The 144,179-nt window shown below is 38.9% G+C and overlaps 3 protein-coding genes across 3 annotated transcripts; 1 reads left to right on the top strand and 2 right to left on the bottom strand.

Annotated features, from left to right (window-relative positions):
* Positions 1 to 33,432: 33,432 nt before the first annotated feature.
* On the bottom strand, positions 33,433 to 42,358 carry SHISA2 (shisa family member 2). Its single transcript, XM_081326293.1, has 2 exons — positions 41,777 to 42,358; positions 33,433 to 34,975 (listed from the first exon to the last, which is right to left on the bottom strand). Exons 1-2 carry the CDS (start codon positions 42,105 to 42,107, stop codon positions 34,422 to 34,424), a joined length of 885 nt encoding a protein of 294 aa, XP_081182419.1. The 5' UTR covers positions 42,108 to 42,358; the 3' UTR covers positions 33,433 to 34,421.
* Positions 42,359 to 61,103: 18,745 nt separating this feature from the next.
* Positions 61,104 to 88,764, bottom strand: NUP58 (nucleoporin 58). Its single transcript, XM_081327382.1, has 16 exons — positions 88,443 to 88,764; positions 85,952 to 86,088; positions 84,353 to 84,388; positions 83,621 to 83,773; positions 82,377 to 82,511; positions 81,762 to 81,872; positions 80,167 to 80,191; positions 79,400 to 79,465; positions 78,960 to 79,134; positions 76,536 to 76,615; positions 75,850 to 75,968; positions 74,089 to 74,171; positions 72,494 to 72,695; positions 67,383 to 67,481; positions 64,456 to 64,551; positions 61,104 to 63,125 (listed from the first exon to the last, which is right to left on the bottom strand). Exons 1-16 carry the CDS (start codon positions 88,553 to 88,555, stop codon positions 62,956 to 62,958), a joined length of 1,800 nt encoding a protein of 599 aa, XP_081183508.1. The 5' UTR covers positions 88,556 to 88,764; the 3' UTR covers positions 61,104 to 62,955.
* A 5,333-nt stretch (positions 88,765 to 94,097) lies between these two features.
* On the top strand, positions 94,098 to 113,885 carry MTMR6 (myotubularin related protein 6). The gene is made up of 14 exons (XM_081326687.1): positions 94,098 to 94,266; positions 96,364 to 96,480; positions 97,102 to 97,264; positions 97,390 to 97,547; positions 100,586 to 100,714; positions 101,719 to 101,853; positions 103,238 to 103,370; positions 104,660 to 104,769; positions 105,846 to 105,971; positions 107,059 to 107,108; positions 108,663 to 108,863; positions 109,832 to 109,966; positions 110,045 to 110,171; positions 111,460 to 113,885. The coding sequence occupies exons 1-14, from the start codon at positions 94,243 to 94,245 to the stop codon at positions 111,703 to 111,705; spliced, it is 1,854 nt and encodes a 617-aa protein (XP_081182813.1). The 5' UTR covers positions 94,098 to 94,242; the 3' UTR covers positions 111,706 to 113,885.
* Positions 113,886 to 144,179: the final 30,294 nt, after the last annotated feature.

Here is a 144,179-nt window from a genome sequence, read left to right as displayed (position 1 = left end):
GCTTTTTAGTGTGCTGTCTAGATTTGCCATGGCTTTCCTCCCAAGGAGCAAGCGTCTTTTAATTTCTTGGCTACAGTCCCCATCTGCAGTGATCTTGGAGCCCAGGAAAATAAAATCTGTCACTACCTCCATTTCTTCCCCATCTATTTGCCAGGAATTGAGAGGGCCGGATGCCATGATCTTGGTTTTCTTAATGTTTAGTTTCAACCCAACTTTTGCACTCTCCTTCTTCACTTGCAACAAGAGGCTCTTTAGTTCCTCTTCACTTTCTGCCATTAGAGTGGTATCATCTTCATATCTTAGGTTGTTGATGTTTCTTCCGGCAATCTTAATTCCAACTTTTGATTCATCTAGCCCTGCCTTTCTCATGATGTGCTCTGCATATAAGTTAAATAGGCAAGGCGACAGTATACAGCCTTGCCGGACTCCTTTCCCAATTTTGAACCAATCAGTGGTTCCGTGTCCAGTTCTCACTGTTGCTTCTTGGCCCGCATATAGGTTTCTCAAGAGACAAATAAGATGGTCTGGTATGCCCATCTCTTTAAGGACTTGCCACAGTTTGTTATGATCCACACAATCAAAGGCTTTAGCATAGTCAATGAAGCAGAAGTAGATGTTTTTCTGGAACTCTCTAGCTTTCTCCATGATCCAGCGTATGTTAGCAATTTGATCTCTTGTTCCTCTGCCTCTTCGAAATCCTGCCTGTACTTCTGGTAGTTCTCAATCCACATACTGCTGGAGTCTAGCTTGTAGAATTTTAAGCATAACTTTACTAGCATGAGAAATGAGTGCAATGGTGCGATAGTTTGATCATTCTTTGGCACTGCCTTTCTTTGGAATTGGAATGTAAACTGATCTTTTCCAATCCTGTGGCCACTGTTGAGTTTTCCAAATTTGCTGGCAAATTGAGTGTAGCACTTTTACTGCATCATCTTTTAAGATTTTGAATAGCTCAGCTGGAATACTGTCACCTCCACTAGCTTTGTTGTTGCTCAGCTTTTCTAAGGCCCACTTCACTTCACATTCTAGGATGTCTGGCTCGAGGTCAGTGACCACCTCACTGTGATTATCAGGGACGTTAAGCTCATTCTTGTATAGTTCTTCTGTGTAATTTTTCCACCTCTTCTTAATCTCTTCTGCCTCTGTTAGGTCCCTGCCATTTTGGTCCTTTATCCTTAATGAAGCTACGTAGATCTGAATTTGATAAAGGCTGCAAAGAAGAACATGGGACTATTCCATATACTTAAACACCATGTTGAAGGAAAAGTGGAATGTTCTAAACTAAAACTGTTAGGAAAGGCACCCCAGTTGCCCTAAGTTTCATTTACATTCTCTGGCTGAAACAATATTTAATTTCACAATCAAAAGGTGTAGGTATTCTAGCTGCCACTTTGATTTTAATCAAGCATAACAAACCAGATATTTCCTCATTCATGGTTCAAAGCCTGAGATCCTTTTAGTCTCTAGCTTGAATCTAACTGATAAGACACAAAGTTGTGTCAGGATTGGGTGGGTTTTTTGTTTACATTTCTTATTATATCCAGTGCTTTTTTTGCAAAAGAAAAAGGTGCCGGAACTCACATATTTCATATAACCCGCCTTGCCTATGCTACAAGGTTCCATCCAAAAAAGGTACCGGAACTCCGTTCTGAGCGTTCTATGAGAAAAAAAGCCCTGATTATATTTAATTCTATGCAAAGAGTGTATACATGAGCAGCCTTGGAAGCTGTGCTACTGATCTCTTTATTTTGACAGGATATAGGAATATTGGTACCTGTCTAGTTGCTGTAAAAGAAGCCCCTGCTCCTCCTCCCACATACAGCAGGTATCCTTGCTGACATACTTTGGTGCTCTGGGTGGCTTCCTAATGATACAAACATCCTCAGTACAATAGCCTTAGTTCAAGGAAAGAGACTCTAGCCATGAAATTAGAATTTATCTTCACATAAGAACAGCACTTCTTCCCACTGTAGAATCACAGAGATGGGGTGTATCATTTTGTCACAACTGAGTTATATGCTCAGAGGCAGTATTTCTCAATCTTGGCAAGTTTAAGATGTGTGAGAAACATTGGCCTAGATTTACATTGGTCTTTTACAGTTGAATAAATGGAATAAACAGGGCCCAGTATAAAATGGGAATTATAACAGAATCCATTATGAGTGCAAAGTTATAACAAGGGACTTAGAAATAGCTCCACCTCATTATTATTAAGCCAGGGTCCCAGATCTAATCCAGAGTTAGATTTTCCTTTCCTTTGTTTTAAAGATCTGGCAACTTTGCAAAAGAAAAGTTGAAAAGTAATTCATCCTTGTATTTAAATGAAAAAAAAACTCCCTAAACTGCAGGTACTAATAGCAGTTTGAGGTAATTAAAGAAAACCATAAAACCCATGAATTTACCCTAGAACTATTTTTAAAACTATTTTTTTCATATATGATTGTGAGAATGTGAAGTGCCATCTCTATATACCTTTCCTAAAATTTTATTGGAATTTTACTTCCTGTCACAATCAGCTGTTAAGTATGAACAAAAATAAAATCCGGTCTCCCTCCACCAGCTAGGGTTGTAATCCTGTACCTGAATATAACTCACATTAAAAATAGAGACCCTTTTTAGTAGACATAGATAGGATTCAGCAATTACTTGACATTCAGAAGGAAGTATTTGTGTACATAAATATCTGTGACCATAATGTGCATATGTGTGCAGATGCTGGAATGGTTTTGTGCCATCATTTTTGACTCTTAATGACCAGATAGATATCATGGATAGATAGAGATAATAAAGATATAAAACAATTTATATGCAGGGTTCATACCTTAAACATGCCATGCATTTTGAAATGACCATATACTCATTTCAATCAACAATCTGTGTAGTTAGTAGAGAATATCAGTTATTTCATGGCATAGCAGTCTTTAAAAACAAACGTTTTACAAAAGAAACTTTTCCTGCCTATCCCAATATTTCCTTTTCTTTTTGGCTTAATATTGAATATCTCTATCTTTTTCTGAGTTAAGGTCCCCAGGCTGTTTCTGGCCCATTTCTTTCCTCTAGCTTCTGAAACTCAAAACACATTTACTTGAAAGCAACTCCTGCTAAAAAGAATAAGAAAGAAGCAATTAGCCACATAAGACATCTGCAGTGATCCTGCTCATTTGGATAAGGTTTGCCTAAGAGAAGTCTTCTGTATTTTATAAGTGACCTCAGCTTTTAAAAGTTATCTACAAATAACATTGTTCTGAAAAGCAGAACAATGTTGGTTTGTTTTTGTTGTGGAAAAGTGATGGAGAAGAATCATCAGGAATGTTTTTAAGACCTGAATGGATGGATGCATGCAGTTTCTATAATATTATATCTCTCCGTCCATCCATCCATCCTCCTGCATCTATCCACCTTAAGACTCTATGCCCCATTTTTATCATCAGCCAATTAGTGAACCCTGGAGGATATTCTGGGTCAAACTACAGCAAGTGCCTTGAATCCTCATTAACACTAATTAGCACTTGGTAGGTTAATTGGTGGTGAATCTCATCTTTTTTTAATTACTCCAACAAATAGACAGTGGGACCCTGTGGTCAGGATTGAATTATTCTGTTTGTTTTGATGCTCTTCCTCTGAATTTGTCAAGACAGATGTTGCTTGCCCAAGCTTAGGGATCCATTGCTTTGGGGGAAGGAAAGGAATGGGTCTATAAGACAAAAAAAAATATGGCTGTTAATTGGGAACTTGGGTGTTGCCCTGGAATTTTTATTCCCATTCCACTCTCTTTCCTTGGCGAAATTGGAAGAATTCATCATCTGGGCATAGAAAATAATTATTAAAAGTGAAATTTCCCAATGTTTTTCCTCTTTGTTACTCCATGATATTTCATAAGCTATAGAAACAAAGATAAAGACTTTCTTGAGTCAGATTTATTTCCTAGTAGATACGAGAACATGTCCATGTAGTTTTCTGTGCAACAGTACAAAAGTGGTGTGCTATGGCATTCTTCCAAGTTTTTTTTAAACATGAAAAAAAATTCTGATAATAGGTAAATGCCCAATATCCAAGCAGAAAATTACAATTTTCAGAAATATTTTTTAGACAAGGAAGATTTTTCAGATTGTTTTAAAGATCTTTACCCCTTCTGTTGTTGTTGTTGTTGTTGTTGTTGTTGTTGTTATTCCTGCATCTCTGTAATTCTGCTATCTTGTTTATGTAAAAACTAGTTCGGGACTGACGTTTGTCACTTAAAGAAAAGAGCAACATGTACTAGAAGTTATCATGGGGACTTTTGATGGATTAAGTGATGCTTGTTGATATATTTTGTGACATTTTATTAAGACTTGACTGGATATTGTGTATGAATTCAGTAAGGCTTTATGAATCATTGTCACAAGCAGTCCATTTTCCATGATACCCAAGGGAAAGACACTTGTATGACTGCCGAGGAATATACTCTTGCGTAATTTGGTGACTGATTTGGTGGCAAGAAGAGGACTTTATACTGCTTTATACTGCTTTATACTGAGCTCCTGAAAAATGTATTTATTCATGCAAGGCTTATGCAGGTTTCTGGGCTTATGTTTTATTTGTGAGGAAAATGCAGATACAGTTTGCATGATATACTGTGGACATTTTAATGAATTTGTTGGTTTTTCTACTGGAAGGAAAATGCTATGGGTTTAGGCAGGGCCATTTACATGACATGAATTGTTTAGAGTGCTTCTCTAATATGTTTACTGTTAGTTTAATGGAGAAAGAAAATTATACATTTGAACCAGAAAGCCTTGGTGGAGCAGTGGGCTAATGCCTCCTTAAGTAACACCAGCTGCCTGCAATTAGTGCAGGTTCGCATCCCACCAGGCTCAAGGTTGACTCAGCCTTCCATCCTTCCGAGGTAGGTAAAATGAGGACCCAGATTGTTGGGGGCAATAAGCTGACTTTGTAATAATGCCGCTTGGGGGTGTGTGTGTGAAAGCCCTAATAAGCAGGCATATACATAGAATAAAGGCTACTGCTAAGCTTGTAAGCCGCCCTGAGTCTTCGGAGAAGGGCGGGATATAAATGGAATTAAAATAAAATAAATAAATAAATAAAATAAACAGAAGAACAGAGTTGTCCTATATTTGACCGAAGATGGATTAATCCAGCATCCTGTTTCCCACAGGACTTATGAAATGGATACAAATAGACAAGAAAAAACTAGTCATGTTAAAACCATCCAGAATGGTACCTACCATTACATCTTCAATAACTTCCACAAAACAATTATGTTGAGGGTCAATAAGTTCTTAAGAGCTGTGGTGGGGCAATGGTTAGAATGCAGTATTGCAAGCTAACTCATTATTCACTGTCAGAAGTTTGATCCTCACCGGCTGAAGGTTGACTTAGGCTTCCATCCTTCTGAGGTCGGTAAAATGAGGACCCAGATTGTTGGGGAAAATATGCTGACTCTGTAAATTGCTTAGAGGGGGCTGTAAAGTACTATGAAACTGTATATAAGTCTAAGTGCTATTGCTATTCCATCTACATTGACTCTCCCACTGTCAAACTTCACTGAGTGATCACAGGTTTTAATACAGTGATATACTGCATAGACTTTTCCCCACATTAGCCCTAATATATATTAAAGAAAAGCTTTTTCTCATGGGAACCCTAATCTTTTTTTTGGGGGGGGCGTATTTCCAGATACACCTCTGGACTATATCTTCCTTTTTTCATTTTCCAATGAGCTCAGCAGAATCCTTAGCAAGTTTTCTTTCTAGTTCAGCACTGCTGCTTTTGTTAAGAATAATAAAAACACAGCTTTTCTTTTATCAGGGTGGCTTCAACTTGCATGTACAGATAGTTCTAGACTTACAGCAATTCATTTAGTGACTGTTCGAAGATACAAGTTCACTGAAAAAAAGTGACTTATGACCATTTTTCACATTTATGACCATTGCAGCATCCTCATGATCACGTGACCAAGATCTGGGTGCTTGGCAAGTGGCTCATAATTAGGATGGTTGCAGTGTCCCCAGATCATGTGAACGCCTTTTGCAGCCTTCTGACAAGCAAAGTCAATGGGGAAACCAGATTTCACTTAGCAACCAGGTTATTCACTTAACAACTGTGATGATTCATTTAACAACTGGGGCAAGAAAAGTTGTAAAATGGGGCAAACCTCACTTAACAAATGTCTCATTTAGCAACATAAATTTTGGGTTCAATTATGGTCGTAAGTCGAGGACTACTTGTATAAGCCCCAGATCCACAAGCATATTATGCTGTTCCTGTGTAATGAGTTAGCATTTGTGTTTGAGCTGACTGCATGAAATGAAGAACAAAAAAGGCATTTCTTTTCATTAGCGTCATCATCATCATCATCACTATACCCAAGATGCGTAGATCTGAGAAGGACCAAATACAAGTTTAACACATATATTACCATGTTTTATAATACTTTGTGCTGTCCTTTCCTTTTACAGTAGCCTTGACACCGAAGCATGCAATGCAGTCTTCTGGAACCTTAATGTTAACTTGAAATACTAAATCTGTACATCCACATACTGAGAGGACATGAGAATTCATTAAGTTCTTGTTTATTCTAAAAATGTATCGGAAGAATGGAGAGAACAAGTTCTGCTCTGTCACAATGAATTTCAATTTTTTAATAGGGCACTTCATAATCTACCTCTAGATATTGACTTGACTTGACCTTTTGTCTTGCAGCATGAATGAACGTGACCATTTGTTAAAAAGGCTGGGCAGAAAGACCCCTCCATGCCTCTTCCGTGCTCATTCCATTCAGCAAGGAGTGTCACGTAAGTATTATAACATGTGTAGAGTGTCTCAGTTCTGAAATACCACAGAAGTAAAAGTCTTCCTTGAGCTTGCTTATAAAAACTCTGTGGAAAAGTACACACAAGCAATAAATGGCACTTTATGTGCAAATCAATGTTTTGTGTAACTTTGCAAAACAAAGATTAGATTCCAAGAGGAACTTGACCAAAAGGGTTTCCTGCCTGAGCAGGGGGTTGGACTAGATGACCTCCAAGGTCCCTTCCAACATTATTATTATTATTATTATTATTATTATTATTATTATTATTATTATTATTATTATTATTATTATTATTATTATTAATGTACAATTGTAGTAGTAATTAGTGTATGTGTTTTCCAAAATTTTAAGTAGATGTCAGTGTTCGCAAAATCTTTTTTTAAATAAAGTGTTCCAGAGCTAATTGTATGACTTCTGATGAATTTAATTGCCCTTCTTCCATAATTTCTTGCATTTATAACCTTCTTTTCCTTCAAGAATCACAATACCCTATCTTCTTCCATGTTATTCTTGTAAGGGTTACATAAGTTGAGAAAAAGTAACTGGCTAGTGATGGATTTGAAAGAGTACATGTCTCCCACTAACATCAGTTTTGCTCTTACCCTTTTAAAATAGTGGATCTTCATGATGTTGCCTTTGTCTCATCCCCAATTCATTAGACACAAGCAGTTTAAAGGGTATTTAGCAGTTTTACCATCTCCTATTGGATACTGCTGGTTATGAGTAGGTATTCTTTCAGTCACCCATTCAACAGAAAAGAGTTCAAACCTTGCTTTAGAAGAGACATCTGTCCACTTCAGAAAGCATCAAACAGGCATGGCACAGGCTCTTACATATTCCAACTTCTATTGTCTTCTAATTGAACAAATAATCTGTTTTTAAATACAGGTTCAGTGCTTTTTTGCAAGAATGTTTTACTTGTGTTTTTTTAAAAAAAGTTTAACATTTTTTTCAGGCAGGATATGATGCTATAATTATTGATTGGTATTTTTGTAAACAACCATGACTCTGAATGAATTTAGTGGCATAAAGAATCAATCAGTCAATTAATTTGATTTGAAAAGATGGGGTTTTGGGGGGAAAGAATTTTTCCCCCTCTGAAGGCCCAACTTGATTTGCCCAATATCTAAACTCTTTCTTTATCAGCTTTTCCCCACACACCAAATATAATTCTACTCTCTTAAATTTTATTTTATTTATTTGTTTGTTTTTATAAACCGCCCTTCTCCCGAGGGACTCGGGGCGGTGTACAGAGTAAGGTAGGTATACAGATTGAACAATAGTGAAAAACAATAGTAAAAACAAACTGGGACCCCAATTAGAGCTATCAGGCCAGGCCGGACTGCTGGAACAGGTAAGTTTTTAAGTCGCGCCGGAAGGTGCGGAGGTCGGGGGCCATCCGGATTTCGGTTGGCAAGCAGTTTAGTGTGCTTCAGGCAGGCAGAATCCTGAAAACCTTTATATAATTTATTTCCAACATTTTGTTTGGGTTGATAAAATAAGGAGATTTAATACTGCATTTGTATTGAGTCTTAATCTGCCATGGAGTGGCCCTCACCCTCCACAAAAGGTGGTGTGTGATATAAAATACTCACCCTTATACAGAAACCTGCAGTAAACCATTCCTGGATTAAGTTTACTGGAGTTGGACTTGATTCTAGCATTTGGAAAAACAAGAGAGCTGCTTCAGACAGCAATTCCTGGAGGGCATTGTTAACAAAAATGGGGAACACAGCTCCGTTGCTATACTCAATTTGCCCTGGCCTTTGAAAACAACCCTGCTGCCTTTAGCTATAGAAGAGGAATTAGAATCAGGATTAGAAAAAAAGAAAGAAAAAGATCTCTACACCTGTTACACAACATGCCCTATAAGGCTTTTTGTATTCTTGTATTTCTGCGCATCTCACATATGTGATTCCAGTTCAGAAGTTATTTGCAGATGCTGTATATACATATGTAAATTAACCACTGATGGTTTGTACCTTCACCTTTTAGTTCTGCACTGGTTCCAGAGTAGATTCACTCCTCTTGATCATGACTGTCCATGCTTGGGTGAAATTTGAGAGACTGCCAGAACAAAAATCCATGCACAAGGGGTGGGGAGAGAGACTATTCCAGCCCATGAAAGAGCAGCAGAGAAAGACCTTGTGCTCATAGATATTCTCTATAAGGTTGCCAAAGTCGTCCCATAACATTTACCAGGTTGCTGAGCCAAAGAAAGAAGAAAGAAAAGGGCATCCATTCAACTCTGCTAGCTAATCCCTCATAAGTACTAATTATGAAGAATTGTTAAAGGAGCCAGTCCAGACTCAGAATAATTGCAGTCAGTCTGTTTTTCTCATGATCAGAAATTTTCATTGTAGTTTTAAAGCTCTTTTTAAAAACTGTTTAATACTGATCCATAGTCCTCAATAACTTCAATTACACCTTGCCAAATAATGTTATAGTACAGAGTACCAAGAAAGGGGAAAAAATAAACAGTAGATTCCTGTTAACAAACAGCAGCTTACATCAAAAGAACTTTGTATTATATTGGAGATGGGCTATCTGGTTTTTATAGGCATCTTTATGTTTGCAGAGAGATCTTTTGCCACCTATTTGGTTCTATGCTCTGCAAGAGAATCTCCCGCCAAGAATCTTGTAATTAAAAAATTAAGCAGGAAGCTAATATTCAGCAGAACACCAGTCTTTAGTATTATTTTTATTTCTAACAAGCTTTTGGGGGCTGTGAAGACCTATTGACATTCTTGGGAAATTAAAAAAATGAGTGGTGGGGGAGGAAAGGAATGGCTGACTGGCTTTGATTTTTTTTTAAAAAAAGGATAAAAATCTAAAGAAAAAAACTATTCAGAAAACAGACAAAAATAAGCTGGAGTGGTAAGGTTTAATTAGGAGTAGCCTGAGTAGTTTGTCTCCTGGTAAATGGATGTTTTGTGCTTGGCCATACCTGTTGTGGCAGCTATTTTGTGACTAAGCATGCTCTTCTTCCCATAGCTGCCATTTTGAAGGGCATCCCTGGAATGCTCACAAAGGCCAGAGGGGGCCATCAGCTGGAAAAGATTGATTGTATGCAAACACTCTGTAGGGTAAATTAGTATTTTTGGGGAAAGGAGGATAGTTCCAGGGAGATTTGTAATCTGAAGACAGAAAAGGGGAACTGTAATTTAATGCTGTATCCTGGAGTTTGCCTAGTAATAATAGTAACAATGAATTTGCATAGCACTGGATTCCCAGCAACTCTGGACAGTAAGTAAGACAACATGGAGAAAATAATTTAAAAATACATCAGTAAAAACAGGGGAAAATGTGGCAAAACTGGGCAATATCAAAAAACAGACCCACGTTTTCCAGAAAGAGGTTCATCCTCCTTTGCCAAAGACCTGGGTGAAGAGCTAGGTTTTCGAGGCCCTTTGAAACACCAGCAAAATGGCGGCTCTCCCAGTCGCAAGGGAAATTCATTCCAGAGGTCAGGGGCTGTGACAAAGAAGACATAATTGCAGGGTCCTCATAGATAAGGTTGCTTAAGCAAATGGACCCAGAGAGTACCAACTTTGCCAGACTGAATTGACTGGCAGATGAGAGGTGGTCCTTTGAATAACCAGGTCTATGCCATATAGAACTTTACAGGAAACAACCATTACCTTGAATCACAATTTCATGCAAACTGGCAACAAGTGCAGCCTATAAAGCAGGAGTATTAATAGGCATACAAAGGCATGCTGCATTCTGGAGTATATGAAACCTTCAGGTAGTCTTCAAGGACAGTCCCACGTAGAATGTATTGCAGTAGTCAAGCTGTAGTTTGGGGAAAATATTTAAGAAAACCACTGGAGGGTTGGGTTATACTACATTCCAGATTCTGTTGAAAATAGTAGGTCCTGTTTTTAGAATATTAAAGAATAGGAGTGCAATTTTAATGGCTTTCCAAAGTGCTTGACATGGTTGCCATCCTAAGCATTCTAATAAAAATTGATAGCAGGACTAAGTTTGATTCCTTACGCCGGCACCTGTTTGACATCCATGTCAAATAGTGGGCTGCACAGTTAAATCCTGCTGTATGGATTTTTCATTCTCAGCTACTGTATGAATAACAACAGCCATACTGTTGTTGTTTCAAAATACACTTGAAGCATCTCAGGAGTCATCTCAGATTATGACAAAGGCCAATTTACAGAGCTGCATCTTTCCTTTCTTCCTGCAGTCCCCAGCATCAGCTGATAAGTCCAACTTCCTTCTCTCCAGCTGCCCTGCTGGGCATCTTTCCAACCTGTAATGATTGCAGGTGATCAGAGCAATGGAAGTCATGACTCACAGAGACAGTTCATGCCCTGAGCACTTCCTGACAGTTCAGGAGAAAGCAATGGACACAACCTTCATTCTGATGCATGAAAAGAGAAGGATGTCATCACAGTTGCAAGCACAGAGAAAATTGGACAGGAGGGGAGGAAAAGAGAAGCTAACTCGAGGACACGGGTGTCAAACCCGCCGTGTCACGTGACATGTCGCGACGTATCATGACTTCTTTTTTTTTTTTGCATTGCCAGAGCTGGGGTGGGCGCGGCCTCCGCATGATGCAACCGGCCCATGAGCCGGCAGTTTGACACCCCCACTCTAGGAAAAGTCAGGGGATCCCCTCTGCAGCAAAGTGCTTCAGAACTTCTTTTTAAATTTAGAAGATTGGGTGAGAGATTAAAGAGCATTTAATTCAGTATTTATTTTTTTTAAAAAAAATCATGCATACAGTTTCAAACAGCTAGGGATAGAAAAGTGGGGCTGAAGGGTGGATGGCAGCATTGATTAGTTCTGAAAACTAATGGAAAGGGGAGGTTAACACATGGCAATTTAATTCTTGTCTACTACAAAATGTTTTTTTATGTTTATCAGTTGCTCAGGTCTTAAAACTTCAGAAGCTCTATCTTACAAAGTCAATACTACATTAAAGATTTTTAAATTGGTCAGTACTACATTAAAGATTTTTAATTGGTCTAAAACTAAAAGTCTATGGATCATTCCTTATCTAAGACATTTATTGTCAGGGGTCATTCTTTCCCCCCCCCCCCCATGATTGCAACCTCTGAATCACTGCACTTAAAACAATCACCACAGTTGTTATATATTCCTGGATAGAGTAATAGACTAAATGAATGAATGTGTATAAGTGCGTGAATGTAGGCATTGGTGTTTTTTTAATCTGTCCTTGAGTTGTAACTATCATTGGAAGCAGAACTTCCATCGCTAAGCAATGCAGTTCTTAAGTGAGTTATGTCCAATTTTACAACCTCTGTTGCTGCAATAATTAAGCAACTCACCATAGTCGGTAAGTGAATCATGGTTGCTAAGTGAATCTTACTTTCCCATTAACTTTGCTTGTTGGAAACCACCTAGGAAAGTCACAAATAGCAATCATGTGACCCTGGGACACTGCAAATGTCATAAATACCCGCTAATTGCCAGGTACCCAAATTTTGATCATGTAACTATGGGGATGTTGCGATGGTCATAAGTGGGAGGATCCATCGCAAGTCACTTTTTTTAGCACCATTGTAATTTCAAATGACCACTAGACAAATGGCTGTAAGTTGAGGAGTATTTCTGTGTGTGTGTATGTTTCAGCTGAGATTGGTTTCAAAGGATATTTGTCCTCTGTTCCGTTGAAGTACTATCCATACATCTTTGCAGCAAGACCTTTACTGCCTCCATTGCCAATCCCTGTCCTATTTGTATGGTCTCCATTTCAAGTCACTGCAATCAATTGATTTTCCTCTAACTTCTTATTCCACCTTTGGAATTTGTCAACTTAAGGCAGAAGAGCCTACTTTAATATAACTAAACTGACAGGTTTGTTTCATGTATGAGATGAGGACAAGATTAATGCAGTATCATGGGGTGATAGTAGAACAAAAATGTTACCAGGAGATGCTTTTGCTCTGTATTACTGAAAGTGAGGAAAGGCCTAAAAACTGGTTATGCAGTAAGAGGGAAACAGAAGGGGGAAAAAGAAAAAAAATACAACAAAATAAAACAAAATAAAAATTTACCAAGCAGGATAAGTGTGAAAAAGAGGGTTTGCACATCACCATCATGTCCAGTCCCTGGTCTCCCCAATTTCCATTCTTTTGTTCATACCTGCCAATGTCCATGTGCTAAGAACAAGGAGCAAAAATTATGCTCTGCCCCTTGGGGACCTATCTTAGATTAACAAAAGATCCTTTCATCCCTACTTAATGCAAAAAGCATATAACTCAATTGCTTACACAATGCATATACCACATCTCTCTATGTGTGTGGAATTTTAGTCAGATGGAGAAAAAAATCTATTAGTTCCTGTGAGGGAAAGCTAAAGCTTCCAGGCTAGGATGTTTAGGGGACAAGCTTCACTGACTCTGAGTAATTAAAAAAAATATCTCTACAGTAGTACAGATTAAGATAAACTGCAGAAGAAGCAGAAAAAAGAATTCGTTCCGCTCTCAAATGATAGTATAGAATCCTCACATGGAAGTACCTAAAGAGTTAATTTTTAACTGAAAAGATGGTAGCAGGCCCAGCAATCTCTAAATTAGTGTTTCTTAATCTTGGCAACTTTAAGACATGTGGACTTCAAGTCCCAGAATTCTCTAGCCAGCCAGAATTCCACATGTCTTAAAAGTTGCCAAGGTTGAGAAACACTCTAAACCTTTCTCACACAGTACTTAAAAACTACCTTATGCATTGGTATGTGACTCATGTTCATCCTCAAAATAATGGATGTGGGACCATGTTCATTATTAATGCTCCCTGAGCAGCATTTATGTTTGAGGCACCACGGTTCCTCACTCTAGATTTGGTTCAGTTCTCCCAATATTTCTCCCTTGAGTTACAAACAGGGATGTAGGCATGTAGGTTATTGAATTTGGGAGAAGACAAGTTTAAACTGCCAGTATTCCTGATTTTTGTTCTATTGAATGAAGGGGCAAGAGGGAGATCTAGGGCTATAATAATGGTCCCTTCTGTTCTGTGTTATCCACATTACTCTGAAAGAACATCAGAAAAAGACTGCAGTTGTGTGGGCTGAACTGGGTTTAACTGCTTCTAATCTCCTCTCATATTGTATGCTCTCCTCATGGTTGTTAAAGAAACAAACTGTAACCTCTCTCTGACTCCAAATCTCTTTTTCGGCTCTTTCCTCTTCTCCCCCCAGATGGATACGCTTTTTCTCAGGAGGAGCACGGGGTTGTTTCTCAGTCTCAAGTTGTTCGATCCTACGACACTACAAAGCAGAGAGCCGGAGTCGAATAACATGGACTTCTCCCTGTGATTGGTGGCTGGAGGAAAAAGACGTGGATCAATGTGTCCACTGTGAATACACCCTTGAGTAAGGCTGGCAGCAACAATGTAAACACCGGAAAACTTTTTACTGTGGCCTTAGCCAACAAGTTTGTTCTCTATGCTGCTTCCAGACCTTGAGCACACTTTGGTGGGAAGTGGTGGTGGGGGGGGACAGTCCTTGCCGGAAGCCAGCTGTTCTTTTGGTTTACGTGGTTTATGAAACATTTGCCTCTGCTACCCAAGGTGTGAGGCTGAAAACATTTTGTTTCGATTGCCATTTTTCAAAAGGCAGGGCAAAAGAGAAAAATGAAAAAGGTGATAAGGCCCATCGCTGATCTAGCTTGGCTGAATTAAGACTTCCCATTTTGTCATGCCCAGACTTAGCTGCATGTATAAAGCCTTTACAATATTCATTGTTTATTTCACTGGAATGTTTACAGAGAGGCAAAGAAATGCAGAGAAGCAAATATAACCCAGAAAAAAGGGAGAGGAAAGAAAGAAGGCCCCAGAACAACCATCATCAGCTTATCTTGGAATGGAGCAACACTATACATAATACTTTATAGAATTCTTAGCTGTTTACACAAACCACACACAGATATCCACAATAACTTACTCTGCTGTAATACTATCTATCACCCAAGTCATTTGAATGGCAGGCCTGTATCTCAAAACTACAGCTGAAGTGCAGTGAAATAGATCTGGTCTGGTATGAAACAGTAACGATTCTAAAGAAAAAATATTTTAATGATCTGAGGAAGAGACAAAGAAAGCATCTAGCTTTAAAGTCAATTTAACATTTTGTCCCCACTGTGGTTCATGACTTAAAATACTCCAGCGCTCATGTGCAGAAACAAGCTGGTGCCTTAACATCTTCTGCTTGTGAAACTGATTAGAACTTCTGAGAGACAATATAAGGCTACATATTGTACTAACTGGACCTTAAGAAAGAATGGAAAGATCAGAAAAGTACTACAGGTCCTTATTAAGGTGACCCCCAAAGTTTTTGCTGCTGTGTAACAAGATCTCCTTTTAAATAAGCACAGTGAAAAAGTAACCTTCTCCCTTGAGAAAATATATCAAGGAAATAAATGAAGACGTAACCTGTAGTAAGTTAAGCATCTCTGTTTCTATTCATCACTTGGAGAAATGGCATCAGAAGGTTTAAATGTTTTCTATGTTTGTGGGAAGTATTGCAACAAGTAGAGGGAAATTTCAGTTAGTGATGGTTGTTTATTTTTCTTAAAATCAGCCCCAAGGTCATGGCACGGCCACTTCAGGGAACAGTGTCCTGTGAGGATTAGCTGTACAAATACTTCCAGATTGTATTGGAAAATATTGGGCTAATATTTCGATTGTCTACTTCTGGCAGGACTTTCTGTGCTGTGAAGATAGTTCTGTTAAAGAGAAGGTAGTAGCGCTTTTAGTAAAGGAGCTTCTGTTTGCTAATAATTGTACCTGTCATGCATTGTTAACATCACAAAAATCCTACCAGAAAAATAAGTTGACATGCCTAGTTAGCATGCCAGTAAGCAGTTGTGTTCACAGGTCCACAAGAAGAATATCCTCCAAACTTTTCTTCTTCGTAGTATTTTGATTTCTGGATTTTTTAAAAAAGAAATTCTGACAAATTCAACGGCTTGAATGGTTGATACCCTCTCTGGAAGGAGTAACATGTCCAATGTATACCTTGGAATCATGCATGATTTCAAAGAAAGCGAGACATGAATAAAGCCCTTAGACTCACCTGGTACTGCTATCTAGGCAAAGCCTTAGTTAGTCCTATCAGCCTCACTACATTTCTGAATAGCTTAAGATAAATAGCACTGCAACTTTGTCCTCAGGTGCATCAGCCGGTTATCCTGTGTGCTGTATATAAGGCCTTAAAAAAGTGACACTTTATTAGTCCTTTTTGCTGACAGTCTTCTGTAACATAGGTAGATTTGAGAAAATTTGGTCACAGAGAGATCCGCTCATCCAGCAAAAAGAAGTTAACCATCTCTTTACCTAGACTGAAGGGCCAGTGCTTGAGTGTCATTATTCAGTATGTACCACTTCTAAGAATTAACGTTTTCCTGTAGATTTTTTTTTATTCCACAGCATTCTGAAGGTTTTCCTTGGACCATAACTGGGAAGGAGCTTAAAAATGATTTGGGAGAACTGCTTTAGGCCTTGTACAAACACAGCACCTCTTTTCTGTTCTTTAAAACAATCTGATTTTTTTTTCAGACTTGACTGTTGCTTTAAGAAGTCCATTCATTAAAGTACATCTGATTTTTAGAGGAGCAACATTTTTTTTCAGGTTCACACAGTATTGTTCTCTATGAGTAGAGTTGCCTTTGGTGAGATGGGCAACACATAAGTTTAATAAATAAAAAGAAGTATGGTGGCCCAAACTCCTGGTCATTGCTGTCTGGTTTAGAGAACAAAGGAAGAAAAAGATTGCAAGCACTGATGTTGGGTTTTCTTGGAGCTAAACCTGGTAAAAATATATGAATAAGCTGAATTAAAGCACTGCCTACAAATTCTTGTTTGTATAATTAGCTTCATAAAAAGCAGGAAGAATGCCAATTGTTTAAAACAATCAAAGAAATAAAGGCAAAAATAAGTTAGAAAGGTCTGTAAAAAAAAATTTAAAACTTTCTGGGGCATATTGATGAAATTACTTTACATAGGACTTAAAATGGTCACCCTACCCACCAGATATTAGCAGTCTTATCTACTACCCCATTATGTTTATATACATATACAGTAATATGATTTAGACACATTTATCCATATCACTAGGTAAATAAACCGGTTGTCCTTCTAGAATTCAGAGCTTAACATTTGAACAGTTGAAACTATAACTATACTGCAAAGCTTAGACTTCAATCCTGGGAGTAAGACCCATTTATTGCATTGGGTCTTACTTCTAAGGAAACTTGCAAAGGGTTAAGATGCTGTTAAACAATACATTCTGCCAGTTTAGCTAATTTATTTCTCCTCACAACTTTAAGAATTAGAGAACTTAGATAGATCTACACCAAAAAAGTTAAATTCACAGAATTATTTGAAAAGAAGCTCCTTACAGGATGCACAATGAAATCAACCATTTGTTCAACCTTTCAAAGTCCAGACAGTGCTGAATGAATGATAGTCACCACAGTCCTCACCGTTCCATCTGTCACAGCATCCCAACAGTCATGTGACTACAGCTCCTGGCTCACAATTGTAATGTTGCAGTGAGTCGCAATCATTTGATTTGATTTCCAACATTCTCTCTGCTTCCACAAGCAAAGTCAGTGGAGAATTCAGAGCTAGCAGTCATGTGAGATCCTCATTCAACAACCCAGGTGATCCTCATTTAACTATGGGAACTGGGACTTGTGGAATTGCTGTCACCAAGCCACACAGCCAGTAACACCTCGCTTTATTACCATGTCACTTACTGATGGCAGATCTGGTCCCAAATGCCATCATAAACTGAGGACCACCTATATTTGCTAACTCTGTCTTGGATTTTGACTTCTATTTTAGCTTACCAGATCTTGGTTGCAAAAACCAAGGCAACCACAAGATATCAGCAAAGAGATATAAAAAAAAATCTAGATTTTTGCAGACTGGATCTGATAGCCCTGTTGTATATACCCCTCTTGAGGTTACTCACCTAGTATTTTTGATTTAGGTCAAAATCATCTAGTTCTTTTCCTGTGGTGTATGTCTCACATTCCGATTAAGTCATTTTTCATATCTTCAGATCTGCTTTAAGGCAAGTGAAAATGAGCAGGAACTGTCTGAAATGACTTTGTCCCAAATAGACTTTTGAGGGCACATTTCAAAGATCTGAAATTATTGTCAGAAAACTCAGCATTTCCAAATTTCCTCCTCTCTCTTTTGGAAAAAAATCACATTTGTAGTGTAGCGTAGAGCGTTGTAGTGGTTGATGTTTACATGTATTGGCAAAGTAAAATGAAGCAACCCCAAACCAGGAAGATTTCATCAGTTTCCGTCAGACAGGGAACCCAACATTGTGGAAAGTATACAAATTCACTTCTTCTGATCCCACCAACCTTGCAAGTCTCACATATGACACTATTCAGTACCATTAACAATACTCACATGGTCTTTCTAGCATGAAAAAGAAATATGGAGGTTTCTGTCATTTTTGTTTGCTTAATTTTTTATCTGTTGGGAGGTGAGATCAAGTTTAACAGCAGTCCCACTTTCCTTTGGGAAGCCATGAACAGGTAACTCTATATGAAAACAACGGACATATTCTGCTTTTTATGTAACCTTTCAAAACTGTAATAATTTATTGTGTACAAAGACACAGCTTTATCATATCTAGTGTTTATGTAAATAAAAAGCCTTACCTTTATATATACACACATATATAATTGTATTTTAAAAATGCCAAGTAAATACTTCTGTCTTATCTTGAAGCTTCAGTATATGAATTTGATATTTATATTTATTACATATAACACACTAGTTATGCCCTGCCTTCTTCTGAATGCATTATGACAAGAATTATGTCTGTTTAATTAGAATGAGTCTCTAATAATTTTGAGAAATTCACATAGTATTTCTTTGTGGTTTCCCAAACTGTTAATGAATTTCAGCCTATTTAGTCACATAGAGTATATCCTCTACCCAAATTCTCTATACTGTACACTAACTGTTCTTCCAATCCAATTGTATTAGCATTGTTCAAGGAAAGCAACAACTCGCTTAGTTCTTGGACTTTCTATTGCTTTCATCCATATAAATTGACATTTTTACATCTGACTCTAAATTCCCCGTAAATAGTTTTCAGTACTTTTGGCTCTTCCAAACAGATTTGCAAAATTCTTCATCTTCAAAAAAATCCCAAAGGTGCTTTTTCAAAAGGCAACTGGATTTTATTTTTCCTTGAAGTCATTTCACTTCTCATCCAAGAAGTATCTTCAGTTCTGACTTCAAGGTAAAATAAAGTCTAGTTGCCTTTTGAAAAAGCACTTTTGGGACAACCATGACCTGGATGATTGAGAATTTCCATTGACATCTTCCAAAAAGTATTTTGCAAAATGTATTTTCCAGCTCATCATGTCTGTTTTGGAAGCCATTGCCAATGCCTCTGCTTTATTTATTTATTTTTAAATCCTTATTGAACTATTTTAATAAAATCTTTAATCCAAAATCTATAGGCACAAAAGCAGTTTTTAAAAGCATTTCTAGACTTATGTTATAACATTGTTTGGAATGTAACCCTCTGATCCCTTGGAGCAGGGGTCCTCAACCTTGGCAACTTTTAAGACTTGTGGACTTCAACTCCCAGAATTCTTCAGCCAGCAAAGCTGGCTGAGGAATTCTGGGAACTGAAGTCCATAAGTCTTAAAGTTGCCAGGGTTGAGGACCCCTGCCTTGGAGGAAATGGCATGACCATCTGAATAGAACATCCTGGAGGATTGTAAAGCTTCTCATTGATAAGGTTTCTGCTCTGAAGGTGCTCCACAGCAATGAAAGTGAAACGTAGGGCACCCAAAAGCCATTTTGTGGGGTGGAACCATTGTTTCTTTTTAAACAGAACCCTACAGGATGAAAAATGTCAAGTGAAAAACAAAGGGAGATATACAGTATTCTATACTGACTGATGGCTTTCTAGTATGGTTTCTTTCTCTCCTGTTTATATCGGATTGTTTTACTTTTTGACCAATTTTGATATATAGCATGGAAAGGAATGGCACATTTTTATTACAAAGAGAAAAGTAAATAGAGGGGAAAAAACCCAAAGAAACAATACATCTCTCTTCTCCACTGAGATACAAGGGGCATTCCATCATGAAAGGCACTGCTTTTTTCTGCTTGCACCCAGCCATGATTCAAACATTCCTGGGCAATGTTTTTGTTATGCTCCATCCCCTATATCACTGTTTTCATCTTTTTCTCAAAGACATCAATAAATGACAAAAACGTAACTCATTGTTAACTAGTTGTAACAGTACCAATCTCAGTGTTTCCCCCCCCTTGTTCTGAAACAGCCCAACAGCAATCTGCAGCTGTATAAAATCTATTAGGTTTTGTCACTCATTTGTCATCAATTAGAGCCAGGGTCAACAGGGAGGGTAGTAACTTTCATAACAACATGGTGTTCTGCCAACCTAAAAGAAATGGGTGGATTGCATCAACTCAGCTGTATGAAAAGGCTCCTAATCAACTTAATTATAATTCCAATGGTTGGTTTTCATAAATTTCCAAAAATGAGCTCTAAAAAAGAGGAATAAATAGAATTTTCCAACCTTGTAATAGCTAATCTTTGGGGAAAATACGATAGGGATCAATAGGTAGATACAGGTAATCCTTGGGTGACACCACTGTTCAACCATTCAAAATTACAAGGGCACTGAATAAAGCAGGGCTGGGGCTATGACCAGTCCTCAAAATTGCAGCTGTCATAGTGTCCCAACCACAATTCAGGCATTTGGCAATTGGCTTTCGGTTATAACAGTTGCAGCATCCCACAGTCACGTGATGGTTAATTGTGACTTTGCCTGGCAGCTTTGTACAAGAAAAGTCAAAAGGAAACCTTGCAGGAGGTTGCACGTTCTTCCCATTCCCTTCACCTGAGGAGCCCTGGGCAGCATGGGGATTTGCTACTCTGCAGTGCCCACCTGCCCACCCACTTGCACTCCCTAGCACCTGCCCATACTCTGCAGTGCCAGCCCACAGCCCACAAAAGCAACAAATAAGCAGCAATTTGTTTCAGGTACCTCCTCCCTGTTAAATTACAAAGTTGCATCTTCTCAAATTCTATTGTTTAGTATTACACAAACACACACTTTGACTTGTCTTTTATTTGGTCCAGCTATAAACCGAACCATGGCTCCTCATTGTTTCATGTAGACATCCCCTCTTCCATGTGCCCCCTTGAATGTTGCTGGCAAATAGGAATGCTGAAGAAACTGAATGCCATTATGGCATGAGAGCAGATCAGAAAGAGGCAAGGATATCAAAGTTATAAAAGGAACTCTTGATTTTTAGGCTTATTAGACTTACTGAGTGATTTCACTAAGAGGAACTTCCAGATCTAGTAATGACTTTAGTAATGAATCAATTCAAAAAGCTTTTGCAAGACTGAATAGAAAGCATGGCTGATAGACTCTTGTGTATAATACAAATATACAAAAATATACCGAAATTTTCACTTATTTGATGTCATCAGTTACCACTGAAACACTTCCAAAACAGGATTTTCACTCGAATAAATCAATAAAAACTCTTGGGGACTCCAGAAGGATAAGATGTGATGCAAAGCAGAAAGCAGCCTCTCTTCAAGCCAAAAAGCAAAGTGTTTTGTTGCAACCTATACTATTATAGTATAAATAAATCACTGCCCCAGCATCCATCACTCAGTAAGTACAAAGGACATTCTTCAAATTTGATAGATGATAGATGGTATAGATCAGGGGTAGGCAACCTCAGCTCTTTTATGCTGACTCGGGAATTCTGGGAGTTGAAGTCCATGAGTCATAAAAGAGCCGAGGTTGCCTACCCGTGGTATAGATGATGATGATAGATGATATACAGTATCTATATCAAGATATAGAGATAGAGACAGAGATAGAGATATAGAGATATGACACAGGAAATACAAAGCCTCAAACAGGAACAGGAAACAACTCCAAACAAAAGCCCAAGAGGGTATAAAAACCCACTCCCTGCTACATGTGCTCTCTCTTTTCTTTCAGAGCCATCTTTCTGTCTGGCTCTCCTCTTCAATAAACTACAAACTTCTTTCTTAAAGCAGTCACCATGTTGTTTATTCCTGGCTTGGACTGGACCTTGATGAAGACTTTTCCTTCAGTGATGATGATAGATAGATAGATAGATAGATAGATAGATAGATAGATAGATAGATAGATAGATAGATAGATAGATAGATAGATAGATGATAGATAGATAGATAGATAGATGGTAGAGATGTAAATACTAAAATTGTTTATACTTGTTATGAAGGAAGGTCATCTTTTCTTTCATGCACTTTTTATTTTTTAATTTGTATAAGTGATCAGTTTACTGCAATGTTCAATAAAATTACTATTAAAAATGAAATCAGAGATAGAAATGTTGTATTATGTGATACCCCATGTAACTGCATCTCTTCTTGAGTGACATTGGGGGAAATTTCTCCATATTTACAGTGTATATTCTCTTGAGCCTTTCAACATCCTTTAGTCTTTCCACTGGCTCTGTTCCTCAGTCACCGAGTAAAAAAAAGGCAAATTACATGTCTTACATGGGAAAGTTTGCAAAGCAATACATGGTATTTCACTGAAAGAAATAGCTGCCTTTTATGTTTACATATCAACCTGAATTAAAGAAAAATAGTTTCATGGCAATTTGTCAGTTCAGCATTCTCAATACAGTTATATTCAACTACTATTAAAATTAAGTCTTGAAAGTTAGAGTTAAGGAAGGTCCCTTCTGAGATGCTTCCCATGTCCCTTCTGTTTCTATTGCCTGAGATACCTTTTGCATGACAGTAGTCTATGGCTCTTCCTGCTGTCTCCCAAGGTCATTCACACATCCCATTACAGAACTGGATTTCATAAAATATTTTCAGGTCTAACTGAAATCAACACGAGATTTGTTTATTTGTGTATGAATTGATTTTGGTTGTTGACCTATACCCCATATTTTAGGTTGCTATTCCTCTAATGAAGGAATTAAATGTAATTTCCAGGAAACAGCCATAAAGTGTCCTGATGACTGTTATCATATATAAAGCCAACTCTGTGGCCCTGCTGATATCTCCATCCTTGGCCTGCTTCTGCAAGACTGATATGGTCCTTAGCTCTAAAAGGCCACATGTCCTACTTTAAGGCCCAAGAGAAGAGATTTTTAGTTTGGCAAACACCAAACCAAACAAGACCCTGCCATAACTTAGCTAAAAGGTCAGAGCATAAAAGTTTTGGCTTCGCTGGAGACCCCCTTTCCCTTTGTTTTACCTTTTCTGAGCTTTGCTCCAACTGATTAAATAATAAAATGGAACCCTTGGTTTGTCCCCCGGTGTCAAGCTTTTTTCTTCCCTTTCCAGAATATCTTATTGTGCATAAATTACATGTACCCACTGTTTCAATTTAAAATTCTTTTTTTGCAAGACATACATAACGCCCATGAGCTGCGTGGAGTGCTGCTGACTGCCAGCCTCTGATTCCAAGCAAGGGTTGGAAATGATTTGTAACTGGGCTGGGTGGGCTGCTGCTGCTGCCGCTGCTGTCCCTGTCAGAAGAATGAAAACAGTTCATTAGTCTTGAACAAAGCAGTTGTGCTAACTGTTCTTCCTTATGTTGCTCAGCATGGATAACAGCAGCTGCCTTCAAGTCTTTTATGAGGAGGAAGAAGCAGCTTAACTTCTCTTTAAAGAGAGAGAGAGATTGGAATTGCAATGGGAGGGAGAGAAGAGGGTTGGGAAACCCTCTCTGTTAATTGGGGAGGGAGAGAAGACTTTCAAACAGATGAATGTATTGTGTTAGTTGGAAAACATTAATACCATTCTGTTTGAGTGTAAAGACTACTCTCAGGCTTTAACTGATCCAGATAAGGAATGTTCACATTTTTCCTGAAGAACCAACAGTGAAAACCTTCATGCCCCCTTTCAAAATCTTATATTTAAATTCTGACTTTTCACTACTAAATGAAATGTCTAGGAAAGATGTCATGGAAGCCATTTACCATTTATACCTTTACATCCATACATGATCTGCTTAGATTGAGGGGGGGGGGGGGAAGAACAGTGTTTTTATACCTCCTGGTTTTATAAGAACTAAATATACTGCTCAAAAAAATAAAGGGAACACTTAAACAACACAATGTACTGTATTTAATAGTAGGATGTCTTATCTTGTGTTCCCTTTATTTTTTTGAGCAGTATATAATAATGCATATTAGAACAAGAAATTTATTTCAGTGGGATTCTTATTTTCCCCAAAGGTACAAAACTGATGATAAACCAAACAATGCATGCTTAAAAATCCACCAGTTCAAGACTCCAACTTCTTAGCCAGTAAATAACGCCTGAATCAATTAAAGGACCTTATTCAAGAAATACTTTGTATAATTTCTTTGCTTGAGTGGTCTTGCACTGTATAAAAGAACACAGAGGTTATAAAATGCACCTCTGTTATGCTTCTCTCAGACCTTACAACAAAAACAATGTTAGTATTTGGAGACAGAACTGGTCTGTACCAGGAAAGTGACTAATAAAAACCTCTTTGCTGTGTCTTAGGAAAGCTGAGAAAATCTGAACTAGAAGGTACAAAGGAAAGCTAGAAAGGATTGCTAGTGTGAAAAAGGGTTACTTATGAAATTCAGGTAGTTCTCCAATACTTTTTGAACTGTTTCAGTGCCTCTAGCTTGTATTTGTAAGGTAGATCCAGTTCCCTCCCCCTTTTACCAAATAAGCAAAGCCCTAGCTTCCCTCATCATTAGCTAAGTTGACCAAGGTTGCTGGGTCTTGATTGAGAAAGTGAAGCTTAGGAAATTTGCCTAATGGGGAAGGACTAGCCATTTTTGGCTTTGGCTTCTCTGTTCCTGAAGACTGCCTGTGAAGAAACAGACATAGGCCTCTCTGTCCCTTGCTGCCATCAGTGCCTTGTACTGTCAGAACAAAATATTTACAAGTCATCTAGACTGAAGGAAGTTCTAATGAGCATGAGAATACTGACAGATTTGTAACCTTGGGTAATTTGAACTAGCAACGTAAGAAGGATTAGTTCCCAGAGTGTAGGATGGTGGCCCCCAACCTTTTGGGCACCAGGGACCCGTTCCATGGAGAGAGGTTTTTCCATGGACTGGAGGGGGTGTGGTTTCATGTGCTGACTGCATCCCACTGATGGGGCTTTGCTTGTTTGCGTGGAGCAGTTTCTGGCATGCCACGGGGCAGTGCCAGTCCACAGACCGGAGGTTGGGAACCCCTAGTGTAGGAGACTTTCTGGATTAAAAGGACAAGTTGAGAAAATATTGGTGTGTTTTTACCATCCAAATGCAGGATCTCCCATAGATATTTACTGTGGGTATAAATAACACCTTGCTATTCCAGGAAATATTCAATCCTACCACAGAAACAAGCATTTTAGGTATCCATTATCAACAGGAAGCCTCTAATGAGGAACTATTCATTAGATATAGATCAATGGCAATATATCAGTAATTTGTCATTTATTATACTTTGTATTCCTCACTGTTTGTATTGTTTTATATTATAAGCCACAGGTCTGCATCCTGCGGCTCCGGAGCCGCATGCGGCTCTTTCAGCCATCTCTTGCGGCTCCCGGTCCTCTGCCACGTGCAGTCCCCAAAAAAAAGTGGGACTAAAAAAGTTCAACCAATCAATTCAAATATGCAGGGTAGGTGCATATCTTGCCTTGCATATCTTGCATATTTTTTGTGGCTCCCAGTTTTTCCTTTTGTGAGGGAATTGGTTCTGAATGGCTCTTTCACTGTTTCAGGTTGCTGACCCCTGTTATAAGCCATTCTGAGTGCTTTCTTGAACAAAAAAAGTAGCACACAAATCAACTTTTAAAAGGGTCATATAGCTGCTAACCTTATATTGGAGTAATTTGGTTTGTTTGCTACTCCATAGTGGCAAATTTGATTTACAAAACATAGAAAAGGTCACGATTCAGAATATTGGTTAGTTTACCTACAGATCTAGATTAATGGCTAGTTTACAATTACACAACAATTAGTTCTCAGTCAGATAGACTATAGAATGGGTCAGAGATTGGAATTGTCTTACATAAGCAATTCTGCTGTGGTCTGGCTTTCTTTAATCTCCCATGCGTGGAAAGAGTAGAAAAAAAGATCACAATTATTTATCTCTGGAAAGACAAAGTAATTCTGGATTTACCCTCTTGGTTTATAGATATATGCTCAATTTCCACGTATCATTTGACACCTTATCAAAACAAAGACTAATCAATATTGTTTCATGAGGTGACATTTAAATAGGTATTTTAAAATCTGCTGAATGATTGGTCAGTAGAAGTATGCATGTGTGTTTTCTTTTTTCTTCTCTTTTCCTTCTCTCTTTTTTCTTAATTTTTCTCCATTAAAATGCTTCTCAGAATATACTTTATTGTTTTTTTTCTGTCATAAAATATTAAATAGGAAATAGTTCGCACAATCGCTCTCCTGCTCCCAAGTTTTATTTGCATGGTTATAGTAGAAAAATAATGCCATAAACATAATATAGAATCAAAAACTGTGCCAAGTGCTACATGTATTAACTTAAGCTAATATAACTCATAAATACAGTATCTCTGCTCAGGCAAATGAAAAAGTGCTGTATTCACAGAAGGGCTAACAATAAAGTCTGAGTGGAATTCAGCTCCTGATGACATGGCCGACGTGCTATGTAATTTTCTAGTCACAAATATGGGCATGGGTTGCCATTTTTTTCCTCATAGTTCAAACTAGTTTACAGTCCTGATATTTTCTTATGCACTCCCATCAAAACCCTGATCACTTGAAAGCTGTTTAGCTTTCAAAGACAAGTCAACAACTAGCTCTAAATCAGACATGTCAAACACAAGGCCTGGGGGCCGGATGCGGCCCTTGAAGTGGTTTCATGTGGCCCGCAAAGCCATCCTGGAAACAGTGAGGGAATGGCCCCCACTGCCTCAGCCCTGGCCCAGAGACCCTCCTTCTGCCAGAGACCCTCAGATCTGTCCCACTCCTGCCCAGGCCCCCATAGGCACCCTTGATGCGAACGATGTAGAGCTGGCCACGCCCACCCAGTAGGCCATACGCACTCTAGCCATGCCCACCCAGTAGGCCACACCCACCCTGGCCATACCCACCCGGCCCCCTGAGGGCAACTGCAATGCTGATGCGGCCCTCAATGAAATTGAGTTTGACACCCCTGCTCTAAATTATACAAGAAAGACATTTAGTTCATTTACATTATCAGATACCTTTGTTACAAAACAATATACTTAGAGCAAGTGGAAAAAAATAAATAAAATGAGGATCAAATCAATATGCCCAGAAGAAGCCTCCTAAAGGAAGCAAACCATCAACACAATTGGAGCATAAGAGGAACATCATAAAGCTATTTAAAACAAACATTTTAGATACAGCTGTTGAGAGTGGAATCTCTCCAGGGCAAAATTTTGCTGGAGAGCAGATCTAGGAATTATACTTGCCATTCTAAAAATATTTGGGTGCATACAGCTTTCCCAAGAGCCAAATATTCAAGAAAGAATAATGAGTTTTAAAGAGCTGTCAGTTATACATATCTCATATTTTCATGGATGGAAGTAGTCTCCTGGGAAGAAAAGTATATGACTTGGGTATTTCCAATTCTGAGACAAGGTTTACATATGGTGTCATGGAATAAGCAAGAAAACAAATCTGTCAAAGTTTGATGATGTTAACTTCAGGACACTGTATACAGCTGTATACACTGTGTACGGATTGTGGAGGAAATGTGAAATGGAATTAACTAAGCAGCAGTCTGTTTATACAAACAGCAGATTAAATCTCAATGGGAGTGTTGAACTACGGATAAAGGCAGGCATATATGCAGGGTAAATATTGTGGGAAAGGGAGAAATTGTTTAGAGTAGCCCAAGAGACAATGAGCAATGGGTCAAATAAAAAAGGTTATCTGTCTTCTATTTCCTATAAATTCCTTACAATAAGCTTGCTTAAGATCCTGATACCTTACAATAGAAAAAAGGTGAAGGTGATGGCTTCTGAGGTTTGAACTCTGTTATGGAGCTAGCCTTATGGACACAGCTCCCATTGTGTAGAATATCCCTGCAATTCTGAAACCACTAGCCATATTTGTCATCTTAGAAAAACTATTTAACATGTTTATTTTAAATAAATAAAAACAAAAAGGAGATCATTGTGTTCTTTTCATTCAGTGGTTTGTGGCAAGATTTTGATAGCATGATTTTGGAGAAGGGTATAAGATTCATAAAATGGGACAGGGAAACATATATAGATCTCCACTCCTCACTATGGACTAGATCAGTGTTTCTCAATCTTGGAAACTTTAAGCTGATATACGTCACCTGATAGCAATGATGATTTCCCCCAACGATTTCATGTAGATGTTATTTGTTTAATCTTTGATTGCTTTTAAACTAATGACAAAAAAGAAATGGGATAAAACAGAAAGATAAAAATGCATATATTGCCAAAGAAAAAAACATACACATAAAAAGTACTTAAAATGCAACAAAGGAAAAAAGGGAAAAGGGTATACTAAATCATTTTAATAGTAGTTACAATTCTTTATATATAGTTATTTTATATAATTATTAAAGTATATTTGTGTAGGTGTACATATGTATGTATATAGGTAGTCCTTAGCTTATGACCACAATTGAGCCCAAAATTTATGTTGTTGAGACATTTGTTAAGTGAGTATTGCCCCATTTTATGACCTTTCTTGCCTCAGTTGTTAAGTGAATCATTTCAGTTGATAAGCTAGTAGCCTGGTGCTTAAGTGAATGAGGCTTCCCCATTGTCTGTCAGAAGGTCTCAAAAGCTGATCTCATGACCGCTGGGACACAGCAAGGGTCATAAATATGAAGCAGTTGCCAAGCATCTGAATTTTGATCATGTGACCATGGGGATGCTGCAAAGGTCGTAACTGTGAAAAATGATTGTGTCACTTTTCAGTGTGTTCGTAACTTTGAATGGTCACTAAGCGAACTGTTGTAAGTAGAGGACTATGGTTTTAACTGGGAATAAATTCACATAATTTTTCAGCAGATACTCTAAGCTTCTGCCTGGCCTTGAAGGTGACCTTCTTGGTTCCCTTTGCTGCAAAGGGCATGGGTCATCTGAAACTAGGCCACTGGATGGCAACCTGTGGATACAGTAAAGGAGTAGAAGCATTGTTACCTATTGTGTCCTTACCACCAAAGGTTAAGCCTTAATAGTGCCCCTTACCCATGTTTAAGTTCAGTAATTTCTTATTTCTTTGTGCAACTCTTATTGGCAATAGATGTTGCCACCCAAGAGAGGCTATTTTTGTCTTATTTCACACATAAAGCTGCAGTTTGTATTAACCATACTTGCGGGAAATAAGTATAATGCCTAGCCCTAACAGGCAGATTCAGTGGTGGGATTCAAATATGTGAACAACCGGTTCTGTGTGGATGCTGTGTCCAGAAGTCCATTCTGGGCCTGGGCAACAAAACATTAGCTACTGATTCTGTCGAAGTGGTGCAAACCGGCTGAATTCCACCACTGGACAGATTCCACAAAAAGATTATGGTTTACATTATATGGTATTCTAATGAAAGTGGAAATAATAGTTCCCACCCTCTGTTGGAGAATGCTGAACTGGGCTTCATGTTGAACCGATCCTAGAGGCAAACAGCACTTCTATGTTCGAACAAATTTGCACCCAAATATCCCATCCACCCACCCCAATCTGGGGCTGGAAACTAAGGATGATCCAACTTGTTAGTACTTGAATGGGAGACCTCTAGGGATTATCAATGCTGTAGGTTGATTTGGAATTTTTTTTAAAAAAAAACTTCCTGAAAGGAGATGGCAAACACTTTCCATCTTGCTGCCAAGAAAACAAAGCAAAGCTTCACCCCATGTCAGTGTTTCTCAATTTCAGCAACTTTATGATGTGTGGATTTCAACTCCTACAATTTCCCAGCCAGCATGCTCAGCATTTTAAAGAGACTGAGAAAAATGGCCATGTATGGACATCTCCATGAAGTCACCAGGAGCAAAGCTTATATTGAAGGAAACTTGATTTCACATTTTGAGTGTCTATATGTATTAACAAGCAGACTAAAGAGGGATACGTAGATCACTGATAGCTGTATATCCAATTCCAATGCACCTAGACAAGCAATGAATCCACACTACAAGGAATAAAACATTCCAGATAATCCCAGAATATTCCATTTCATCTCAGAAACTCTGATCTAGTTGTTCCAAAGGTGGTTAAGAAGCTTTCCATAAATTAACCTTCTGACGGGGGAGAGATTCTTAACGGTGGCTATACATAAAATTAATATTAATTAACTAACTAGGTAACCATATCAATAAAATTACTATGCATCCGTAGATAGGGCTCGCAACTTGGGTGTCCTCCTAGATTCACAACTCTCCTTGGAAGATCATATAGTAACTGTGACTAGGGGGGCCTTTGCCCAGGTTCGCCTGGTGCGCCAGTTGCGGCCCTATCTGGACCGGGATGCCTTGCGTACAGTCACTCATGCGCTCGTGACCTCTCGTTTAGACTACTGCAATGTTCTCTACATGGGGCTGCCCTTGAGGACTACTCGGAGGCTTCAGCTGGTGCAGAATGCGGCTGCGCGAGTGGTGGTGGGGGTTTCCCGCGAGCTGCATTGGCTTCCGGTTGCCCTCCGGGTGAGATTCAAGGTGCTGGTGATGGCCTATAAAGCCCTAAATGGCATGGGTCCAGATTACTTACGGGAGCACCTGCTGCCGGCATCAACTTCCCTTCGTCCAGTGCACTCCCACAGAGAGGGCCCCCTCAAGGTGCCGTCGGTCAGAGAGTGTCGACTGGCGGCCCCCAGGGGGAGGGCGTTCTCTGTGGGCGCGCCAGACCTTTGGAACCGTTTACCGGTTGAACTCCGAATGGCTCCTGACCTTCGCTCCTTCCGCCGTGACCTAAAAACTTACTTATTTGAACAAGCCGGCCTGGTCTGATGGGTTTGGGGTGTTTTAATATTAATTTTATTATTTTTACTGTAATTGGGCTACAATGTTTAATTCTTTATTAACTTTTGTACATTGTATTTCTATTGTATTTATTGCCCTGTACACCGCCCTGAGTCCTTCGGGAGAAGGGCGGTATAGAAATTAAATTTATTATTATTATTATTATTATTATTATTATTATTATTATTATTATTATTATTATTATTATTATTATATTATTATTATTATTATTATTATTATTATTATCTATTACATGACAGAATTTGACCACATTTAAAGAAATAGTCATCTGAGCCTAAAAGTAAGAATTTAAATAAAACTGTTCAAAATGAGCAGGTCATTTACTTAAATGTGAGTTAACAATTGATAATGAGGGTTTGCAGAAAATAAGAAATAAAAAAGAGAGGTTGGGTGGAATGCATCATTCCTTTTCTGCATGGACATTGGTGGACTTTGTCTGAATATGAATGGAATGCCCTTGTATCTTCTCTCTAAAACTGCTAAAACTCCAGCACTTTAGCTTTATTATACTTAATTTCTAGGGCTTTTTGCATTGCAATATTCAGACAGAGCTTGCAATACCTTTTCTAAACCATTTTAGGTTTGGGACAGCAGAATTACACCATCAGCATATAAAAGTTCTGCTATATGTTTCTCTTGTCAGCTTCGGGAAATGATGAGACAGCTTCTTTAGCCTGGCAACTAAAGGATTGATACAAATAGTTTTAGCAGTTTTAGGTGCAGGCTATAACATGGAACAACAAAAATGATTTGGATGCAGTGGGGAGCTACAGCATAGCAGCTTTCCATGAGAAACAAGTTTATATATTAATTCAGCAAGGAAACTAGCACCGTATTAATTAGGTCTTAACTGGACGCTTCAACTTAATTGCATACACCCATGCTTGAACACCTTGACAAATGAGCTTTGAGAAAAAGCATTTATTTTTCCAGAGAAATCTCCTGTTCCAAAGTATATAATTTATGTTTTACTTTGCATCTTCCAAAGTTTTTGAATTATATGGTCTCCATTCTTGAGTACTCCAGCAGCAGTTTCTTACTGGCCTGCAAAACTCCATATAAGCACTGGATGGCACCAAAGAGTTAGGGTTTGAAAAATGGCAAGCAACAAACAAAATAAAATTCACACCATAAAATATTTATTATGAAACAAAAGATTTTTTTTCACTTGTAAGAATCACTCAAATGCTCTTTAAGAAATTTTAAAAAATTAAACTGAACATTAACAATATTTTACTTATTTTACATGACGTATAAAACACCACATCACAAATCATTTTTATTACAGCTCAAAGCATTTCCCTGTATATACATACATACATATTATGTTATTCCCTTTCAGGGTTAGCAAAGTTAAGCAGAGCACGGAAAAGACCTAATAAATCAGAGATTAAAAGAATTACATTAAAAAAGAAAACATAATGAAAACTAGCTTACACCAATACTATTCATTTAATTCCCCCAGGTTTTTCTGTTTGCATACCATCCTTGCTTGCTTCATATTCATACACTGCTTCATACAATGCCTTTTGTACCTTATACTTCATGTTTTTCTGAGGATCTTATCAATTCAAACATAAAGTTTTGTAGGTGTTAGCCTTTCTCTCAACCAATCATTCTTACTTCATAGTTCCTTCTACAATTGGATCCTCATTAATTCTCACTGTATGTACATATCACCTCAATATACTACTTTCATACTGGACACTCACTTTCATATTCAATAACATTCATTCATCACTCATACATTTTACTTTCTCTTTTCTTGCTAAGTGCATCACTCCTACTATATCACACATCCTTGAGGAAGGTTTCATTTTCTGCTTAGTGTTGAACCATTTACTAAGTGTTCCATTTATTCTCACACATGGGATTCTTCTATGGTATACCACTATTGTGACATTCAGAAACTATTTTCAATTCCATAATTCAATGTTTAATCTAAGTCAACAAATATACAATGAACTTTCTCACATTCATAAATTTCTCAATGAAAAGCCATTTCTCCCAAATAGTTGCAAATTAGTTTCTACAACACTTTCAATTTAACTTATTTTTTTCCAAATAAGTAAACAAAAGATTCACCTGATTTTCACCTAAGTTACAGGACATGTGCAATGAATTTCAGGATGAGAAAGTGCAGCTCTATGCACTTAGAAGTAAGCTCAACAGATATCAACTGGACTTACTTCTAATTCTGTATATAGAGGATTGCAGCCCAAGATCATCAGCTTTAGTTTCAGCCAGAAAAACCTAATCTGCCTCTGAGAAGATAGTGAATCTAGTTAGCTCCAAAGCACCACATATTTTTAAGCCAAATTGATCTGTTCAGACCAAAAAGTTCTTTTTGAGCTAAGAGCTAATTTATTAATGAAATATAATAATGTCACTAATAAACCTCTATAAAATTATTAAATATACTGTAACACTAGGGTGATGAGATATTGTAAATAAGATCAGTTAGTATAAAGTACTTTTGATTTAATGCCATTTAAAACTTTTTAACTTCCATAAAGAACTATCCAATCTATCCAAAATATGTTTACATGCCTGTGGACTGTCACATTCTCATTGTAATGTTTTTATACTGTTATTTTTACTGTGATCTGAAAATGCCTGAGATAAATAATATTTCTGCATTGACCATGGCCATAATCCAAAGGACTGCACAGATATAATCATGCTCCTGAGGAGGTATGTCACAGTGGCTGGCTGCTTAGTGAGAACATTTTGAAAGGCAATTTTTATGGAGTAATGCGGACTTGCTATTTGTAAAAGGAGTTTATGAAATAAATCCCATTTTCCTTGTTTCTGAACCGAGCATGGCTGGTTTATTTCCTTAAATCCATCTATAAATCAAAATTTCAAGTCCATTGGAAAATAATCATTATGAGAAAAGAAACCATATGAAGCTGCCACATGAGGTCAGTATATTTGTCCATTTTATGGCTCTCCAGATTCTCCAGCAGAAGTTCTCTCAAATCAACTGCTACAGAACTCAAGAGAAGTGGGGAGGAAGATGGATATCAGGATATGAATATGGACTTCCTAAAGTGGAATGACTACAATTTTACCACTGAGCTAACCAATAAGTTCCTAGGACTGTAACTAACAAGCATTGCACCATTTAGCCTACTAGTGTGAAGCATGATTGTCAGTACAGCAATATGAAGAGTCATTGTACCAAGGAGAAAAAGGTAAAACAAGACACTCCTAAAATATTGTCTTGTCACATTACAAAATGTCTTCTATTCAATAGGCAAATACTGCTGATGGGAAGTACCTGAGGGGCACTGAATCATTTACGCAAGTTTGGTAATAGACATATCATGCCTCCTTCAGCATAATTCTTAGCCATTATAAATTATACACTGGAATGGAGGCATTACCTAGAAATACCACTTCTAGTTCCTTCATACAGCTTTTTGCTATTGTATCCAGTGAAAACCAGGAATAAATATTGTCTGAAGCACAGGTTTTCCAAAATTATTTACAAATTGTTGCTTTGTACAGTTTGTTGTTACTACTCCTTTGCTTGATGAATCACTGTTGACCGTTTTGATTTCTTCCTTCCTTCCCTTCTTAAAAAGTTATACAGTCACTGCAGGGTACATTTTCTGTTCGCTATTACTGTGGGGGTATGGCGACTGAACTGGTCTGTACCCGCTTTGCAGGCCATCCAGGAAAGGTGGGACAGAGGCCATGGGCATAGAGTCATGTTGCACAGCATACCCCACATACTGAGGGTGCAAATACTGCCCTTGATGAGGCACTATCTGTGTGGCCTGTTGGCAGTTCAGCACCGAGAAATTAGTTGGCATGTTGACATATACATTATTCATGGTCCCTTCTGGTAAACAGCAGTTAGCTTGTGATCTGGTGGGGGCAGCCCTGGCAGCAGAGTTGGCACTTGAACTGGAGCTGGCAGCTGTGCTTGATTGACGTGAGGATGATCCACGGGAAGTGCTGGCACTTGGAATCATGGGAATTGTCTCCATTATCCTATTCCCTCCAGGAGCCCGGCTCTGTTGTGGTTCTTGCTTGGGTCGCAGGCACCGGCAACAGCAAGCAGCTACGAGGGATCCCAGAATAATGAATGCCACAAAAACAGACCCCACAATAAGGAATGGCACATAAATAGGCACTGTAAACAGAAAAGAGAAACTTGTGAAGATATTCTACCAGGACAAAATACAGATTATACAATAGTGAGACATTTTCGGCTACCTTTTATTACCTCCAGCAAGACAAAAAAACCCACCAAAAACAAGGAATTGCTAAAGCAGCCTTCCCAATCTATTGAACTCCCAAGTATGCTGAACTATAGTTCCCCAAATAGCAGAGCATGTGGCTGATACCGGAAGGATTGGAAAACACGAGCTTTTCACAAAATGCAATCAGAAACAAAGCCCAGAAGTGCTGGCAAAAATTGCAACATGCATATAACAAGATCTCCTCTCGTTCCCATCACCACCTATAACAACTGAAATAAATGACACCATTATGCACTAATTTTCCTCTTGCCATCCCATCTTATCATTATTCCTGATCTTCCTCTAACTCAATGGAAGACACTTGGAGATCTCGTTATTTCATCTTGACAACTCTGAAATAGATTGATATCACTGCCTGGCCCAAAGGTAGCTCCATCATTAGCTAGAGATCTGAGCCCGAGTCTATGAAATTCCACTGAATCTATCTTAGGTGGACATATCTATAACTGCACTATTCAAAGCAAAGCTTAATAGAGTTAACAGAAGTGATCTTTTTTTAAAAAAATGTATGTCGTCATGTAGACATTAATATTAGTCATGTAGACATTAATCTCTATTAATGTCAATGTGACTTGTGTGTGTGTATATGTACAGTATATATATATATATATATATTATATATATATATATATATATGTGTGTGTGTGTGTGTGTGTGTGTGTATGTATGTATGTGTATATATATATAAAGTTAGGTTGAGCCCTACTCCTCTTGTATCTAAAGAAACTGTACTTTGTTGATACTAATCAGAAGAGGTTTGCCATTTGCCTTCTTCCAGATTCACCCAACACACACAAGTGTAAATGAATTAATCACTTCTTGTAATATGCAGCTTTCTCAGGAACAGAAATAAGGATAAACCTTTGGGTCAAACACAGTTCATGTTGACAATATAAACACAGTATCAGAATGGGTTGTTTGGGTTTCTTCTTTTATTGGTTTCCCTGTTTAGTGTAATTTAAATTCTTAGATGGTTCCCCCATTCAATTACTAAGCCTGATAACTTTTGTAGATCATCCAAGGATGTTTAGTTAGTTGAATAATGAATAATTAGCCCCAATTATAACATAATTTCTGATGAATTCATAAACTTCAGGAGAAAAATTGCTTGAAAGCAATTGAGCAAGTTTCCTCAGAGGTCAAAAGCTAGGTTTAGTTTGGAATATAAATCACACAGGAAGGATTCTGAAATAATGCTATTTATTCATTCATAATATAGCAACACCTGAGCTGATATTACTTTTGGCCCTTTTTGTTAAACAGTTTTGTTTTTTGTAGATTTTTTTTAAAAAATTATAAAATCAATATAAAATATTGTTAGAGAAATGATAGATCTGTTTGAGACAATTTTATCGCGATGTTATAGGAAATGCTACCATCTAGAAAGTAAAACAAATATATTCTCTTCCTATAATGAGTGGATGGGGGGGATGAAAGTTCAACATGTTATAAAATATAAAAGAGATTGTGGGTGAGATTACTAATAAGACATGTCTACTTTTTTCCAGTTTTGCCAATGAGTCTGAGTCAATATGGGAAGAGAACCAAGGTTCAAAACATCTGGAAGGCATCAAGTTACCTGTCACAGGTCTAAAATATATTGCTTTGGAATTTCTACAATTTGGAGAGAATTAGCAATTAAGATCAAGTGTGCTTCCAGGCACAGAAGGGAATCCATCTCTCCAGATTGTTCCCTGAATGCATACTGAATCAGCCCAAAACAGTTTTTCCTTTTGGGGGATATTTTTTTTTAAGCTGAAGGGTACAGCCTCCCAATGACCCATGACCTTCAGCATAAAATAGAGCATGTTTTAGCTATCATATTAGCTGGATCATAAACCAGCCCATGAATTCTACTCCCACTTTAGCTATGAAAGCCAACTTGGGTGACTTTGGGCTAGTCACTGTGTTTCAGGCTCAGGAAGAATAAGGAGGCAATAGTAAACCACTTCCAAAATTTTGCGAATAAAACTACAGGGACTAATCCAGGCAATTGCCTGGACTCAACACTAACTTGAAGGCACAAAACTGATATGGAAGCAGGAAGTCGCAACTCATAGTTAAGAATCCATTCCCTAATCTAAACAAGGAGATTTGCTAGTTTCCCCTCAAATGGTGGTCTTCACATATTTTACACCATCAGTTACCATCATACCCTATCACTGGATATACTAAATATGGCAGGAGAGCGCTGTAGCCCAAATATCAGACTGGGGAAGGCTAGGGCAATTCATCAGCCCCCATAGCTCATCTGCAATGTTAGAATAACCAAACACAATTAAAGTAATGTGTATGATATGCTTTGATTATTGCAATGCGCTTGGTTGATGCTAAAATAACTCCCATATGCAATTAAATGATCCAAAATCCATCTTAAGATAATACTCTTTATTTCAGCAATTGGAAGATTCAAAAAATAGTTCCAGGCTTCAACTCCAGTTCAAGGACAATTCCAACACTGTTTATTATTCTACTGTTTTGGTATTATGCTATTCTAAAAGGTAGTTGGCTAGTTAATGGCTAATTGTGTCCTGTGATTATAGTATTAATTAAGCAAGATGATTAAAATCTGGATGGAGGATAGAAATAAGAACATGTTACAGTTAATATCTGGGACATTATTGTAGCAGATTACATTTTAATCCATGCAAACTGGGCCATATCAGTCTCTGACATGATTTTAGGTTGTCCTGAGAAAATTATATATATATATATATATATATATATATATATATATATATATATATATATATATATATATATATATATATATATATATATATATATATATATATATATATATATATATATATATATATATATATATATATATATATATATATATATATATATATATATATATATATACAACACACACACACACACACACATACATGATGACAATGATGATGATGCCAGCAGGACTAGGACTCCCACTCCAACCTCAATTAAGAAATGACCCTCCCAAATGAATGAGGCAGGTAATATACATGTCTTTAAAAAGGGGACCCTGCCCCCCCCCCCAAAACCACTCCCTAGAGTCTAGAATTACTTAACAATAGCCCTAATGGAAATGGATGTCCTGTTAGCTTTGTATTTGTATCAACGTTCTGGCATATGACAAGCCCAGTTGAATTGAGGAGTCCAGCCTTCCTTCCTTCCATAACTGAGACCACTGCTCAAGCGGAGTTTGTTCAGAAGACCCTGTTGATGTTGAACTTTTTTTGACTCTGAAGAATGCATGCATGATTGATTATTTAAATACACAAACATGAGCACATACAGAAACATCTTGAGTTTAGATGACTGGTTAAAATAATATGCAAATATGGGCACATACAAAAACATGAGTATTAGATAACTGGTTAAATTAATATATTAAACTTGCATTTAAATAAAAAAATAGTTCCCAAAGAAAACATATCCTTGATATCCCATTTTAACAGTTCAAGTATTTTCTTTCTCTGTGGGTCCCTGCTGCTCTCTGAGCTTGGTTATTTTTTTGCATACTTTTCATTAGCAAACTAGATATCATCAGTGTTCTGAAATGTCTACAAGGAAACACCCAAGCTCAGAGAGCACTTAGGACCCCAAATTCAACTGTATCTGCATTCTCTTCTCACAACCCTGTTGTGTGTATGTTGAATCAGGATGGGTGGGGAGAAAGCAATTGGGGCTAAGTGACAATATGAAGTTTCTGTGGCTGAAGGAAGATTAAAACCTAACTTCCCAACTTTTGTCCAACCATAACTTAACCAACATACCATAATTACATTGTTATGTCACAACTAGCTTCTGCTTAAAAGTGCCCCACCCCAAATCCCTGTGAACTTTACTGTCTACTATATTCATAATTAACTACACAATCCAGCAAGGGAGCATTCTTTTATATCTATGCCCTAATAGGATATTGCTCTTTTTGATTTCAACCCTTGTATTTATTGACTAGTTGTTTTTCACTTTATCTTCTTAAAAACTAAAAGAAACCCTCCCACCATCACTTCTTTGACCATATGCATTTTACCGTACAGATCGTTAATATTACAGCAACCACTGTGGCATCCTCATAGTCATGAGATCAAAATTTGGGCATTTGGCAACTAACATGCATTTATGACATGAATTTACAATAGTTGCAGCATCCTGGGTTTATATGATCACATTTGTGGCCTTCCCAGTGATTTCCAACAAAGTCAATTCATTTAATGACCACATGGTTCACTTAATGTCAGGTGTGAAAGACCAGATCCACAAGTGAAGATTCAATTAAGCTGATTTACTACTAAAATCCTACGCAGAGGGATGTTCTCAACCACACAGATTTTCTCAACCATGGTGGGCACTTGCTTAGAGTTAGATAAGGGTCAACAGCACCGATTGGGGAGGGGAAGTGGGGGTTAGACTTTGTCTGCTTCTGGCTACCTAGGAATTCTTGCTCATTTTCCCCTTTTCATTCCACCCAAGGTTATGCCATCTCTTTTTCTACACTTAACAACTTCAGTGATTCACTTAACTGGGGCAAAAAAAGATCGTAAAATTGGGTTCCTTGCTTAGTAATGGAAATTCTGGTCCCAATTCTGATCATAAAGTGAAGATTACCTGCACTTTATATATGTGATTCAGTCTGTTTCCAGGGGGGTAGTTCAATAAGCTCTTAACTGCTTTTTTGCTAAAAAAAACATATCAGGGGATGGCAACAGATCTTATACATACTAAAAGTTAGACCAATTGGGTGAAATGGTACTAACTGCCAACTAAATGACTGCAGCTTATAGACATTTAAAACCGAGACATGAGTTGATGGAGACACCATGTGCTTATACCATGAAAATCCTTTCATGTTTCTTTTTATGACTGTACTCTTTTCAATTCCTGCTCTTAGCACACAAAATTATAATTACATTTTCAGTTGCCTTCTGCACCATGGTATTCTACATGCTGTTGAATTATCAAGCATTTCTCAACCCTGAACTTTAAGCCATTTATTGCAATTCAGAAAACATTCCAAAATTATGACTTCTCACATTGAAAAGTCTGCTGAGTAAAAGTGTGTTGTTGAGTTTTCTTGAGTTATTTGAGTCACAAAAGTTTAGGAGGAAAAAAATAATGGGGACACTGACAGATCAAAGCAATAAATGGAGCTTTGTATGTGGATAGATGATGGTTTTATGCACTGTGATGATAGTACAATAATTTTAAGGGACTTTGAGGGAAGCAGCTTGGGAAAATGTTTCTGAAAGTTTCACAGATGGAATAATCATAGATATATATCACAAGTAGTTTGTTTTAAAACTAGTATTCTTAAACTTTACACAAAGGCAAGTATAAAGCAATTCCTGAACTTAGGATAACTATACAAATATTAACAATGTGTTTGGCAAAATGCTCTAAACATCTCTTGGCTATGTGAGTGAATACAAAGAGGCTAAATAAAACGCATTTCAATTTAAAATACATATTTTCCATCTCATCAATAATATCTATATGCATCCAGATAACCAAGCACTTTGTGTTAAATGAGAGCCTGTTTTTAAGTCACTTTCAAGTTCTCTACATTTAATAAATTGAGGTTTTTTAAACAGTATATTCTATTCAATTATAATTTGTGTCTCAACTAATACATGCACATCTGCTATCTATTAAAGTCAGAGAGGAAAATATATCTAGAGTCTTACATGGGCTCCTACTGCTGAATCAAGTAAACAGGTAGATTTGTTTTGCCTGCAACAGCCCATCCTGGGCCCAAAGGTGGAGCTAAAGCTGGATCTAAAACCTTAAAGTCCAAGATATCCAAAGAGAATCAAGGACCAGAGTAGAAGTCGGATAATCCAGATCTGGCATTAGCGCCCAGCCTGAAACATCCAAATTATTCAACAAGTATCCCAGACTGACTGACTGACTGGGCAAGTACCGGTGATGAGTACCAGAATGATACACTCATCATATTTATATATTATCGGAAATAATATCTTCCATTATAAACACATATCCCCAAGCAACGTGGTGCTGCTGATTGCCCTTTAAGCTGTGCTAATACAGGTAGTCCTTGATTTACAACAGTTCATTTAGTGACTGTTGGGAAGTTACAACGATACTGAAAACAGTGGTTTATTATCATTTTTCATACTTATTACCATGACATACTTATTACCACTCGACAGTGGTCAAGTGATCAAAATTCAAGTACTTGAATATTTATGATGGCTGCAGTGTCCTAGGGCAGGGGTAAACAACCTCGGCTCTTTTATGACTCATGGACTTCAACTCCCAGAATTCCTGAGTCAGCATAGTTGAAGTCCATGAGTCATAAAAGAGCCGAGGTTGCCTACCCCTGTCCTAGGGTCATATGATCCCCTTTTGCAACCTTTTGACAAGCAAAGTCAAATGGGAAGCCAGATTCACTTAACAACCATGTTACTAACTGAACAATTTCAGTGATTCACTTAAGAACAGTGGCCAGAAAGGTCATAAAGTGGGGGCAAAACTCACTTAACAACTGTCTCAGCAGCGACAATTTTGGACTCAATGGTGGTCGTAAGTTGAGGACTCCCTATAACACAGGCATCGCTAAAGGAAATATGCACGATCATGAAATCCAAAAGGAAAAGGGTAACTTTAGAGGAGAAGAGCCACGCAACCGTGGAAATACGACGAGGCTCCCCGCTCCGTACCTGCCGCGCTGTCTGGCACGTCTTTGTCCGGCCGGCCGTGCTCCGCTCCGCCCTGTTGCCGGTCGTTGTCGCACATGCCTTGATCCAGGCGGACCTCCGGCCGAGAGCAGCAATAGCGAAGCGCGCAGGTGCCGCAGCAAATGGTGGCGTCGCCGTCGTCAAAATGCTCCGGACACTGGAAACCTTCCCGCCAGGACGCCCCATCCTGCCAACCGTGGCAATACTCGCCGCTGGCCAGCGCCCCCCGCGCCGTCAGTCCAACCAGCAGGAGCAGCAGCAGAAGCCGCCCTCCCGGCGCCGCCAGCAGCTGCGAAGGCCGGCCCCGCCACATGGCACCACGAGGCGGCCGGGCGGGCGGGGAGCCGCGGCGGCGGCGGCTCTTGCCCCCGATTCGGAGGCTCCGTCAACTACGCAGGCTGCCCGCCCTTCTTCCGGCTGCCTGGATTGACAAGAGGCAGCGATTAGAGAAGTTTTGTGTGCCCGCGAGAGAGAGAGAGAGAGGGAGAGAGAGAGAGAAAAGAGACGAAGCTTTCGGGAGACGCAGATGACGGGCTCCGCTGGGAAGTTCGGGCGTAGCGTGTGAAGGGGGTGGGTGCTACTAACAGACGAGACCCCAACTAAGTGCCAACTCGCTGTCACCTCGCTACAACAACTGGCCAGGAACGGGGCGGGCGGGGCGGGGGGTGCAGAATGGGGGAGAGAGCGCCCGCGGTCTGCCGAAGGGATTGGGCTGAGGTCAACAGCCCCGCAGCCCACCCGCTCCTGGCCGCCACCAACGGGAGGAGGGAGAAGCCCCGTGGACTCCAAAGCTGGCTCTTCGGTTCCTCTCCTGGGCCAAGTCACTTGGCGAAGCCGGGTCTTCTAGCCCCGCTTCGGTGGCCCCGCAAAGTCTTGGCTGTCGAGGAACTTCAGCATCTCGCGTGGGAGTCGCTTGGTCGTAAGTCCGAGGGAGAGCGCGGATGCTGGAAAGGCGGGCACGACTAGGGAAGCCGAGGGCGCAATTATCCCAGCCGAGAGGAAGGGAAACGCCGTCGCTTTGGCCGGGAGGCAGAGCCCGAGGCAACCAGCCCCTCCGACGAACGAAAAGGCAGGAAAGGCGACCTTGGGGCGGCCGCCCCCAGACAAGCGGCACTGAGCGAAGCACTCCGGGAACCATAACACACCCGGAGATCCCTCGGTGCGCCTGGCTGGCGGAGACTGGGGAAGGGGCTCGGGAGCCGACCTGGCGGCTGGCGAGGGACGCCGCCGCCGCCCCCCTTCTCTCGCGCGCCTGCCTTTCAGCTCGCACCCGCTGCAGGAGCCCCTTCAGCAGCTTCTCATCTTCCCAGTTCTCGCCCCTCTTAAGTCCGGAGAGGGAAGGTCCCCCGTATCCGAAAGTGAGGATCCCGGTCGAACTCCTTTATGCCCATGGAGCTTGATGGTAACGTCAAGCTGGAATAGCGGAGACGGGTCGGAAAGAGCCGCTCTGGAGCGCAATCTCCCGCTCCCGCGCTCTCTTCCCTGCCGTGCCCGCCCGGCAACGGGTCCCAATCGACCGCTCTTTCCTCTGCTTCGGAGAGGCCAGCAAGGAGCCCAGACGCGGCTAGCTCTCTCTCTCTCTCTCGCCGCTACTTTACCTTCCGATCCTCCCAGCTGACAAGCGCAAAACTCCTAGCCGAGGTTCCGGACGCGGCAGCCGGGAGCTACCGGTGGGTGCGCGCGGACTCTCTGGCGCTCCCTCGCGTTCTCGGTTGTTATTATAGACGGCCGACGCTCTACGGGCGCGCATGCGCCCTAAGAACCGGCGCTCGCTCTCCGGTTCGCTGAGAAAGAGCTTGCTTGATGCTCTTTTCACCTCCGCCGAGCGATTGGCTCGCTGCCCCACCCCCACTCCGCCCCACACCCCCCCAAAGACCTGAGAGGAGGGAGGCGGGGAAGAGCAGCCGGTGCGGGGTTGCAAAAGCAGCGACGGCTCGCTCGAGAGACGAGGGTTGATTAAGTCTCCGAGGTTTTCAGGTCGAACGACGTGCTCTCTCGTGTTGCGTTGCATGGGGAAAGGAAGGCTCAATGGCCTTTTGCTCCGGCCGCGCTCTCTTCCGACACCTTGGTAGACTGGGAGGGGAGGCTGCAAGCTGCTACTACGGTGCCTTCTCGTTTCCCGATCGATTGTCCGTTGGTTTCACTGGGGCAGGGGTAGGCAACCTCGGCTCTTTTATGACTCATGGACTTCAACTCCCAGAATTCCTGAGTCAGCATAGCTGACTCAGGAATTCTGGGAGTTGAAGTCCATGAGTCATAAAAGAGCCGAGGTTGTTCTGGGAGTTGAAGTCCATGAGTCATAAAAGAGCCGAGGTTGTTCTGGGAGTTGAAGTCCATGAGTCATAAAAGAGCCGAGGTTGTTCTGGGAGTTGAAGTCCATGAGTCATAAAAGAGCCGAGGTTGTTCTGGGAGTTGAAGTCCATGAGTTATGAAAGACCCGAGGTTGTTCTGGGAGTTGAAGTCCATGAGTCATAAAAGAGCCGAGGTTGCCTACCCCTGCACTGGGGAGAAGACTCGGTCCATGATGAGGAAAAAGCGGGTGCTCATTCATTCTTTCTGCTGCTATCAAGGGTGGCTTTCTCAAGCTGATGCTGCCCAGAGTTTGGCAACTGATGCTGGCCAGGGGTGAGCAACTATGGCCCCTTTGCAACCTGTGGACTTCCAACTCTTCATGTTGGCTCAGGAATATTGGGAATTGGAAGTCCACAGGTAGTAAAGGAACCTTAATTGCCGGTCCCTGTGTTGGGCTATAACTCCTGTTACCTCTGCCAGTCAAGCCAATAATGGGAGGTTGTAATCTCTCAAATCTAGAGAGCACCTTGAATAAGGCTGGTTTACAAACAGCTGCACAATCTTCATCTTCCTTCTTGGGCTTGTCTCACCTAAGCATGGATTTCACACAGCACCACAGTGAAGCTTCGGTCCAGTAGTAGGGAGTCAATCCAGCAAACCACAACCCTGCTGTCCAATGTCATCCAGAGGAACAGGTGAAAGAAGAGGCCAAGGAGGCTTCTTGTGAAAGGAACCTGAGTCCAGAGTGCCTGCTTGAAAGAATAAGCCAAAGGAACCAATGGAGGTGCTGTGATCACACCAAACTGGGTGAAATATTGGGAAGAATTGGGCTCATTAGATTCAGTTTGGGGCTATGCACATGATGGCTTCTTCTCCACTGGCTTCTCTATTCAGAAATAGGGAGAATGTGAGGCAGTTCAAAGCATGTCATGGACCTGATCTATCCACCTTATGTTGCTTTCTGTCCTACCTACCTGCCCCCAAAAGACAGAAGAAGCTGCCAGAAATGACAAATTCCTGGTTGGGGCACCCCTCACATTTTTCTAATCTCGCAGCAAAGCATGAAAAGGGAGATACTGCAGCTAATGTTTACTACTTGATTGCTTCTCAGCAGTAACAGCTGCTAAGTAGCTTCAAAATAAACAAGTGTGTGTTAAGCAGGATTACTCTGTGCATAGTGTTTTATGTAGTTTAACTCTGTATATACATCCATGTCCCAAAAATGTGCAAACCTATTAAATGAGAAAGATAACGAGTGCTTTTTTTGTTTTTTTACAATCAATACAATTATCTGTGGTTTCTGGAACAGCCCTGCCAAAAATTGCTTTAATGAAAAAGCACAGGAAATATATTGCAAATTGATAGTAGTTGCTCTGAGGTCCTTGGTACTCTCTTTAGAGCTTGCTTGATTTTTTTGTTCAGGCAGCACCAAAGCACCCACAGTTCAATCCTGAGCTACGACTATTCTCTTCTATTAGAATTTGCTTTATTTAGAATTTGTTTTATAAATAAAACAGATAACAAAAAAACAAATAACCAAAATAACAAAAGGAATTCTTGTCAAACAAGATTCTCTGCTCCAAGGTTGGGACACAAAGTAGTGTAGAGTTGGTAGAATGGTTGCAGTATTAGGAATTACTAAAATGATTTTTGTATTTAAGAAAGTAAATCCAGCTCACTTCCAGGGCTCAGAATACGTTCCTATGTTCAGCTCTGAGAGGCAACAAATTCTTCAGGTGTCAGCATGTATCTGACACCTAAATCCAGTGATCCATAAAACAGAAAAGAGATCCTGTCCATCCCTGCTTTGCCCTCCATTGATTCAGGGGACGGAGGGGGGAGGGGCTAGTAATATCTCAAAATGTTTCATATTCAACAGGTCAAGGACTCTGTCCCCCTCCCCTTTCTTCTCTTTCAAAAGCTTCACACATAATCTGCCAGGCCGATGATGCCCTTTTCCCCCTGGGTTAACTGCTTATTCAGGGCAATGTCCACAGCCATTATGAATCATTAAGATTCTTTTGTCAAACTCCTTTTGCCACTTTAGCTACAACCAAAATGGCCTATTCATTAGTCATCAGGTATCCTGATTTTTTCAGCATCAGCTTGCATGCTTAAAACCTTAGCTGAAAGCGAAAACCACTTAAGACATTCTTTTACATAGACCTTGCTTTTTAAAATTATTTTGTTACTTTAATCACATTCCATTTGTCCTCCAGAGAACTGGAAGAGGCAATCCTTCCCTTCTATAGCGCTCCCTTACTTTTATCTCTCACCACCAGGCCATGAGGCAAGGTTGATTATGTGCCACCAAGGCTCCTTCAAGATTTCTCTTCCATGACAATCTATCCCTAAAGCTGTTCTTTCAACTCTCCTAAAGGTGCGCTCATCCCCATTGTAACAGCATAATACAGTATAGACTGAGAAATGTAACTGATCCATAATACTCAATGAGTTCAATGACTCCAGTTCATTGTGGGATGAATGTGGACAATAAAAACATTATCTAATACACATTTCTTACTACTGCTAAATTTACAAGCAAGGTTGGGTGAAAAGATCACACCTGCCTATTAAAATTTGACTTTTGATTGGGGATTGTTGCTTGGACTCAATCCTGCCACCAGCTAAATAATTCTAGTTATGCAGTATCTAGGCCCACCTTGATGACACCATGTCATCAATAACTTAGCTGATCTCAAAATCCTAAGTAGAATGAAAGTTGGTTATTATTTGAATGGGAACTCATCAGGAAATTAAATGGCAGTTAGCTACATTGTGTGTGGGGGGGGGATCTTCCTGGCAGAAACAATGGCCAACTCATTGGTCAAGAAAACTACATAGATATGTCCATGAACTCATCGGGCATTTGAAGAGTACTTAACTACTATATCTATGGTGAGTTTGAAATTATGTACTGTGGAGTGCATGCAGTGTTTTCTTTGCAATATTTGGTAGGTGTCTATTGTGCTATACTATAAGTCCTCATTAATAAGGTATTTTTCTGGAGTATGTTTATGGTTTGGTACTCTTATTTTATGGAAACAGATGTGTTCAGATGGAATAAGACACTGAAATAGAGGACACTGTTTGGAGCATAATGAAAAGCAATGAAAATTTGCTAGGTAAAGGCTACAATATCTTGAAGCACAGAGGCATTTTAATATATCTCTCTCCAACCCAATGCTCTCCAAAGATGATGCCCATTCATCCTTTCCAGGGATTAGTGATAGCTGCCACTAAATAATAAGCCGCTTTAATCAACTGCCAGGTATGATCTTCCATTCCTCTATTCGGTGTTCATATCTTGCTTTTAAATAGTTGAGTGAAGGGGCACAGATGAGCTGCATAAAAATAAGATGTAAACTTCCCACTTACAGAAAATGAGTAGGTAAATCTGAAGTGATTGTGTCATCCCACACTCTGTGTCTTACTCATCCAAACTTGTGAAAAGTCTTTCACACATAAACACACACACACACAAACTATTCATGCACATCCACATAAGGCAGAAGCCAGTTTTCTCACATAGCAAATTATGCACACATAATACTAAACTTGCTTTTAACCACATAGTTAGCACACTTCTATTCCTTATATTACACAGGTTCATGCACTCACACATTCCTCTGCATACTTCCAATTACAGAATTCAACAGTAAGCCTTTTCCTAAGCCTAATTGCAGCTGATCAGAGGAAACATTTGGGGAAAGGAAGATTAAACATTCCTTGGGCAACTCTGCTGCCACATTGCATCACCCAATCCTTTTTCTCATACTGCAATTTACATTTGAAAAAAGGCCGCCCTTAGCCTTACTTTTCAGGTCTAATTGCTACAGAGCTGGGAAGAGAATAGGAAGAAAAGGAATGGAGGTTTGGACTTCACTCCCAGAATTCTCCAGCTAGCCATGCTGAAGTCCGTACATCTTACAGTTTAAAGTTGAGAAACACTGCATTGGAGGCAGCACAGGTTACTTCTGGCCACTAGGTTAAAGTCTCTCCGTTCCCCAACCTAATGTCCTTCAAAAGCGGTGAACTTTGAATTTCCAGTATTTTCTGCACATCTAGAAGGGGTGCCAGAGAACCATCCATAGTTAAAAGGATGTAAAATCACAGCCATCGCAATGCCTTTATGTTTGTGCCGTAGTTAGTGTACAAGTCAGAAAAGGGTGTAAAATTGAAGCAAATGAAAATTGTTCAAATGTCATACATTTGCACTTCAGGAATTGACACAATGACTTTTCAACACTTAAAATACATTCCAAGTGCAAGCTGATAGAAAGATGGATGGCACCGATTTTGTGGGTTAGGATTGGGCAAGGATCTAAACCAATGCTTCACAAACTTGGGTAAATTACTTAACATTGGGTGAATGTCATGTTTCTTTAAAATAAACCTATTACCGAATGACAACAGGAATATTTAAGAAATTTAAGAAAGCGTAAGAACTTTCTGATAAGCAGTTAAAAAAGACTTTTTGATAGTGGTTATGAAGGAAAAAGTTTGAGAATTACTAAACTACCAGATTCTTGGGATATAAGAACAAAGACTCTTATATTTGGAACAAAATTAGAACAAAAGGCTCTTATTTATGCAGGTGTTCATCTATTACACCCACTGCCCAAACCCTCTTGTGATACCATTGTTGTCCCTGATTCCTGCTACTCAACAGTCATTTTCTTCCTAGCTGGCTGATTTTAATTCATGCATGATCCTGCCCAACCAGGAATCTTTTAGTAAAATAAAGTCATCATGAACTTTAATGATTAGACTGGACGCTAGCAAATGTTATCACTGTCGATCAATTTTGGCAAAGTCTAATCAGATTATTTATTTCTTTATTGAATATATTTATTTGGCAGCGTAACTCAGACACGATGACTCCTCGTGGGGTACAGCATCAAAAATCAAATATATAAAAACCCCAGGTACCCCCATCCCCCACAAACAGAATCATACAAGACACTTGATCAGCTCTGAATCAACACGGGTCTCCAAGCCCACTGGAAGAACCGTGACTTCAGGGCCTTCTGGAAAAGTAACAAGGAGGGGGCAAAACCTATTCCCAAGAAAATGATGTTCCAAAAGGAAGGAAGACCCCTTTTCCAGGTCCCATCAGGTGTCCTTTATTAATAGATGGGACCTGCAACATACCTTGCCTTCCCACCTGGTGGGCTGGATAAATGTAATGAGAAGAGGTGGCCTTTTAAATACTCTGGCCCCAAGCCATGCAGGACTTTAAAGGTGACCACCAGCACTTTGAATTGCACCTAGAAGCAAATTGGCAACCAATACAGCTCCCACAGAGAGTTCTGGGTTTGCACAGAACTGTGTGGGATGCTGCATTTTGGACCAACTGAAGCTTTTGGATAAGGGCAGCCCCATTAGAGTAGCCCAATTGGAGGTGATGGGAGTGTAGCTGATTGTGAGAAGGGCCTGTTGGTTCAGGAATGAGTGCATAACACAGAGATTGTTGGCTGTCAGTGCCTATTAGATAAAAATAAACACAGTTCATATCATAAAGAGATGAGACTTTTAGGCTAATTGGACCTGTTTCATTATTTTAATAGCTCCCCTAGAACTATTAACTAGAGCTATATGCCAAAACAAACATAAATGTAACTTAGAATTAAAATAGGTCTGAGCCCACTTTTGCTCTACCTTAAAGGTCAGAATTGAGCGGCTTTGCAGCCCTTCCACAGGATATCCCTGTTTACTTAATTTCTCTAATGTAAAGGGGGAGACTGGTTATTTTGTTGCTATTGCTAAACAATTGAGAAGAAAAAGTTCTACCTAACACACAACCTATTCACAGCAATACTTGATGTATTGGTTTTCCCTTAATGTTTTATATAAAATTGATTTCTCTCTCTCTCTCTCTGCCTAGAAGATAGTGGGGCATAGGAGGAGGGTTTGCTTGACTTTGAAATGGAAAATATATTAAACTTTAATTACAAATAACCCATCAAAACCCACTTCAATTATGCTGTGATTATAAAAATATTGGACTTGGCTTGGATTTGTGGTTCACTTTTGCCAGAGAAGGCACGTTCCTTCTGTGTAAGGACTACTATTCATGCCCAAGGCAACAGTGAGAGTGAGAGTGAGAGTGAGAGTGAGAGAGAGAGAGAGAGAGAGAGAGAGAGAGAGAGAGAGAGAGAGAGAGAGAGAGAGAGAGAGAGAGAGAGAGAGAGAGAGAGAAGACTGAGCAAAATGTTAATTGGAGCCTGGCCTCCTGTATATTCCTCTCACAGCGTTTCTGTCCAATGTAATTTTTTCTTTCTTTTCTTGTATATTGAGGTAAGTGAACCGTGGAATGAGTGTGTGAAGAAATGAAAATACTGAAATCACTTTGGGGATTATTTTAATTTGTGGGTGATACTGAGTGAATGAAAAACATCTACCAGATCATTTCAAATACTGAAACATTGCTTGGGCAGGATCCTATCGACATGCATGGCCTGGGGCAGGGGTAGGCAACCTCGGCTCTTTTATGACTCATGGACTTCAACTCCTAGAATTCCTGAGCTATGCTGGCTCAGGAATTCTGGGAGTTGAAGTCCATGAGTCATAAAAGAGCCGAGGTTGCCTGCCCCTGGCCTGGGGGAACTGATTCCATTGTAAACCCTCCCCCACCTCATATGTTCCATTTTACACAAGGGGACTGCCTTAGTCATTGTCTTGTATGCACTATCTGGATCAGTGTATCTCAAACTCGGCAAGTTTAAGATGGGTAAACGTCAATGCCCATATCTCCCCCGGCAAGAATGGTTGTTAAGGGAATCCTGGGAGTTGAAATCTGCACATCGTGAAGTTGTAAATGATGTGGGTGAAAACAAGATAATTTGCATATGAAATTAGTTTGCCTTGCTTCTATTTTGTGGCTAATCAATCGGAGTAGAGCTGGAAGGGACCTTGGAGGTCTTCTAGTCCAACCCCTTGCTCAAGCAGGAGCCCCCATACCATTTTAGGCAAGTGATTGTCTAGTCTCTTCTTAAAAGCCTCCAGTGAGATGGTGCACCCACATCTTCCGGTGGACAGCTGTTCCACTGGTTAATTGTTCTCACTGTTAGGAAGTTTGTCCTTAATTCCAGGTTGTTTCTCTCCTTGATTAGTTTCCATCCATTGTTTCTTGTCTTGCCTTCTGGTGCTTTGTAGAATAAATTGACCCCCTCCACCTTGTGGCAGCCTCTCAAATATTGGAATATTGCTATCATGTCCCCCCCCCAGTCCTTCTTTTCTCTTGACCAGTCAAATCCAAATCCTGCAACCATTCTTCATAAGTTTTAGTCTCCAGGACTTTAATCATCTTAGTTGCTCTTCTTTGCACTTTTTCCAAAGTCTCAACATCTTTTTTGTAATATTCCAGATGTGGCCTTCCTAAGGCTTTAGGAATTTCCCCACTTAATCTGGGTGATTATTTTGATATTCCTGGAGGAAATATGAAGGAATTGTTATCATGCATTTTGTGAAACTGATGCAGTGACCTGTGGCTAAACTAATCCACTTAATATGGGTAAGTAATAGTGCTGCAAAAGGGCTTGTCCTAGCTCTGACGCAAGTCACAGAATAAAATGGAGTAGAACAAGATAAAATACTATGCTTTCACTCGGGATACTTTTATTGTATTTGTCCTTGAATCAAAGAATTAAATCACCAAATATAATGCTGTTAGGAAATAAGTGTTTTTATACAAACACACACACACACACACACATGAGAGAGAGAGAGAGAGAGAGAGAATTATGAAGAAATACTACATAAAAAACAAGAAATATCCGTTTCCCCAAATCATTTCAAGTACTCAAAATAAGGATTATTAATATACAATAATAATCAGTACTACTTGAAATGTGCAAGAGTAACATTTGAATAATACAGTGTGTTTCACAGTTGTTCCAATGATGGGCATCCTGCTAGATTCAGCACTTGTGTGAAATGCACCAGACATGCAATTTAAACTTAAAAAAAATTGTGAAGTTTATGTAAATCGGATGATAGTGAAATAAGTTCCATAACAATTCAGGGACATTTCTATATGTATCAATAAATAAAGCAGTGTAAAACTAAAAGCTCTTACAGTGAACCCAGCAGTTGCTGGAAAAAGCTTGAGATATGGCAGTGCACATTATCATGGAGGTAGTGTATTTGTACACCTGATCAATAAACATCATAGATATGTGCCTCACTGTAGAATCTTGATTCATTGATGAAAAGAACTCTGACATGTGGGGAGGACATATAACTTTTAAGCCAAGATCAGAAGCCTTTGAGATAGGAGCAGAATGTGTGCATGCATGTATGTATGAAATGAACTGATTTCAAGAGAAGCTACACTTGGATTTTCACAATCAGCAAATGGATTTTGTTATATAATTCATGGCAATACTTGCTTTTTTAAAATTAATTTTATATGAAAAAAATAACTCTAGAAATCACTGTAATTAGAGTTCTTCATACTACATTTATGTTAAAAAAATTCCAATGCATAGAATTAAAACTGCAGATTCTGGAATCATAGGGTCTCTTTGTCGTAATACAACACAAGTGGACTGTCTCAAGTTCAAACCTATGTCATCTATATGGAACTTCACGGACCAACTTTGTGGTAAAGTATTACATCTCAACCTAACTTAGATTATACAATTACTGTTGTTTCTGGGATTGAAAAAGAGTTCTACATGCGTTATCTTAAACTTCTTGAGGTGCAGAGAACAGAAATCCATCATTTCATAAATAAGCAAGCAGGCACTTCTGGGGAAGAAATGGCAAGCTAAAGACAGCTCCATTAAAAACAAAGCATATGACTATAGCAAAATAGAGAGTCTGCAAGTAAACCAGGTCTTTGTAATTCCTCTTGGGACAAAGAGAGGACTTAAGATTCCCCACAAGTGCTTCATACGGTTGCTTCTTGCAAGGCAGTGGTCTCAGGTAGATTTATTGCTCTGGGAGATGAGGGTATAGCCAACTTTTTTCCTCAAATCATGGTCAACAACCTTCAAAAGGACACTGGATTCACATATTTCCTTTTCACTCTTGGAAATTGCTTGTTAACTGCTTTTTAGTATTAGCCTTTGCATTTTAGCTATTAGTCTTTGCGTTAATATTTATTTATTTTATTTATTTATTTGTTTTTATAAACCGCCCTTCTACTGAGTTTCCTAAAATCCTTAACAAAACAATTTTTAAATACAAGTTTAAGGATTAGATGAATTTGAAGATTTTTTAATTAAATGTAAGAATCCTTTCCATGAGAAAATGTTTTTCTTTTTAATTCTTTTTTTTAAAAAAATCATAGGATGAGAGTTTGAAGGTTTGAAGGTTAGCAGATTCAAAAAAACCCTAAAGGAGAAGAACATTTAAAGCTCAAACTTGATTAACAAATTACAGAATGAAGGAAAATATTTTAACATGAGATGTATTGAAAGATACTTTTGAATAATGGACCCCAAAGCTAATTTTAAGATAGTGCTTAAAGATATTATGAAAGAGGAACAAATTATATCTGACAAAGATTGAGACTGATCTGAAAATGAATTTAAAATGACAAGCTACAAGAACAATTTAGAAAAACATGCTAACTGGCTGGTGACCTAATAATTAAAAGGAATATATAAATAAGAAACCAAGAGAGTGACCAGGATAACTTTTCTATACTGAATTTATAAAATAGGCTTGTTAAAGCTTTGAAGAATTTTATGAGAAAAGCCAAAGAAAAAACAAAAAGAAGTCAAACTTGCTGCGTGTTGCAATGTATTGCAACTTTTTTGCATTGCTGGAGCTGGGGTGGGTGCAGCCTCTGCATGATGCAACTGGCCCATGGGCCAGCAGTTCGACACCCCTGCTCTAGGATATTATTTGCAGGGATTAAAGATCAAGATTGTTAAAAGGAAGGAATTTACAGTTGGTTTATTTATTCAAGGTGAAAATAGATATGTTATTTCTAGTAACATGCTGCCAATATGCTGAGGGAAGAAATTGCTGCTGCTTTCTGCCATCTTAATCAAGGGGCAGATAATGCACCCAAATGTTCCTTGTTGAATAATAAGCTGAATGAAGGCAAACAAATCAAGATTCTGGTTAGGAAAAGTTGACTTAGGGATTAACATTCAGTTAAAGGAAGGGTGCTCCTCCTATAACATCAGAGCTGCAGTCAAGCGGGACTTAACAGATTTAAGAGGACCAAGGTCAGCAGGAGCAGAGGAGTGGTGCAACATGATCATGTTATATATATATAGTATATGAGCTTTGTGGAAGGATTTACCTGCGCTTTGTGGGAGGAGTTTGGGATGGTGACTTTGTTATTGTTCTGGATTTCATGTCTTTCTATTTTAAAATGGCAAGGAAGTGTGTTATTTGTTTTCAGAAGTTGTGCTCATGGGTCTTCAGAAATGCTGAAGAGATCTGAGGATCAGTTTGTGTATAAAAGACCCAATACAGAAAGGGCAAAATATTTGATATATTTTTAAAGGGGTAGGCTTGGCAGCTTTAGGAATGAAAATGAATAAATATAAAATATTTATGTTCTAATTATTCTATTCCCCACTCATCATCTAATCAGCAGTGATTACAAATAGATGCAATTAGACAGCAAAGTCTTTTTTTTCTTTTTTAAGTAATTTACATGCATCTCAGTAAACGCATATTCTTTCCCCAGCTTTTGCTATTCTCTTTAGAGAGCTAAGAAAACAAGATAGGGATCCTAAAACACTTACCTGAAAAAAAGCCACTTGAACACAATGGAATAAATTTCAAATTAAACTGGTCAGGGTTGCGCTATGAAATTGCTACGATCTACCCTTTTCTCTAACTGTGATAATTATCCCACTGTCTTCCTATTGAATTATGTATTCTGCTATATTCAATCAAATTAGTAATCTAATGAATAGCATTCTCAGATTGTAGATCGAGGGCAACTGATGCTGGCAACTGAAAAAGCATACTGGATGCTGCTTGCTGTCTGCTAGATGGGAGAATAGCAAGCGCCAAACAACTTTACCATGTTATTAGTAGTATAATTAAACATAAAATGATGATTTGATTATGATACAGTTTCTCCTTCGCTTTTCTTCACATTTTCAGTTTCCATTAATTTGATTCTATTATTCATACTGGTTTATTATTTATTACCAAAAATACTGTAGTGTTAATAGTCAATTAATTCAGAGATGGGGAATATGTGCTCTTCTAAATTTTATTAACCAATCCCTTTTACCCCTGGGAAAAGATGCTGGGATTTGTCATTCAGTAACATCTCCAGCTATAAGTGAGTTAATTAAAAGCATTATATAAAGGTATACTCAGTGAAATTATCAGGACTGACAGAATTCTGCAGGTCAGAAATGCTACACAATATTTATGTCATTAATTAGAAACTATAACTCCAGATGGGCTATTAAATAACTTTTAAAAGATAACCTCCAACTTCAGTATTTTTAATATTCCCACCATTAAACATGATTACTGTATATTGAAAAAAATCACTATTTTGTGATATTTGAATTCTGCTAAAGAAAGTAGAGGACAGGAAGGCCTGGAGGAACATTGTCCATAGGGTCGCGATGGGTCAGACACGACTTCGCAACTAACAACAACAACAACAAAGAAAGTATTTTCCTGCTATGGATTTGATATATAGTGGCATTAGCTGAATTTCAACCTGGTATATGATTAGCTGAGCAAGTACTCTACTCTTTTCCAGTTGAAAATGAATTTGGATGTGTATGCTGGGGAGGGGAATAGGAAGAAGATGTAATTTTGTCTTTATTAAATAGCCTCAGAGCTTATGAAAAGTGTATGACGGAAGGAGCCTGGCAAGATGTTTCCCCATAAAACAGATGAAGGATGGGCCATTAGCTAACTAACATAAATCCAACTGCAATTTAAAATGAATATCAACACTGTCTTAACATTTGTAATTAATACCAAAGGGATATACTCTATCATAATTAGTTTTAATACTTTGTCTCTGTTGCTGTTATTAAAGCATTTCTTAAGACACACAAAAGCTTCAGATGAAACAAATCAGATGTAACAACCTGATTCAATCCAGTCAAGAGCCACATCTGAAGGAAGGCTCTGTAGCAAAATGACTAAAAAATAAGGACTTGTTTAAGGATCAGTGTTTGGCTCTTTAACAACAAAGCATATTTTATTTCTGTTTCCTTCTATTTGTGTAAACCTTCTTTACAATTTAAATGGATGCAACTAATTTAACTTATTTCCTAGCCCTGCAGATAAGTTCAGGAGCCTTGGAAAAATATAACCATTCAATTATGTTTGTCCTTTGCTTGTCTTTGCAAAAACATTATTGATAAGCTTGTATATTTCGATCTGCAGAGGAAAAGACAAGTAACAAAGAAATAAAGCAATGGCAGAGTCCCTTCAGAGGCAGGTAAGAACCATCAGGAGTTTTGGTAACAATATCACTAATAAAATCAAATTAACCCAGTAGTAGTGTCCGTAAAACCTTGACTAGTTTCTTCTGATTTGGCTCTGGAAGGAACATGCCTTGGTTTTCTTGGGATAACAATTCGGAAGCCTGTGGTCTTCCAGATGTTTAGTAGCCTGTGCTAAAGACAGGCAAACATGGCTATCTTTCTGGTTTTTTTTCATGGCCTCCAAAGGATGCAAGTAGTAGTTTGAAGCAGACCTTCAAAGAAGGCAAACCAATTATGGGAAACAGAACCTACATAGCTGATAGAATCATAGAGCTGGAAAGGGCAATTAGATCATTAAATGTAATCCCCTGCTTGGTGGCTGCCCAGTTAACAGGCTTAGTCTTTAGGCTTCCTGGAATAATTAATTTTGGCTCCAAAGCTATTTCCTAGAACCTATTTTTTTTTATTCTACCACTTGCTGTAATCTTACTTAGAGCATGCTGCCCATAGTTTTCTATGGGTGTGGTTGAACTCTCTATCACAGATGCTTCTGGAGACATTGTTCATTTGCACACTAATCAATGAACATGTTAGGCTTGCAGTCTAATAAATGATAAATGAATAAGAAGCAGTATTTATTACAAATACACACACACACACACGTTGAGAAAAATAGTCGAACACCTGGATAATATAAAAAAACCAACTGTATGTATATGTATACATATGAATGTGTTTGTATACATTTTGTATACATACTATACACACGTGCATGTATACATACATTAATTTCCTAATCAATTCTTGATGATCAAGCTGTTATTAAAAGCATAGAAGGGGTAAATGTGGTGCTTTTTCCCTTTTCCAGAACCCTTTGCTAACATTATTTAAAGTTAAGTACAATGATCCCAACTCACATATGAAGAGAGACAGAAAATGAATAAATACAAAAGCTGATTTTGGTGGAAACATGCAGTATTTTTTTTACCGAGTCTAGGAAGAACAGCTTTTCCTGAAGAGGAGCTGAAGCATTGGAACCATACAGTAATTAGTCAAAAGTGGAATTTGGATGGTATTTCACTGTTTTCTAGGATAGTGTTGAGCCTTACCTGTGTAGGTGACTGTCTCTTATTAATGCCTACCAAACAAAAAATGAACAGTTTAGATAGATCAAAGTAGAGCACATATTACATTAATCTGTTTTGTGCTAGGATTTTTTGTCTTTAATGGCTGCAAGACACTCCAATATACATTATATCCATATATTTATACTGAGATCTAGTCAATCTGTTTTGTGCTAGAATTCTTGTGCCTCTAAACGGCAGGGCAGACCAATGGGAAAAAACTACCATCCTGGTAGCCATTTAATAGCTGGGAAGAAATTATGATAGCTTGGTTAGTCCCTGAACTTCTCAACCCTAGTAGCCATTATGCCTCTCCCCTACTGTCAAACAGCTCTTCCCATTAAAACTTTCTCCTAATTTCCAAAACATTAAACCATAAACACATTTATTTATTGATTGAATGTATGTTTTGCTTTCCCCCCAAAAGTGCTTCTAATAACTAAAATAAATGTTAAAGTATAATAGCCAAAACAGATTAGGGAATGCTGATCTGAAGTTATAGAGCTAGCTCTTCATAGAAGCAGGCTACATGTTACACAGTAGGTCTCTAGCCTGGTTTGAATTCACCTTTGATCTTTGAACGTGGCCTGTGATGTTGTTGAACTACCATTCCTAGTACTATTCATCGCTGACCATGGTAAAAATGATAGGATGGCCATCTCTTGTTTAAAAGCAGAAAAGAGGATTTCTTGAATTAGAGATGAATGCTTTGGCAGTGTGAAACACTTTGCTCTCTTGGACTGACATATATTCATATACATAAAGGACAATTTTGCCCCAAGACAGCAGGCCAATGTTTTAGCACGTGTTCAAGATAAATAAGAATTTTAGTGTAGCCAACAGAAATATACAGCAGCCTCTTACAGTGATGTAGAGCTTTGTGTGGAATTGGAAAGCAAAAATCTAAGGTACTATAGTAGCCATTCAGCATTTTGTTTTATGACAAGCAAGTACATCTACTTTTATGCATTCCTATTAACAGGGAAATAAATAATCTGGTAACCATTGCCACCTAGTGGAAATGTAGGTAAATGGTAGTACCCAGATACACTGTAAAGCTTCAAAGAAAATTAATTTCTTCAAACAGTATTTTACTTAATATACCAACATTTTAGTAAAATCTTAAGATTGATTAGTTTTGTTGTCCTTTTTGCTTAGAATTAATATATTCCAATTATTTTAGACTGCTATGACAGCTGGGACTTCATTTCCTTGAGGCCATCCAAGACTTCGGATATTTCTTCCAAATAAACATTTGACAACAAACTTGAACTTTTAATGATACTGGCTAGATTAGAACTGTTAGATTTAATGGATGAGAATTCCTGCCTGTAGTAAAGAAGTAAGGTCCAGAATACTTTTCTCATATCTATAAGTGTTGGGTTGAAAGTATTGAGTAATGTAGAAATATGTCTAACAGCTAATTTAGGGGCATAAAATTACTGGTTATAAAGAAAACCCACTGGCAAAATTAAGATAAATTTCAAGTTGGCTCTTGAACAAAGCAGTATGTTCAGATCCAATTGCTGACCCAGTTCTTAGTTTGAACTCACAGGACAGGCAAACTGAATTTAAGATATGTCCCATATTTAACAAAAGTCTAATACCAAATTTTATCAGCATTATGAATTGTAATTGCAAATACAGTGGAAGCCATTGCAATGGAAATGTTATTCTTCTGTAGCACTGCTTGCTTGTCAACAACCAGTCTCCTCCACATTCTGAGTCAATTGGGGAGTCAGAAGCTGGGACTCTTATGACTCTAGGACAGGCATGTCAAACTTGTGACATCACGTGACATCACACGACGTATTGTTTTTCCTTATTGCTAGCAATGAGGTGGGCACGGTTTTAGTATGATGCACCTGCCCCACAGGCCGGCAGTTTGATATGCCTGCTCTAGGAGAGCTCTCATGTCATGGATTTGTTCCTGCAGGAGAAAACACAAGCCCATTCACAGCTATCATCATAGTGTGCTGTTAACTTTTGAACAGTAACTCCATCTTGTCTGCGTTCAGTTCAATTCACTCTGCTACACTAGGTAAAAACATCCACAGCATTTTCTACTCAATCTGGCCTAAATATATATTACTGGGTATCATCTATAAATTGATGACTGATCTTTCCCAGCAGTTTCTTATATATCTTGAACATGGGGAAACTAAGCCTGTAAAATCATAGAAGAAAATTCTGGGAGTTGATATCCATATGTCTTAAAAGTCACCCAGGTTGAGAAACATTGGTTTAAAATGTTGCTCCAATCTCGGGAGGGCAGGGGGGTAAGCAACCTTGGCTCTTTTATGACTCGTGGACTTCAACTCTCAGAATTCTGGCCCTAGGGAGATGCTATGCAAGTATTTAAAATGCTAGACTTTACATATTTAATGGAACAGGGACAATAATTTATACTCTTGAACTGGAACTGAGGATTCCTTTCTAGGAGATGTATGTAAAAGCTAAGACAAATCTATTTATGGATATTTTAGTTACAAGATTGCTAAACTGAGTTGGCCTAAGCAACCTCTAAGATTATTCCAGTACTAATATTCTATTTGTATACACTAATACTTTTCTCCTTTATCTACAGTTATTTTTCAAGTTTGGGTTTAGATGATTTCCTGAGACTTGCTATTTATTTTATTTTTATTTTTATTCCATTTATATCCCGCCCTTCTCCGAAGACTCAGGGCGGCTTACAATTTAAGCACAAACCAATGTGCTTAGCAATAGCCTTCATTCTATGTATATGCCTGCTTATTAGGGCTTTCACACACACCCCAAGCGGCATTATTACAAAGTCAGCTTAATTGCCCCCAACAATCTGGGTCCTCATTTTACCTACCTCGGAAGGATGGAAGGCTGAGTCAACCTTGAGCCTGGTGGGATGCGAACCTGCACTAATTGCAGGCAGCTGGTGTTACTTAAGGAGGCATTAGCCCACTGCTCCACCAAGGCTGCATTTACCTTAGGACAGTTGCAGCCAGGCCTGCCATGCCCTGCCTCGCTGGTCCACTTCTTCTGCGGCTGCTCGCCGCTGCCCACGGACATTGCCCCCAACCTCATTTTGCCATCAGAGGCCTTCTGGAAGGGCCTCTTCAGCTGAGAAATGAGCTCCGGATTGACCCCCTGGCTTCTATTTCACCATCAGAGGCCTTTCTGGCTGCAGTGGTCCTAAGGTAAGCGGGTAAGACATCCCCTGAAAATAAGACCTGGTGCCTCTTTTGGAGGCAAAAAATATATATAAGACCGGGTCTTATTTTGGGGGAAACACAGTATTATTAGAATAGTATGCAAATTATTTTGAAACATCAATATACACACACACATTCTAACAAACGAGGCTAAAATGTTAGTGTTCAAAGAAACCATGGAACTGATAAGTCAAGATATTAACGCAATTGTGAATGACATACTTCCTTCAAACAATTTTATTATTTGAGAACAAAAAGTTGCACACACAAAGACAGCAGCACTGTTAAAAAATAGCTTCACAAATAATATACAATAAAGAACTCAGTGGTTTAATATTTTAATTGTGTCAAAAGCAGTAACATACATACATCAGGTCTACCAACTTTAACTGAAGTGCAACACAACACAAATTTAAAACAAAATTCACTTAACCTTCTTTAATTCAACAAAATTAAAAACTTCCTCCTTCCACAAAGAAAAAAGAAAATAAAAACCTTCAAATTTTGATGCTATTCACAAACGGTATAAAAAGCCTTGTGCTAAATAGACTCTGAATCTATTGCATTCAAAACTCACATTTGCCAGACAACTTCTCTTGTATGACATAAAACATTTAGAACTTAGAAAAATAGTACTGAACTGAAAGCAGCCAACTTCATAACCAGGATATATACATACACCTGTTTGTTTCTGAAAGGTGCCTCAGTCAAATTGCGAACATTTGAGTTACATACAAAATATTCTCTGTGTAAAAAGGTTAGACTTCACCAAAATTCTGTACACACGTGCTGTAGATTTACAATCTGACCCTTTAAAAAAAAGGCCCTAACACAAACCCTGTAGAATTAAATGGGGTCAGCGCTAGCAACACAGTTCAAGGACTGGGATTCTAACCCATCATTTAAGGCAATAAATATTCCTGTTGCTTCTCTTTAAACATTCACTTAATTAGGAATACAGCTCAACGTGGGACAATAGTATAAACTCAACTTCAGAGTAAGACTTGTTCTGCTGAATTTGTCTGAAACAAATTATTAATTAGCAAATATCTTGCATTTATGATTTGTAAGCTAACAAGAAACCTGCTATCTTATTTAGGACAGATAAGCACCAACTCCAGATTAGAGATTTTATGCATCTGTTCGGAATGGTACAGTTAAGGTCAGTTGGGTCTTCCTCACGATGGTAGAAAAATCCCTCAGCATAAATTGAGTAAATCTGGTTTACAACAGCCATAGCCTAGATAATCTCTACTTGGATGAACTGTACAATATAAGAAAACAAAGTCCATGGGAAATGCTGCAAATTAGATTTACATGGAATTTTATGCAGCTTTCTTGATAAATTGTCACAACTGAGGGCACCCACCAATCATTTGTATGAACTTTTTTTTCCAAACTGAGGCCATTCCAAAATTCTCAAAAACCCTTCTGAAGCCTTTCTCTCTAAAGACAGATCGCAATCGTTGAGAAACAAATCCATATAGAATGCTTATAGTGAACACCTAATTCAGTTAATGCTTTGAATGGAAGGAAAAATGAAATGAAAAAAGAGAATCCAAACAGGCCACAATATCTTACATGCAGTAGATATTACAACTGCTCTTGCATATGCTAACAGTATTTAAGGACATGATAGAATACCCCAAATCGCACTTAGAAATAACCCACATGGTTTGAAATGCATTATATATATAATTCATATACATGAATATTCATTTATAATGTATATATTTACATACATATACACAAAACCACCCTGATGTTTTTAAAAGGCCATATCACAAAACAGAAGATATGGATTAAAGTTTCTGAATATTAGAATATACTTTCACTTTAAAAGGAAACCCAATATGCATATCTATGTATGGTGTAAATCATATTGACAAAAATAGTTTGTTACTAACATTACATTAAATAGATGGTTTTTAAAGTTTCCTTAATAATTACATATAGAGAAGACAAAGAAGCTTTGATTCACAAAAAATAGATAGCATTTGTAACAATTACAGTTTTAATCCAGAATGGGAAGAAGTAGCAAAATGTTATAAATCTCCAAGGACACAGAGCACCTACTATATCAGTTTAAAAAAATATATATTTTCAGGATGGACTAAATGAAAGCATTGTCCTTTTTTTCACCTGACCCTATCCCACCTATCCTTTTTTCATATTTATCTTTTCCCCCTTTTGTTTCCCGCTGGGGGTTTCTTCAGCTGCAGAAGTTGTCCTCCTGTACCAAAACTGGCAGAGGCTGGATTGGACACCCCAAATGTCAGACCAGCAGATGCTGTGATGCCAGGATTGCTGAAGTTAAACCCAGATGTGGTCGAATTGCCAAAGCCTTGTAAAGGAGGGGAAAACATTTCAAAGTGAAAAGGTGTGATTAAAGGTGTCATTAAAGACAAAGGACTTTTGAGGGGTTTTTTTAAGCCTGAAGTGCAATCTGAAAATGCTAGGGAATCCCCTGCTGACAGATACGCTACATAGCATGGGAAGCTCTAATACTAAAAATAATGCTTAATAAAATGTAATCTATATAATATGGACAATATTATTGGGAGGCTGAAAGCAGCTAGTATTATGTCTATTCAATCTCAACATGAGAACATAGGTTTAAAGGATTTGAATTTTTAATTTAAAGAGACTTGTTAAACTTTTCAAGTTAACTTTAACCTTTAGCTCAAAAGCAATGTAACCCTCAGAAGTTTATAATCTTATCACAAGGTAAAATAATACAGTCAATCTTTGCTACTTAAAGGCCTTTATATAGGCTAGAACAGGGGTAGGCAACCTCAGCTCTTTTATGCTGACTCAGGAATTCTGGGAGTTGAAGTCCATGAGTCATAAAAGAGCTGAGGTTGCCTACCCCTGGGCTAGAATCACAGCTCCCTTAATTCCCAATGAGCACAACTAATCAAAAACTTTGGGAATTTAATGCTAATGCACCCAAAAAGTACCAGGAAAATTACTAAGTGTGGGTGGAACTTTTGGACAGCGATTTGGAAAAAATTGCTTCAGCAGCTCTCTTCCAATCAATAAAACTGCCCAGCTATTTTTAACCTTTTATGCAAACCTGAAAAGGTACTATTGTTTTAAGAGTCACATTAACATTAAAGACAGAAATGAAACCCAGTATTTTGAGAACATTCATTAAAACTGGACCATATGGAATCCTGGAAAAAAATCAGACTAAATTAACGAAAAGTCAAAAAACATATCAGAGATCTAAAGCACTTCTTTTGAACCATTTTCAAAGTGTGCACAGAATAAGTATTATTATAGTCATACTGAATATATTTAAAGGCCTTTTTTACTCAGGGAAAAATTGTTCAAGCACAAAGAAAAGAGGCAGTGCTATTTAGGTGTATAGTGGGAAAACCCAGTAAGATTATTTTTTCCCTAATGCAGAAAAGTACAAGGACAAATGTTCTAAGACCAAAACATCCCATTTCCCATTCTGAGACATCAACATCTGGATGAGTATCTGAATGTTTCCGATATATTTTAGGGTCAAAAAAATTTCACTCTCAAAATATTTCATAAGAGCCTATTTATAAGAATGATTCTAAATTCCTAAATAGAAAATATCAGTAACTGAAAGTATTGTGTGACCAAAAATACTTTGTACAGAAAACTTAAATGTCCCACAAAACATTCAGAACAGAACAAACCTGCACTAAGGCTTCCCGACGGCTTATTTGCTGCCCCAAATCCAAATGATGGTGCACCTGGAGCACTGCTTCCAAAACCAGCACTACCTGCAAATCCTAGTACAAACAGCAGTAAAGATAGGAAACACAAGTAAGTTAAGGTGTGCAGCTCGAATTGCTTTTAACCATAATGTGTTGTGTGAAGTTTATCACACAATATTTTATCAGCTAGGCTCTAGAATCTAACTAAACTGAAATCAACATCCCTTTGATACTCTGCATATATCTGTATTAAGAACCCTGTGATTCATTGCATATAGTTTGCAAATCTGACAGTGGTCAGCCAGGTTAGTTTGTATTAATTGTTGTTGTTAGTTGCGAAGTCGTGTCCGACCCATCGCGACCCTATGGACAATGTTCCTCCAGGCCTTCCTGTCCTCTACTATCTTCTGGAGTCCATTTAAGCTCACGCCTACTGCTTCAGTGACTCCATCCAGCCACCTCATTCTCTGTCGTCCCCTTCTTCTAGTGCCCTCAATCTTTCCCAGCATTAGGCTCTTCTCCAGTGAGTCCTTCCTTCTCATTAGGTGGCCAAAGTATTTGAGTTTTAGCTTCAGGATCTGGCCTTGTATTAATTACATATTGTGATTTTAATTCTAGACTTCACATCTTTCTTTTTTATGAATAAGAAAATATCCTGAATATTCCCATATAAGGCATCAGCTAATAGATAAACTAATAGATAAAACTGAATTGTCCATGACTAATGACCCTAAAAGCTATAAAATATACTACAGCGAGGATTTTTCACTAGATGCAATATCTTTGGTAAGTGTGTGTGTGTGTGTGTGTGTATACACACACACATACATACACACACACACACATAATATGTATAATAAAAGTTGCACGTTGGAAATAAATAACACCTTTACACAGAAAATCTTTAATAGTGAATGTGGCAGAGGCAGAAACCCCCTCATAATCATTTATAATCTCAGAAACTTTACAGTGGATCCAGATTTAATCTTACTTGCTAATCAGATCCCCTTTGTACTTTTTATGTACAACCAAGGAAGAATCTGTTTGGACAAGTCAATTTCAGCCCACATTGCTACACATGCTTCAGAGAACACTTTGAAGGCATATGGTACAAAGGAAATATTTTTCTTATTTCAAGCAGGGCAGAACTTATTGTGGAATTTCTGCTAACACTGACCAAACCTTAACTATTATAGGTTTTTAAAGTGTTTCCTAAGCGTACTATAAAAAGATATCCTGAAATTTATGTGTTCTTCAGGTGCTCTGAAAATGTTTTATTTCCTTCTTCAAAGGAAATCTTATTAGAATTAGTGACTAGCTTTATTATTGTGAATTTTTTTCTCATAAATTTGAGGTTAAATTTAAATACTATAGACAGATGTGTAAACTAATTGTACTTCCTACTTAAATCCCAAACTGTTCATATAATAATTGAAAACTGTAAGAACCAGATTTCTTCCATGTTATAAATGTGTAGACAATTGAGAGTTGATTATAAGATGGGTGGTTGTATGACTATCTTAAATAACTAAGTAAAATTGGCTTAGGAAGTAAAAATTTACTTCAGATATAGCAAAAGTTTAATTCCTTTAAAAACTCCTGTCTTTTCAAGTAGTCATACTTTTAAGTACATTGCATCATTAGCCCACTTATGGTCCCTTGAAGACATAGATTTGTCTTTTCCGCCAGCAGTATTGGAAAGATTTGTGATAATAAATGGATAGATCCTTCTGCTATTCACTGCCATTGCTTGTAATGCCAAATACTGAATCTGAAAGGTCTTATGTAGGTTTTGTAATGCATTATATCCCTCTACATTGATGTGATAGCTTGTGGAACAACTGAAATACTAAGAAAAAAATTTTCTTTGTGCTCAATTTCTGGTAACTAAATGGGAAAGAGATTTGAAGTTTTAAGCTATTTGCTTTTTAATGTAAGAAACTAGTCCTCTGAAAGAGAAATATGACTGCAACGTAATACAAATAACAAGATGATTATTTGTGAAGTCTGAAAGGAGTTAATCTTTTAACATTTCTTTGATGGCCATATTTGCAAGTTAATTCCTATACTTCCATTTATCCTTGATTACATAATAATATAATTACACCATTGCTGAGGTTGCGTTTTGCATCACTTTTAATTTATTTGAGTTTGCGAAAAGAAAGATCTCCAGGCTTGTTCACAATCTTAGGAAAATTAATACATCTCTTGAAGTGGGATTAATTTCTGGATCTGTGTATTAACCAAGGACTAATGGTTACCCAAACCACTTCCCACTGAAATATCACCACACAAAGAAAGTTGGTACACTAATATATTAACATATTTTGGGAATTTTTTAAATTAAAAAATTAAGTTTATATGCATCTTATTCCATAAAATTAAGGCACATAGCAAACTATAAATGTATTTAATACAATGTATGCAAACATACAACTCAGCAACATTTTAAAAAATAGTTTTTGTCTCCCAAAATGTCCATTTATATATAAAAAAAGTTTAAAAACCTAAATAAATTCCAGGGGAAAAAGATAACTTCTTATTACCAAAAAATGTTTCCCTAGCAGAGACTGTAATGAAATAATCAGGAATAATATTTAACAAAAATAACAGTGCAAATAAAGCATCATGTTTGTGAACTATAAAAAGTCCAAGGGGCACTAAGGTTACCATTTTCCCACTCTCTCACGAAATGCTTTCAGCTGCACTGGGCTTTTTGATGTGAGCTCCACATTGAGATTAATCAGAGGCTTGTGGATATTTCATATACATTAATAGAGTCCAGCAATGTGGACTTACACATGTAAAGATTACTAACACCAGTGAAGTGTGCTACTAATTCAATTCAGGAAGTGCTGTAGAGTAATTCAGTGAAACATTAGGGAAAAAAAATTAAAGAAGGGTACCTCCAAGACTTGAAGAGCCTAAGCCACTTGACTGCAAGCCAGTGCCAATACCTGAACCGAATGGCGTTCCAAAACTAATTCCCAGAGTCGGCTGTGGCCCTGGTATGAAAAAAATGAAAACAAAGCTTGCCTTACTGTTTCACAACAGAGATCCACGATGCATACCCTTCATTAAAACTAAATCATAGCTTAACAAATGCTTTTTAGAGCACCCAAGCTTTCTTAGTGTCTTCAATGGCTAAATTTTAGATTTGGAATGCAATACAAAATGAAGCTACTGGTAAAACTTTTATGTTATGCCAAAGCATGAGACCACGGTTTTATCGACAACTCAGCATGTCATTTTAAATTAAACTGTCAGCTCCTTGATGGGAGTATATGTGAGCAGCGCTTCTTTTAAAATCAAGGTTTACATTAACACAAATAAAATCATCATGTTACCAATGTCTGGTATTAAAATACTCAGCTGAGTATTTTATCCAGTTTTTTTTTAAAAAAAAACAAACAAAATAAGTGGATAAAACACAACACAATAATTTTATTTTATTGAATTTATTTTTCATTTTTGACCAAGTCAATTACATAGTAACATGACAATTCAAGCTGGTTCACACACAAAAAATGATAGTTACTGAGTTGTTAGAACTTTGCTACATTTACAACAATTTTTGCCTGTTTATTTAAACATTTACAGAAAAGGCACAATTGTGTACCTTACCCAATACATTCAAAAAAATTTCAGGTTCAGAAGATTGGAGACAGTGGTTTCCCTACATAAGCAAACTGTCGAAATAGGCTTTATATCATTGTTGTCATCAGTCCAGGGTAGGAGGTGATGAATCTCCTTATTAGCCCCAGGTATAAATAATGTGAAACAGAAGTTCTAGTTTTTTTCAGACTAATTTATACAAGCTACTTGACAGTATTCACAGTACACTGTTTAAGTTCAACAATTAGTGCATTAATTAAACTTGATGAATTTGTCAAGTTCAAATACTGTGCCTGCCTTTTTATATCTGTTTATTGTATCATGCTGAAGGCCAACAGTAAAATCTAGAAAATACTGTTCTAACACAATGCAGAACAGCACATGTTGGATTCCCTTCTAATAATGAATGCCCTATTGTTACTTATAAATCCAATGGTGCAATCATCGAAGTGGAAGGTTTAATCAATACGACAGTGTTTGTCAGCAAGTGTTTTCCTCAAAACACGCCAAAAATTTCATTTTTTCCTGAATATTTATATTCTCTATTTAAAATACCACCCCACCCCCCAAATTCTACCTCATTATTGCATTATAATACATTCATCTACCATGATTGCAATTTAAAATAACATTAAGAAAATACTGATGACAATTGTAGACTTTGATGTACAGGTCACACAATATGCATGGTCCCTTTCTGGTTTTGCAAAGTTATAAATACTTGAATTTCAAGTTCTCACAACCATTACTTAAAGACATAATTGTATATTAAGCAAAAGGCACTTTTAAAAAATCTTTTGCCAAGGAACATCTCAAATGCAAAAAAGAGGTTGAAATATTCATGGTAGTATAAGTTAAAGAGCAAGTAGTGTTGTAAACTTGCAATTAAACACTTATTTTGGCAAGCTGAGGTTTCATATTTTAAACATAAGTTATACACATTATCTGAAGACTTTGGGTCAGTTGAACTTGGTTTTTATTATAAATTAATGAGAATAAGAAAAAACATTGATTTCAAGGAGTTAAATTCTGAATCCAATATTTTAAAAGATGTAGAAATGAAACTAGATGTAAACAAATTAATATATGTTAGTAATCAGAAGCTCTTTAAAAAGTTCTCAGTCTGAAGTTAATTAGGTTCTAAAAACAAAAAGCATCCAGTGTTTCACTTTTAAAGAAATGTTTCAGTTTTCCATCTCAGGAGGAGGCACCATTGGTGGAAGACCTTGAAAAATAATACTATAGTCCTCCAAGCCAATCTTGCATCTGAGTATGTTTTTTCAGATATTTAAAGTAGTTCAAGACAGACTTTATATTTAAACTTCATAAGTTTAAACTTCATAATTCAAGCTGACAAAACCTTTCAACTCAATAGCAATTTTGAATTGGCATAATTCTGTATGAGAAAATCAAATAACCTCATTCAAGTTAGTTATCCACACATAATTTAAATACTACAGATTATTCATGCCAAAATAAACTTTGCCACCTTTGGATAACATATCATGAATTATTTAAAATAAGTCATTTGCTGCAAGCTATTTAAAATGTATTACCCTAAACAGCAATTTAAGTTTAATAAATAAAGCTCACTATTACTATAGCAATTTATTTATGCTTTTCAGTATTAAGTATCACTATTTTCAATGGGACTTTCCTTAATAATTTATGTTTGGGATTACAGCCTAACAGCCCCGACAAAGTAAATATTCTGTATTAGGCTTGCCAAATGCCACTGTCCAAACTGTTTGATATCAAAGAATAAAGGTGTAACGCACAAATTCTACACATCTAGCCAAGAATCTGATTATTACATTTCTTGTTAAAGACAATTTATCTTAATTTAATCTCAATGCTGTAGCAAAACCTTGGATTTTATTCAACATTTGTTGAAACAAAGGTCTAATTTAGTATTCATGCTGAATAGGTATTCATTCCAAGAAGTGTGTTAAACTGTATTCTCAGCAAGATCGAATTACAAAGCAAAGCTTTCAATGCTGAAAGGTGTTAAGACTACACAACCAGAGGGAAGCAACCTTGAGACTTGCTGCACTACAACTTCAAAGATTCCAAGTCCTCTGGCTAGGACTGCCAGAACTTGCAATTCGGTAACATTTGCAGGGTGACAGTTTCCCCAACCCTGGGGTAAAATAGCCAATTCTTTAATTAAGATGGAGAAACACGATCATGTCTAACTATCTATACTAAACCATCTTTGCCTGAAAAGTCTGATGGTTAAAAAAAAGGAATAAGATTTTAAAGAGGAATCTATAAATTATTAATTTAATTTCTAAATAGCCAAAGCTGGAGGTGGCACAAAGTTTAATTGCAAATAATGCTTTAAAGTAGAGCAAACACAATTTCCTACAAACACGTAACCATTCCCTAGACATTGGCTTGTAATTACAAAAATTATTTTGGACTTTAAAAATTAATCAATGATTTTTAATGGCCTTTCAAAGAAACTTATTTAACTATTATAGAAGTCTCTAACACTATAAAGACAAACATTTTCACATACATCTAATCTCACTAATATCAACCTACCATATATTATTTAAACACAAACTGAAAGCCTACTAAATATTATTTGTTTACTGTTCTTTAATGGGCATAACAAAGTTTAAATATGGGTTGAAGGTCACAGCATAGCAGTGCAAAACAATCACTGGTCCATCTGGCCAGTGATTGAGTGGTTTGCTTAGTTCACTGTCACCCTTCCAAATGTTGTTGACACATTTATTCACAGTTATTCACAACTAAATAATATTATTGTACTGCAAGCCTAGAATCTGCAATTTCCTATTTTCATAGCTTAATAAATTTGGAACTGAAAGCATAAATCAAAACATTAATTCAAGTTAAATACAAAGTATTTGATGAAAATTAAGTGCCTTTTGCCATGTGCAGGCATCTACATATAGAACCATTCTATTCTGAACAAAAGTGTGTGAGAAATTTAAATTAAACCCAACATTATTTATATTGCACAACCACAGCTAAAGAATTACGGGTTTTTTTCTATAGCAGAAAAACCTAGTGACAATGCTGACTTCACTCATGAGATGCACTTAATGAACTTCTCCTTCTAATGGAATTCTTTCAGCCAGCCACCTGGGTTCACAGAAATTACTTCTCATACCTAGAATCCCTTCTGAATCTTCTCCAGAAGATTGCTGGAGTAAACTTTGGGAGCAAAGTATGTGGAACTATGAAATTAATGGATTTTTTTTTCTAGATAAAGGTATTTAGGATTGTAACAGCAGTTTCTGCAGCATTATCAGTAACTTGGGGGGGGGGGAGAATCTTAACATTTTGGTACTTGGAGAGACTAAGTATTTCTTCCCTCTGCATAAAACTGAAACGCACTATAAGGTTATCACATATATGAATACACTTGGAACAGAAGTGTAACAGATTATATATGCAGCTACAGTAAAAATAGAAGGATGTACAAACCATGTCACTCTCACCAAGCTTCATTTGATTCCTCCAGCTGTCAACACCTATTATGTCAATGCTGGAAATACCCTGTAGATCCCATTATTTAACAGCTGTACCTCAGTTAAAGGCTCTCTACATAGTAAAGTATGCATATACTACACTATTATTTGTCAAGTACAGAAGAAATTCCTAAGCATATTCTTAAGTATGTCTGGAAGAGACTACTAAAGTATAAACTAGGTCCCTACTGAACTCTGCATCATACTGTACTTAGGTATTAAAGTAGTTTGAGTTGCAACCTGTAAATCCAGAACTCTTAAGCAGTCATTCACTATTTTTCAAGCACAGACTGCACTGGATGGCCAATAGACTATATTTTAAAGAGGAAATCAACACCTCTCTCCTTAATTTCTATTCATGCTTATTCCCAGTGGTTGTAATTTTAAAAATATTTTTTTCTATACATAATTTCAAACCTTCCTGCTGGATCTATAAAAATGGCCTTTATGTTCTTCTGTGAGGCTTATTCCAATAACAAAGTGCTATGTAAAAACAAATAATAGAAAAGCCCCTGTAATCTTCCATGAGAAAAACCATTCTAAATTAGACTTCAGAACAAATTATCAGTAAAGGAGAATATTCAAGACATTATAAAAGTTCATACAATGCATCCTAATTTTTGAAGGGTGTTATCCTATGCATATTCAGAGGTGACAGATTCACATTTGAAAGGGCTGACTAATACAGTAAATAAAACTGTTACAAGGAAAATCACAAGATTAAATACCGAATGTGTAATTATTGCTAAGTCTAGCCTGCATTTTCCATTACCAATATTTTGATGTGCTGCTATTCACAATTTTTAGTTTTCAAAAACCAAAGGAAGACCTTATATAAAACATCACACCAGCTTATTATTGTTGTAACACTAAAAGCTATAACTTGAATGCACTCAGACCTGTAGCAGGCTGTTGCTGCTGTGTAAGTGTTGCAGCCATGGCAATGGCTGCTGCGTTTGGTATGTTGCTGAAAGGAGTAGGTCCAGTTGTAACTCGTGGGGCAGTCTGCCATTTCTTTGCTTCTACTCGCCTTGCCTCAAACACATCCACAGCATCTCCTAAAAAGGTTTTTCTGTATCCAAGATACTGGTCTTTGAGCATCTGAACAAAGACAAGAAAACTATTTTACACCGCATCCACCTTACAGAATTTTCCTATTTTGAAAAAAAAACTATTATTCCTCTAACTAAAGTGTTATATTTTATTAAAATTATATGCTACCATAATGTAAGATTTCTGTTACTAATAATTTCAAATTACACTCTTTTTACAAGCAGGAGCTATAATTATGTAATCATTTTTGGACAATAAGGCCACAACAAGTGTGGCAATGCTATGTTCTTGGGGTAGAATTTTCAAATTCTTTTCACTGAGTTTCCATTTGAGTACATTTTCAATAAAATTGTGTTAAGAATATCAGAAGTTTAATACACATATTACATTGGTTATTTTACTTCCATATTGCAGAAAATCATACTCGCTTTACTCAAGACTTGTTCCCAAATTTTGCAACCTGTTACTGGGGCTATTATTGTTAATGCAACCCCTAAATTCGAAAATTAGTTTAAAACAGTAATACCGTATGTTTTTTCATAACCTTTAGTTTGTTCAATGTTCAAATCCTTTAAAAAAGCTCAGATTTTCTTTTCTCATGTTATTTGTCAATTAGGATGCTTTTTTGAACTTCTTTTCCTGATTCATTTCCAATATTTTCTTAAGGAATGCATTGAGTTACTATTTACCATTTTGGGGACAAAGTTTACCCTGTTTAGATTTTCTGTGGTCTATAATGGCATTTATTTGATGGTTTCCTATTTTAGTTTGTGGTTTTAGTTGTACTATATTTTCTTCCATTTTTAAAACTGCTGTTACGTTCACTGTGAATACTTCAATCAGCACAGGGGCCAAGCATGTGGTTGCACATTGATAAAATATGAAGTATTATCAAAAATATAACTAGAGCTGATTCAGTGTTTTCCTAATTGAATGTATAGCAATTCCAACATTATTTATTAGGTCATAATGAGGACTAGTTGTACACAATTGCTCTGCTTCAAGGATCACCTTACTCAATTTTTCATATAGTTTGATTAAAACAATGAATCAATTTTCATCAGATTGATTTCAAGAACTTGTTATACATTAGCAGGCAGACAAGAGAACATCTGACCTCTATTCTCTATGGAAGCTTTATTAATTTGTCTATTCCTAACCCTTACCACATACACACAGGAACCATGAAAAGGTTACTAAATTTTACATACTCTTCATTTAAAACAACTCAAGAAATTTATCAGTTCCCTATTCCTTGTTAAAAGGAGGTAGATGTATTATTATACACTCAGTGAGCACCCAAGATGATAGTATCATTTTCTTCTTCCAAAAAAATAAAAACACAACTCAAAAAGCTAAAATGGGAATCATTCAGGAATACAAGATATTCATAGCTGTACATGTTATACAATATACGAATACAGCTGGAAATAGATCTTACCTTGACATTTTCATGTATTGATTGAAGCTGTGCAGCTAGAGCTACAAACGTTTGATAAATTTTCTGCATAGCCATGGATAAATCTGTGAGATATGAGAAATTGAATATAAAATCATAATTCTTATTGCTGTCAACAGAACATACTTTTCATCAGTTGTCATGAAATTTATAACAATAGATTTACAGGGATGAAATGGAACACAAGGATAATTTAGCCCCACCAGTCTTCCACAAGACATTTAAACCATCCATGGGGTGGCCTCTTCTTAAAAACATCCAGAGTAAGCAAATCCATAACCTCCTACTGTTACAGAATTTTTTATTATATAAATGAAATATAGATCAGTGGTCCCCAATAAAGATCAGTGGCCCGGCGGGGGGGGGGGGGGAAGAGGGGATGGTTCTGTGTGAGTGGCAGGTGCACACAGCTCCATTTGTGTGGAGTGCCTGCGTGTATGCCTGCTGCTTGTGCGGCCGATAGTGGGCCAGGATCTGGGGGTTGGAGATCCCTGACGTAGATAACAAAAACTTATATATGTGGCCCTGGGGCCATGGAAAATGGTTCATGACCATCTTCCCCTTATTTCTCTGGATGTACCTGAAAATGGCTATTATGTTTCTTCAAACTAAAGTTTACAAACCCGCCCCCCCCTTTTTTTTTGTCCACAAGTCCCTGAATCGATTTTGTTGCACTCTTCTGAATCCTCTCATAACCTAACAATATCTTTCTGGAAATAGAATACCCAGTATTGTACACAGCACTCTGCATGTAGCCTCATTACTGCTGAGTAGAAAGGGATGAAGTTTTCTCAGCTTTTAATACAATATTTCTATTAATGCAGGCCAAAACTGTTGACCCATGTTTAGTTTGCCATCAATGACTTCACACAAACTGTTCCCAAATATAATCACACTTAGTTATCCTTGGTGTTGGCCAGACCTCAATTTCACATGATCCTCAAATCTGATAAGCAGCCTATCAATCCCACCAATCCAGGCCATTTCTAAAATTGTTGACTATTTCCTATGGAAGCTCATCCATTACTGCTCTCCAACATGACATATAGTCATTAATGCTTTCTGAGTATAGTTACCAGCCAGCTGTGGACCCACATTATGTCATCCAAACCATATTTTAACAGCTTGTCATATAGGATTACCAAATTATGGAGGGAAAGAGGAATAGCAATAGCACGTAGACTTATATGCCACTTCATAGTGCTTTACAGCCCTCTCTAAGAAGTTTACAAAGTCAACATATTGCTCCCAACAATCTGGGTCATTTTACTGACCTCAGAAGGATGGAAGGCTAGTTTTTTGCACAGGAAAAATAAAACACTTAGAGACATTATTTCTCTAAGATTTTTTTTTCTTATGTATGAGTGTGCTGAATATCTTGAGGTAAAGGTTTTCCTTAGTATTGTGCTTTGTTTTGGCTGATCTGGAAAATTTTTCTAAAATAATAAATGCTAGGGATTTACGGAAGAACATCTGTGTGAAAAGAAATATAAAAAAGAGACGCTTTTAATTTATAGTCACAGACAATGTATCTTCTACTTATACTATTCTTATATTAAGCAACTATTTCATCCTTTAAAGGGCTTGTGATTATAAATACTCCCATAATTTAGCAACAAGCAAATCATAGTAACACTAAATTTGCAGTCTTACACAGTATTTATCTGCATAGATTGCTGTTTGCTTACCACATACTAAGGGTACTGCATAAGGTAATTAACAAAGATATTAATGTATTTGTACCTTGTGGAGTTATGTGTGAATTGTTGGCTTGGGTAGCAAGATGATTTTCCAGTTCTTCAATCTGCTGTCTGTACTGCTGCAGTTGTACTTCAAACTGCTCAATCAAAATCCTGAAGTAACTAGATCAAGTATATTTCAAAACAGTGATGGATGGCATTAAGTATCACTCTAAAGAAAAATGTAATTATTTTGAAGATCAAGACAATTATTAAACATATCAAACAACACAGCCAACAAATCACTGGTTTGTGACTTCTCATATAAGTCACTAATAGCACTTACAGAAAAACATGATGAAAACATTTTTTTAAAAAAGAAGTTGTAATCACTTCCAAGCATTAGATGTGGTTATGAGGACCCAGATTGTTGGGGGCAATTAAGCTGACTTTGTAATAATGCCGCTTGGGGGGGGGGGCAAAAGCCCTAATAAGCAGGCATATACATAGAATGAAGGCTACTGCTAAGCTTGTAAGCCGCCCTGAGTCTTCGGAGAAGGGCGGGATATAAATGGAATTAAAATAAAATAAATAAATAAAAATATTCATGCTAAAAATCCAAGGAAACACTCAAACCAAAGGAAGCGTATTTTTTGCAGGATGAACTATTAAGGAAATTGGCTCTCTGATCCAAAAACAGTGTTTTTGACACATCTCGATTAAGAACACACTTTTTAATTTTCTACTTACTCTGCTGGTGCTGTATTTTCATGCTGAAGGCCAGGAGGTGTTTTTTGTGTCCTTAGTGCTATCTCAGCATTTTTAAGTTCCTGCAGAAGGAGGAAATGGAAAATCAAAAGTTGAAAGTCCAAAGAGTAAAAATTTTAAGTAAACGTTTTAGTGAACTATTTTTCCTAATAAATTAGTCAATATTCAACAGTAAAGTTTTTTCATTATTGAAATCATTGAGGCCAATGGAAAGAAAGCCAGGTAAAAGCCAAGTTATTATTTGCACAACTAGTAAGTAGATCTCCAGGTACCAACTATATTGCATCATCTTCCTAAAAGGAGCTTAACAAAACATAGCCATTATAGCAACCTCAAACTATAAATGTAGAATTGAATCACTAGAAAAGATTAAATCACAAATATTGCTTTTCCATCCCCAAGTTTTTACAGCATTATTTATTTTGCTGTGGCCATTTCACTCCCCTGTATCTATTTACCCCAATCACTGCAAAGGTCTGAACGAGGTCAATATATTATGGATTATGTGTTATCAATAAGCAGCCACACAGATCGACTTTCCACAAGGATCCCTCTCTGACCTCATCCCAACAGTTCATACATTGCTGCTATAATCGGGTGCATTTCACTGCTTGTTGTCATCTTCCATTTCCCTCTGCCTGTCCCATGTTCATGGACTTCTCAAGGAAGATTGGTCTTTGCACAGTATTTCCAAAATGTGATCATCTGAGCCTGGTCATTTGTTTCTCAAGTGAGATCTCTGAATCAATTCTCAGCTTTTCATGGCATTCCTAAGAGCCTTCATCAACAACGATGTTCAAAAACATCATCACTCTTATTATTTGGTTTCTTACAATTCCAGCTTTCACTATCTATTGAGAAATGATTGTCCACCTGATTCTAACTTTGTAAATATCATGGCAACTATTTTTTTTAAAGCATTCATTGCTATCCCATTTGTCTTGATGCTGATTCCTTTATTGTTGATAGTTGATTCTAAAAGGCAGAAGCTACCTACCACTTCAAGACTGTCACTGCCAATTCTAAGGCAAACTCCAGTATCTGGCTGGCTGTCGGCCTATGCGCCCTTCCCTCCGGAGCAGGGCCCGGGGAGGGATTCGCCGAGGGATCGTGCCTCTCCTGGGGACTCGGGAAGAATTGCGGGCGTCTTTTCCCACCCTTCCCAAGTTTTTGTTGCAGAGATTAAAGCTGGGTTGCTTGAGGGCGCGCGTGTGTTGGTGGTCAGGTCTTTGGAGAGAAGCGGGGAGTCAAAAAGGGGAAAACAGCCGGGTTGTGTTTTTTGTGTGTGTGTGTGTGTGTGTGTGTGTGTGTGTGTGTGTGTGTGTGTGTTTTACGGTTGCCCTGAAAGCCGGTTCCCCCTTACACAAGAACGGGTTGCACTCTTCCGGTTCCCTTCCAGGTTTTTGCATTGATGGCCTGCGGGTCCGGGATGCCGGGCGTGGGAGTAGAGCGGGAGCCCGACAGGTGCTTCGGTCTCCCTAGCCTAGGAGATTTCTTGGCAATGGGAGGAGAGAAATAGAGGTTGAAGCGCTGGGAGGGCGAAAGGCTTTTTTTGGGAAGTGCCGAACCGAAAGGCTGGCTGGGTCAGTGTAAGAAGTCTATGGGAGAAGATGGGGTGTTGACTGTGGACTCTTTAACTCTTGCTTGCTCTGATAGGCTTTTGTGAATTTGCAAGAGTCCGGTAAGGTTTTACGTTTTCCCACCTCATTAAACAATGCCTTTCTCTCATCAAGGTTGACTCAGCCTTCCATCCTTCCGAGGTAGGTAAAATGAGGACCCAGATTGTTGGGGGCAATAAGCTGACTTTGTAATAATGCCGCTTGGGGGGGGGAGCCCTAATAAGCAGGCATATACATAGAATGAAGGCTATTGCTAAGCACATTTGATTTGTGCTTAGATTGTAAGCCGCCCTGAGTCTTCGGAGAAGGGCGGGATATAAATGGGATTAAAATAAAATAAATAAAATAAAAATCTGTCATTAGCATTGGCTTCTTTATATTTAACCATAGACTCACTGTAAAGACCAAATTAATAACTGGTAGAGGAACCAAACTTAAAGCTGACTGCAGATATGAAGACAATGAAAAGAATAAACAGATATACAAATACCATGAATATATTGATCATGCTAAACTCTATATACCAATATAATTACACTCACATACTGGGAAAAGGGTTAGAAATACAGAAGTCTACAGATGAGTTCAAGGAGTAAAAAGATTAAAACTGCCAGCTATCAAATGATCAGTTTCCCAGGAATGACATGCTAAAACTTAGAACACACACTTGTGAGATAAACAAATGTTTCAACAGAATAAACACAAAACAGAAATATTTTCCAAAAAAATTAGGCAGCTAATTTTATTAAATTAAAATTAGAATAAATTAGCTTCTTTGGAACTATACCTGAGCAGTCTCCAGTTTTAGTTTATCAATATTAAGAGTATTTCTCTGTAATCCACTTGCAGCCACTGATAATAATTGCTTCAAAGCTTTTATATCCTCTTGCACTTTAAGCATCGCTTTAGAAGACATTCGGCTGATTTCTTCCTGAACCTGTTTTTGTTCTTTCACAAACTTCCTAGGTAAGAAAAGAAGGGGGTAATCAGAAAAAAGAACCCCCCTGTCAAAATAACCACCCAAAATGAGTGGTGAAGACTAGAAGTAGCAAATGAGAGCAGCAGCTCAATGGCATATGAGAAAATGTACAGAGACTCTTTATAGTTTATCATTCAATATTTTAAAAATGCAAACACAACTAGTTATCCAACTGAATTTTAAAGGAATTCAGTATTTTAAAAACATATACAACTATGAAGAATTGCAAGGATAAAGAAATTACTTACTGGAGATTTTCTACATCTTGGCAGATTACCGGAGGTAAATTTTCATCTTTTAGTGCTTTGCTATCCCTGTCAACAGATGCGTTCTATTATCAGCAAGAATTTTTTTATATCACATTGTAGAAATAAAAGAAGTTTATCTGAGTTTTTTTATCTTTGCTGCTTCTGAGTTTTACAATGTCTTTAAGTTTGAGGATTATTTCATTCATTTTTTTATTTTAGTGTATCTTGGCATTTTACTTATATTTTGTATTTTTCTTAAAGATTTTAAAAAAGTAAAACAATATAGAGATAAAGAACTACTTTCTTCAGTTTTCAATTCCATATAAATCACATACACTGAATATCTTAAGTAGGAAAAATCAGGCATATGCTACTTCACATTTCTTTCAGCTCAGCCAACACAGTTCATAGTTAAGTGTCAAAAATGAACAAAGTATTCCAAGCTATATCATTGATTTGCGAGGCCGGTGTGTTGTGCAATTAGCTCACATGGTGCAACAAGATGGTGGGTTTGTTGTCACTGCGAGTTGTGATGGTGTGGGCACAGAGGCTTAGCCAATCTCAATGTATACATGGTTGTACTTTGACAATAGATAGGTTCATTCATTCACTCATCCTGCTTGAAATAGTATCAGATGTTTTATGACCAATTTCACTATTTTAACCTTTCCATTTAAATTAAATTAACCTAGACTATTAAGTATGTAATTATGTTTATAGGCCTGCGAGTCAGTTACTTTTGTAATTATAATATTTGATTTACTTACTCTGGTCTTGTTCCCGTTTTGTCACCTAGTAACAAACATTACAAATTAGAAGGCCCTTCTTAGCTTTATGACATTATCAAATACAGGGGTCTTCAATCTTGGCCCTTTTATGACTTGTGGACTTCAACTCCCAGAATTCCTCAGCCAGGCATGCTGGCTAAGGAATTCTGGGAGTTGAAGTCCACAAATCATAAAAGGGCCAAGTTTGAAGACTCCTGATCAAATAGAATTTTACCAACAATATCTAATGTATACCTTTAAAAAGGATATAAACAGACATTCGGGTAAGAAATGGTGAACTGAAGACAGCTCTGATAAAAGCGAACCTGATGACTATGGCAGAATGAAGAGTCAGCAAATACGCCAGCTATTTGTAAGTTCCTCTTTGGACAAGGGGAGGATTTGAGTTTGTTCACAAGTGTTTCATACAGTTGCTCCTTGTGAGGAAATCACAAAACAGCAGTCTCTAGAAAGGTTTATTTTTCTATTTTTTCTTTTCTCCCCTATTTTTTATTCTATTTAGTTTATATATTTTTTACTTTTTAATTCTAATTTTTTAAAAAATCACTATAAAAAATAAAAAGGATACCAACATAATCATTAATTTAATGAGATGTTCAAACAATTCTCAGGTCACTTTCTATTAAACTTCTTAGAACAAAACAGAGGAGAAATGTTTTATTAGCACCAAAGTAACTTATTCAGGGAATGTACATTCTAGAACAGTTTTAATAGTTTAAGAAAATCTATTTGAAATGTGTGTGGCAATATTTTATGCCATACAGCCCAAAACACCTCAATAGCAAAGATACCATTCCTATCCTGGGTGCCTCAGAAAAAAAAGCAGTCTTCAGAATTTGGATTGAATCCCTCTAAATTTATCTGAAAATTAACTCGATAGCTGTTTAAGTGATAACATGACATTGAAAAATGTTCAGGAACATTTTCTAGTTGGACTTAAGCGACTCTCTCTTAGCCTAATACTTTCCCATCTATACTACAGGAATAATGCTAACTATTTTACATAATTGCTTAGGAAGATTAAAACAATGAAATAAAACCATCCCACCCAAGTGAAATCCTTATAAAACTGTAACCTACGTTGGAGAATACATTAGCAGAAAAATTCTTCCACCAACTAATATTTCTAATCTGAAAATTATGAATACAATTTATGAAATAAATCTCTCAATTCAGAAACTAGGAAATTAGTTTAAACTGAAGTACTTAGGTTCAATATAGAAAATAAATCTGGAGATATATTTCCTTTTTGTTCTAAAAGCCATGATTTATGTTAATAAAACCATTGCTGTTATTTAATTTCAACTGATCCAAGTACATTTATGTATATTAGCTAATTTGCTTTATCGTATTCTGTTTATTAATATATGCACTAAGATGCAGACTTTATTTTCAATTACTTTGAAAAACCTGGTTCACTTTTTAAAAACTAATACCCATTGGATACCATCTGTTAGTTATAGGAAATCCTTGGATTATGATGGCAATTGGCTCTGCAATTTCTGCCACTAATCCCAAAATATTCCTGATTTGTAGGTTCAAATAACTACAAAATCGTATTTTTAAAAACATACTTCTTTTATCTGAAGAACTACTGAAATCTATGCCACCGAGACCTTCATTAACTGTGGTAGCAGGTGCTGCAGCTGTCCCAAGGGTCAAACCAAAAGCATTTTGTCCAAGCCCTGAAAATAATACAAACATTTTGGGGTAACAACAGATTCAGGATTTTATGAAGTAAGATGTATGATCCATGAAGACTGAAAGAATTTTCATCTAATGTCATTAGCAGTAACTCTGAAACTATAATTACAGGAATCTGTAATTAGAATTTGTTCTTACCAGCAAGCCTGCTTTTCCAACGTCAACAATAACTCAGAGGTTTTCTGAAGACACCAATGTTCAAAGATTGTATACAGTGGGATACAGAAGAACCAAAACAACTTTCAGATCAAAGCTGAATTTTGCTCATATTTTGTTGAGCTTAAAATTATTTGTAATTTCAAAAGGGAATACAATAAGCTGCAGCTGTAATTACAATTTCAAGTATTGCTTTTAAATCAGATTAATTACTACCTGTTTCAGTTTAAAGGATTAGCAGGGTTGATAATCCTTTAAATTATGAAATTAAATCCACACATAAGATCCACATTGTGAACATTTTAAGTAATAAATATGAGCAATATCACCTGTTGTAGCTGTGCTTGCATTTGGGAACAGTGTTCCTCCTAAACCAGTCAAGGCTCCCCCCAGAGAAAGTCCTGTAGATACAGTTGTGGTTGGAGCCGTGGTGCCTCCCAAGTTTAATGTAAAACCAGAAGAGCCTGAATTATAAGCAGAGCATGCCATTCAGATCCTGAACATTTAAGAAAGTGATACATCTTGATCTTTTTTTTTATCCTAACAACCATCTCAGTACATGCTATTTTAATGCGGTTATAAAGACTACAGACATAACATCCATTTTGGCGTTCATTATTTAAACCAAACAGTTATGCATTTGTTGAAACTTGAGGGCTCCTTGAGAAATGTTCTAGAACCCTTCCATATAGCTGAAGTCATCCATTGGTAAAATTTTATCAATTCCTTCATGAAGTTCAAAATTCCAAATGCAAGAATTCCAAGAAATCCACAAAAATTTTAGAAAGGTACTTGGACTCCGAGTCAGCTACTGACTGACTCATCACTACTGAATCTGGGTCAATACTGAAATCAAGTTCTTTCAAATGAGTCGTTTTTTAATCTTTTTAAGTATATACAAAGAACTTAAAAGTCATTTTAGACATAGACTTGACGTTATTGAGCCCAATGTTCTCTCAGCATAGCAAGTGGATTCAAATCCTGTACCCTTGATTTTTCATTACTTAAAAGTATTGAGTTGTTGTATGCCCCCAAAGTCACTTTTGGTGAGATGGGTGGTCATACAAATTTAACAAACAAGGCAGACTTTTCCGTGACTGTCAGAAAGTCACAGAAGCTTCTTTTAGCTTAGCTACAGTTATTAACACTGTAAGTAGACACTGGGAGCATTTAATCAGCCTCAACTGATACTGAAAAGATAAATTGTCAGACAAGATTAGTATCTGAATGGGACTCAACCAAGAAATCTCAGGACTTTAGGTTAAACTGGACAGCTAAACATATCTCAGAAAGTGGCAATGGCAAAACATTTTTGCTCTGTTGCCAAGAAAATGACATAGACGTGTAATGGAGTCTTCAGGAGTTGAGCTCAACTCAAAGATAACTTTATTATATATATTCCTTCAACAAATATTTCAGCTTAATAAGCTTTAGGATTCCTACCACCAAATCGGGCAGAGTCCTTTAATAATGTGGCTAAAGTATAATTAGTTTTTGTAACAATTGTAACTAGGAAATTTAGGCAGAAGGAGAATGAGAAGAATACTTGAAGACAGAACTATTGCAAGCTTACCTGCTGCTGGAGCAGAAGTAAGGGCAGAAGATAATGGAAGTCCAGAAGAAGTAGTGGGAGTGAAAGCTAGAGCAAATGGGGTGGCTGATCCAGCAGGTTTACTGAAACCCAAACTAAGGCCCGTAGTAGAAGTAGAAGTAGAAACAGGTGTGCCTATAAAAACAGTTTATTTCATTTATTTATACAAATGCACTATTATGTGGTTTCTATTCTTAGGAAGTATACCCCCAACACACACATTTAATCTTCACAACAGCCGTGCAAGGCACACTGTGAGAGTCTCCCAGGTTTCAGTCCAACCCTGATTCCATCAGTATGGCTCTCAGCATCTACTCATGCTCCTTTATATTGAGAAAGAAGTAAGTGAAGAAAACATATTTAACAATTACCATTTAAGAATTCCAATCACTATCCATAAAGAGAAGCTAATCTGAAATTCAAATGGTTCAAAATATTCTTTGCTTCACATACGACAACCAGAACACAAATAAGGCCATAACATTTATAATTAGACACAATAAAACCATTACAAAGTTATCTAGATGTGTGAGCATACTTTTTCATCTAGCATTTTTCTACTTTGCCATGTTTAATAATACTTTACAAGAGGAAATAGCTGAATTATACTCTTAAACCTCACATCACCGAAGTCCAATGTTTTTTCCTTTGGCATTTCCAGCTACCACTTCTCAGGTAAGGAAAAAGGAATGTTAATGATTATATAATACTTACCTAATGTTAATCCTGCAGCAATAGTTGTAGCTGTTCCTGTGTAGGAATACAAAATAAATTTATGCCATTATTGAAGATTATGGAAAGGTACAAATTCAAAATCTTCAGCACAGAAGCAAGCAACTTCATACATCCAGGTATTCTGGACAATTCTCATAATCTCTAACTGCTGGCTACACTGCCCAAAAAGAATTGGAATTTGCCTCCAAAAGAGCCAGAAGGCAGCAGCTGCCTTCTAACAGCTACTTTAAAAGGATAATGACCTATATTGGGAACAAACATTCAAATTCAGACCGAACGCTATTGTTTAACTACATTATACAGTATGTTTAGCCTTTAAATATGTCTAATTAATAGACACTTGTATAACCATATTATTCTAGTCAAACCCTTTCCATGCCTTGTAGCTATAATCTCACATCAACTTAACAATTCACAGATCTCCTTGTCCCTGTAACTATGTAGGACAGACGAGGAGGAAGCTAATCACCGAGAACACAAGTGAGCAGTCAGACAAGGAGACCTGAACTCATTGGTAACTTCACACTACAATGAACAAGGACACACATTCAACTTTGCAGCTACTAAGATTGTTGGATGAGCAGGCACAAAAACAGCCAGGGAAGTGATTGAAGCCTAGGAAGCAGGCTTCAGTCAACAGGAGTGCTGATTTACCACCAGCATATCAAGTATTTGGAAGGCAAGGATTGGGCACCACAAGCAAACAACAGCCAACGACTTAAAAGCCAGCCATCAACACATTCCAATCAGCATCTAAAAAGCTACATACAACAGGTACCATATAAATACCATATAACACAGAACAGCACACACTCTGCTAGAGAGAAGTTCTCTGAAGATGGGCTCCAGCATATCTCTGAAAGCTCAGAAGACAAAACCTTTGGTTCCGGTGACCGACCCAAATTGGATCCTGCAGCATTATCCTGGCACCTATATATTCACATTCATTTGTGAGAAGTTATCATAACTGATTTCATGTTTTTAGTTGCCCATTCTGCCATTAAGTCAGTTTGTTCTAATGGTTAAGTCATCAGGCTAGAAACTGAAACTATGAGTTCTAATTTGGCCTTAGTCATGTAAGTCAGCTGGGTGACCTTGGGCCATTATTTTCTTTCAGCCCAATGCAACTCACAAGGTTGTTGTGGGGAAAATTAAGAGGAATGAATGTTGGATAGGTCCACTGCCTTTGTAAAAATAACAAAGGTGGCATACATATAAATCAATAAAATAAAGCCACTTTTAGTTTTTATTTATATAAAATTTATAGTCGCCCATCTTATATTGATCTAAGGATGGCTCCAATCAACAATTAAAACATCAGTAAAAACAGCACAATGCATGTCTATTAAAACCATAAACATTAAAAACCTAGCATCAATTTCAAACGTCATCTCGTCCCTTGTTAATCCTCTCATTCACCTCACCCTACCCCAGGGTGAAAAACCCAGTCCTTTCTAGAAGGCTAGGAGGGTAGAGGCCTGCCAAATTTCAAGAGGAAGGGTGTAACTAATTCAATTCAATAATTCATTCAAGCTAATCAATGCACATTTTGATAGGAATAACTGAAATATGCTTTACCTGTATTAGTCCCTCCTAAAGTAAAACCTGTGGTAGGCTTTGAGCTGAAAAGTCCAGTGCCAAAACCCACAGAAGGAGTAGTTGTAGTAGTGGTAGCTGTTGAACCCAACGTCCCAAAGTTAAGGCCTCCAGATGAGCTAAATTATAACGTAAAAAATTATTAAGCACATGTTCATTGTTCATTTTATTTTTTTCACTGCTATAATAGCATGCTTTAATTTAAATACAATTAACAAATATCTCATCTTCAACCAAGTGAGTTTGTAACAGTTAAAAGATTGTTTAACTTATTTAACATTAACAATATTAACATTGCTATATTTGTATGTTATATTCAATTGTTTAAACCTTGATGTACTGAACCCCAACTTTGTACAATGCAAATTAATGATTTGTTCAGATAATTTATTCTACCAGTATCAAGAAAAAGGGACAGAGCACATAACCGAATAAGATTTCTGTGTTCAGATTTAAGCCATAGTTTAGCACTATGTGTGAATCCTGCCTTTTATTAACTTGCTGCTCCTAATGCAGGCATGACAAACTGCCAGCCCGTGGACCGGATGCATCACGCTGAAACCGCGCCCAATGGCAATGGGGAAAAAGTCATGTGACGTCATGAGTTTGACTTGCCTGTTCTAATGTGTTTCAAGAGTTATGGAAGACTGTTATAGGTATATCGCCTATTTTGAGGAGGATAGGAAAATTTAATACTGCTTCCCAAACAAAATCTTTAATTTGGAGAAAGTCCTAAGGAATCATGTTTTTCTTTTCACTACTTGTTAGATATTCCAGAGATCGAGTTAACTTTTGTCTACTAGCTAGCATTAATATTTACAGAATTAAGTTAAAACTGAACTTTCAACCTAAAATTCCAAAAAGAACCATTATTAAAATAACAAAAGACTGCTAGATATCAATAATTTTCTCACATATCTATTCTACAAAAGTATGCCAGCACACGCTTTTCTTAGACGTTGCTGCTTTATTATAGCACATTGTAATTATTGCTATTGTCCTGGTATATTGTTAATAAACACACCCACCCACCAAAGTACAATGAATTATCTCATGTATTTCAACTGTAAAAAATAAAATTAAGCTCACACTGATACATAATTGCAAAATCAAATTTTCATCAACTGATAGAAGAGTTAGGCATCAGCAGATTTGACAAAAACTGTCAATATACAAAAATATAAAGGGGCATAAAAATCAGTCAAAATGCTCCAAATATGACAGAACATACTCGGCATAAAATGCTGAATGTGGTACTGAAAGGGGGCATGGAAAGTATGCCTAATTTAATGCCTTCTGGAATTCTGAAACACATCACCTCTAATCATTGATAAACTTCAGGGCAAGTGAATTAAGGAAGACTGCAATCAAGTAGTTAATGCTGTGTATGGAAACAAATTTTAAATGGATCACATCCCCTCCCCATAACCATATACATCAGGGGTCTTCAAACTTGGCCCTTTTACGACTTTTGGACTTCAACTCCCAGAATTCCTCAGCCAGGCACACTGGCTGAGGAATTCTGGGAGTTGAAGTCCACAAGTCATAAAAGGGCCAAGTTTGAAAAACCCCTGGTATACACCTATATAACATGTTATAAAATAGATGTTACACAGCTGCCCTACAATTTATGTTCAGGAAAATGAGGAGTGAGAAGGATGTTTACTATCCAATTTCAACCAGCTGGAGGAATGGATGGTAAAACTTGTAAAAAATGTTTTAAGTCCTTTTAAAATTTAGGATGGGGAAAAAAAACTTGTGCACCCTAAAGAGTAAAACTCTGTAATGCTTGTTTTCTGCTTAAAGAGACATGAAAGCCTCAATCAATCTGCAAGTACCTAAACTCTCTCGGAAAAGCAATATAACCAGGCCATATTATCTACTTCATTTCAGGTTATTTATGTTTTAATCTTTGATGGGCTTTTACTGTTTTCATTTTCAATGTTTAGCCGTCTAGAGCAGGGGTAGGCAACCTCGGCTCTTTTATGACTCATGGACTTCAACTCCCAGAATTCCTGAGCCAGCCAAGCTGGCTCAGGAATTCTGGGAGTTGAAGTCCATGAGTCATAAAAGAGCCGAGGTTGCCTACCCCTGGTCTAGAGTCATTTATGAGTTGGGAGTCATATACGTTTATTTAAATAAATTAAATAAAACGTGTCTCACTAAAAAGGCACCGATAAGTCAAGAACTCTCAGTACCCTGAAATTATACGATATACTGGCCAGGGCTCCTTTGGAGCCTTGTTCGACGCTCTCTCCAGCAGGGAAAGGCTGCGATTCCTGTTGCTTAATGCTTTTGTTACCAATTTCTAGTTAGGATTCTCCTTTTTTAGAGACGCCAGGGAGCTAGAGCAGCTCTCCCCATCTTTGGGGACAACCCCACGGCCTTCAAGCGTCGTAAAATAAGGACAAGTCAGGTACACGTGCAGCGCCAAGTGCCCCGAGGAAAGCCTCCGGGACGGCCCCTTACTTACCTCGGGGTGCTTCCAAAAGAAAAACCCCCGCCGCCGCCTCCCCCGCCGGTGCCCGCAGCAGCGGCCGTAGCGGAAGCCAACGTGCCGGCTCCGAAGGAGAAGCCCGCCGACATAATGGCGGCAGCGGCCCGAAAGACCTCACCCGCAGGGTCTTGCGACTCAGCGGGAGGCGCTCGGCCGAAGAAGCAGGCCCGGAGGGATCTCCCCACAACCGGGGCTTCAGCCCCCGCGCGGCAGGGACGCCGGCAGCCCTGCAAGCCCCGCGCGGCAACTTCAAAGAGGACGCTCAGGTTGCGCGAGAAGCGCAGTCAAAGGCGCGCGGACAAACGGCGGCGCCCGAAGCGCCGCTGCGCATGCGCGCACTGAGCCTGCTGGTCGGCAGTCCCCTCCCCTTCCGCGTACATGCGAATAAGTCAGCGCGATAGGAATGGAATTGTTTTATTAGGCAAGTGTGATCAGACACGCCGGGAATTTGTCTCCTGTACAGAAGCTCTCAGTCTATATGAAAAAAGGGCAGAATAATAAAGGGAGAGTAAAGAAGATAACTCTTGGGCATGATAAAGGACCAAAATGGCAGGGACCTAACAGAGGCAGAAGAGATTAAGAAGAGATGGCAAAATTACACAGAAGAACTATACAAGAATGAGCTTAACGTCCCTGATAATCACAATGAGGTGGTCACTGACCTCGAGCCAGACATCCTAGAATGTGAAGTGAAGTGGGCCTTAGAAAAGCTGAGCAACAACAAAGCTAGTGGAGGTGACAGTATTCCAGCTGAGCTATTCAAAATTTTAAAAGATGATGCAGTAAAAGTGCTACACTCAATTTGCCAGCAAATTTGGAAAACTCAACAGTGGCCACAGGATTGGAAAAAATCAGTTTACATTCCAATTCCAAAGAAAGGCAGTGCCAAAGAATGTTCAAACTATCACACCATTGCACTTATTTCTCATGCTAGTAAAGTTATGCTTAAAATCTTACAAGCTAGACTTCAGCAGTATGTGGATCGAGAACTACCAGAAGTACAGGCAGAATTTCGTAGAGGCAGAGGAACTAGAGATCAAATTGCCAACATACGCTGGATCATGGAGAAAGCTAGAGAGTTCCAGAAAAACATCTACTTCTGCTTCATTGACTATGCTAAAGCCTTTGATTGTGTGGATCATAACAAACTGTGGCAAGTCCTTAAAGAGATGGGTGTACCAGATCATCTTATTTGTCTCTTGAGAAACCAATATGCGGGCCAAGAAGCAACAGAGAGAACTGGACAGGAACCACTGATTTGTTCAAAATTGGGAAAGGAGTCCGGCAAGGCTGTATACTGTCACTCTGCCTATTTAACTTATATGCAGAGCACATCATGAGAAAGGCAGGGCTAGATGAATCAAAAGTTGGAATTAAGATTGCCGGAAGAAATATCAACAACCTAAGATATGCAGATGACACCACTCTAATGGCAGAAAGTGAAGAGGAACTGAAGAGTCTCTTGTTGCGGGTGAAGAAGGAGAGTGCAAACGTTGGGTTGAAATTAAACATTAAGAAAACCAAGATCATGGCATCCGGCCCTCTCAATTCCTGGCAAATAGATGGGGAAGAAATGGAGGTAGTGACAGATTTTATTTTCCTGGGCTCCAAGATCACCGCAGATGGGGACTGCAGCCAAGAAATTAAAAGACGCTTGCTCCTCGGGAGGAAAGCCATGGCATATCTAGACAGCACACTAAAAAGCAGAGACATCACCCTGTCAACGAAAGTGCGTATAGTCAAGGCTATGGTTTTCCCAGTTGCAATGTATGGCAGTGAAAGCTGGACCATAAAAAAGGCTGAGCGCCAAAGAATTGAGGCCTTTGAACTCTGGTGCTGGAGAAGACTCCTGCAAGTCCCTTGGACTGCAAGGCGATCAAACCGGTCAGTCCTAGAGGAGATCAACCCTGACTGCTCTTTAGAAGGCCAGATCCTGAAGCTAAAACTCAAATACTTTGGCCACCTAATGAGAAGGAAGGACTCACTGGAGAAGAGCCTAATGCTGGGAAAGATTGAGGGCAAGAGAAGAAAGGGACGACAGAGAATGAGGTGGCTGGATGGAGTCACTGAAGCAGTAGGCGTGAGCTTAAATGGACTCCAGAAGATGGTAGAGGACAGGAAGGCCTGGAGGAACGCTGTCCATAGGGTCGCGATGGGTCGGACACGACTTCACAACTAACAACAAAGAAGATAACAAGGTGGATAATGAGACTGAACGGATCGATTCCTATAGTAGAGGTAGTCCTCCACTTAAAAGTTCATTTAATCATCGCTCAAAGTTACACTGAAAAAAGTGACTTATAACCGTTTTTCACACTGACGACCTTTGTAGCACCCCCATGATGTGATCAAAATTCAGATATTTGGCAACTGGTTCATACTTAAGACCGTTGCAGTGTCCTGGGAACACCTTTTGACAAGCAAAATCAATGGGGAAACCAGATTCACTTAACAGTCGTGTTACATATCAACTGCAGTGATTCATTTAACAACTGGCAAGAAAGTCCTAAAATAGGGCAAAATTCACTTAAATGTCTCAGTAGCAGAAATGTTGGGCTCAGTTGTCATAAGTTGAGGACTACCTGTACAGTGTTTTAATTCGGAAAGCCTCATGGGGAGCAATTTTGCTCCTTCCTTATGGAAGGAGAAGCTTCCCCTAATAGCAGATGTGCAGTGCACTGTATTCTAGCTACACAAAAGTGCAATTCAGCTCTTGGTTAAGTAGACTTATTTTTCATGGAACCGAAGAATTTGGATTTGTTGATATTTTGGAGGAAAAGCAGTTCTGGCAATGCTAATTCGAATGCAAATAAAGTCTAGAATAAATAGCCAGTCACTAAGATCGTGGACTTCAAATTCTGGGAGTTGAAGTTCACACATCTTAAAGTGGCTGAGGTTGAGAAACGCTGATCTATGTGGTCCCATGCAAAGGAACCTTTAAGAGACATGTTAAACTAGTGCAAAACTATGTTAAAATCAAAACTGCACAGAACTGTGGGGAAAATAGGCAGGAGTGTTAGGTATGTTTGCTGTCTTATGCTGACCAAATATAAATACATACGTATACTTGCATATAAAGGGAAATAATAGCAATAATATTTTTAGAGTTTATTTATTGGAGGACACATAACAGGCAAGGTGTGGGACACCTTTCTGATTTTTTTTTCTCCTTTGACATTGCCCAGTTCTGAAACAAGAAAAAATGGCTCTTACCTAAAGTCTGAACTTGTCTCTTGCAGGGAGGTTTGAATCAGATCCAGGGTCACAGATGGTCCACTCCTGGTGCAAAAAAAAAAAGTTTATCACCTGCTAAAAGTCCCTGTTCTATGTAGGTGTTAACGAGGTTCAAGAATATCACAGCCAACTATGGTTTTGTTAAAAATGATACTTATGGGCAGTTTTCACTTCATTTACCATTCCTTCATCTTACACCCAATGAAAGATATATCCATACAGTACATAATACTCTTTCTCATTTTTAATTTATTTAATAGATATTTAAAAACACAATCCAGAAAAGGAATATTTTTTCAAGACAATTCTTAACCCATCTCAGGAGACATACCACAATCAGTATTATAGTCCTTGAGATGCCCTAAGGCTGTTCATAGTTTCAGCCCTCAATATTTGCAATCTACTTACTGAATTCATAGTAATTAGAAGTAGCAATAACAGCACCCCATAGTACTATTAAAGTACCACAAAAGGACCTTTTTGGATGTAATAAACCTTTGAATAACCTGTCCTGAATACTCTTTTTTTACCTGACTGCGTTATTGGTCTTGGGACCCCCTCGCCAGAAAAGGCCCATGTTTGAAAGGTCTTTCTTTCTTGACATTACTGTTGTTAACTTGAATCTTTCCCTTCATCTGTAAAAATTGAAAGAAACCATTAACTTAACCCTTTCCCTGAAAATTAACAAGCCAATGTGTTCCGCAAATTCCTTGGTGATTGGAAGTTTTCTATTTGATTGGCCAGGAGGATGATGTCACAAGAATTCCAGTTTACCAATCAGTGTCTTTGTGGCACTTTCAACATTGATTTATTTGTTGTGCCATTAACTTCTTTTGACCTATAACCCACGGCCTTCAGATCAAAATATTAAAATTTGTATCAAAATATATAAAGAATATATATATATATCAGTTACCAGTAAGCCTAACTGAACATTAAACCTGAAAGTAATATCCTGATCAGGACTTATCAGAACATATTTTTTTCTTGCAGTTTTTCTTGCTTTCTAAGACAGGATAGGCTAAAGAGAATGATAGAGACCTGAATGCTGAAGAAGCAAAGAATCACAGAGTTCAGAAACACAGGCAGATTTGCACATACATATTATTCCTTCAAAAGGGACGCAGTGGCTCAGTGGGTTAGGACGCTGAGCTTGTCGATCAGATGGTCGGCAGTTTGGCGGGTCGAATCCCAAGTGCTGCGTTAACAGAGTGAGCGCCTGTTACTCGCCCCAGCTTCTGCCAACCTAGCAGTTCGAAAGCACGTAAAAATGCAAGTAGAAAAATAGGGACCACTGTGGTGGGAAGGTAACGGCGTTCCGTGCGCCTTTGGCGTCTATTCATGCCGGCCACATGACCACGGAGACGTCCTGGACAAACGCTGGCTCTTCGGCTTTGAAACAGCCCCTAGAGTTGGAAACGACTAGCACGCATGTGCGGGGGAACCTTTACCTTTACCTTATTATTCCTTCATTTGCTATAAGTAAAATCAGAGCAAAATCTTAAACATGCTGGCCTAATTTTCTGAATTTTTAGAGTTATCAGAGTTGATGGTGCTCTCTGAGCTTAGTTGTTTGATTGTTGATGTTTCATTACCTGCTAGGTAACATCATTAGTGCTAGTGAATGTGGGAATTGTTTATGTACAGTAGTTTGCCCTGCCAGTTTCCTGAATTTATTGAATGCAATAATATAAAACCCTGTAAGGATGAGATTGAGTTAATGTGATAGGTCAAATATGTCACTTTTCTTTTTCATGAATCCATAATTTTTCTTTGGTGTACCAATGCAGGCACTGGAATACAAGGATGCAGGTATGCGTGCCCACTGCCTGTATGTGCTTTATCTCTTTTATGAAGCGTCAATATTTATTATTTATTTATTTGATTTTATATACTGCCCTATTCCCGAAGGACTCAGGGCGGTTTACAGGGCGAGTTAAAACAATACAAATAAGTACACTTTAAAATAGAATTAAATAAGACTAGCCCACAATTACACAAATTAAAATTAAAAATTAAAATTAATATTAAATTAAAATTTAAAATTAAAATTATAATTTTAAATGTTCTTGTATTGATAATTATTTTTACATTTCTATTTTATTACACCGTAAGCAGCCCAAATTCGCCTTGATAGTGAGATGAGCGACACATGGATTTAACGATTTCATTGTTGTTGTTGTTAGTTGCGAAGTCGTGTCCGACCCATCGCGACCCTATGGACAATGTTCCTCCAGGCCTTCCTGTCCTCTACCAAACCCTATGGACAGTACCAAAAGGCAAAACGATTTCATTAAACAAGCAAAAAAACCGGGTCTTCCGGGGCTGTAGGGGTCGCTGTGGGAGACGCCGGCCTTCTAGCTGCCCTTCCTTCTTCCCTCTCTCCCCACTCCGCACCCCCCCTCCCCGTCCGCCCGTCCTCTCAGTTCGGTTATCAGGAAGTGTCTCCTGGAGACGCCGGGTCTGCTTCCAGTTAGAAACAGGCGGTGGTTGCTGTTGGTGGTTCCGGTGGCTGCTGGAGTGATTTGGGCGTGGTGGCATCATGGAGCACATTCGCACCACGAAGGTAATAATGTTCTCCCTCCGCGCCGGCTCGTTCGGCAGTCGGTTAACTGGGAGCAGACCCTTAATTTGTGGCGTGGCTAATTTCTCCGGCTGCCCAGGCTTCTCTCCGGTTCTTCTCCGAGTGCGGGCCTCTCTTAAGATGACCAGGATACGCTCCCTGTAGGGCGCTCTCTTTCCCAGCGTGGCTGCCTCTCCAGGTGTTTAGAATCCACAGTCCCCAGAATTCAAAGCTGGTCGCCTGCGATTTCCGGGAACTGTAGTTCCAACACATTTTGGGGGTGCGATATTGGGGGTGACATTGCCCTGGCTCAGGGGTAGGCAACCTCGGCTCTTTTATGACTCATGGACTTCAACTCCCAGAATTCCTGAGTCAGCTATGCTGACTCAGGAATTCTGGGAGTTGAAGTCCATGAGTCATAAAAGAGCCGAGGTTGCCTACCCCTGCCCTGGCTGGTGCCTGGTATTTTGTTGAGCGTTTTTTGTTGTTGGTTTGTTGTTGTTTTTTTTTGGAGAAGGCAGACTGCTTTCTGGAGAGGCTTAAAAATAAAATAAAATAAAATACCGGTGGAGCTCCGGACGGCCCCCCCCCCGACCTTCGCTCCTTCCGACGTGACCTAAAAACATATTTATTTGAACAAGCCGGCCTGGTCTGATGGGTTTAGGGGTATCTTAACGTTTTGTATTAATTTATTGAATTGGGCTGTTGTATTTAATATTTTTTAATTTTTATATATTGTATTTTATTGTATTGCCCTGTACACCGCCCTGAGTCCTTCGGGAGAAGGGCGTTATAAAAATTAAATTAAATTAAATTAAATAAATAAATAAATAAATAAATAATAAAATGGGTTACATATCGGTTATTTCCAACTAAGGGTTGATAGAATTGGAATTGTGCGGCCTGTGAGACATCTTGCAAGCGTTGTTAGTAGCTTCAGTCTCTTCTTGATCCGCTGAACATCATTTTGACAGAGATTCTTTCAATCCCTGGAAGCATATGTTAATGAAACCTAACTAGCAGGCTTATCAGCCGCTTTGTCTTTGCCTTAGATTTTTCCAGGCACTAGGATCTTAAGGACTCTCCACAGTTAGTTGTGATCAACATCACTGAAACCCACTGTGTAAATTGTGTGCCACCCAAGGGCACTGCATAGGGTAAGCTGCCACAGTACCATGATTAAAAAAACTTCAAAGGACACACAGTAGGCAAAGATGGATGCTCTTCTTAAAAAAAAAATCTTTGTTTTCATTATTTATTGGAAGTTAGCAATGTGATTTTGGAAACTTACTTCTTCCAAATTCAGCTTGTATTTTATTCTCATACCATGTAATGTTGAATTCTGGATTACAAAATCTTGAGCATTAGTAAGTGAGATAAATGTAATAATTCAGAAGTCTGAGCATTTTTCAGCACTGTTGTTTTTGCTATTGAAATAACTTTTTTTCTAATTGCTTGGCTGCTGCTGTTTTTCCCCCTGTATTTGTTTATCAGTTGCAAGTAGCAATTCAACTGTATAATCTTGCAATAAATCTGCTGGTATTTTATCATTTTCTAGGTTTGCCTCCTTTTTTATACACTGTTTAATGTTTCGTCATTATTCCATATGCTGTTTTACTTTCAAATTTAGCAAATTAATTTAGCAAACGAAATGATGCTTTTTTTAATGGTGTTGTGTCAACAATGTGTTGTACGTTAGTGCTTAGCTTCTGCCTAGCTTCTGTTTCTTCTGCATTCATGGTTTGAGCGTAGACATGGATTAATGTAATATTGATTTGCTTTCCTAATTTCAGTGGATTGTGGCCTAGAGCAGGTGTTTTATCTTGGCCTATCCCAGGCTCAAAGTATTTCACAGTGGAATCCAGAGGACACTCATTGTGATCTGGCTCCAAACAAAGAGCATAAGAGCATCCTCTTCAATACTTTTGATATTTAGAAAACAATCCATGCAGACGGTCAAGAAATAACTATATTGCTATGAATTTTTAGTGTACCGTACAGGACAACTTTTTGTGCAATAAATAGTTTGGTTTCAGTTATGCTGAGCTGTTGTTGGTTATTTATTTAGTTTCATGAGATACACTGCTTTTTTTTATGCAGGTTGAACAGGTAAAATTACTAGACCGATTCAGCACAAACATCAAGTCACAAACAGGAACTCTTTACCTTACAGCAACTCACTTGTTATTTATAGATTCCAGCCAGAAAGAGACGTGGGTAAGGAGACTTAAGATTTTATGCTGCATTCTTTTACACACACACATTTACAGCGTGTGACATTTATATTACAACTCTAAAGGCAGTCCTAAACATGGGAGCTGAGTTTGTAGTAACTGTTTAGCTGCACATCTTTATAAAAATTTTCTTTAAAAGAATATAACATTTTTCTGAGCTTCACTGCATCTATATTTCAGTATTTGAAACAAAATTAACCTTTAGCTGCAGTCTCCTGAATGAAATCAGTGAGGTAAATTATACCTAGGGTATATTTTGCACCTAAACAAAATGAGAAATCTCCATTGAATATGCTTAAAGCTACTTTTCAAACAGAAAAAGAGCAACAAGCAACTCTGATGTAATATTATGCTCATTATAGTGAACATGTATGCCATCTTGTGTGAACCTGATACTGACTATATGTATTGGTACTGCAGCTTTCAGAATGCCCACAAGCATAGCCATTTCTGAGAGATGTAGCATCAGTACATCTGGAGATAGCTGAAATGGGAAATACTGGTAGAGATTTTTTATGCACCCTCAGTGGAAACTAAAATAGTTGAAAGAGCATTATCTGTATTGTTTTAACTTACAGTTTTTGTGGTTTCCTGTATGCTGTAGATATTACACCATCATATTGCTGCAGTGGAGAAACTTGCTTTGACTACTTCTGGCTGCCCCTTAGTAATTCAGTGCAAAAACTTCAGAATAGTTCACTTCATTGTTCCTAGAGAAAGAGACTGCCATGATATTTATAATTCTTTGCTTCAGCTCTCAAAACCAGGTAAGGGGACAGTTTTTTTCATTTCAATATGTTTAGTACAGAGGGTTGTTTTGCTTATATTTTGAAGAACTAGACAACAAAGGTCAGACTCATTTTTTTTTCTTTTTCCCCTCCTCCTGTTTTAGCAAGATACGATGAATTATATGCCTTTTCATATAATCCAAAGCAGAACGAGGAAGAGAGGGTGCAAGGCTGGCAAATCATTGACCTCACAGAAGAATACAATCGGATGGGTGTGCCTAACTCTGAATGGCAATTATCAGATGCAAACCACGATTATAAGGTAATAGGTTACTTGTGCATTCATGATGCATCTGTTAGTTTTTTAGTCCTCTCATATTTTACAAAGATCGAATAGATTTTTTGAATACCAGAACGGTTGCTTTCATGTTAGGGGAGGAACAGTTAATGATTTATTCTCTTCTCTTTTCAGAATTCTGTTTCAAAAGCACTGTCTTGATTCATACAACTTTTTAATAATTTCTTTGAGTCAGGGTTAATGCAACTTGTCCTTAACTGGGTGGTTGGATGATCTGCAAGAACTATTCAGGCGGTACACATAAAAGTTGAAAAACAATTCGGAATATCTCTGTTTAGACCTGTGGTTTTGTTTTTTCTTTCCCTGCTAACAGAGATCAAGATTAGACTGGAGATTGTTAAACAGGATGCTATAATAATGATCTAAAACCTGTAATTGGCAATATTTTAACCATATTTTCAGCAACAATATATTTGTTAAAAAAGCATTTCTCAGGACCTGGATGAACTGATTTCCATAATATAGTATTAGCTTTGATAATGACTTTGATGATTCTCTGAAGAATCTTTTTCAAATTAAAAATGTGTTATATAAACAAAAAGAGTGATTGATCTGCCGAATAACATGTAGCTTTATTTTCAGGGGAAAATAATTGGGAGACTTCTTGTCCTAGAGCAGGGGTCGGCAACCTAAAAAAGGAAAAGAGCCACTGGGAACCGGTTCCATCACAAATTAAAAAAAGTGGGAGCCGCGTGCGTGTGTACATGCACGCGCATGCGCAAAAAACATTTTGCGCATGCGCGGACGCACGCGGTTGCCATTTTTTTAAAGTGAGATGGAACCGGTTCCCGGTTGCCCGACGGCGACAGCCCGTCTGCAAAGCTGCCGCTTTCGGCAGCTTTGCAGACGGGCCGCGGCAGCTTCCTCAAAGAGCGGCGACGCTGCCCGTTCGCGCGGAGGTACGCGCGCACCTCTCCAAAGGTTTGGGGAGGTGCGCGCGCACCTCTCGGAATGGGCAGCGGCGCCGCTCTTTGAGAAAGCGCACCTCTCCAAACGGGCGGTGCCACTCTCCATTTGGAGAGGTGCGCGCGCACCACTGCCCGTTCGAAGAGGTGCGCGCGCACCGGGCGGCTGGGAGCCGCAGGAGACGGCTCAAAGAGCTGCATGCGGCTCCGGAGCCGCGGGTTGCCGACCCGTGTCCTAGAGCAATGGAGCGGCTTGACATAGAGGTCATTTTAGTCTGGCAGGCAGAGGAGGAGGGAGGCTCTTTAAATTTTCTTCCAATCACTAGTTTTGCTAATCTTTTCCCTTTTAACATTATGGTGGTAGGTAAAGGTAAAGGTTCCCCCGCACATGCGTGCTAGTCGTTTCCAACTCTAGGGGGCCGGTGCTCATCTCCGTTTCAAAGCCGAAGAGCCAGCGTTTGTCCGAGGACGTCTCCGTGGTCATGTGGCCGGCATGACTAGACCCCAAAGGCGCACGGAACGCCGTTACCTTCCCACCACAGTGGTCCCTATTTTTCTACTTGCATTTTTACGTGCTTTCGAACTGCTAGGTTGGCAGAAGCTGGGACGAGTAACAGGCGCTCACTCTGTTACGCGGCACTTGGGATTCGACCTGCCAAACTGCCGACCATCTGATCGACAAGCTCAGCGTCCTAACCCACTGAGCCACCACGTCCCTATTATGGTGGTAGCGCTGAACAAATGGTAGATATGCCCAGTCCCCAGAGTTATGGGTCATGTGATCAAAATTTGGAGTCTGCCCACGCGTACTAACTGCAGAAGGACAGAGACAGGGAAGAGATGGGTGGGTGGAGGGTTTGAAGAGGAGACAGTCCCTTACTCTTAACTAAAACTCAGGGCTGGGAGGGACCAAGCCAGGAATGCCTTGGATCAGGATGAGTCTCTCACCTAACTATTGGTGGGGTTTGGTTAATGATAGTAACAGGAACTGCCAGGATTGCTGTTGCTAAGTGATGCAGTCATATTGTGGTTTACAGCTGCATTGCTTACTGATGAAATTCTGATTCCAATTACCATCACAACTGAAGGACTACTTGTAGTAAAAACCTTTGTCATGATTACATTACATAGTGTTATACACAAGGTTGGTCAGCTTTCCTTTTGTGACATATCTTTCTTATACTTTGGTCTGGAGATTTCCCCCCCCCCCCCCCCGATTGTATGCCTCAGGCCAAAAACCCTGGCTCATTTATGACTTGTGGATTTCAACTGCCAGAATTCCTGAGCCAGCCATGCTGGCTCAGGAATTCTGGGAGTTGAAGTCCACAAGTCATAAATGAGCCAAGGTTCCCCACCCCTGTCTCAGGCAAATGTTTATGGTTTTTCATGTGTCTTGTATAATTTCTCTTTTCCTCTTTTGTTCTTGGATATTTTTACTGATATTTTCATTTTAAAAATGGTTCCTGTTTATGTTTCTCAGGTCAACTTTCATTGCAACTAGTGAGCTGTACTCTGTGAACTTTTTCTTCGTAACTATATTACATTTGTATTTAAAATGTATACAGAAATAGACATATTGCAGAAGGGAAATAGGGAAATCCACAAACAAGTAATGTGTTAGGATTACTGGTAGAAACATTCATCAGTATATATTTTTATCACACAATTGCCCATATTTTCACTTACTATTTTTTTAAAAAGATAGTCAGACTTTAATGTTTTAGTAATACTTTGTTTTTAGTTTTGAAGAACCCTGGAAATTTGAATGGACAGTTTTAATCTAAACAGCTCATCTTAGCTCTGGCTTTTATCACAAACTGTTGGGGAACTGTATTGCCTCCTGTAAATCTGTGGTCAATTGTTACGGTCCCATTCTTGATCATTACACTCAGCCAGAAGAGATAGATAAAACTGGATATTATTGCATTTGAAGCTGTATTGTATTCTCTCATTCCTTTCCACTTCAATCCATTTTTCCGATGTTGAGAACTTTTAGATATCCCAATGTAGATGTTTCTGATAAAAAATGGAAATTGGATATACAACATACCAAACATGAATTTTGTTTGTAATTTCTTTTTTTTAAAACTTCCACAGATTTGCGAGACATATCCTAGAGACCTTTATGTTCCCAGGAGTGCAAGCAAGCCCATAATTGTTGGCAGTTCTAAATTCCGAAGCAAAGGAAGGTTCCCTGTGCTCTCATATTATCATAAAGATAATGAGGTATAGTCTGATTTCTTTTCAACGCACGTATCTAAAGGCTATTTTCCAGTACAGGAAAAGACAAAGTGGGTAAGTACAGTACTCTAGGTCACTAGATCTATCCTAGTGCAATGAAAGTGGATGCTACTAATGCAAGTAGTCCTTGACTTACGACCACAGTTTGGACTGGGATTTCAGTCGCTAAACAATGTGGTCATTGAACGAGTCATCACTTGATCACACTTGGTTTTGCAAACCATTTTTACTGCTATTGTTAAGAATCTGGCTTCCCCAACTGACTGTGCCTTAGGAAGCTGGCTGGGAAGATTGCAAATCGTGATCACATGACCACAAGACACTGCAATGGCCATAAATGTGAGCCAGCTGCCAAGCACTCAAATTGATATCACATGACCATGAGGGTGGTCATACCTTTGAGGACAAGTCATAAGTCGCTTTTTCCAAGGATGTTATAACTTTGAATTGTTGTTAAATGAGCAGGTGTAAGTCAAGGACAACCTGCAATAATAATAGGACTGGGTATTTATGACTATAATAATTTGTCAAACATAAAGAAATATAGTATTAGTTAGTGTCCTTAGTTTTCTATGAGTATTAATGTAGTAATTATCCATGATTAGAAAACTCACAGATTGGTAATCCTTTCTGTGAGGAATCAGTAACCTACGGCTAAGCTAGCTTGCATGATCACAAGAAGCAAGTGACATATTGGTCAATAACAATCTCAGTGACACTGATGCAAATCAGCTATATTTGCAAATATACTTCTGCCGCAAATGCAAGCTGTATTTATGTTTTAAATCTATCGTTATAGAAAATCTGAGCATATTCCCCTCCCCAAAAACGTTTTGCAGGTACAGATTTGAAACCCTGGAGCCTTGGTTTTCCCTTTTTTTTGGGGGGGGGGTTACATTGCAAGATAGCTACACAGAGACTTACTGTTCCAGCTTTCATTAGTTTAAGTGTAAACTTTTTTTATATTTACCCCTCTTCTTTCTCACCAGGCTACCATTTGCAGATGTAGTCAACCTCTCTCAGGATTCAGTGCCCGATGTCTGGAGGATGAACACATGTTGCAGGCAATAAGTAAAGCTAATCCCACTAACCACTATATGTATGTCGTGGACACCAGACCAAAGGTACGTTTGTAGATTGCTTTTCTTTTTCTCCCATTCCGTTTTGACATTCTGGCTCTCTTTACTCTTCATTTTTATCACTTGTTGTGGTTTTCCTGTTTTTGATGTTTGACTGCCCAGAGTTGCTGGGTATCAAGCAACATATACGCGTAATAAATTGTTCTTGTTATTTCCTATCTACCTACTGATTTTCAGTACTTTATAAATAGGATCATGCAGTGGTTCACATTCAGTTTGAAAAAAAAAGTGTTTTGAAATGTGTGGGATTGCAACTGCAGCGCTGTCAGGAATACTTTAATGCAGCCATATCTTTTCCTTATATGACAGCTGCACAGTTCCAGAAAAGATTTGATTCCTTTGGAATTGGAGATAGGTGCCCTAATTATGATAAAAATAATTGAGCAGTGAGCAGTGGAATAGGATGACTTTCTCAATTCGATATTGTTCTACTTGTGAAAACAATCATGTTTATTTTATTTTCCTTAGTGTGGGAGATGAAAATATAGTCCCCTCCTCATATAATAAGATGAGGCTGGAGCAAACGTGAGATAGGCCCCACAGTAGTGATTTAAAACAAAGCTTTGACTTGAACTTTATATTATTTCACAATACGAACGAACTATTTGTAATCTGATGAGCTTTGTGCAATGTGAAATCACAAAGTAGATAGTTCTATGTATATTTGGAACATGAGTATTGTAACTGTGGAAGAAATAGGGAACTGAAAGTAGCTGATGGATGCTGGTTCCAATGTACACGGGTATATGTGGAAAGTTATGTTCAGCAGAAAGTATATGTGGAAAGTAGGTCAGCAGGGGGTCAGTAAGAGGTCAGCACAAGTTAGCAAAAGTCAGCGGACCACCTGACTACAGTCTTAGAACAAGAAAAGGTATAAAAGGTTAGGAGTGGACCTGATTGATTTGCCATTGGCCTATAGCTGTCCTACTGGAATTTGCTATAACCATTTGGTCCTCATTGCAATGGCTTATTAATGTACATGATGATGTGTTACTATGCTTGCTATGTTCCTCTGAATCTTAAAGTAAGAATTATTGGTTTGTGTTGCTGTCTCTTGTCTTTTCCATTGGGTTTTCCCCACGACATTTATTTTCTTTAAATTCCACGCTGATTTCCAAAGGATCTGAGTGACTTACAGGAAACTAAGATATCTGAGGGTACTGGGTTGGGAGTCAGCATGGCTAATCATTTGAGTTAGAAAAAAAATCATGCAAAATCACAATAGACCTAAGTCTTAGAAGCCAAATCATAAAAATATAATTTTCTTCTGTTTCAAGTACATATGGTTTAGAATATATTATACAAATTATTATAATAGTTGTATATTACTTTGTTTCCTATACATGACTATACCTTCTTTTTCTCCAAGCTGAATGCAATGGCCAATAGAGCAGCAGGTAAAGGGTATGAAAATGAAGATAATTATTCCAACATTAGATTCCAATTTGTTGGCATTGAAAACATCCATGTAATGAGATCAAGCCTGCAAAAGCTTCTGGAAGGTATGAATATATGTGCCCTTCACTAACATTAAACATTTCTTGAGTACAAAATTTACTCTTGCACAAAAATGATTTCGCATAAATCTAGCTCACATCAAAGGATTTATTGAAATAGTATATTTCTCATGCTATATATATATATATTGCTAATGTGAAATTCAACTTTCTAATATTGTGAGAGCCTGTCCTCTTAATGATTTCCTCTGTTGAATATATTTCAGTTCAATTAAAACAGCCATATTTTTAATATAAACAAGGCAGAATCATTGGTAATCATGCAGTATATGCATTTAATCATTTATGATTTCATTTATGTATGGATTATTTCAGAAATTATTAAAGCTTGCCTTCCTAGTAACTTTATTAAATATGTATATGAATGTATAAATTATATAAATATTTAATATGCATAAATCATATGCTTATTATAATATATATATATATATATATATATATATATGTGTGTGTGTGTGTGTGTGTGTGTGTGTGTGTGTAAATTTTTTTTTGGCTTGCTAACAAAGAATAAAGGCTTGTTAGCAAGCCAAAAAAGTTTACACAAATATGAGCTGCCACTGCTGTGGCTACTGCCTGTAGATGGCCTTGGGCTAGGCTGAAACAGGAAATAAGATTTGTCCTGTGTCTGGGACTAAGCAAGTGTATTCTGAATGCTTAACAAACATTTAACACACACACACACACACACACACACACACACACACACACACATTAATATTTAAATACTTAATTGTGGGAAGCTACCTAATTGGAATCTCATGAAGTTATTCCTTCATGATTTCCTTTGAGTTTAGCAGCTGTTAGCATTATTTACAATATCTGCCCATCTGAGGAGACTGAGGAGTCACATCATGTCAAACAAGTACATGGCTGCATTGGTAATTCCTTATAGTAAGTATTTAAATTATAAAAGACATATATATGCATTCTAAACAAGAGGAGCATTGAGGATTCAAAGCTAGTAATATGATGGATGCACTCCTTTAAAGTAGAATTATGAAGAAGATAATTATGTTATTTTTATAGTATAAAAGAACTGTTTACATTAGATTGCTTCCACATAAGTAACAATGAATACAGGAAACCAGAGTCTGAGACAGATTGGGACATAAACAGGATATATAAAAGAAACCAGGATAGGGAAAATACTTCATATGCTTAACAAGTTCAGAAATTCAGATTTCTTCATATAGTTGCTAAAATCCACTTTCGATTCTTGCACAAAGAGATGCTACTACTGCATTTGAATTTATCTGGGTTTCATTTTATTTTAGTTTGTGGAACAAGAGGCTTATCAGTCAATGATTTTCTGTCTGGCTTGGAGAGCTCTGGATGGCTGCGACACATCAAAGCAGTGTTGGATGCTGCTATCTTCTTAGCTAAAGTAATTTGCATTTAGTAATTTGTCAAAAGTTGATATTCGTATTATCCATTTGAGAATATAGATGGCCTTCAATAAGCACCATCAGATGAAGGGAATTTGGAAATTTCATTTCTGAAGTCTTCAGCTCTTCAAGGATCCATAGATCAGTAGCAGAACATGTGTGTTTAAATAGAAAATACCACATTCTGTTTGGGAATTTGCCTTTTTAAAAAGAAGTGTATATATCATGGTATCAAGACTGGCCACTGCCTAACTTCCTAAATAAGTCAGCTATTATTATTTATTAAATGTATATGCTGTTCGTGTTGCATGTATTAACTAAATAATATTTAGTTGGTAAGCATTCAAACCTGCCATAAGGCAATCTGTTAATGTTCCTAAAGTAAAAGAGACAAAACTGTCAGCTTAAGCAGTGATAATCATATTTTGGCATTAAGGCAAACAAGGATCCGTGGGTTGAGTAATTCTTTTATTTTATTTAATTTATTTAATTTAATTTGTATACCGCCCTTCTCCCGAAGGACTCAGGGCGGTGAACAGGGCCATAAATACCAAAATACAAAATTAAAAACAAATTAAACCTTAGTGCCCAAATGTAAAAATAAATTATATTAAAACAATTAAAACCCAAACCCATCAGACCAGGCTGGCTTGTTCAAACAAATAGGTTTTTAGATCATGTCGGAAGGAGCGAAGGTCGGGAGCCTTTTTACTCTTTTCCTCAAGCAATCGGCTGTAAATAAACGTTGAACAGTTAGGTGGGATCCAGGGATAAATATGTCTCGCTGTCTCAGGGTGATTATGGGGAATTCTGAAGTCCAAAAATCTTAAAAGTTGCCCAAGTTGAGAACACTGGCCTATAAATATGTTGAGAGTGTATTCCCAGAATTCCTTTCCAATGTGACATAGATTATAGATGGTTTGGTTCTGCGTTCATGTTGGCTAGGTTAGAACCTCTGGGAGTTCCATTTCTAGCGCATTTGGAGTTCTTGAAAGGCTGGAGTGGATTAAATATTAAATAGTTGAATTCATTTTCTTTGTTATATCCAGATCAGTAAGTTTTGTCCTTTTCACAGGCCATAGCTTTTGAGAGTGCAAGTGTATTGGTACATTGCTCTGATGGCTGGGACCGGACATCTCAGGTCTGCTCCTTGGGTTCCCTATTGTTGGATCCCTTTTATAGAACAATTCAAGGATTCATGGTAAGTATGCAAAGCGAGCTTAAGTCATATTTGGCCAATGCTAAAACTGACCAACTTGTATTAAATTTGCAGTTCAATAATTTTGTGTTTGAGATTTACTCATCTGCTTAATAGTGGGGCTATTGAACATAATACTGTGCATTACTGTTCAAATGTAATTACATTATACAGTGGATACTGATTCAAGTAATTCTTGAATCAGCAAGTTTCAGATATTAAATACACAAGCGTTTTAAAATAAGCAACTTCAAAAATGTTTCAAGCGGATATATTTAGATTTTCTCAATAAATGGAAAAAAGATTACAAGCTATTGATGTGTTTTGGTGCTAATTTTAAGTTGTAAACATGCAAGTTGAGTCTGTTATATTGGATAACTTGAACTAGAGATTTTAAAGATCTGTTTGACCTGTGATTACCTCTGTGCCTCGTTTTTTAAATTCTGTAATTAATGAACTTTACAGTATTATTTAAAATCTGCATTTTTGTTTTTTTTACTTGTGGCATTTGTATGGAAGAGCAAAGATATATGTATAATATAGGTAATCTTCACTTACTGACCACAGTTGGGATTGGCATCTCCGTTGCTAAGCAGTACGGTTATTATGATGTCACATGATCACACCAATTCCTTTCAGTTCTGGCTGCGATCGTTAATTACATGCAGTCATTAAGTGCAATGTCATGTGACCACAACTTACAACTTCCAGCTTTACCATTGGCTTTGCTTATTAGAAACTGGCTGTGAAGGTCGCAAATGGCAATTGTGACTGCAGGATGCTGCGACTGTTGTAAATATACACTGGGTGAGAACACGTGACCATGGGGACACCGTGATAGCCACAGTGTCGAGGACCTGTCACATATCTCCTGTTTTAGCAACAGTGTAACTTTGAATGCTCACTGAACAAGTGATTGGTAAGCAAGGGCTGCTTGTAGTCCTCATCTTCCAGCCTTGGGAAACCTGTTTTGCTTTCTCGATTGAGCTAAGAAATCCAGAATGAAAATGGCGATTTGGGAAATATTTTTTTTAAAACTAAAACATAAAGCATAGTACTTGATTAAAAACTGATACATGATTTCTTCTAGGTTTTGGTGGAAAAAGACTGGATTGCTTTTGGACACAAGTTTTCAGATAGGTAATGTTTTTCACTGTAAAAAGCCTACACATGTATTCTTTATGTTATTGCCTTATTATGTTAAAATTAATATGCAGTGTATAAGCCTACATATTGTAATTTTCTTCAAACCTATTTAAGATGGAAAACATTTATGCTAGAATAATCAATTGCTTTTATATACTATCCAAGATTTTATAAAGATTGAAAAAATAAACCTGAGCAGCCTTGTTTCCAATTTAATTAACTGACTTAAAACTCTTAACTGATCAGATTTTTGGGGTGCTGTACAGCCCTTTCCTAGTTTTTTTTTAGCAGGTTGCAAGTTATGTTCAAATGGTTGCACACTCTCACACTATTTTTCTCTTGCTGGAAGAGCTATCCTTATTGCAAAGGGTTTTTTGGTGAAACGACATAAACCCCTAACAATAAGTACCTTTCCCATTATTACTTGCATAGATGCTGCACGAGCTTAGTTTTCTCCCCATTCTATTTGTGTTGTGCTTCTAACTGAAGTTAAGCTTAAAATTTTATTTTTGAATCACCAAGGTCTAAATGCGGCACACGCTGACGTTATTATTGTGGTGTATTTCAGACAGCATTCTGTTCCATGCCATGGATGAGGAGCAAATCATTTCTGTATGCCCTAGCTAGTGGACATGAGTAGGACAGGAGATAGAGCAGGCACACTAATTTTACCAGAGTGGGTAGCGCTGAAATTTTTCAAGATTTCTTTGGAGTTGGGTGACTTTGATTCTTTTGGAGGATTTGGGGTTTTACGTTAGGTGTTATGGATACCCAAGTCTCTGGAAGGCTTAAAGCAATCATTTTCTCCCTTAAACCCATGCAATCCACCTCCTCCCGCAAAGCAAAGGCAAATACTGCCTTGGTGGAGCAGTGGGCTAATGCCTCCTTAAGTAACACCAGCTGCCTGCAATTAGTGCAGGTTCGCATCCCACCAGGCTCAAGGTTGACTCAGCCTTCCATCCTTCCGAGGTAGGTAAAATGAGGACCCAGACTGTTGGGGGCAATTAAGCTGACTTTGTAATAATGCCACTTGGGGGTGTGTGTGAAAGCCCTAATAAGCAGGCATATGCATAGAATGAAGGCTATTGCTAAGCACATTTGATTTGTGCTTAGATTGTAAGCCGCCCTGAGTCTTCGGAGAAGGGCGGGATATAAATGGGATTAAAATAAAAAAAAAATATTGAGCTTTGGCCAGTCTGGAGGGCCCTGGGAGTCATAAGGTATCAGTCACCCCAAACTCTGTGATGGACTGGTTGTGAAACAAGCCAGGCTCTCCAAAAAGCAGCTTGATATGGAGTGCTACATTCTTTTGCTGCAGCCTAGCGAACGTGCCTAGAAGTTCTTTTGCGCCTGAATAATAATTTTCCCCGTCAACTGTGTTGCATAAAATGTAACACAAAACAAGGTTAAAAAAAAAGGAAGTTTCAACATTTTTTTTACCAGCCTTTATGTGTAGCCATAGACTGCGTAGTGAAAGTTCCTCATATACTATGGGAAATGCATCATTTTTATCTCTCATTAATTGACATGGAATGTTATATTTTACAGATGTGGACAACTGGATGGTGACCCAAAGGAAATATCCCCAGTGTTTGCCCAATTTTTAGAATGCGTCTGGCACCTGACAGAGCAGTTTCCACAGGCCTTTGAGTACAATGAAGCTTTTCTCCTTCAGATCCATGAGCACATCCATTCATGCCAGTTTGGAAACTTCATTGGAAACTGCCAAAAAGAACGAGAAGAACTCAAGTAAAACTCTTAGAACAATTATATTAATACGAAACTGAACTTCTCAGTTTATTCCTCCCTCCTCCCTTGTGTTTTCCCCCACACACACCATTTTTATGCTACAATTAGAAAACTTCCCACTGTACTTACAGATCAATATAGAAGGGAAGTCCCTGTCTTCAGACTTATAGCCTGAAAAAAATCACTGTCTAAATTATGGGAGGAACAACAGTTTAAAAATAAAATAAAATTTTCAAAAGGAAAGGGAAAGAAAGGAGGGGAGAGGGGAGGGGAGGGGAACGTTGTAGCAAAAGAGAAATAAAGAGTTCCTGTACTTGGTCTTTCTTTCTGCTAAGCCTAATGGAACAGCTGCACTTTACTGCCAAAAGTAGTCAAAAGAGTTTCCCCTTAGGGCTATTAAATATTAAACTATCTGATAAAATCAGTGATGGAAATCAAGCTTTGCTAGGCTGAACAGTGAGGTGAAGCTCTTTTAAGTGCTGATGCTTAGAATCATTTTTCAAATGGAAACTCCCAGTATATATGTTTCGGGGGGAGGGGGGGAAAGCTGCTTGTTTGGATTTTAATATGTGCAAAATCTTCTTGAGAGTAATATATATTCCTTTAATATAGAAGAAAACCACATGAACATAAGTCTTCCTTCAATATCTTTTCTTTTCCTCCCTTTGATGGCCATTTAACATCCTGAAATTCCTTTCAGTCAGTTTGTTGGGTAGGAGCTTTGGAATGGACTAGATATCTGTATTGTATTCTTTTTTGTGCTCTTTAAATTAGTGAATGTTAATGGGGTAGGGATGGGCAGGAAGGCAGCGTTAAACACTTCCCTTGTAGTTCGTAGTTGTAATTAAACTCTTTTCTTGATGCCTGCTTTCTGGTCATAAATATCCGACATTTTGTGTACCTCGATACAGTATTGATATTCCTCAGCCACTGACAAGTGTTTAACTCTAGGCTCTTCTTATCTTAAGATTGAAAGAGAAGACTTTTTCCTTGTGGCCTTTTCTTTTGGATGACCACAGGAAATACCTAAATCCAATCTACAATGAACGTTTTTCACAGTCACTTATAGTTCTGGAGCCGGATACAGCCGCCTTTAATTTTAAGTAAGTTTCAATTATGCGTTTTATGTCCCAGGACCTGAATTTGGGAGCATTAATATAGCATTGTGTTGATACATACAGGTTTTGGAGAAACATGTATCATCAGTTTGATCACACAATGCATCCCCGGCAATCTGTACTCGGCCACGTGATGAGCATGAGTGAGCAAAATAAACAACTGGAGAAAGATATTAAAGAATTGGAAAATGTGAGTATTGGCAACTAATTTCACTCCTGACTCTAAAATAGGGCCACTTTTCCCCTCAGAAATCATTTCTTTATTCCAAAATTAGAAGTGATTTTAATCTCCATTCATTGCTTTGCATTGTATCTGTAGCTTGAGGACGGTTGTTTTTGTTTTCTGCAATTGGGTATAGAAATGAAGATTCTACTAACTTGATATCCAGTTGCCTCTTTTGATTTTTTGTACCAGTCTCCAGTACTAGCATTTTTAGTACTTTACAGTGGGTAGCTGATTGTAATAGTAAATCGGTAAAATCACTTCAGTCTAGAGTTATCAGGAACAAGAGGATGGATGGATGAACAATCGCTCGTGACCTCCCGTTTAGACTACTGCAACACTCTCTACATGGGGCTGCCCTTGAGGACCACTCGGAGGCTTCAGCTGGTGCAGAATGCGGCCGCGCGAGTTGTGATGGGGGTTTCCCGATACTCCCATGTAACACCTCTACTCCGCGAGCTGCATTGGCTTCCGGTTGCCCTCCGGGTGAGATTCAAGGTGCTGGTGATGACCTATAAAGTCCTAAATGGCTTGGGTCCGGGATATTTGAGGGAACACCTGCTGCCAACATCAAGTTCCCTTCGTCCAGTGCGCTCACACAGGGAGGGTCTTCTCAGGATGCCGCCAGTAAAAGACTGCCAGCGGATAACACCCAGGGGGAGAGCCTTCTCTGTGGGTGCGCCTGCCCTCTGGAACCAGCTGCCCATGGAGCTTAGGACTGCCCCCGACCTTCGTTCATTCCGCCGGGACCTGAAGACCTGGCTCTTTGAGCTCTCCGGCCCAGGCTGAGAATTTTTAACTGGGGTTTTTATTTTTAGGGATGATTTAATTTTTTTAATTGTTTTTAATTTTTGTACTGATTTGGTTTTAACTACCCTGTAAACCGCCCTGAGTCCTTCGGGAAAGGGCGGTATGTAAATCCAATAAAATAAAAATAAAAAAAATTATGGGGAAGCAATGGGTGAAACTGGAGACTTAAAGTGAGAGAGAAAAACCATATTTAGTCCCTTATATCTTCAAGTAGAGGGTATTAGGTTAGCATAACTGGGAAGTGCCTCCAGTTGAGATTAGGGAGGCCATTACTTGTCAGAGGAGACAATACTGGACTACATAAACCAGTGACTAGACTTAGGTACAAAGCAGTTTCCTATCCAGAAGATTGGAAACTAGAATATGTACTGTTTATTAGTATTGGGACGGATGAAAGAAAAGAGATAAAAGCTACTAATCCTGAATCTTTTTTTTTTAATATTAGAAATTGGACCACCATTTACACAAGGATTTTGATGCAGTCTTTGCGAAGGAACCATTGCAGTCTGTCTGTCCCTCATCACTCTGCTTTAAGAAGGAGCAGCCTCTTTTACACGAGAATGACTGTATTCGGACAATAGAGGGCTCCAACACAGCAGACAATCGATACAGCGAGTACATGGAAGAGTTCTCCAAAACAGAGCCTAGTGTTGTCAGCCTGGAATACGGAGTGACAAAAATGACCTGTTAAATGTCACACAAAGCAGTTCTGCTTTTCTGAAAAGATTGAAGTTCAAGACAGGGCATTGTGAGTCTGATCTCTTGGAATGTAACCAAAAACTAATGTGTGCAATGGAAAGCTTCGTTAATGTAGACTAGAGTGCATATTTAGTTTTGAAAATGTCACTCTTGTAAGAGGTAATTGAATTTAACAATGTTGAAAAGGATATGAAAAACTTAGGAAATCTTTTGTGGGGAATTGGGGAATGAAGTTGAATGCCATAATAAATTGCAGCTACACTAACTCATTCCAAATGTTCACCAGTTTTGGTCCCGATGGAGTCCTAGTCAAAGTAAACCCATTGAAATTAGTGAGATTTAAACAAGCCAAGTTTTCAGTGAATCGACTAACATATGACTACTTCTAATTCACCCAGTGTGATTATTGCCAAATAGTAAATGATATTTGACTGTTTGCTTTTAGGATACAGACAATTTACTGGCAATGATGAACAGCTGTATATAAATGTAAAGTGTGTGTGTGTTCCTGTTTAATCTATTGCCTGTTACAGTATTTTTAGTGAAATCTACATCATTAAGTAGTATCAAGGTATTAAGAACGATGTTCATATATATTTGTTCTGCTCATGTTTTGAGAGCAGCTCATTTAGAATATCTAAAATATGCTTAGTGACTTCTTTAAATTATTCTCTTTCAAAACAGTACCATGAGATTCACATCAGTAATTATGGAATATAAATTTCTTGTATTCAGTTTTAACCCATTATAAAAGTAAGAAATTTTTTTTTCTCTCTCTACTTTATGATGAAGCTCTAGTTATAACGAAAAGGGGAAAAGGAGGTTTCTTACCTGGTTAATGAGTTAAAATTGCAGCCCTAAGGCTGTGTATCTTCCATATACTTCTGTCCAACTATTGGAAGTAAAGTTCAGGTAAACTAGGAATATCACATGTATTTCAAGGATTGGAATACCCATTTCCAAGAATAGGCTATATTTCAGAGTGGCCATATTTTTAGGCTTCTTGCAATTATGTATGAAATAGCTTGAGCATCCAGTGAAATAGAAAGTAAGACCATACCTTGTTTTTGATTGGATATATTTGCAGTTTCCTGCAGGATTTTAATCTGTTTTGTAAATCTGCTTTAAAAGGTGCAGCTTAATTTGAAATAAAAAGCTTGTTATTCGATCAGTAGGATTACCACATTAATGTATTAGGTGAATAAATGTGAATTACTAATCAAGTAGCCACTCTTGGGTAAAGGTTAAGAACAAACTAAAATTTAGGTTTACAAGTCAAAATGACTGCAGAATCTTTGATGTTTTGAAAATATATTAATGTTCACATTTACTGTCCAGGACAGTATCCAAAGTCACAGGAAACAGATCTCCAGTTAAGCAGAATATTTAGGTAAAAGGTATGCTGTGTATTCGTGTAGGTGAATCAGTGTTTTTCCCAATATCTTTGTTTTTACTTCACCAGAAAAATGAATGGATTTGCTTTAGTGGGACCCTGTCTCTGTTTGCTTTCTCCCAATTTGTTTTTATTGTTCAAATGAAGAAAAGGAAATGAGTATTGAAAGCTGAGATGGTAAACATGCATGCCTTGGGGATATCAAACATCCCAGGTGGTATAGTAGGTAATTTGTACCTGAGGGACCAAATGCTTATTACACAGACAGTGAAAATTAGTTTAGTTTTGCAGTAATCACTGAAGGCAGTGTGAACAGTACTGCCATCAGGCTACATAAACCCTGACACAGTCGGCTGCCTAATTCTGTCTTAATTGGGATTCAGTCACATAACAGGTGAGAAGAATCTTACCTGGAACACTTCAAGGGTCACATAAATGTATCAAGAAGGAATAAGTGGCAAAAATTGTACTTTTTGATATTGTTGATGATAGACCTATTTAACTACAAAAAATGGTTAAAAGAAAAAAGGGATCTATCATTTACCTAAGATACGGTGCATTGTCATGTATTTTGCCTGTTTAGGTATTGTGCAGATTTTGCACAGTCATTTTGAAAAATATTAGGGCAGAGAAATGTGGACCTCTAGTTGTTTTACTGTCTAGTTTTTTTCCTACAGATTAATAATTGCTTGTTACCAGATATATTGAAAGTATAAGACCAAACATTGTATTACAAATTATTTCTTGCAATTGTCTTCTGATTAAAAAAAATACCTATGTATAGCCGCATTAATCTTGCTGAACAGTTATAAAAGTGGCTTCTTGAATCAGTTTCAATAGTAGAAATGCAAGTCTTTGGATTATCTGCCTCTACAGGCATTTGTTTTATATTCCACTTTTCCATCAGGAGCTGAAGACGGTAAGCATCTATTTTCCTATTTTCCCCCACAACAACAACCCTGTGAAATAGGTTGGGTTGAGAAAGAGTGACAACCAAAATCACCCAGTGACCTTTGATAGATGAGAATTAGAATTACCCAAATCTACATTCTGTCTCTCTGTGTCTCTCACACACACACACTCACTCACTCTACTATTAGTACTACTACTACTACTACTACTACTAAGGATATAGAATGCAACAGAAATCTTGGAAGGAATCAGAACAGCAAATGTAGGTCACAAAACAGCATACGCTAGGATACTTGAGAGAGCCATTATAACAGAATGCTTGTCCTCCTGAGGGTTCTTAATGAATGTAAATGTGGAATGACTGATCTAGCAAAAGGTATAACTTATACATTTGATCTTGTACAACGCCAGATGACTGGAACGTAGCTAGGTGACAGTTTTTAAAAAGAGAACCAGGAAATTATAGGCTACTCAGTGGCATGTTTGTTCTTGACAAAATTATAGAAATGATTATTAAACAATGAATAACTCATCCCACAGCTTTACTGAGAGAAAATCAGTATAGATGGCAGTGATTACATCAATTGTGTGCTTGGATTTTCAGAAGGTTCCTTACCTAAAACTAAAGGAAGAGTTAGTGGCAGGCTGCTGATTGGCTAAACAGGAGAAAACAGAGAGTAGAAATAAATATTGTTCATGGATGTAAGAAGCTGATCTGTATTGAAACAAATGCCTTTAAACTTATTTTTAAATGATCTTGACTTATACTACATAAATATGTCAAATATGGATAACTCATGATGGTGGTGAATAAAAAAATCTGTTTAAATTGGATGAGTGGTCAAACAAATTGCAAGTGTGGTTCAGTTTAAATGATGAGTATAAAGTTTTGCCCCATTGGGCAAAATATTCTTCACCACATGAACTGATATGCTGTAAGATCTCGGAATCCTGAAGGTGGTAGTTGTGAAAAAAAAACCAATTCTATTTTGGGGATCAGTAAGAAAAGGGTTGAAAATAAAACTGCCAACATTGTAAAGCCCTTAAACAAATCTGCTGGGTGCGTGTGCATTTGCCCACATGCACATTAATAGCCATCATTAGGACAATTTGTCAGTATGTGGCATATGAGAAGGAGGGAGATTTTTTAACTCACTCTTGCTGTGCTATTTTGTTGGACAATACCCCTTTCATCACATAGCTGCTCATGGGTCCTGATCGTTGCTAATGAACTGCTGCCTTCCATCCAATTTCCAGGTCAGGCATAAAAGGCTCTGCTAGTAGAAAATTTAGCTAGTTGCTGCCTCAACACATCTGGAAAATGCCAGATTTAAGACAGCATAACTTAATTTTTAAAGAACTCAATCTCAGGTGCTACACGTAGCGACATTTTTTATGTGAATTAGTCTTTAAAATGTGCTCAAGTAAGATCTTTGGCTAACTTACTGTATATATGTCTTAAGTTGATAGGTTTGGTAACTTGAACGTTCCATTTTATCTACTTTTAACTGCTTCATGATGGGTATTCTAACATGCTGTTTTTATTAAATTACTCCTTAATATTTTAATACCTAATTTCCAAGTTTACATTGCTCCTATTCCCATCCTATTCTTCTCAGAGGCACCATTTAAGGCGCTTTTGTTTGAAAGGATTAGTGACATCACTGTTGCCCAGGGGATGCTGGGGCAGGGGCCCATCACGGACCTGGAGCAAATGATGGGAGCTCACCCCAGCATGCAGGAGTACTCGGGTCTCAAACACGTGTTGTTAACCTCCACTTCAGCATCCTAACCACATGAGCCACCGTGCTCCATATTCCTCATTAAAATCTCAGGATACCTGTTGGATCAGGCCAAAAGTCTATGAGGTATAGTAATCTGATCTACTGGGCCAAATGCTTGAGAGGATCAAAAGCTATATAAGACCATGTCACCTGTCTGTAAAAGTCAAATCCTGAACCCCAAATCACAGGATGGATAGATACCTTGAGGGCTTTTCAATTAAAAAAGTGTGATAGCAATATTTTAATATTATTTTTAAATCATTGGTGAGGTATCCAGTTACATTTGCAAAGAACCTGTAACTTTTCCAAGATTTCTTTCATGTGGCAATTTCCTTCAGCTGTAAAAATCCAGACCTTAAAACTTAAATGTTTCTTAAAGCAGTATTTCTTGCTCTACATTTCAGTAGGAAAAAATGCTTAAATCTGTATTCCTGTATAGATGTAACTTCACAAAAGTATCAAGGATTTTAGATTGCCAACCCTGTTTCCTGGTGACATAATTACAGCTCTCCAAACACATTGCTATCACGAGAAAATTTAGCTGATGAGACTGGGGTCTCATATGCTCTGAAACATTTTAGATTTTTGTTCAAATTAGAGTATTTCCTTTATATTTATCTAAGCAGAGTTTTTTTTTCTTTGTTTACAGTACTATTCCAACAGGCTCTTAATTTTATGTTGGAAATATGTTTTAAGTTGTACACCAATACTAGATGAAGGATGTGCTTTCAAACTGAAATGCAGCATCAGAGCTAATCTTTGGATGGAATTTAATCTCGGCAGATTCATGTCAGGCTCAGACTGTGTCTTATTGAGATGCCTAGTTTTTAAAAAAACACAAAAGTAACATCTCACTATGAAAATCTCATGCAAATTTTATGTGATCCCTCAGGTGCATATAGTCATTAAAGATGCTTATAATTGAGAATTGTGTGCTAGCCTGCTTTTTCTTTAATTGGAGCTTTAAATTCTCAGCCATTCAGTTTTGTAGGACAGCTGCCAAATGGGCATATGAGGAAGTACAGCCGGGCTCTGCTGAGTCTATGCATTTTCCTTCCATATCCAATTTCTAGTGACCTGAATCTAGGAGTGTGGCAATTTAAAAGCATTTCCTCACAAAGGGGAATAGAATCATCTCTACAATGGGGGGCTTTGCCTCATCCCTTCCCCCTCTACTGTTTCAAATTAAAAGCCATTATCACTTTATGAGCTTCAGAAGTAGGCTGACATAGAGAAGTTTCAGTTCTCCCTGAACATGACAGAAAATCCTCCCAGGAAATACTCTTCTGTATTTTCCACTGCTGCATTATTATTATTTTCTTCCCGAAGTCCCTTTTATTAGATTCTTCACAGTAAAGTAGCATTGATTAGTCTGATGGTTATATCAAAGAAAATAGAAGTAAAATACACAATCTAATTCCAGGGTAAAATAGATAACATAAAATAACAGTAATGTGTCGCATCTGGAAAGCATCACTCTAACTCTATAGCATTAAACAAAATAATCCCATTTCCATTCATTCTTTTTCCTAACAAAAGCTCTCACAGTCGCTTAATCGAGAGAGAGACCAAACACAAAGCCCAGATGGCCAAACCTAACTGCTCCCTTTTTTACATACTCTGTGACATGATTGTTGTCAGTGCTTTTTTTGTAAAAGAAAAAGGTGCCGGAACTCACACGTGTCATACAACCCGCCTTGCCTACCCTACAAGGTTCCATCCAAAAAAGGTGCCGGAACTCCGTTCTGAGCATTCTATGAGAAAAAAGCCCTGATTGTTGTCATTTATTTTCCCTCTCCACTACAATCACCATCACTTTGTGAATAGGCTATGTTTCTTTTAGTTCAGGCATATCAAACTCGTGATGTCACATGACGTTGCGCGACGTATCGGGACTTTTTCCCCATTGCCGGCAATGAGGTGGGCGTGGTTTCGGCGTGACACATCCGGCCCGCAGGCCGGCAGTTTGACATGCCTGCTTTAGTTACTTTTCTCCTGGTTTCCCACCACATTGTTAAATGAAGATTTTATTTTTCTGGTAACAAATCAGATCCTTGAAATTAAGGTGGTCAGGAAAACTTGTTTATAAAATAATGCATTCATTATTACCTCAGGAAAATCAATCAATTAGCCTTGTGTTCTTTTCTACTAAGGGTAGTTGCCCTGGGAAATGTCTGTTTGTTGTAGTTTTATAGCATGGAACTCCAAAACGAGTCCTGGAAATTCACATCTGAAAAACATAAAATTTAAAAACAAAAATGTAAAAGGCAGTAAAATAATTGAATAAAATTCACCCCTTCCTGTGTGATATCTTTTTTAGACGTTCTGTTTAGAAAGGAGATAACTTTCCACTATGTGAGCTTCCCTTTCTCTGTCTCTGTTTCCTCCCCTGCTTAGGTTTCCCTAAACATAACTGAGATCAGTCCAATGATCATGTAGGACAAAAATGTATTTTTAAGAGTAATGATTTTGAACAAAGTTTATCCAATAAACACATAGGCCCTGTATTTTAAACTTTTCAATAACTAATTAAAAGAATCAATTATAATCAAATAGCATGCAGTCTTTTAGATGTTGCTATCTTGGTAGAAAATTCTCTGCTGCATAAATCCAATCTTTTCCCAATTGCTCAGACTAGTTCTACCTGCAAAGGTTACAATTTACAGCACGTGTATCAAACTTGCCATGTCACGTGACGTGTCGTGACGTATCATGAGTCTTTTTGCATTGCCGGCAAAGGGGTGGGCGTGGCTTCGGTATGATGAAACTGGCCCATGGTTCGGCAGTTTGACACTCTTGATCTAGAGAGAATAGAAAATAGCATTGAGCAAGATTAATAATAATAATAATAATAATAATAATAATAACAATTATTATTATTATTATTATTATTATTATTATTTTATTTATATACCGCCCTTCTCCCGAAGGACTCAGGGCGGTGAACAGGGCAGATATATAAAAAATACAAAAATACAAAAGTTAAAAGAAAATTAAACATATGCCCAACTAAAACAGTAAATACATATATTAAAAAATGTCAATAAAAACCCAAACCATCCCCCATCAGGCCAGGCCGGCTTGTTCAAATAAGAATGTCTTCAAATCGCGACGGAAGGAGCGAAGGTCGGGCGCCATCCGGAGCTCAACCGGTAACCGATTCCATAGCTCCGGGGCACCCACAGAGAAGGACCTCCCCCTGGGGGCCACCAATCGACATTCTCTGATCGGTGGCACCCTGAGGAGGCCCTCTCTGTGGGAGCGCACAGGGCGGAGGGAAGTTGATGCCGGCAGCAGGTGCTCCCTAAGGTACTCCGGACCCATGCCATGTAGGGCCTTAAACACCATTACCAGTACCTTGAATCTCACCCGGAAGACAACTGGTAACCAATGCAGCTCACGAAGCAGAGGTGTAACATGGGAGTATCGGGAGACTCCCAACACAACTCTCGCGGCTGCATTCTGTACCAGTTGGAGCCTCCGAGTGGTCCTCAAGGGCAGCCCCATGTAGAGAGTGTTGCAGTAGTCTAGACGAGAGGTCACGAGCGCGTGAGTGACCGTGCATAAATCATCCCGGCTTAGATTGGGCCGCAACTGGCGCACCAAGCGAACCTGGGCGAAGGCCCCCCTAGTCACAGCTACTATATGGTCTTCCAAAGTGAGCCGTGAATCTAGGAGGACTCCCAAGTTGCGAGCCCTATCTACGGGGGGTAATAGTTCACCCCCCCATGGAAAGAGATGGAATATTCTGAATATCCCGGGATGCCGGTATGTACAGCCACTCAGTCTTGTCGGGGTTGAGTTGAAGTCTGTTCCTCCCCATCCAGACCCGAACCGCCTCCAGGCAACGGGACATCACGTCGAGGGCATCACTGGGATGGTTTGGGGTCGAAATAAAAAGCTGGGTATCATCGGCATACTGATGATACCCAACTCCAAAACCACGAATGATCTCACCCAGCGGTTTCATGTAGTTGTTGAACAGGAGAGGCAAGAGGACCGACCCCTGAGGAACTCCACAAACGAGAGACCTCGAGGTCGACCTCTGCCCCCCTGCCAACACCGACTGCGAACGTCCCAGGAGATAGGAGGAGAACCACTGCAAAACCGTGCCTCCCACTCCCAATCCCCTGAGACGCCGCAGCAGGATACCATGGTCGATAGTATCGAACGCCGCTGAGAGGTCTAATAGGACTAGGACAGAGGAATATCCCCTGTCCCGAGCCCTCCAGAGATCATTCACCAGAGCGACCAATGCCGTCTCCATGCTGTACCTGGGCCTGAAACCCGATTGGTACGGGTCAAGATAATCCGCTTCATCCAGGACCAGAGGGAGCTGATGCGCCACCATACTCTCAACAACCTTCGCAAGAAAGCGAAGGTTGGAGACCGGACGAAAGTTATTCAACACAGCTGGGTCCAAGGCAGGCTTCTTGAGGAGAGGTCTCACCACCACCTCTTTCAAGACGGCGGGGAAACTACCCTCACTCAAAGAGGCAGATATAACCGCCTGGAACCAGCCTCGTGTCCCCTCCCGGGCTGCATAAACCAGCCAGGAAGGGCACGGGTCCAATAAACATGTGGTGGAGCTCAGCCGCCCCATAATCCTGTCCACTTCCTCCGGAGTCACAGAATCAAACTCCTCCCAGGTAATATCGACAAGACCACCCGTGTCCTGATCGTCAGACTCTGCCCAGTCAGAGTCCAGACCGGTCCGAATCCAAGCGATTTTGTCCGACAGATGTTGGTTAAACTCCTCGGCACGACCCTGCAACAGTTCCTCCCTCACCTCCTGATTAAGGAGGGAGCGGGTCACCCTAAACAGGGCGGCCGGGCGATTATCTGCGGACGCGATAAGGGTAGCGAAGTGATTAGACCTCGCCACCCTTATCGCAGCGAGATAAGACCTAATGTAGGTTCTTAGTCGCAATCGGTCGGATTCGGATCGGCTGGATCTCCAACAGCTCTCTAGGCCCCGTCTCCAACGCTTCATCTCCCGAAGCTCCACAGAAAACCATGGAGCTCGATGGGATCTGCACCGGGTCAGGGGCCGCAAGGGTACAACTCGGTCAAGAGCCTCCGTGGCTGCCCTTTCCCAGGCTTCCACTAAGGCATCCGCCGAGTTGTGAGCGAAGGAGGCAGGTGGGGACCCCAGTGCTGCCTGGAACCTCTCAGGGTCCATTAAGCGCCTGGGGCGGTACCATCTAGTTGGTTCCACACACCCACGATGGGGAGTGGCAAAACGGAAGACCAGCCGCAGGAGATGATGATCGGTCCATGACGGGCATAACAATTGGGGAGCCCCCACCAAGATCATCTAACCACCCTCCAGATAAGAAAATCAGGTCAAGGGTGTGGCCTCCCACATGAGTCAGTCCAGAGATTACTTGCGTCAGGTCCATGGCCGTCATGGAAGCCATGAACTCCCGAGCTAACTCAGATGATCCTCCCAGGGATGGTAGATTGAAGTCACCCAAAACTATAAGTTTGGGGAACTCAATCACCAACCCAGAGAGGATATCAAGAAGCTCAGGCAGGGCTGCTGCTGCGTGACTAGGCGAAAGGTACACCAGCAGCAAGCCCAACTGCGCACCAGGGCCACATCTCAAGAAGAGAGACTCACACCCGACTATCTGGGGAACGGTGGTGTCCTGTGGACACAAGGTCTCCCTCATGACAACCGCCACTCCCCCGCCCCTACCCTGAGCCCGAGGCCGGTGTAGCACCCGGAACCCAGTGGGCAAAGGTCGACCAGAGGAATACCGCCCTCTGGGCCCAACCAAGTCTCCGTGATGCAAGCCAGGTCCGCATGCTCACCCTCGACCAGATCCCGGACAAGAGGAGCCTTATTAACAACAGACCTGGCGTTCAAGTACACCAACCGGAGCTCAGGTGGCTGCACATCCTCGCTCCTGGGACCTTGGGGCAGAAACAGAGGGTCGGAGTGCCTCACCGCTTGTAAGCAGCGGAGAGGCCTTCCCAGAAGTCGATACGGCCCTCTGTTCATACACCTGCTGCCATTCCCCAACGTCGTGGGAATAGGTAATCTCACGACCCGCCCTGGAGCCCCGGAGGCAACCGACCCCCGCTCCCCCCCCTCGCGATCAATCCCGGGCCTGGCCTGAACAACGGTTGTTGGACTACCCCCCATTTCCAAACAACCAAAAGAGATTCCCACCCCCCTCCCTAACCCCACAAAAAATTAGCTAAAAAACCTACCAGGGGCCTCCTATTAAATTTATATCGGAGGCCCCTACCCGTGCCCAGCCATCTCTCAGGGTCCCAACAATCGGGCCCTTCCTCGAGATTATACGTGGCTAGAAAGGCGGGTCGCACCCAGGAAGGGGGGGCACCCCTGAGGGCGAGCAAGTCCGTGCAAGTATAACAAAGACGAGGCATAAGGAGCAAATCCAGGGGCAGGCAGTCCCATATTAGTTGATTAGGAGGGTCCAAACAGAGGGTAGATGGGTGTCCAGACCATCCACCCAGCTTCACTGCCACTCAGCTGGGTGAACCCCCAGAACAGGCCAACCACCATCCTCTCACGACGGTCGCGGATCCTGTTCCCGGGGGTGGTCTGGAACACACACTCTAGGTAAGGCATGCCCCATAGAGCTCTCACCTCTAGGGGCAGCAGATGTAAGTTCAAGCCACCCTCTCACGGTGGCGTATACCTAGGACCCTCTGAGTCCTTTGGGGATGATATGCAGGTGAATAGACAAATGTTCGTACAGGGCAAAGATATAATAGGCCATGATAGTTCCGTCTGCTAATGGCCGGCCACTCAAGACGCCACCATAGTTCCTCCGCCGCTCCACCATTCCAGGCGATTGTTCCTGGCCGCAGCCCCATGGGCCCCCAATTGTCCAATGGTTGGGGCCTTCCAGAGTGCGGCCTTCAAAGTGCGGCTCCTCCGGGCCTGCTAGCTTCCTCCGGGCCCCGTCGGGCTCCATCGGCACCAACCAGCTGACAATAGGTGCCACGCAGAGCACAGGGTACTGTAAGGTCTTCTGGGTACTGTAAGGTCTCAGTTCAAATAGTGCTACGTAGGGTCTCAGTTCAAATAGTGCTACGTAGGCATATCTGTATTTAGATTATTTAAGCATGGCTCTTATGTCTGTGGTCCAGGGCACAAATTAAAATTAGTTCTTCACATCCTGTTGTTATGAATGGCCATACCACCTATAAATGGTATAGACTATCATGAATTACCAAAGTTCACATAGCAGAAGGCAAACGTAATTTGAATAAAAGAAGCAGTGAACTAAAAACCCCAGAGAAATATTAAAATGGTTTTTAAAACCATATGATTTCTCCTTTTCATGAACCTTCTCAAGAGTTTATTCATCATTCTTTAAAATTATATCCATCTTTCCTTCGGGAATTCGAGGTCGTGCTTATAGTGTTTCAGCCTCCAATGTTTCAGCAACTGTGAGATAAGATGGCTTAAGAGATAGTTACACACTATGAGTTACTAAGGTTGATTGAAAATGACGTCAATCTGGATCTTTCTGATCCTAGTTTAATAATTTAGCTGCCATATTGATAATGGCTTTCAACATTTTTTACTTGCGCCTTAACAAATTAGGACACAGTTGATTGATTTTGTGCCATCAAATCAGTGTCAAGTATTATCAATGACATAGATTTTCTCCTCAACAGTTTGTCCCTAACCCGATCTTTCATGCCTTCCAATGTGTCATGCACTCAGGTTTATGGCTGTAAAAGACTTGAGAGGCAAGGAAAGAGGTTAGGAAGACCTAATGATAAAATGGCGTTGTTTTTTTGTAGCTAAATCAGGTTCCCAAATAGATAGAAATGTACTACATGTTATTGCCTGATGGTATCTATTCAGTGCCTGAGTTGGCCTGTTTGTCTTCTGCTCAAGCTTTACTCTTTTCAATGGTTTGCCCTTCTTTTCCACAAAAAACCAAGCTAGGTTATTTCAAGGCCATCTGCAGTTACTTGCTGTGCCTTTTATTCTTCATAATCTAGGTCAGGGGTAGGCAACCTTGGCTCTTTTATGACTCAGGAATTCTGGGAGTTGAAGTCCATGAGTCATAAAAAAGCCAAGGTTGCCTACCCCTGATCTAGGTTTTCTTTACAGTATTCTGTATATCTTTTCCCCATCCTACATATTTGTTACTTTCTAAAAGTTATTTTAAAATATTTTTCTTATTGGAGACATAGTAATTCAAAACAATAATCCACAAAACAGCAGCTTTCTGGATTGTTTGCCAAAAGGAAGCCTTTCTCATCATTGATGCAAGGCATTTGCTTCATCACATAGCTCTTACAGTAATGCAAAATTTGCAGGAATAATTGCCAAATAGGTTGGAGTGCATTTGTCTTTCCTCCTGCCTTACATACACATGCATGAGCACACATGCACATAGACACACAGAGAGAATATAGTCCAAGGTGTATTACTTAGGAGAGAGAATGCTTCAATAGCATTTTGCATTCAAAAAGGTACTTTGTGTTGGTGGTTGTTTTTAAGAAGCGTTTCAGTCTAATTGTAAGTTCCACTTAGGAGCCTGTTTCCTTTAAGACCATGAATCGGTGGGCCCCTTTTATACTTCTCAAGGCATTTTCATGAGCTAGTGAGCTTCAATAGCATTGCTTGTCTCAGTGCTTTTCATTGCTTTGCATCTCAGAATAGGCAGAGACCCTCATGGAATGTGTGTTAGCAAGAAATCAACAATCCTTTGGATGAAAAGAAATTGACATTTAGATAGAACAGTAGGAAAATAGTGGGTCACACATTAACCTATTATCACATGCAACTGTACTTTGGTGCCAATTGTGTACAAATTCAGCTTTTTAGAATCATGGTTTGTTAAAAAAAGAATCATAATTGTGTAGTGATTTGGGCAACATAATTATAATTGTGCAGTGATTTGTACTCTCATCTAGGTGAAACTGTAGGCATAAGTGAAATACTGTATAAGCTGTTTTTGACAGCTATATCACACTATTGGTTTATGCTCTATCAAGACACACAGCTTCTTTCTGCATGCACTGCTACCTAGTATTGTTCTCCCTTCACACCATCCTACGCATGCATTTAATTTTTTCTATCCAAATAAAGGATTTTGCACGTGTTTCTTTTGAAATAAATTGTGTTGGTTCCTGCTCATTCTTCCAGTTCATCAAGATCCGTTTGAATCTTAATATTGTTCTCCAAGGTGTTACTATCACCCTATATTCCGTTGCCTGCTAATATGATAATCATATTTTCATCCCCTAATTCAGATAATTTATAAACATGTTGAATGTCAAGGTAGATCAAATGCCCTGCCTATTCACTTTTTCAGCTTGATGTGGCATCTTTGATATATAGTTGGGGGCACAATTGTTCAACCAACTCTATATCCATTGAATGATAGCATAATCCATCTCATATTTTCCTATATTCTCTATTAGAACAGCACAGAGTAATGAACTGTATGATTTGCTGAAATCATAATACACTATATACACTACAAACTCTCTTGGAGTTAGGTGGCATATACATTTTTGCTGCTTTTAACTGCTTTGTGAATCAAAATTCTCATTGCATTTTAGCCTTTCTCTTTTTCTGTATTAGCTACTCACTAGTGCACCCCTTGGGTGTAGTGTATATGTGCCTTGTATCCCTTGAAAGCTCCTAGTGTAAGGCTCTAGGTCAGGGGTGTCAAACTCAATTTCATTGAGGGCCGCATCAGCATCGTGGTTGCCCTCAGGGGGCCGGGTGGGCATGGCCAGTGTGGGCGTGGCCTACTGGGTGGGCGTGGCTAGAGTGCGTATGGCCTACTGGGTGGGCGTGGCCAGCTCTACATCGTTGGCATCAAGGGTGCCTATGGGGGCCTGGGCAGGAGTGGAACAGATCTGAGGGTCTCTGGCAAGAGGAGGGTCTCTGGGCCAGGGCCAAGGCAGTGGGGGCCGTTCCCTCACTGTTTCCAGGATGGCTTCACGGGCCACATGAAACCACTTCGCGGGCCAGATCTGGCCCCCGGGCCTTGTGTTTGACATGTCTGCTCTAGGTTATGTTTTAAGAGAAACCAGGCTTCTATAAAAGGAGGTGCGGCATCAAAAATGTATCAAAATGCAGGTTCTTAATTTCAAAAAAGTAGAGCAGCTTTTAATTTGATTTTGGTGAAGGAGTGCAGGAAATTGACAGGAGGTGAGGAATATCTGGTTTGAGGAGGATAATCCCAAATAATAAGAGCAAAAATTATTATCATTGTTCAAAGAGGAATGTTGCAAATTTGAAAAGTTGTATATTCAAGTGAGAAAACCCCAAGGGCTATAATAATAAAAATAACGGGGGGCGGAGTTGTCGAAGGGAAAACTTTGTGTAAACATTTATGGTCCCAGAGACCATTAGCCAAGATAAGAGAACTGGAGCACTTATTGCTAGAGGGGAATGTAGATATAATGAACATTATAGAAATGTGGTAGAATGGAGAAAACCAACACAATACAGATACCGTCAAGCAACAGGGAAATCAGGAGATTCATGCAGTTCAAATGAGTATAGAGATTAATTGCAACCTTAAGCTCTCTACAAGAATCTGAACTACTAACAGTCAAGGAAAATTGGCAGGAGTTAAGAATAGAAAGGAATTTAAGGTGGGTTGGACTTAGATCTCTTGTGGGTGTGCAGGGAACTCATAACTGATGATGCTTTTGACCTCCCCTTCAGGCTCAGTTTAGTCCTACAGATACCCATAGGAAGTTTTATGTGAAAGGAACATTGGGAACAATGTTCCCTTAAACGTTGGTAGAAAACTAAATGTCTGCAAACAAAGCAGTATCAGTAATTTTCCTTTCTATTCACATAGATTGGGCAAATGTACGTTCTGGATGATTCATAGAGATCATCTTTTTAATAATACTAAATGATTTTGCTTCAGGACAGTTCATTTAGTGCCCAGGAGGAGGGATATAGCCCTAAATCCATCCTAAGAAGTGCCTACTGTCTAATACATCATATAAAAATTACTAGTCTATTTTGAAATCATGCTCCTAATGTTGTTATATGCTTGGTAAGACAGTGGATGATAGTCAAAATAAGGGTATTAGTTAAGAAAAAAGAAATCTTGCAGATTATTTAAAACCACAATAATAGATGCTCAATAGGAATGCATAGCTCATGGTTACTAATGAACAGGGTTAGATTATTATTATTATTATTAATTTTATTTGTATACCGCCCTTCTCCCGAAGGACTCAGGGCGGTGAACAGGGCAATACATGTTAAAAGACAAAATACAAAAATTAAAAAAGATTAAACAAAATGCCCACAACTCTTACAATAGGTTAAAACACATTAAAAGTAATAAAAACCCAACCCCATCCCATCAGGCCAGGCCAGCTTGTTCAAAGAGATACGTCTTTAGATCGCGCCGGAAGGAGCGCAGATCGGGCACCATCCGGAGCTCAACCGGAAGACGGTTCCATAAATCTGGTGCACCCACAGAGAACGCCCTCCCCCTGGGGGCCACCAGTCGGCATTCTTTGACCGGTGGCACCCTGAGGAGGCCCTCTCTGTGGGAGCGTACTGGGCGGAGGGAAGTTGATGCCGGCCGCAGGTGCTCCCCAAGGTATTCCGGACCCATGCCATGTAGGGCTTTGTAGGTCAATACCAGCACCTTGAACCTCACCCAGAAGACAACTGGGAGCCAATGCAGCTCATGGAGCAGAGGTGTAACATGGGAGTATCGGGAGACTCCCAACACAACTCTCGCGGCTGCATTCTGTACCAGTTGGAGCCTCCGAGTGGTCTTCAAGGGCAGCCCCATGTAGAGAGCGTTGCAGTAGTCCAGACGAGAGGTCACGAGCGCATGAGTGACCGTACGCAGGGCATCCCGGTCTAATAGCACAAGAAATATATTTTAAAATGGAACTCTTGCTCAATCAAGAATAAAAAGGAACATAAAAGTTGACCAAAAAATAAAAAAAATATGCAGGCAATCAATAAAAGTTGCAGAAAAGGTTTGAGGAGCATATAATAAAGAACATTTAAGAAAAGCAACAAATATTATTTAAATACATTTGAAATAGGAAACTGTTCCAGAAGGCTATTGGCTGATTGGATGAAGGGATGTAAAATTAGTGAAAAGAGGATACATTAATTATAAATAAACTAAATGAATATGCATCTGTTTTCACTGATGAGGATCTAGGACAGATCCTCAGATTGTCTGAGTTCACATTGTCTGAGTTCACTTTTTCAAGAGACGAATTGAATGGACAGAAACCAACAGTGCTAATAAGATAAGAAATTGTAAGACTGACCTATAAACAATCCTAGTATCAACCTAAGAATTATTTAAAACTAAAAAGTAAATTTTCTGACTTTCTGATAAGCCGTATGTAGCTTTCTTTAAGAAAGCACTTTTTCCTTAGAACTGGAAAATACTCAGTATGACTCCAACAGGAATTAGTGTGTAGAAATATGGAATGATGCTCAAAGTAGGGTCCCCTGGTGTTCATTGTTGTGGGGTATATTTAATTTGTCAATAAATGATCTGGAATTACAAGAAAACAATGACTTATCCATCTGAAGGAATGAAATGAATTTACTACCCATGCATATATGATAGGTGCATATAAACCACTTTCAGTGCAAATATCATAAATATATAGACCTAGAGTTCTTCAAGTTATTTGATGTAAAAGGCAAAAACAAATTAGTCTGATGGGATAATTTTTACAGAAAAATACTAAATTGTTTTAATTTTACATGTTCTGAATAATATTTGAGCCTGTTATTTGGCTGCATCCATCCTCTTGAAGAATCTGCAATCATACTCCTGCCTATTCAGAAATAAGTCACCTTGACCTAAATGACACTTACTGTCAAGTATAAGATGGTAAGTATAAGACTGACTCATAGTCTCACTTACTGACTAATGCTAGAGTATATATTTGCCTTTCCATATTTCAGATCCAGAGACTGGCTAAATGATCCAGATTGGCTAAATGATCATCCAGCATCCAAGTGTATTATGGCTGAAATTTTATTGAGACACTACATCTGCTGCAGTACTACTGAACTTGAGTATACACATTTCTAAGCATGCCTGAGATTTGGCTGGGGAGTTGGTGGTGTCAAACAAGGTAGGAAAAATCTGAGCAAGCAAGATAAGCAAATCAGGCTGAAGTTTTGGATGGAAAGAGCAATTAAAAATAGGACCTTGGATAGCTCCCTAGGAGCCCTGGCAGAAGTCCTCACCTTTTAAAATAATTGAATAGGGATAGGAAACTCATATCTTTCAAGGTGCTGTTACAAAATAATTCACAGCTCCCATGCTAGCAGTTGTTCATGCAGACCAGGACTATAACATTCAGGATATACGGCACACTGTGTAGAAAGATGTCCCTGCAACTGTTGAAAGCCAACATAAGCCTTATGTAAGCAATTCAATAGTATGGTCATTCCAACTCGTTAGAGGAATTATTTGCTCTATTAAACACTTGCCTGTTTTTACAGCTGGCATGGCTGAGGAGAAAAAAATTCTACTAGAAGTTGATCTGAGTCAATGAAAACTTGTTTACATTGGCCTGGAAAGCCTTGGCTATTGAATTGATGTTCTTCTGCTAAGGAGGCTATCCAATGATGTAAGGTTTTTTTAAAGTGATTACACACATACATGCAATAAATAAATAAATTGCTGGGAAAAACAGGTGGAGAAAATAAATTTCATAAATCAAATGGAGGCTGCAAAATCCCCCCCAAGCTTTTGAACAAGAGTAGGGTCAAACCCAGTTCATCTCTTTGCCTGATCCTACTACTGTAGATTCAAACTGACCCTTCTGTTCCCCCAGAACAAAATCCCTTACAATCCCATCTAAACCAAAGCATAGACACTTCTTCACCAGTAAATGGTACAGTCCAATGGCAGCCTTTACAAGGGAATTGAACCTAGAGAAACCCCAACATTCCAATGTCAGCCTGATGACAGTCCATATTCCCACATTCCAACGTAGCATAGTCCCTAATAAAGATCTTCCATGGCTTTGCTGCTCTCCAAAAAGGCCCATTTTGCCTAACAATTAAACTCAGGTACACCACCAAGGACCTGCCCAGCTTCCCCAATCAGTTCTCCTTGTAGGTAAAAGGTAAAGGTTCCCCCGCACGTGCGTGCTAGTCGTTTCTGACTCTAGGGGCCGGTGCTCATCTCCGTTTGAAAGCCAAAGAGCCAGCGCTTGTCCGAGGATGTCTCCGTGGTCATGTGGCTGGCATGATTAGACGCCAAAGGCGCACGGAGCGCTGTTACCTTCCCACCGGAGTGGTCCCTATTTTTCTACTTGCATTTTTACGTGCTTTCGAACTGCTAGGTTGGCAGAAGCTGGGACGAGTAACAGGCGCTCACTCTGTTACGCGGCACTCAGGATTCGACCCGCCAAACTGCTGACCATCTGATCGACAGGCTCAGCGTCCTAACCCACTGAGCCACCGCGTCCCTTGTTCTCCTTGTAGCCCTCAACTTTTATAAAAGTTTCCTTTTCTGTCGTTTGGTGTTGCTCTTTGTTGTAAAACAAGCACCCAATGGCAGTTGTTTAAAGAGCTCACAATTTCTTTTTTTTTTTTTTATTGAAAAGTTTTAAAGTACAATTTTCCTTTAAAAAACCCACCTTCCCCCTCCCTACTCCCCCCCTACCTCCCCCCAACCTCCCTCCCTCCTCCCCTCCCTCCATCCCCCCCTCCCCCCCCCGACTTCCCAGAGCTAAATACAAGGTATATATCTATAAAAAGGCAATCATAAGCAACCATATACTACCCACTATAAAGTCTAAAATCCATTACTCTCTAGCTTATATAGGATAAGACACACCTTAACAATATTAACTATATATTAAAAACTAAAATAAAAAAGAAAAAAAAATGAAAGAAGACTTATTCGAATGCTACATAAAACTTCTTAACCCTATACTTGTTCTGGATAAACTCAATCCATTTTCTCCATTCCATAATATAGCGTTCTTGCGAATGATCTTTCAAATAGGCCGAAATCTTCGCCATCTCCGCCAGGTCGGAAACCTTTAAAGTCCACTCTTCTATGGTCGGCAATTCCTCTTTCTTCCAATATTGGCCTATCAAAAGTCTTGCTGCCGTAATTAGGTTCAACATCAACTTAGTGTCCACAACTGTAGCGTCTGCAATTATTCCCAACAAAAAAAGTTGCGGACAAAACTTTATCCTCTGTTTAAAAATCTTCTGCATATTCCACCAGACTTTTATCCAAAAAACCTTGACCTTCTTACATGTCCACCATATGTGAAAATATGTTGCATCTTCATCACCACACCTCCAACATTTAGACTGGTAATTCGGATACATACTTGCAAGCTTTTTAGGATCTAAATGCCATCTATAAAACATTTTATAAAAGTTCTCTCTTAGATTTTGAGCTTGAGTAAATTTTACGTTCCTCACCCAAATCTTTTCCCACATGTCCATTGTGATAACTTCTTGGATGTTTTGGGCCCATTTTATCATACAATCCTTAACAAGCTCTGTCTCTGAATCAATCTCTATCAATGCAAGATATATCCGTTTGATATGTGCTGATCCCTGATTTCTAACTTGCTTTATCAAATTTTCATCAATCATTGTAAAACCATTTTTCTGGTCTTCTTTCCACCTGGCCCGTAGCTGAATATATTGAAACCAGTTTTGAACAACCTTCTCTTCTCGCAAGAGGCTATATGATTTCAAACACCAAACATTTCTTTCCAAAGTTAAAATCTCCTTGTACGTAGTCACATCATGTTTGAAGCCAGCATGAATATTTTCTATTGCGTGTTTTGGAATTGCCCACAATGGTATCTTGCAACTCAACTTATGTCTATACTTCTTCCAAACTCTCAGCAATGCCTGTCTTAAAATATGCACCCTAAACACATTGTCTACCTTCTTATCATACAACAAATATGCATGCCAGCCAAACCACAAATCATGGCCCTCAAGATTTAATAACCTCCCTTGCGTCAAATTAATCCAATCACTTATTCCTACTAATGCAGCAGCTTCATAGTATAATTTAAAATTAGGCAGTTTAAGACCACCTCTCTCACGAGTATCCTGCATAATCTTAAGTTTAACTCGTGGTTTTTTCCCTGCCCACACAAATTTATTGATACCACGCTGCCATTCCTCCAAATTAGAATCTTTCTTAAGGATCGGTATCATTTGAAACAAAAATAAAAATTTGGGCAGGACATTCATTTTCACTGCTGCAATCCGTCCCAACAAGGACAATTGCAATTTTTGCCAACTCTCCAATTCTTTTTGAATTTTCCCCCATAGTTTTTCATAATTATTTTTATATAGCTTTGTATTAGAGGGCGACAAAATCACCCCCAAATATTTAACCCTCTTAACAATCTCAAATCCAGTTAATCCTTCTAAGAGAGCCTTCTGTGAAACTGTCATATTTTTAGCCAAAATTTTAGTTTTCTGTGTATTTACCTTAAATCCAGAAACCTTCCCATATTGTGTTATTATCTCCATCAGGTCCACAACAGAGTGCTCTGGCTGGGTCACTGTAACAACCAGATCATCTGCAAATGCTCTCAATCTATAGTCCTGATCCCCAACTTGTATCCCCTTAATTTTCCCCGAACTCCGAATCTTAACCAATAATATCTCTAATGTTAACACAAATAACAAGGGCGATAACGGACACCCCTGCCTTGTGCCCTTCTCAATGTTACATGCTGCTGTCAGGCTATTGTTAACTATGATTCGGGCAGTTTGTTTTTGATATAATGCCCTAATCGGCTGTAAGAAATTTTCCCCAAAATCCATTTTATCTAAAACTTTCAACAAAAATTGCCAATTCAATTGATCAAAGGCCTTTTCAGCATCTAAAAAAATTAGCGCTGCAGAGATCTGGTTGTGCCTTTCCAAAAACTCTAAAACATCAACTATATGTCTCACATTATTTTTCATTTGCCTACCACTAATAAACCCCGTTTGATCCCCATGAATCACCTGTTGCAGAACCCTCATCAGTCTATTAGCCAAAACCTTAGCAAATATCTTATAATCTGTGTTCAAAAGCGATATCGGTCTGTAATTTTTAACTTGAGTAGCATCCTGGTCTTCCTTCGGAATCAAAGAGATAAAAGCTGTTCTCCAAGACGGTGGCACCTTTCCCTCCCTCTGAATTGTCTGAAACAGTTCCTTTAACGGCTTTATCATCTCAAATTGTAAATTTTTATAATAGGCTGCAGTCAAGCCATCCGTACCTGGCGCTTTATCCAACTTCAATTCCTTAATTGCTGTAAGAATTTCTTCTTCTGTAATCAGTTGATTAATCCCCTCTTTTTGTACTTGCGTAAGAACTGGGATGCTAGCATTCTCCAAATATATATCAATATCTTTTACATTAATTTCCTCTTTAGTATATAATTTCGAATAAAAATCCACAAAAGCATCCTTAATAAGATTCTGTTGAAACACAACCCTTCCTTTATACTCAATCTTATCTATATTAGAGGCCCTTTGTTTTTTCCTCAGTCTATAAGCTAACCATCTGCCTGGCTTATTAGCGTTGCAAAAAGTATTATGCTTAGCAAACCGCAGATTGGTTGCCACTTGACCTGCCATTAATTTATCAAATTGTCCTCTTAGCAGTCTAATAGCCTCCTTAACCTTCACATCCTCTGGATTCAGAATCAAAGCCTTTTCTTTTTCCTTTATTTCATTCTCCAGTTCTTTCCTTCTAGTTTCCACTGCACGTCTATGTCTATTATTCATATATATCAACACCCCTCTCATATATGCCTTGCTAGCATCCCAAACCATATCCATAGAGGTACCCTTATTCATATTAATCTCAAAAAAATCCTTCATCCGCTGTTTGCATTCTTCCACATTTCTCTGATTTCTAAACAAATTCTCATTTACACGCCATGAGCGCCTGTCTCTTTTCTCCTTATCAATCTCCAACCAAACTGGACTGTGGTCAGAAATAGTTCTTGCACAAATCTTCACCTTTTTAGTTCTCAAAAAAAAATCATTAGTCAACAAAATAAAATCAATCCTCGAAAAAGATTGGTGTCTATCAGAATAAAAAGTATAATCCTTCTCCTGCAAATGCCTCTCACGCCAAATATCTCTCAATTCCAGGTCGTCCTTCATTTCAAAAAAAGATTTAGGCAATCTAGCATGACTTGGAATGCGCTTAAAAGCTCCAGCCTTGTCCAACTGTGCATCCAAGACACCATTCCAGTCTCCCATAAGAATAAAAGATTTATAATCCAACTGGGTAAGCTTTGTGTGGAGTAAACTAAAAAAATCCACTTGTTGTTGATTAGGTGCATATAATCCAACTAGAAGCGTCTTTTTGCCTTCTAACAACAGCTCAATCATAACATATCTTCCATGCTTATCTACTTCAATTAAGTCTGCTGTTAAGGCACTTTTAACATAAACAACCACTCCATTTTTCTTATTCTCTGCAGAGGCAACAAATTGCGTACCCAGTCTCGAGTTCAGTAAATACTTTTGATCCAAAACTCTAATATGCGTTTCTTGCAAACATATAACATCTATCTTAAATTGTTTTAAATATTGAAAAACTTTCTTCCTCTTCTGCGGTGAATTTAGTCCATTAACATTCCAGGTTAGAAATTTAGTTGCCATGCATATCCTCCCAAAGCTCTTGGAGCACAGCTTTGATAGGGCTAATTTCTTTAGGCCGTGCTCCTCCCACAGCTTGCGTACGTTGTGAAGAATCTGAAGACTTTTGCTGATCTTGTTCTTTTATTTTCTTTGCTCGTTTTAAAGCAGCACGCGTTACTCTTTGCTCTCTAGGATCATCCAAAGAAGTTGTATCTTGATCTACTCCAGGGCCACTTTCCTCTGTTTCATCCTCTTGATGTTCTCCTTCTCCCGATCCCTTTCCAGCTTCCAGAAGTGTTGATGGGGTTGCTTTTAAGACGTTATTGTAGAAATCACGCGCTTGCTTCACAGTAATCAGCCGATACCTTTTACCTTCATGCATCACCATCAGCCCATCTGGAATCTCCCATCTGAACCTTATATCTCTTTGCTTAAGCTCATGCACGAGAAATGTATAGTCCTTCCTTCCCCTTAAAATCCTTGGAGGAATTTCTTTTAAAACCAAGACTTCTTGTTCAGCAATCACCACTTTAGCATCATAGGCAGCTTGTATAACTTGATCTCTAATCTCTCTTTTTGCAAAGTAAACCACCACATCTCTAGGCAATTTTCTCTGTCTGGCAATCCATGAATTCACCCGAAACACTTTATCCATAGCTGCTCTTATTTCAGATGCTGGCTGGTTTAATACCACTTCAAGAGCCTCAGAAATCAGCTGCTTTAAATCTTCTTTAATGTTCTCTTTTAACCCTCTGATTCTAACAGCAAACTGCATCTGGTAATATTGGGCTAGGCTTAACTCCCTTTCCATTTTGTCTCTTGCATTTTCATTCTCCCGTGCTTTTACTTCTAATATAGCGTTCCTTTGAGCCAGATCATCCATTTTTTCATCTAATTCTTCCACACATCCCGCCACTTTATGCACTGAAGACAAAATGTCTACCTTCATCACGCTGTACTTCTGTTCCATCCTCTCTTCCATTCTCTCCTCCAATTTCTCCAATTTCTCCTCCATCTGTGCAAATTTATCACCGATTGATTGATTGATTGATTCCAAAAGTTTATCCAGAGCATCTCGTAAATCCTTCGGTGTCAGCACTTCAGAAGGGTGCAACGCCTGTAGTGATGATTGTTGCACCGGCGAAGATCCACCGCTCCGAAGAGTTTTAGGGGGAGGTTTCGCCGCCATCTTTTAGTCCTCAATTATGACGCACTTTCACTCAAAGTTTAAAAAGTCCAAAAAGCTAGAAAGTATAGTAAAATAGTCCTCTTCACCTTTCCCTCTTGCACCGCTCTGCCTGCTCCTTTAAATCATAGTTCTTTCCTCAGGCAGGGATGGTTCGCAGACGCCTGGCTCTGCTCCAAGAAGTTCGGAGCAGAGACGCCGGCCAGCTGGGAGCAACCCAGGCTTCGGGGGAGTTCAATCCTTCAGCCGCCCAAGCTCCGAGCTCAGGCGGCCCCGGAGAACTCTACCCCTACCTGAGACCTCACCCCCTCCTCTTCTCCCGAGGAGGGGGCTTCAATTTCGCCCGAACAGCTGATCAGCGCTGTTTCGGGCGAAAAAAACAAACAGCTGAGCCGCGGGCAGCCCGGGAAGGCTGTCTTCGGCGCCGCGCCGCCACCGGAACAAAGAGCTCACAATTTCTCCTCAACATTGTGCTCCTTACTTTGATAGTTTCCAGAACAAAAAAAAAAAGCACCCAATAGACAACAACAAGCAACACAGTGAAAATTTCAACCCATTTAGAATACTACAAGTGACAAAATGGAGTTTCATTGCCCAGTTTCAGAGTAAGGTCAACACACTGAAAAGAATTCTTTCTTCAAACACATTTTGTATTCTGAACAATATGTTCCAAATGCTGCTATTCCATAAATCCCCAGTGACATCATCTATCAAGATTTAAAGAGCAATTGTGCTTCCCAACATGCACTTTGCAGTTTCCACTGCTTTATCTATCAAACATGACAAGTCTGAAACATTTTTCAGTTTATGAAATGTGCCACAAATATTGATTTTTTTTCTCCACTAACTTACTAACTGGTGCATAAAATAAATTAACTCTTTTGGCAAGCATTGGAGAATTGACTCATGCCCTCTAACTCTGCTCCATAGACAGAATTTTACATTCACCAACTCTTCAATATGCACAGAATTTAATTTACTTGTTAATCAAGCACAAGGTTAATTGCTTCCATGGCTTGCTTTGACCCAGTTTGGAAAAAGTCAAGTAGACCTCTATGTTGCTTGTATGGTTTTAATGTTATTTTTCTTTTTTGTGATGTATATGTCTATTGGCAGGATTGCATGGCATATAAAGTTGTAATAATTATAACAGCAGCCACAATAATGATGGCTAGGGCAGTTTAACAAATTACTCAGCAGGGACTGATCTGTAAAATGCAAAGAACATCATCTTGTATAATTTGATACACGTTTTTTCAGAAACTGAGGCTTGTAGTCTAAATTGATAGCAAAAAATATTATCCAGCAAAAAAATGTTGTTGTTGTTGTTGTTAGCTGCAAAGTTGTGTCCGACCCATCACAACCCCATGGACAACATTCCTCCAGGCCTTCCTGTCCTCTACTATCTTCTGGAGTCCATTTAAGCTCACATCTACTGCTTCAGTGACTCCATCCAGCCACCTCATTCTCTGTTGTCCCCTTCTTCTCTTGCCCTCAATCTTTCCCAGCAGTAGGCTCTTCTCCAGTGAGTCCTTCCTTCTCATTAGGTGGCCAAAGTATTTGAGTTTCAACTTCAGGATCTGGCCTTCTAAAGAGCAGTCAGGGTTGATCTCCTCTAGGACTGACCGGTTTTATCGCCTTGCAGTCCAAGGGACTTGCAGGAGTCTTCTCCAGCACCAGAGTTCAAAGGCCTCAATTCTTTGGCGCTCAGCCTTTCTTATGGTCCAACTTTCACTGCCATACATTGCAACTAGCCTTGACTATACGCCCTTTTGTTGGCAGGGTTATGACTCTGCTTTTTAGTGTGCTGTCTAGATTTGCCATGGCTTTCCTCCCCAGGAGCAAGCGTCTTTTAATTTCTTGGCTATAGTCCCCATCTGCAGTGATCTTGGAGCCCAGGAAAATAAAATCTGTCACTACCTCCATTTCTTCTCCATCTGTTTGCCAGGAATTGAGAGGGCCGGATGCCATGATCTTGGTTTTCTTAATGTTAAGTTTCAACCCAACTTTCGCACTCTCCTTCTTCACCCCCAACAAGAGGCTCTTTAGTTCTTCTTCACTTTCTGCCATTAGAGTGGTATCATCTGCATATCTTAGGTTGTTGATATTTCTCCCGGCAATCTTAATTCCAACTTTTGATTTATCTAGCCCTGCTTTTCTCATTGCGTAATTCAATGAAGCTATGAGCTATGCCGTGCAGGGACACCCAAGACGGACAGGTCATAGCAGAGAGTTGTGACAAAACGTGATCCACTGGAGAAGGAAATGGCAACCCACTCCAGTATCTTGCCATGAAAACCCTATGGACAGTACCAAAAGGCAAAACGATATGACGCTGGAAGATGAGCCCCTCAGGTCGGAAGGCGTCCAATATGCTACTGGGGAAGAGCAGAGGGCTAGTACTAGTAGCGCCAGAAAGAATGAAGCGACTGGGCCAAAGCCGAAAGGACGCTCAGCTGTGGATATGTCTGGTGGTGAAAGGAATGTCCGATGCTGTAAAGATTCTTTCTCCATAGGAACCTGGAATGTAAGATCCATGAATCAAGGAAAGCTGGACGTGGTCAAACAAGAGATGACAAGACTAAACATCGACATCTTAGGTATCAGCGAACTAAAATGGACAGGAATGGGTGAATTTAATTCAGATGACCATCAGGTATACTACTGCGGGCAAGAATCCCTCAGAAGAAATGGAGTAGCCTTCATAGTCAATAAAAAAGTAGGAAAAGCAATACTGGGATACAACCCTCAAAATGACAGAATGATCTCAGTTCGAATCCAAGGCAAACCATTCAATATCACAGTAGTCCAGGTCTGTGCCCCAACCACCAGTGCTGAAGAGGATGAAATTGACCGGTTCTATGAAGCCTTACAGCACCTTATAGAACTAACACCCAAAAATGATGTCCTTATCATCATGGGAGATTGGAATGCTAAAGTAGGAAGCCAAAAGATAACTGGAATAACAGGCAAGTTTGGCCTTGGAGTACAAAATGAAGCAGGGCACAGGCTGATAGAATTTTGTCAAGAGAATACGATGGTCATAGCAAACACTCTTTTCCAACAACCCAAGAGACGGCTTTACACATGGACATCACCAGACGGTCAACACAGAAATCAGATTGACTATATGCTCTGCAGCCAAAGATGGAGAAGCTCTATACAGTCAGTAAAAACAAGACCAGGAGCTGACTGTGGCTCAGACCATGAGCTTCTTGTTGCAAAGTTTAGGCTTAAATTAAAGAAAGTAGGGAAAAGCGCTAGGCTAGTCAGGTATGAATTAAATCATATCCCTGTTGAATATACAGTAGAGGTGACAAATAGATTTAAGGAATTAGATCTGATAGACAGAGTGCCTGAAGAACTATGGACAGAGGTTCGCAACATTGTACAACAGGTAGCAACTAAAACCATCCCAAAGAAAAAGAAATGCAAGAAAGCAAAATGGCTGTCTGAGGAAGCTTTGCAAATAGCTGAGGAAAGGAGGGAAGCGAAAGGCAAGGGAGAAAAAGAAAGATATGCCCAATTAAATGCAGAATTCCAAAGAATAGCTAGAAGAGATAAGAATGCCTTCTTAAATGAACAATGCAAAGAAATAGAAAAAAACAATAGAATAGGGAGGACCAGAGAGCTTTTCAAGAAAATTGGAGAGATGAAGGGAACGTTCCATGCAAAAATGGGCATGATAAAGGACCAAAATGGCAGGGACCTAACAGAGGCAGAAGAGATTAAGAAGAGGTGGCAAAATTACACAGAAGAACTATACAAGAATGAGCTTAATGTCCCTGATAATCACAATGAGGTGGTCACTGACCTCGAGCCAGACATCCTAGAATGTGAAGTGAAGTGGGCCTTAGAAAAGCTGAGCAACAACAAAGCTAGTGGAGGTGACAGTATTCCAGCTGAGCTATTCAAAATCTTAAAAGACGATGCAGTAAAAGTGCTACACTCAATTTGCCAGCAAATTTGGAAAACTCAACAGTGGCCACAGGATTGGAAAAGATCAGTTTACATTCCAATTCCAAAGAAAGGCAGTGCCAAAGAATGTTCAAACTATCGCACCATTGCACTCATTTCTCATGCTAGTAAAGTTATGCTTAAAATTCTACAAGCTAGACTCCAGCAGTATGTGGATCGAGAACTACCAGAAGTACAGGCAGGATTTCGAAGAGGCAGAGGAACTAGAGATCAAATTGCTAACATACGCTGGATCATGGAGAAAGCTAGAGAGTTCCAGAAAAACATCTACTTCTGCTTCATTGACTATGCTAAAGCCTTTGATTGTGTGGATCATAACAAACTCTGGCAAGTTCTTAAAGAGATGGGCATACCAGACCATCTTATTTGTCTCTTGAGAAACCTATATGTAGGCCAAGAAGCAACAGTGAGAACTGGACACGGAACCACTGATTGGTTCAAAATTGGGAAAGGAGTCCGGCAAGGCTGCATACTGTCGCCTTGCCTATTTAACTTATATGCAGAGCACATCATGAGAAAGGCAGGGCTAGATGAATCAAAAGTTGGAATTAAGATTGCCGGAAGAAACATCAACAACCTAAGATATGCAGATGATACCACTCTAATGGCAGAAAGTGAAGAGGAACTAAAGAGCCTCTTGTTGCGAGTGAAGAAGGAGAGTGCAAAATGTGGGTTGAAACTAAACATTAAGAAAACCAAGATCATGGTATCTGGCCCTCTCAATTCCTGGCAAATAGATGGGGAAGAAATGGAGGTAGTGACAGATTTTATTTTCCTGGGCTCCAAGATCACTGCAGATGGGGACTGTAGCCAAGAAATTAAAAGACGCTTGCTCCTGGGGAGGAAAGCCATGGCAAATCTAGACAGCACACTAAAAAGCAGAGACATCACCCTGTCAACAAAAGTGCGTATAGTCAAGGCTATGGTCTTCCCAGTTGCAATGTATGGCAGTGAAAGCTGGACCATAAGAAAGGCTGAGCGCCAAAGAATTGAAGCCTTTGAACTATGGTGCTGGAGAAGACTCCTGCGAGTCCCTTGGACTGCAAGGCGATCAAACCGGTCAGTCCTAGAGGAGATCAACCCTGACTGCTCTTTAGAAGGCCAGATCCTGAAGCTAAAACTCAAATACTTTGGCCATCTAATGAGAAGGAAGGACTCACTGGAGAAGAGCCTAATGCTGGGAAAGATTGAGGGCAATAGAAGAAGGGGACGACAGAGAATGAGGTGGCTGGATGGAGTCACTGAAGCAGTAGGCGTGAGCTTAAATGGACTCCAGAAGATGGTAGAGGACAGGAAGGCCTGGAGGAACATTGTCCATAGGGTCGCGATGGGTCGGACACGACTTCGCAACTAACAACAACAACAGCTTTTCTCATGATGTGCTCTGCATATAAGTTAAATAGGCAGAGTGACAGTATACAGCCTTGCCGGACTCCTTTCCCAATTTTGAACCAATCAGTGGTTCCGTGTCCAGTTCTCACTGTTGCTTCTTGGCCCACATATAGGTTTCTCAAGAGACAAATAATATGGTCTGGTACTCCCATCTCTTTAAGAACTTGCCACAGTTTGTTGTGATCCACACAATCAAAGGCTTTAGCAAAATATAGTTCTATCTAATGTGGAAGTTCAGAAACTCAGTTCCAAAATATGTTGGTAGGCATATGTTTTCAGAATTTCTTTTCAAACATAAGGGTTCTAATGGGAAATCTACCAATCAAACCATGTGTTGTATGCTGTGTCAGATATCTCAGTAAAAGAGAAAATCTGTTGCTCAGTGTTAAACTGTGGAGCTCTTGGCGGTATCTACTGTAAATTTAGCTGCTTGCTAGCAGACTTTTCATTACCCAACTACATAACCTCATCCATGCAAGAGAGTTCAAATGCAACAATACATATTCAAGATTTTACAACCCAGAGGAACCTTCTTGAATCATAGATATATCTAACTATATATTCCTCTCTGAGCTTTGTTGTTTTCAGGTTTCTCATTACCCGACTAGGTAACATCATCACTGTGAGTGAGTATGGGATTTACTCTCTGTTTGTATTTAGCAGTCTTACCTGCTGGATTATTTTTGTGTGGGGTGGGGAGGGTGTTCTCAGTAGTTCCTTAATTAAGGTATTGCTTTCTGCCTAATCTTTTTTTTTAAAAAAATCTGAGTGTTGGTTGTTGGAGAGATGGTGTTTTGTTTTGTTTCCTTTTTAGTTTTTTATTATTTTTATTTTTGAAAATGAGAAGATACTATTATTGTAACCTTACAATAAAGGAGGTACTAGTAGTCATGGCTTTGGTTTTCTGTCTGGTCTACCTCAAATGGCTGACAGAAACAACTGAGGTAAAAATAAACTCTTGTGAGGGGAGGAGGAAAAATCTCAAGGAACAACATGAAAGAGCCTGAATCTTAGATATAAAGAAATTATCTGAGACATCTGCTGCAGCTTCATCAAAGGAGGCAGCATGGTCACCCATTAGGAGTGATTAAAAAGTCCTGAAAAGCTGGCAAGTAGCCTGTGCCAAAATTATTTGTTGATAATAATTTTGCTTATGTAAATTTAGTGCTACTAAGAAGCCAGGGTTGCTGTAAACTCTTTAAACTGTGTGAAATTCTGGGTTTTCCACTAATACCTCTCTAGGCACCAGGCCAGTGAGTATTGTGAATGAAGAGTTACAGTATGCAAAGGATAAAGAAGACTTGGTTTAATAACATAGATTTTTAATAGGGCCAAGGTCCTGTGGCTTCAACATATACTTCAGCAAACTTACTGACTTGCTGGGGATGTGCTAGCAAAAACTACTAGTTTAAGTAGCTGAAGAAGAAATGCCAATGAAAAGTACACTGGATAATGAGCAGACCCATCATTATGAAATACATAGTAAAATATTTGATCTGAAATTCTATAATTAGGTCAAATGTTCCTTCTCTGCAGTGGGTTTGCAGATAGCTAAAGTTGCCAAAGATTTAAAAGCTGCTGGGGAAAAAAAACATAATTATCAGGGCAGATGCTGAAATCCACAGCTTACCGGAGACAACTAAAATATTGAGTGAGGCTGAAAATTCTTCAAGGAAGCTGGGGTGAACACCTGGGAATCAGTATAATAATTGCTAGTAACACCTAAAGTGGTTGACGAAATCATCTCCTATGAGCTTATACTGAATTCAGAAATGGCCAGTGGCAAGGGATACAATTTTAATTTAGCATAAGAAAACAGTACAATCCCACAAACTCTTCCTTTTCTAAGGGTAGCAAGGTGAGAAGGATGGGGATAGGTTTTTTGACTAACCTCACCAATGGAAAATTTATGGGTATTTAAATGATTGATAGATAGATAGATAGATAGATAGATAGATAGATAGATAGATAGATAGATAGATAGAGATAGATAGATAGATAGATAATATGGTATCAAGTCAACCATATAGGTTGATTTTCTCCAGGAAGATCTGTCCCAGGTTTCAATAATAGGTACAATAAATAGTAATATCCACCAGATTTAATGCTGTTTTCAAATGCTCAGAAGCTAGCTTGAATGATTACAATAAACATTATGTAAGAAAAAGACGTTTGGGAATTATAGCTTCTAAACCAGCAGCTGGAACCAATTTGGTATTGTGGTTAAGGCATCAGGCTAGAAACTGCAGCAAGACTATGAATTTTAGTCCAGCCTTAGTCACAAAGCCAGTTGGATGAGCTTGGGCTATCCTCTCTCTCTCTCTCTCTCTCTCTCTCTCTCCCTCTCCCTCTCCCTCTCCCTCTCCCTCTCCCTCTCCCTCTCCCTCTCTCTCCCTCTCTCTCCCTCTCTCTCCCTCTCTCTGTCTCTCAGCCTAGGAAGAAGGCAGCAGCAAACCACTTCCAAAAAAACTACAGGAACTTGTCCAGGCAGTCACCGGAGTTGGGAAAAAAACCTGATTTGAACACACATACACCATGAGTAACTATTACACAAATGTGTAATTCTTCCATGCCTCAGAAGCAATGAGGTTAAGTAGAAAGCAAGACTGGAGAAGCTGGCAACTGAAGCCAAACTTTCTCAAGGAGCTGGTAAAGGGGCATCGTCCTCCCACACTTCTGTAACTCTGAGACTGAAGTAGAGAAAAGGGATGAAACAGCAGACATCTGGAATCTAATTTTCTTTTCTTTTTCGATCTCTTGGTTGAGAGACGAAGAGTAGGGATTTATTCTGTAATGCTAAATAAGCTTAAATGCAAACATTGATCTAAATTTGCTGATTTAAATTTGACTAAATTGTAAATCCTTTCCCAATAGGATACTTACAGAAAAAATGGAGCCTAGTCCTTATGCCACATAACAAACCACATTTCAAATGAAGGATTTTGTTTTACATAGGTAATAACCAACACTCTGATTTGTATCTAGAAATGCAGCATGTCCAGTATTGGTATGGCACTGTTACATCACCTCTCACCAGTATACAACTACTAAATTTTGAACCAGTTGATTTCAGGGGGAAAAAAATCTAGTAGAAAGACGATAAACCAAATATTAAATAAAAAAGCACCAGGTGCAGACAAAATGCCTATTAAACTCTTCAAAGCTAACTGTTCAGTTGGGCTGTTCAAATGGCTAACTT

The sequence above is a fragment of the Vipera berus genome (genome assembly GCF_964194415.1).
Source record: "Vipera berus genome assembly, chromosome: 4".
NCBI lineage: Eukaryota > Metazoa > Chordata > Lepidosauria > Squamata > Viperidae > Vipera > Vipera berus.
Note: the sequence above shows the minus strand (reverse complement) of the source record. Positions and strands in the feature narration are given on the sequence as shown.

Coding starts and splice junctions, on each gene's coding strand:
- SHISA2 (XM_081326293.1), bottom strand. CDS start 42,107: ATGTGGCGGGGCCGGCCTTCGCAGCTGCTGGCGGCGCCGGGAGGGCGG. Junction 34,976..41,776: donor CGTGCCAGACAGCGCGGCAG/GTACGGAGCGGG, acceptor TTCTGTTTACAG/TGCCTATTTATGTGCCATTC.
- NUP58 (XM_081327382.1), bottom strand. CDS start 88,555: ATGTCGGCGGGCTTCTCCTTCGGAGCCGGCACGTTGGCTTCCGCTACG. Junction 79,135..79,399: donor CAAGATGTAGAAAATCTCCA/GTAAGTAATTTC, acceptor TTTCTTACCTAG/GAAGTTTGTGAAAGAACAAA. Junction 74,172..75,849: donor TTCACACATAACTCCACAAG/GTACAAATACAT, acceptor CATATCTCACAG/ATTTATCCATGGCTATGCAG.
- MTMR6 (XM_081326687.1), top strand. CDS start 94,243: ATGGAGCACATTCGCACCACGAAG. Junction 94,267..96,363: donor AGCACATTCGCACCACGAAG/GTAATAATGTTC, acceptor TTTTTTATGCAG/GTTGAACAGGTAAAATTACT. Junction 110,172..111,459: donor ATATTAAAGAATTGGAAAAT/GTGAGTATTGGC, acceptor TTTTAATATTAG/AAATTGGACCACCATTTACA.